The 121,896-nt window shown below is 43.2% G+C and overlaps 2 protein-coding genes and 1 long non-coding RNA gene across 4 annotated transcripts; 1 reads left to right on the top strand and 2 right to left on the bottom strand.

Annotated features, from left to right (window-relative positions):
• Window positions 1-387: 387 nt before the first annotated feature.
• On the bottom strand, window positions 388-46,883 carry CCDC169 (coiled-coil domain containing 169). Its single transcript, XM_065423533.1, has 8 exons — window positions 46,782-46,883; window positions 33,735-33,817; window positions 30,565-30,675; window positions 30,433-30,473; window positions 10,821-10,919; window positions 10,552-10,605; window positions 3,629-3,705; window positions 388-525 (listed from the first exon to the last, which is right to left on the bottom strand). The coding sequence occupies exons 1-8, from the start codon at window positions 46,856-46,858 to the stop codon at window positions 423-425; spliced, it is 645 nt and encodes a 214-aa protein (XP_065279605.1). The 5' UTR covers window positions 46,859-46,883; the 3' UTR covers window positions 388-422.
• Window positions 46,884-47,068: 185 nt separating this feature from the next.
• On the top strand, window positions 47,069-52,178 carry LOC135877926 (uncharacterized). The gene is made up of 3 exons (XR_010561377.1): window positions 47,069-47,229; window positions 48,375-48,472; window positions 51,944-52,178. It is a non-coding gene; the product is annotated as an uncharacterized LOC135877926 (long non-coding RNA).
• Window positions 52,179-52,278: 100 nt separating this feature from the next.
• Window positions 52,279-75,691, bottom strand: SPART (spartin). Of its 2 annotated transcripts, XM_065403442.1 has the most exons (10): window positions 75,614-75,691; window positions 70,494-70,608; window positions 68,324-69,156; window positions 66,964-67,161; window positions 65,795-65,899; window positions 61,652-61,781; window positions 59,632-59,826; window positions 58,583-58,741; window positions 58,396-58,486; window positions 52,279-53,554 (listed from the first exon to the last, which is right to left on the bottom strand). In XM_065403442.1, the coding sequence occupies exons 3-10, from the start codon at window positions 69,152-69,154 to the stop codon at window positions 53,368-53,370; spliced, it is 1,896 nt and encodes a 631-aa protein (XP_065259514.1). In that variant the 5' UTR covers window positions 69,155-69,156; window positions 70,494-70,608; window positions 75,614-75,691; the 3' UTR covers window positions 52,279-53,367. The 2 variants fall into 2 exon arrangements, with proteins under 2 accessions (XP_065259514.1, XP_065259507.1); XM_065403435.1 differs by lacking the exons at window positions 70,494-70,608; window positions 75,614-75,691 and having other exon boundaries at window positions 68,324-69,199.
• Between the last annotated feature and the right edge of the window lie 46,205 nt (window positions 75,692-121,896).

Here is a 121,896-nt window from a genome sequence, read left to right as displayed (position 1 = left end):
GAGCTCTAAAAACAAACCCTTAAAATTTTTTTCAATGACTGGCTGTGGAGTCAAAGTGGGGAAGAACCTGCCTAGCATAAGGCATTTAAGTGATTCCCTGAGTCACCCAGCTTGATTCCTATGATTCCTTGATTCAGTTTTTACATCTGGCAATCAGGCCGGGAAGGCTCAGACTTCACCAGCATTAAGAGGGCACCCAGGAACTGCCCAATGAACTATTCCACAGGATTACAGAGGGCTACTTTTCCCTCAGAATAGGGAGTCTCTGAAGCTGCCAGGAGGCACAGATCTTCATGAGTAGCTATTGCTATTGGAATGTGTCCTAAATTAATGTGGTATATTCATTTTTCTTCAGAAACATTTAGTTAAATATATAGAAACAAGAATAAAAGTGATTGGAAGTTCTTGTTAAGAATATTAAGTCAGTGCTTTAATTTTGGAAGTTGTTTCACTCCTGCAGTCTTTTTAATTGGTCCTTTTTTTGGATCCAGAATCCTTTGATTTTCTGGAACATTATGTCTTCTTCTGAAATAAAGTCAGAAAGGTTAGTCATTACATGTCACTTACACGATGATGCTCCGGAAATTTGAACTGCTGGAAATTGGCATGCTTTTTATATTAAAATAACTGATTATTATGGTTAATTAATAAACAGTTTCTTTCTGGGTGTGAGGTTGAGCATTTAATTATTCTGTATACAAATCCCAATCCTCATCTCATCATTCCTGAATAACTTTATATTATTTAAATGATGAAATTTTAAAGGAACATGAAGAGAATATTAAACATTTGTATAAACAGGAAGGCAGCAGGCTGGGGAGACATTTTCACCAATTATATGCTCCTGATCAAGACATGGAAATTACTGTCTGCACCTGTAATTAGAGCTCTCTGCAGGCAGTGTCCTCTAGAGAGCCATGCTCTTAAGTCCCATGCCCTTACATATAAAACTTTGGTAGCTGACTAACAAGTTTACATTCACTTCATGGGAATAACTCCCCTAAGTGTTATTTATTTACTTTTGGATCAAAGTTTAATTTACAGGACTATAGAACAGAATTTCCAAGGGAAGAAAGGTGACTAAGTAAATCCACAAAGCCATTCTCAGGAGAATGCAGGCAGCATCTCTCTACTATTATGCAAAACAGCTAAGTATCTCTCTATTCATCCTTGCAGTATCTGAGCATTTTATATAGTCTAACATACAAGGTTTCAGTTTCTCTCTCACCCAGTTGAGAAAGGAGGAAGGGAATATATATCAATTGCATACATGTGTCTGTGCACTGATGATTGGAGAAATATTCTGCATATTGTTCAATGGTGAAAGCTGCGGTCATTTCATATGTTCTGGGAATGAGTTGCAGGTTTCTGGGCAAGCTGCCAAGAAAGCGCCATCTCCAGTGCTCTCTAGTTTCACTTTTGAGGTTGCCAAGTTCCATTGTTCTAACTATCATGAGCAGTATATGGGGCCTGCTTCCATTTAAAGCTTCGAAGATCAGGGCCAAAGTCTTGAATCTGACTCAGTAATCAATAAGGAGCTGTTGCAGAGCTGAGTAGACAGACAGATCAATCTCTCTCCACCCTCCAGTTCCCATGTTTTTCTACTGTCGTGCAAGTGTCTAAAGCCCCATCTGACCTGACCCAGGAACCATGGTAAGAATCGCTATTTAAACTGGGTTCTAATTCAGCCAAAATGTACCAGCAACCATGATTAAACAAAGTTTAGATATTGTTTATTAACCTGATTTGAAACCCAGTGAAGACAAAGCTTTGAAATATCGGTTGAAATTAGACGAGAAGCTGCTGGAGGAAATTATGAGGTTATTCTCAAGGCCTGAATTTATTGCATAGTTTTACTCTGGAATTTAAATGGAATTACTTCTAATTTGCATCAGTGTGAGTGAGAGCAGATTCAGGCCCCCAGTCTTTAAAGTCATTAGAGTAGTATTTATGGAGGAATAATGACAATAGCTCTCTGTTAAATTCTCCATACATTGAAGGAGTTCCTCACTTGTGCTTGCTACTTCCTGATGATACACACTGTGACATATCACCACTCTTTGGTATAAGCTGCCAGGTGAGATCAAGGTGGGGACTCACCAGGCTCAAAGTTCTAAGCAGTTGGCTACAGGGATAGCTCAGTGGTTTGAGCATTGGCGTACTAAACCTAGGGTTGTAAGCTCAATTCTTGAGGGGGCCATTTAGGGATCTGGGGCAAAAATCTGTCTGGGGATTGGTCCTGCTTTGAGCAGGGGGTTGGACTAGATGACCTCCTGAGGTCCCTTCCAACCGTGGTATTATATGATTCTAAGCAAAAGGTGAAGAAATCCCACCATGTGCATAAAGTCATTTGAAAAGTGCTGACTAAGGTTACAAAACCATCAGCTTTGAGAGGAGGAGGTGATGCAGTGGTAATCTGTCACAACATGTATCTTTCCAGAACAACAACTACAGGAAAGTATTTTTTGTCTAATATAAAAAGAATTAAAGACAGCAACTGTCATAATACTCCCAAATAAATACTGGTCTAAAACCCACAGAACAGTGCTACTATTCAGCTGGTACTCAATGTCTGGCTGTTGCTGGCTTCCTTAGTCCCTCCAGAGGGAGTAAGGGAGAAACATGCTGGCTCTGCCCTCTCTGGCCACCTCCATAGGAGCTATATAAAAACACAGCCAGAGCCAGAAACTGCCTATGGGTTGCATATTAAGTATTTAAGAGCCACACAATACGTGTCTGATCTTAAGAATCCTTAGTAGCAGACATTAAACCTTACTCTAATAACAGTAATCTACTGAATGCTCACCATGAGACCAAAGAGTGGGAATCAGTGAATATAGTTAACATTGCAGAATATATCTTATTCATGTCCTGAGTGAGAGGTTAAAATAGAAAACAGGTGGGAAAACTATTTCATATCAATTATCTTTTATAATCTAATGATGGGACAGCTGTTCTCAATTTGTATCATGGCTCAATTGCAATGATATAGTTAAGGGTTTGTTAGTGTTTCCATTTTCAGTAAAGAATCAGCTTCAATTTGAAACTTGGTTTATCAGAGCTCAGCTCAGACACACATTTTTATGTTCTAAATTCCCCCAAACAGCTTCGTGCTCTTCACATTTAAAAATTTTTGGGAAACTCTTTTGCACCTGTGTAACTAAAAACTGGCTTTGATTTATTAAGCAATTAGGTCTTAATATGAGTTCATCTAAAATTACTCACCTTCTCATCCACTAGACAGCTGTACACTCTCTATTGACTGAGAAGAACCAGGCTGAACATTTAATTGCATTACTGTTAATGGACTGGAGAATGTAAGAGCAGACTTAGCAAAAAGGCCTATTTTTTTTTTTGACTGAGATTTATATGTAAGGATGCCAAAACCTTCTGTTAGGTTCCACAAAGGCCACTTACATTGTATGAGTACTGTACTATCATTCTGTAATAGTCTATGTTAGTAATAAGCTGATTTAAAATCAGTACCAAGAGTGATATGGACATCAATATTTTGTCAGTAAGATTATCTGCAGCAATCTTTATCTTGGATAGAGGGCTATGATAGTCAAGGGAGAGTATTTAGATAAATGTATTAAGTCAGAAAATGGAGGGAATATGAAAGAGTTACCTCAGTATTTGGTTTTTCCTCTTGATCTGCACTGCATCTGTTTTCTGCCTCTCAGCAATTTTAAGTGTAGATGATGTCTGCAATGGTCAAATTTTTATAAAGCAAGTTATCCTCCAAGTATATATGTTGTTAGGAAAGCAAAAATTCTCCTCACGTTGATTTTGAAAAAGACAAGCACTATGACCCTGATTCAGCAAAGAATTTAAGCTCATACTTAAGGTTATGTCCCATTGAAATCAACAAGACCTAATCACATGTTTAAGTTCTCCGCTGAATCAAAAACTATATTACTTGAATCCATTTATTACTAATTAGGACAGGAATCCCATATTTTCCATCTGCAAGTAATTTTCCCCTATGTATTGTCCTGTATGGAAAAGACAGAATAATGACAGTTTTAGTGATTTTGTTGTGCTGTTGGAATTATGAAATTATTAAGTGAGAAGAATGCAGCATTTACATCTTCCCTGCTGCCTCTAGAGAGCATTACTACAATACTGTGATATACAAAATCCAAGAAGCAGTTATAAAACTTTGGTAATAAAAAGCAAAAATGTGGGGAGAACTTAAACTGTCTCTCTTGTCCCTTGGCTCACAGATCCCCTTGATGCAGAGCTCCTCCAGGCTCATGTCCAACTGTCACCCCAGAAACATCCTCTTGTAGGAATTTCCATAGACTGGAGGGGGAAGCAACGAAAAATGCTTCAGGCTAACTTTACAGTAATTTAGTGCTTCCGTGGCTGGTGGGCTGGGATGTGCTTGTTGAAAGCTGACACAATCCTGCCAACTTCCCAGATCCACAGAACCCCCATAGAGGGGCTTTGTGGGAGCATAAGGCAAAGCAAGACAGCTGGCCACACTAGGGAGCCATAGATGACTTTTTCTAAAAGCGTGGAGCCATGGATCTCTTTGATGCCATTTAAACAAAGCACATGGTTTGGATTATTTTTAAATCTTAATGTTATACTTTAAAATGTATGGGAATGCATTCTTCATGAGAGGGGAAAGAACCTATCACAGCAAGGAACCACATCTGTGATTGGTTATAACAAATACACTGGTTTCTAGTGTGCTTCCATGTATGTACTGCATTAGACAACTACTCTCACTAACACTGTACTAGCAAAGCCTACTATAATTCAAACGAAGACACTTTCAAAGAATATATGTGTAAAGACAGAGTAAGAGCTGCCTGGATTTAATTTATGGAAAGCACTGTTAAATTGTCTGCTTTCAGGGAGTTCTACTAAAGACATTGACTTATGAGAAATAATTTTTGAAGTTTTTTTTTTAATTCTGTGTACCACTTTAAGAAAAAGGTTCTCTTAAAAGACCTATCGCATTTCCCCACTGCTTGGTTCTCAAAATATTGCATTCTGTAAGCCACAAGGAAAGTTCCACTGACCATCAATGTTCCATAGTGTGTGGTCTGAGAACCAGTCTTTTATGATGAAAAAAAAAAAAAAGTAATGCCTTTTGGATGAATACTAAATCTTGTGAAATCTTTACATTTATTTTAACTGTATCACTTAAAAAAAGATTAGCACCTTATGGAACCGGACAACATAAACACACTTAGAAGATGAATATACTTTGAGGAAAAAAAACACAAGGTAACAAGAAAAAGATATTTAAAAGAAATTATTTTTCTGAACCACAGCCTTTCCTTCCCCCCTCCACTCCCACTAAAGGTTACAGGGGTGATCTCAAACAAGGAATAAAAAAATTCTCAGGAAATGCATTCATTATGCTGATATTTTAAATAACTATTAATAAGAAAAAAAGGTTCTATTGCATTTGATTTACTAAGCGTACAGGAGAAGGCTAACAAGATAGGAAAAATAACAAAATGGAATAATCTATAGCTATAAAGTTAAGAGAGAATATCTATGGAATAGATTGTTGTCAGAGAACAATGGTTCTCCTGCTGCTACATTTGCCTCAATACATATGGAAATATTGCTTAGTCAACCATGAGTAGTAATTCCCCCTTCACCTTAGCCTCTGCCAACTTCCTAAGACAGATCTAAGACAGTGGGCTGTTTAATAAAATTGGGGAAAAAATAAAAATAAAAAAAATAAAAAACACATGGTTCCAGATTCTTCCACCCATGACTGATTTTGACATCAGTGGAATTACTCAAGAAGTAAGCACAGCACGGGTGGCAGAATCTATTTCCAGTGTCTCGATTCAGCAAAGTATTTAAGCACATGCTTAACTTGAAGCAATGGAATTACCATGTGCTTAAAGTTAGGCATGTGTTAAGTGCCTTGCTGAACAGTGGCCTAAATTATTTAAGTACAAAAGAGCACTCCACACTCATTAGCTATGTTCAGACATAACAACACTATTTCCTAACTTACTACTGTCTTCCTCCCACAGTGTCTTCATGTTACCAGCCCCAGATTCATCAGCATTTACTGGTCTAACACTGCAAATTTGTTTTCAGCAATTTTCCTCCATTCCCTAAGGCAGCAATGACTACACACAGTGAACCACTTGCCTGCTGTGCAAACACATGGAAACATTGCTAATTACAACCTTTCACCCCAGTTAGCTATACTGGCAATTCAATGACAGTCACTTCATTGCGCAGAGTTCTGGAGTATCATGTTAACCTACTACTTTTAGAAGATCTCTTTCAGAATAAGAGGTGCTATAACGTAAAGCTTTCAAGGTAACTTCCAGTTTGTATTATAGGGTCCTGTGTATTCCACAGCCACATAATTTGTGGCAGAATTAATCCAACTATGCTATAACATCTAATCTTTCATTTTATAAAACAATAAGACCTAGCCCTTACTACTGTGAACCTCTTTGGAATGTGAACTGTATTGTCATGCTGAACTTGCAGACAGATGGCAACAATAACTCTGAAAGGTGTGAAATGGCCAATTTATCTCAAAGGGAAGTTAATGCTGAAGCCTATGGTCGATACTGTTCACTATTTTGCTCTGTTCATTTCAGCAGAAACAACCAATTGTAACAACATGGTAATCTCATCCATGTTGGATGCAATAATGAATACTAGAGCAGGGATAATGGGTAGACCTGGGTAGGAAACTGTTTTCCTGTCTCACAAAGATTTTTAAAGAATCTGAAATATTTTCCCCATCTTGAATCAAGATGAAGAGCAGAAATCTTGAAAATATTCTCAAACCAAAACCCCCCCAACCAAACCATTCCCCCCCCCGAATCAATCGAAACATTTGGTTTCAATTTCAACCTTTTTTCTTAACCTTTTTTCAGTCTAATGACTTACATTTAATAACAAAAAATCATTTCAAACCAGAACCAGAATTTTTCATTTGAAAAAAAAAAAAAAGTTAAAACTAAACATTTCAACATTTTTGAAATATTGTTTCTCTACTTTGTTTGAGTTGGGAAATTTGGCAAACCTGAGCAAGTTTTGCAAACAGTTTCTGTTTTGATGAATCAGCATTTTTCAACAAAAAGAAGATTGAATCGAAAAATTCCCGGACAGCTCTAATAGCGTGAATTCTGGTTTCTATCAAGGGTTGTTGGAGTCGGGTCTAGGGTGAGTATGCCAAACCTGTTGCCCAAAGTTAAGCTCTTAAATCTATAATTAGTCAACAAAGTAAAAGTGGCCTCACTTTAGAGGTGCTGATCATCTGCAATTCCCATTAACTTTAATCGTATTTCTGGGTGCTCAGTACTTCCGAAAATCAGAATCAGGACATTTTCATTGAGGTGTTTAAATATGGCTTCAGAAGCCTAAATTTAGACATCCAGGTTTTAAAATCTTGACCTAGGAGTTTAAGCTTCTCCTGTCCCCTCAAAATGTGAAGTCAGCACCGTCCTTGGCATGAGGGAGTGGTGAAGAGATGCAGTGTTTCACTTTTTCCTTGGTGTTAGTGCTTCAACTATTCCCATAAGGTGCCAATACCTCAAGCCATCTTCTATCGCTTCTCAGGTATCAAATGTCTCAACTTTTCACTACCTTGCTATCATAACCTTCCCATGACAAATTTTACAACTTGTTACATCTACCAAGAGACAAGGTGGATGAGGGAATATCTTTATCACCAATAGAAGTTGGTCCAATAAAAGATATTACCTCACCACCTTGTCTCTCTAATATCCTGGGACTGACACAGCTACAACACTGCATACATCTACCAAGGCATAAAATCAGTAGAAAACAAAAAACTGAAGATTAGATATCATCATCAAATTAAATACTATATTTAACTGTTTAGTGACAGTTCTGGGTGTAACAGGACATACCCCATTCACCCAAACCTTACAAGTATGGAAATAAGAAGTTAAAGGAAAGTATCCTGCATTCTTTTCCACCTTCATGTTGTCTACAATGATGTCAACAACATGCTCCAGTGCTCCATAAGGTACTCCTGAGGGAATTCTGTGCCAAAAAAATAAAAATTATGTGCACAGTATTTTAAAATTCTGCAAATTTTGTCAATAAATAAATGTGGGTCCAGCATGGCAGTGGGGAGCACAGGCCACTGGCTGCAATGAGGTGGGAGATCACCCTGAAGCCCCCACCTCCCTCAGTACAGGGATTTGGCAGTGAGGCTGCACCCAACCCTGACACTGTGCAAGGGCAGGGCCTGTCCCAGAAACACCCCGGGGCCCTGCCCCTTTGCACCAGGTGTGAGTGGGCAAGCTCAGCCCAGCAGGATCCAAGTGTGGAGGGGCTTAGTGTGGGGGGATCTAGGTGTGGGGTGAGAGGTTTCTGTGTGGGGCAATCTGGGTGCAGATTGCTCAGTGGGAGATCTGGATGAACAGGGGCTCAGCAGGGGGGGTCTGGGTGTGGGGAGATGGGACTCAGTGGAGGGGTTCTGGGTCTTGGGGGCTCAGTGTGGGGGTCCAGTTGCTGGGGGAGGGGGGCTTGATGGGATGGGAGTGCAGGTGGTTGGGGTTCAGTAGGGTGGGAGTCTGGGTGTAGGGAGCTTGTCGGGGGGGTCCAGGTGTGTGGGGGGTAGGGCTTATCGGGTGAGGGTTCGATGGGCCTGCTTAACAGGAGAGCTCCAGCTGCTGCCGAGGGGACACCGTATGCTAGGCTCCTGCTTCCCCCCACGATTCCCCTATCCCCTTCTCTTCCCCATCTCATCCCCCTCCCCCACTGCCTTATGCCTCATCTCCCTCCCCTCACTCCCATATTACCCTACCCTGTCCTATTCAACCCCTTTCCTTCCTCACTGCCTCTTCCCTCCAACCCCTCCCCCCATTTCCCTCACCCCCTCTTACCCAGCCCCACTGCGGGCACTCACTGTTGCACAGAAAACAGGAACATAGAAGGGGAGCACGACTGGCACTAGGACTCAGGAGGCGGCCTTCAGCTGCAGAGTCAGTGGAGCCAAGACACAGTCTCCTTCAGCTGGGCAAGTAACTCTGTGCACCCTCCCATGCCTTGCCTCTGTTTGCAGGGGAATCGCCCCCCACAAAACCTGTGCCCATGGTCTTCCCCATGCCCGCTCTTTCCCCCTGCCCAGCTTCCCTGCCGTTTTCTGCAGGGAGCACAGGAATTCTGCAGGAGGGGGGCATTTTCTGCAGGCACGCAGAATTCCCCCAGGAGTAATCAGGCTCTTGCTCTTGGGTATCTAATGGAGATGGAAGCAATATGTACTCCAACTTCAAACTTGCATACTAATGCAAAACCTTAACAGTGATCTAATATGCTTTTATGTAAATCAACAGATCAGCACATCCAGCTGTCACACACGCTGTGCATTTGGGAAGTTATTTTGCCTTTGCACTGCTGAGGTGATCCCTAATGTAGATAAAGACAGTGGTGTGTAAAAGTGTTCGGTGGCTGTGTTCATGGTCAATCCTAGACAAACCAATCCAATGCTCCGAACAGAATTAGATGGCACAGTGGTCCCCTAGTGTGGACTATGACCAGTTAATATGACATTATCAACGAGTGGCACAGCAGCGCTTGTCTTCTAATAAAGGTTGGAAAAACCTGTATTCAGCACATTTAGGGAAACTTTCATGTGGTCTCAAGTAATGGTAATGGTGATGGTGATCTCTTATACCATACATAGTGACCCTTGTCACCTTGTCATTGTCACCCTTGTCGGGATTGTTTCCCTAGCCTCTGCTAGCCAGAAGCTGGGATGGATCACTTGATGATTATCTGTTCTGTTCATTCCCTCTGGGGCACCTGGCATTGGCCACTGTCAGAAGACAGGTTACTGGGCTACATGGACCTTTGGTCTGACCCAGGATGGCTGTTCTTATATTTAGCCAAAACAATGCTTTGGCTGAACATGCATTATTACATTTAAAAAAAAAAAAAGTTGAAGTCAGACTGAGAACCATCTTAAGAACTGTACAGCATGCTACAATACAGGAATCTGAGTATATAAGACCTGAGCTTAGTTCTTTACACCTGTGCCAGCAGGGACTAGATGCTGTATAGGGGCAGTGTAGTCAGCCCTTTGACAGGATGTATACACTGGACTTTTATTCTTAAGACTTTCCACCACTGTTGCCATCAGCTCAATTCCACCCAGGGGATGTGCAGGTATAGACTGTCCACTGGCATTTTAACCTCTGTGCCATCCAACTCTGCTCAGAGCAGGGCTAAAGGGTACAATGGTTAAAGCTCCAGTAGCCATCATGCCTTGTCTACTTTAGTGCTCCCACCAGCAATATAATGGGTGGGAAATTTTAAGACAAGAAGTCTGGTGTAAACAATGGCAGGGAGAGAGATGACAGACAGACAGACTTCCATCTCTTTCTAGCAATCGCTCCAGCTAACTGAGGCCTGGCTCTGACGGGAACTATGCCTGGCTTTCCTTGGCTGGAATAAAACTCAGATTTGTATGAAGGAGAAAAAATAAAGAAAAATAAAGAGTTAAACAGTAATGATCCTTCAAGTACCAGCTTGGGAGGAAAAAGATGATTAGGTTGCAAAGTTTTTGTTACTTACCTGTGAGATCTCTGCTAGGTACATGCGCCGTTCATCATTAGCCTTATGGTAAGCCTACATTTTAAAATAATGGGTAAATGGTTACAATCAAACAAAACAATTAGCATGGTTAATCAAAAGGGAAGGAACAAACACACGTACCACCCCAGGACTTTTTCATTTTATGTTTCATGGAATCATTACATTCTCTACACCAATGCTTTGGACATTTCTAGACAGCATAACAGCTTCTAGAAAGGGCTGATTAGACAGATATGGCAGTAACAGACCTTTGCTTCTTGTTCCAGTCTAAGCTCATAATCCTTCAGTTGGTTCTGGAGACTTTTCTTTTCCTCTTCTAGTTGTTTAAGAAGCTGGTTTAAGGAACCCTGCAGTTGTATACAAAATAAAATCAATAGGTTACAAATATTCCTGTTCTGAACAATGATAGAAGTTGTTATCACAATCTAGATTCTGAGTTACAATCTTCAAGGTCTGTGTGCTTATGCTTAGGGCTACGGTTTTGTCACGGAGGTGGCGGAAATCATAGAATCTGTGACTTCCAAAGACCTCCGTGACTTCAGCCCTGGCGGCTGGGAACTGCAAGGTCCCATTGCCTCCTGCAGCGGCAGGGAGCTATAAGATACCCCCGCTGCCGGAGGCAGTGGGCACCCAAGCTCTCAGCCACCATGGGCAGCAGAGGTACCCTGCAGCTCCCCGCTGCTGTGGGGGACATGGGAAACCACAGAGCTCCCCACCACCCGCGGTGGCAGGGGAACCCTGGCAGGTCCCTGGCCGCCGCAGGCAGGGGGTGGTGCAGAGGGACCCCCGCAGTCCCCAGCCACCATGGGGGCTAGGGAGACCCCCACAGCTCCCCACTGCGGTGGTGGCAGGGGGATTCCCACAGCGTTCCCTGCTGCTGGGGAGGGGGCAGAGGGACCCTACAGCTCCCCTCCGCTGCTGGTGGCAGGGGGACCCTGGAGCTCTGAGCCCCCACAGGTGGTGGGGGGCCCAGAGATCCCAGCATAAGACCGAGCTACAAGGGAGTTTGGTTGACCCATTACCAGAAAGCTGGCTCCCAGTATGTGACAGTAGAGAGTCCATGGATGGAGCCTCTGTAGGAAGCAGTGTTATAGACAACGTATGGAAATAATTCCCCCATAATTTGGTCTGTCCTATCCTTGAGTTATGGTGTCACAGCAGGCAAACAGTTTAGACTGACAAGGACTCTCTTTTGGGTACAGTAATGTTGTTAATAAAGCTGCATCCCTTCTTTTCCACAAAAACATTCCTGGATGCTATTAAGTTTTCCCTGTGAATGATTTTCATTAGAGTCAAGAATTTATAATGGGTTTGGCCGAAGGTGAAGTGCTGTTAAAAGCTGCCACCACGCTGAAATAACCCCTCCTGCTGATTTTAATAAACAGAAATTGACAGCAGAGCCATGGCTTTCAAGAATGCTTCACCCATGACTGAGCTGCTATTAACTTTAGTTTTCTATTATGACAGATACATTGGAGAAGCCATGAAAAGCCATTGTTTTTAAATTAAAATGGGAAGTCAAAACACCCTAGCTGCAGCTGAAACTCTGTTGCATATTACAAACCTCTCCCTATTATAGGATCTACAAGCCTACAGAGTGTTTACATTCAGCCCATTTGGAGAGAGAGAAAGAAATGGACAGAATGAGGAGGTAATTTTGCTAAATCCAACTACTGCCATATTCTACTTCATTATTACATCTGTGTCCCCACAGAATCAAAGAAGGAAGAGAAAGAAAAAGCTTTAACTCTGTCAACTCTAGGAGACTGAATTTTGGTTGAAAGAAAGTTTTACTAGCCATCTCTACCTGACAGCATTTTGGAGAGTGTAACCACCTGACATACAGTAACTCCTCACTTAACGCTGTAGTTGTGTTCCTGAAAAATGAGACTTTAAGCGAAACGATGCTAAGCGAATCCAATTTCCCATAAGATTTAATGTAAATGAGGGGGTTAGGTTCCAGACAAAAGACATATATATATATATATATATATATATATATATATATATATATACACACACACACACACACACACACACACACACACATACATACACACACACACACATAGTATAAGTTTTAAACAAACAATTTAATACTGGTACACAGTGATGATGATTGTGAAGCTTGGTTGATGTGGAGGAGACAGAGGGTGGGATATTTCGCAGGGAATGCCTTACTGCTAAATGATGAACTAGCATTTGGCTGAGCCCTCAAGGGTTAACTCATTGTTAATGTAACCTCACTCTATAAGGCAGCAGACAGAGACAGAGAGACACACCGTGTGCGTGAGAGAGAGATATGCACATTTCCCCTTTAAGTAGCTCACCCCATTCTTAAGTACACTGCCTTGTTAATTAGATCAGCTTGCTGAGACCGCAGCTGCTGCCTGGAAGCTCCCTCCATCCTGAACCCTGTCGTGTGTCCCCCCCGCTCTATGGAAATGGGGTAAGTGGGGTGCAGGAGCAGGGGGGAGGGGACACCCTGACATTAGCCCCCCACTTCCTCCCTCCCCCTGTACAGCAAGCAGGAGTCTCTGGGAGCAGCTCCAAGGCAGAGGGCAGGAGCAGCACATGGCAGTGGGGGGGAGGGACAGCTGAATGCCGGCAATTGATAGCCTGCTGGGCAGCTGTAGCACAGGGAACTTAGGGGAGCGGGGAACTGATAGGGGGGCTGCCAGTCCACCCTGATTCCAAGCCCCCACCACCTAGTTCCAACGGGCTACTCTTCCTGCAAGCAGTGGACAAAGCAGGTGGCTACCAAACGACATTAGAAGGGAGCAATGCACAACTTTAAATGAGCACGTTCCCTAATTGATCAGCAACGTAACAACAAAACAACGTTAACTGGGACGACTTTAAGTGAGGAGTTACTGTACTTGTAACACACTTTGTTTGTGTCCCACACAAAACTCCTCCCCACAGTAGATGGGAGTTCATGCTACTGTTTTAATTGTTCGGAGCAAGTCCAAGCATCACCACGTGCCCCTGCACTGGATCATTCTATAGTGCTGGTGTTGCAGCTATAGCTGCAGCAGAGCAACTGAGTAACTTTTTAGTGGCTCTTCTGGTCAAATTTCTAAACTCTGTGGCCACTTGACCCTAGGGATCAAGTCTTCTAGAAGTCCCTCACTGAACACAATGACATGTACATACCTCTAGTCCCATAGCAGGCACTTTTTAAGCCAAAATCTTCTTCAAGGTCACTGTGTTCCCGTACTCAGTTTGCTTTTGGATCTGGGATAATTTCTTCTCAGAAGTTATCCTACAGTTGTGCTAGCAGCTGACCCAAGGTAGATGCCAGGACACTCACTGAACAATGGTTAGATCCAATCCCAGGTAACCCAGACTATTTAGCACACCATTGCTTTTGACAGGTGAATGCATATCTGGCCCAGCAGTGCAAAGAGAAAACTAAAGGCTTGAAGGTGCATCAAAACAAGGCTGGTAGCTGCACCTTCACATGCGTTTGAACAGATGCTAGTTCCTGGGTGTTTATGGAGACTGAAATGATCCTTGACAACAGTAAAGCCCAAAGAGGAAGGAGAGGGCACTATGTCACAGGCGGTATTAGAGGCATTTGCTGGACTGTTGGGAGATGGGGGAACCATCTACACAAGGTATGTATTATGCTATGTATTATTTGTACTTTTCTGCATGGTCGAGGGCTACGCCTACATGAACACTGCCATTGCGATTAAGGAACAGGCAGACAGTCACAAGTGAGGGCAGAAGTCCCTCTATTACTTCAACTCAGTCACTTGAACAGACACTGCAGGACCCTTCCTCACATCCCCTGAGGTGATAGACAAAAAAAAAAAAAATCGAATCAAATGGCCTGCCCTCTGCCAAGCCCCCACCAGCAGTAATCCAATTCCTCAAGATCAGTACAGGGGCCCACCCAGAGTCAGTTACCATCATGGGAAGTGGATTCTGCTGGAGCATCTCCCCAGGAGCGGCAAAATAAAGTCTGTTCTGGCTCTCTGGTGACCTTGGTGCTCTACTGAAATACGAACTATCACCACCTTCAAACTTCTGCAGACAGCTAGCTCTGCATTTTCAGCTCTTCAAGAACAAATCTGGCTCTCTGAACAAACAGAAAATGCCCTGAACCTCCAGTGCACTCTCTGTTTTGGGATAAAATGCCAAAACAGACTGCAGTTGTCAGTGAGTTATAGGATTTGACCCCATCTCCCATAATTCCTTTAGACAATCCGAACACCTTGCACAATTTCCCACAAAGTATCACTTCCAGGGCCTGAGGAATAGGTAGCTCGTAGACAGCAGTGCATCTAGTGCAGGGGAGAACTGCACCCAAACCAGAAGGGTTAGTGTTGATGCACTGCACTGTTAAGTTGCAACGCTTCAGTTCCCGAGTGTAAACAAGGCAGAGTTAAGGTTTCACAAGCAAATTTTATTTTAGCATTTCCTTACTTTTGGGCACTCCACTCTGCATTCGTGTAACATGCTTTCTGAAGGGATTTGACTCATCTGCATGGTCTTAAATCATTTTCAACACCAGCTCAAAGTAATTTGCTGAAAATAATTTTCCAAAATGGTTCAGTTTCCTAGTATAACTCTAGCTCATACCTCTGGTAGTACCCTAATTCCTATGTTTTCTACCAGAAAAAAGGTCTAGACAAAAATTCTATAATATATCTAAAGTATTTATATGGCCCTCATCACTGTAGTATCTGAGCATCTCACAATGTAATGTATTTATCTTCACAATTCTTCAGTGAGGTAGAGAAGTACTATTAGCCCCATTTTGCATATGGAGAAATGAACCAGAGAGACTAAATGACTTGCCCAAGGTCACACATGGAGCCTGTGGAAAAGCAGAGACTTGAACCCAAGTCCTAAGCTAATGGTCTAACAACGGGATCATCCTTCTTCCATAATAAGGAACTATTTGCTAAACAAAACACTTATGTACTGCACACAATGAACACTGAATGAGGCAAGCTCTGCTGCAGAGCTCTTCCTTCTTGAGCACATACTTTGGGTATTAGATGAGGCAGGGAACCAATATAGACTACACATGTTTACTTATGTGAAAAACCTCTCTAGATATTCAAACACTGGAGGAAGAGATGAAACAATGTTTCAGAAAATGGACCTAAGAAAATTTAAACCAGTAAAACTTCAAAGATATTCTAAGCGCTAACTCTGCTAGGGCAGATCATAAGTTACCTTCAACTCCTATCACATAAGCAGTAACTGAAGAATCAACTGAGACCTTATCTATGGTGCATCTAGCCACAAGTGTAGCTGCACAAAGCAAGAATCCAGCCAAGCTGAATCCAACCAAACCCCTAAGGGGTGTGTTCACCTTCAATTAACTCTCTGAGAAAGGAGGGGATAAAAACTCATTGAAACAGATGTTACTCAAGAGGCTTACAGCAACGTGAGCAGCTTTCTGTACAAAGAAGTGAAACAGCACAAAAGAAGAAGCTCACAGCAAACAGCTCAAAGAACACAGACACACAGCACAGACAAGTCTCAGCTAAAAACAAGGACTAGCAAGAGCCCACAGGAGAACTAGCCCTCTGAAGGGGACAGAAACCCAGCCTACCTATGTCAGACTCCACTTAGGAGAATAAAATAACCCAGATCCACCTGTGCATAGGAAATTGCCTAAGTAGCTGGGTGGCAGCTCATTAGGTAAGGCGCACCTGGGCCTAAATAAAGACTTATGAGGACTCATTTACTAGGCCCCAGAAGAGGAGTATTTCTCAGAGGAGCTGATTAGAGAACTTGCCAGACAAGGAGAACGAGGAAAGGTGTTTCTGGAGGGATCAAATTCCCCAAGGAGCAAAGCCATAGAGAGGCTTGATTCCAGCAAAAGGATCTTACCAGACAGCGGTCAAAGGTCTAGGTCACTGGGGAAATACAAGCCGCTCCAGTGAGGAGCTGGAGTAGTTTAAACTATGCAGGGGCTGTGAGTCCAGAGAAAGAACCCTTCACTAGGTGATGCCTGGAGAGCTGAGTCCTGAAGAGGTTCCTGGCCTAAGAGGGCCTTACTGGTGAAGAGGCTGGATGGAGGGCCTTAGGTGGGGGGCTGACTAAGATTAGCTTGCTAGAACACTGGAGTGAAGACTAATTTGACCATTAATGACTGCTTCTTGGAGCAGGTAGGCCTGGAACCCACAAGGGGAGAGGCATTTCTTGATTTAGTCTTAAATGGAGCACAGGATCTGGTCTAAGAGGTGAATATAACTGAACTGCTTGGTAATAGCGACTATAATGTAATTCAATTTGACATCCTTGTAGGGGGGATGGGGAAAATACCACCACAGTGGTATTTTACTTCAGATAAGGGAACTCCATGAAAATGAAGAAGCTAGTTAGACTCAAATTAAAAGGAACAGTCACAAAAGTGAAATGCCTGCAAGCTGCATGGAAATTTTTAAAAACACCGTAATACTGGTTCAGATTAAATGTATATCCCAGATTAAAAATAATAGTAAGAGAACCAAAAAAATGCCATCATGGCTAAACAACAGAATAAAAGAAGCGGTTAGAGGTAAAAAAGCATCCTTTAAAAACTGGAAGTCAAATCCTACTGAGGAAAATAGAAAGGAGCATAAACTGTCAAGTGTAAAAGCATAATTAGGCAGACCAAAAAAGAATTTGATGAGCAACTAGCAGAAGATTCAAACTAATAGAAATAATTTAAATACATTAGAAGCAGGAAGTCTGCCAAACAATCAGTGGGGTCACTGGATGATCAAGGTGCTAAATCAAAGGAGCACTTAAGGAAGACAAGGGCATTGTAGAGAAGCTAAATGAATTCTTTGTATTAGTCTTCACTGCAAAGGATCTGAGGGAGATTCCCACACCCGAGCCATTCTTTTTAGGTCCAAATCTGAGGAACTGCCCCAGATTGAGGTGTCAATACAGGAGGATTTGGAACAAACTGATAAATTAAATAGTATTAAGTAAGGCTGTCAAGCAATTAAAAAAATTTATCGCACTGTTAAACAATAATAGAATACCATTTAAATATTTTCAGATGTTTTCTACATTTTCAAATATATTGATTTCAATTACAACACAGAATACAAAGTGTACAGTGCTCACTTTATATTTATTTTTGATTACTAGTATTTGCACTATAAAAAAAAAAATGAATAGTATTTTTAACTCACCTAATATATGCACTGTAGTGCAATATCTTTATCATGAAAGTTGAACTTACAAATGCAGAATTATGTAAAAAATAAAATAAAACTGCATTAAAAATAAAACCATGTAAAATTTTAGAGCCTGCAAGTCTATTCACTCCTACTTCTTGTTCAGCCATCACTCAGACAAACAAGTTTGTTTGCATTTACAGGATATAATTCTACCCTCTTCTTATTTACAGTGTCACCTGAAAGTGAACAGGCATTTGCACGGCACTGTGGTAGCCAGCTGTGACAAACTGGGAATGTTCTCAATGTGTTCTTTGAATACTGATGGGGGAGTATTGACCTGGGAAGGTTGCAGGGGAGTTTTGCTGGGGCTGTCTGCACTGGGGGATGGGAGACTTTCCTTGAGGGAAGATACCTGAGCATGTAACATGAGAACCCAGGAAGGGGGTTGGAGGCCAGGTGACACCTCTGTCCAGGAAACTGGACAAAAGGCAGGGGGAGGAGCTGGGGGGAGGCTGAGTGACATGGCTGGAGGGCGTTTCAGTTTGGAGCTGGCTGGGAAAATGGAGGGGAGCCCAGATGGGGCTCTGGCCTCCCTGGGGCCCCCCAAGATGGACCTAACTGAGGGGGTCCGGTTGTCTGTACCTGCAAGACCTGTCTTGGACTGTGTTCCTGTCGTCTAAATAAACCTTCTGTTTTCCTGGCTGGCTGAGAGTCATAGTGAATCGCAGGAAGCCGGGGGTGCAGGGTCTTGTCTCCCCCACCCTCCGTGACACCAGCATAGCAAGATATTTACATGCCACATGCGCTAAAGATGTCCCTTCATGCTTCAACCACCATTCCAGGGGACATGCTTCCATGCTGATGACAGGTTCTGCTTGTTAACAATCCAAACCAGTGCGGATGGACGCATGTTCATTTTCATTATCTGAGTCAAATGCCACCAGTAGAAGGTTGATTTTCTTTTTTGGTGGTTCGGGTTCTGTAGTTTCCGCCCTGGAGTGTTGCTCTTTTACGACTTCTGAAAGCATGCTCCACACCTTGTCCTTGTCAGATTTTGGAAAGCACATCAGATTCTTAAACTTTGGGTTGAGTACTGTAGCTATCTTTAGAAATCTCACATTGGTACCGTCTTTGCATTTTGTCAAATCTGAAGTGAAAGTGTTCTAAAAATGAACATGTGCTGGGTCATCATCCAAGACTGCTATAACATGAAATATATGACAGAATGTGGGTAAAACAGAGCAGGGCGGGGACATACAATTCTCCCCCAAGGAGTTCAGTCACAAATTTAATTAACGCATTATTTTTTTAACACGCGTCGGCTGCATGGAAGCATGTCCTCTGGAATGGTAGCTGAAGCATGAAAGGGCATACGAATGTTTAGCATATCTGGCATGTAAATACCTTGCAATGCCGCTACAAAAGTGCCATGCAAATGCCTGTTCTCATGTTCTGGTGACATTGTAAATAAGAAGAGGGCAGCATTATCTCCTGTAAATGTAAACAAACTTGTTTGTCTTAGCCATTGGCTGAACAAGAAGTAGGACTGAGTGGACTTGTAGGCTCTGAAGTTTTACATTGTTTTGTTTTTGAGTGCAATTATGTAACAAAAAAAAATCTACATTTGTAAGTTTCACTTTCATGATAAAGAGATTTCACTACAGTACTTATATGAGATAAATTGAAAAATACTATTTCTTTTGTTTATAATTTTTACAGTGCAAATATTTGTAATAAAAAATAATATACACTTTGCTTTCTATTACAACACAGAATACAATATATATGAAAATGTAGAAAAACATCCAAAATATTTAATATATTTCAATTGTTATTCTATTGTTTAACAGTGTGATTAAAACTGTGATTAATTGTGATTAACTTTTTAATTGTGATTAATTTTTTTTAGTTAATCGCGTGAGTTAACTGAGATTAATCGACAGCCCTAGTATTAAGTTACCAGGACCTGAAGGTATTTACCCATGAGTTCTGCAGTTTCATATTTTAGTTCCTTCAGAACTACTATCTGTGGTATGTAACCTATCACTTAAATCATCTTCTGTATCAGATGGCTGGAGGATAGCTAATGTGACAAGTTTTTTAAAAAGGCTTCAGAGGCGATCCTAGCAATAACGAAGGTAAGCCTAACTTCAGTATCAGGCAAACTGGTTGAAACTATAGTAAAGCACAGAATTATCAGACACATAGATGGGGAAGAGTCAGCATGGCTATTGTAAAGGGAAATCATGCCTCACCAATCTGTTAGAATTCTTTGAGGGGATCAAAAACATATGGAGAAGGGTGATCCAGTTCGGGTTGCCCTGTGTCCGGTTTTCGACTGGAACAGTTGACAAGGGATCCTGGTGGGCTCCGGTCAGCACCACTGACCAGGTTGCTAAAAGTCTGGTTGGCGGCGCAGTGGGGCTAAGGCAGGATCCCTGCCTGCCCTGGCTCCGTGCTGCTCCCAGAAGTGGACGGCATGTCCCCGTGGCTCCTAGGTGCAGGGGCGGCCAGGGAGGCGCCGTGCGCTGCCCCGGCCCCGAGTGCCGCCCATCATTGGCTGGGAACCATGGCCAATGGGAGCTGCAGGGGCAGTGCCTGCAGGCGCGGGCAGCGCACAGAACCGCCTGGCTGCCCCTGCGCCTAGGAGCTGGATATGCCAGCCGTTTCTGGGAGCCACTTCAGGTAAGCGCTGCCCGGCTGGAGCCCGCACCATGAATCCCCTCCCACACCCCAATCCCCTGCCCCAGCCCTGAGCCCCATCCTGCACCCAAACTCCCTCCTGGAGTTTGCACCCCACACCCTCTCCCGCACCCCAACCCCCTGCCCCATCCCAGTGAAAGTGAGTGAGGGTGGGGGAGAGTAAGCAACTAAGAGAGGGGGGATGGAGTGAGCGAGGGTGGGGCCTCGGAGAAGGGGTGGGGCAGGGCCTCGAGGCAGGTGTTTGGTTTTGTGCGATTAGAAAGTTGTCAACCCTAGATCCAGTGGATATAGTGTACTTGCACCTTCAGAAACCTTTGGCAAGGTGCCTCACCAAAGGCTTTAAAGCAAAGTAAGCAGTCATGGGATAAGGGGGAAGGTCTTCTCATGGATTGGTAACTGGTTAAAAGATAGGAAACAAAGGGTTAAGAATAAATGGTCAGTTTTCAGAATGGAGAAAGGTAAATAGCGGTGTCCCCCAGGATCTGTACTGGGACCCAGGGTCGGATTTAGGGGCAGGCGACCCAGGTGACCCAGGGGTGCTGTTTTTGTTTTTAGTGAAAAAAAAGGAAAACAGAATGTTTGGAGTAACATGTTTCAGGTATTCCATATGTGGATTCGTTTTTCACTAACCTCCTAGGATGTTCTGGACCTTTGTGGAATCTTGCGGAAACTTCCAGATTTTCTGAGAACAACATTTTCCTTGAATTTTCTAGAATGTTGTCAGCCATGCCCTCATGGGTATATACGGGATGGGGCATCGCCAGTCAGTCAGTGAGAACGAAGTGAAGTGAGAGCGCAGCTGCGATATTGTGAATCTTGTTTTTTTGTGTAATTGTGAAAATGTACTTGTGTTTTAAGACTTGAAGAGTGTAAGTAGTGACTAATAAAGGGCATATTTAATGAGACACCAGAGATATTTATTGAACCCCTATCTAAGCAGCAATATAAAAGAAATACCGTTACTTCTTTTGCCATGCTTAACATGTAATGTTTGATGAGTTTCTAAGATTGCGGAACATAGCCTTTTGCTCTCCATGATACGGTCTATTTTCCCCCATAGAAAATAAAAGATGCCCCCAAAGAAGCCTTCAGGAGTTCAGTATAGGAAGCAAAAAGCTCAATTGCAATCTAGTTTGCAGCAAAGGGAAAACGAGATCGGAAAATATCTGAAACAGAATAATATAGACCGGGCATTAGGCAGTAGCAATCGTCTCAGCGCAGAAGAAATTGAGGAGCGAAGCGTAAATGATGGAAGTCCTAATACTAAGGAATTAGCAGATTTACCTGAAGATAAGGAATGAAGATGTGAGGAAAGTAATGGAGAATCATCCAGTTTTCCTTGTGCCATAAAGGAGAGTGATGATAAAGAAGAATGTGACTCACATGAAAAGGAGAGTAATAACGAAGAAAAATCTGGTTTACATGAAAAGGAGAGAAACGATAAAGAAGAATCAGCCTTGCATGATGACACAAACAGCAGTGAGAAAAATTGCACACCACAAATTGATATATCAGATCCTGCTTTACGGCCGGCGATCCTAAACTGTGCCGATATTGATAATACAATTTTGAACAGGCCAGGCAAAATCGAGGATATGACGTTTCCAGTAAATAAGCAGAAGTGCCACTTCTCAAAGTCACACTGCGAAAGAGTGCTTGAGAATGTGAGAAACTGAACTGGCATTGGCTAGTTTACTCAAAATCAATTGACAAGGTGTTCTGTTTTTGTAGCAAAATATTTGACAAGAATGCCAAATTGTTGCTTGCACTTTCCAGGTACAATTACTGGCATAACTTAGCTGATGCTCTAAAGCAACATGAAAAGTCACCTAGCCATTTTACAGACTACTCCAAATGGATGGAGTCTACTCCAGGCTCAAGCAGAATACATGCATAGACACATAAAAACAATGTATTTCAGGAATGTGCTTGAGCGTCTGATCTCAATTACTCTCTTCCTTGCAGAGAGTAATTTGGCTTTCCGGGGCTTGTTGGATAAGTTGTTCACTGAACATAACAGTAATTTCCTTGGTTTGGTAGAGCTCCTTGGGAAATACAATGATGTCATGCGTGAGCACCTACATTGAGTAGTTTGTAAAGAAGCTCCATTACTGCAGGCTTATGATGCCCTGATGGAACCGATGCAGTCGAGTAAAGCTGAGGCCAGAATCTGACATGAGGAGTAAAGTCTGGCAAACCAGTGGTGGTTTGGCATGATATCCTGTTCCAAGTAAATGTTGTAAGCAAGGCATTAAAAACTCAATCGATGGACATCGCGACTGCTACTACTTTGATGAGAAGCTGCCTTGACTTCATTGTGGCCTACAGAGAGAATGGATTTGAAGATGCCATCTCTGCTGCCAAAGAAATGGCGGAAAACTTAGGAGTTGATTCTGTCTTCAAGGAAACTTGGATTCATTGGAAAAATATACATTTAGGTTGCGAGGGCAGAGATGAGGTGATGGGAAGCTCAGAAAAAAAATTCAAGAGGGAGGGGTTTTTGCTCTCTTGTTGACACTGCTTGAATGTCCATTAAAGAAAGGTTTGGACAAATGAAGTACCACAAAAAGACCTGGGTTTTTTTGTATGACCTTAGTAAGCTGCCGGAGGATATGAAAACATTCTTGAACAGTTGTATGGACCTTCACTGGACAGAGATATGGGGAATGTTCGGATGTCAATAATTAAGACCTCTATGTTGAATTGGACAACATCTGTCACATTTTGCCACATGGGAAGCACTCTCCACTTCAAGTTCTCCAATTGATTCATGAAGCAGAGCTGAAGGACATTTTGTCTAATGTATGGATAGCTTTGAGGATTCTGTTCATGCTGCCAGTCACAGTCGCGAGTGGTGAGCGCAGCTTTTCGAAGCTCAGGCTCATTAAAATATATCTTCTATCGACCGACCATGGCCAACGAGAGACTGACATGGTTTTCTATTTTATCGCTTGAAAAGGCCATTGGCCAGTCTTTGGATCTCTCTGACGCTGTGCTTCATTTTGTGAGGGCAAGAAAAACGACCTTTTGAACTAAAGGACTAGGGTTAGAGTGACCAGAGAGCAAGTGTAAAAAATCGGGATGGGGGTGGGGGGTAATAGGTGCCTATATAAGAAAAAGCCCCCAATATCGGGACTGTCCCTATAAAATCGGGACATCTGGTCACCCTAACTAGGGTTGACATTCTAAGGCTGTCACCTACTGTAACACTATTTAATGCTTGTCCACCCAATGTTGGTGCACAGTTCAATTTCTTGATGTTAGTACATTTCAGTTATTCTTAAAATTAAAGTTTCTATACGCTTAGACAAAATTATTTTTTTTAATTTGCTTATATATGGCATGCACAAATACAGATTTACAGATCCTAGCGGGCAAATTTATCGTCTTATATGACAGGGATAAATCATGCATGCAAATCGTGCATCAAAGTCGTGAAATGGACTACAAATGCAATAAAAATAAGGTATTCAAAAGTTTAACAAATGGAGGGGGGGCACCGAATACACTGCTTGCCTGGGGTGCTATTTGGTCTAAGACCAGCCCTGCTGGGAGCAGTGCTATTCAACATATTCAGAAATGACTGGAAAAAGGGGTAAATAGTGAGGTGGCAAAATTTGCAGATGATACAAAACTACTCAAGATAGTTAAGTCTACAGTAGACTGCGAAGAGCTACAAAGGGATCTCACAAAACTGGGTGACTGGATGACAAAATGGCAGATGAAGTTCAATATTGATGAATGCAAAGTACAGCACATTGGAAAACATAATCCCAACTATATATACAAAATGATGGGGTCCAATTAGCTGTTACCACTCAAGAAAGAGATCTTGGGGTCGTTGTGGATAGTTCTCTGAAAACATCCGCTCAATGTGCAGTAGCAGTAAAAAAAAACTAACAATGTTAGGAACCATTAGGAAAGGTATAGATAATAAGACAGAAAATATCATTATGCTACTATATAAATCCATGGTATGCCCACATCTTGAATACTCCGTGCATTTCTGGTTGCCCCATCTCAAAAAAAAGATATATTTTAAATGGAAGAGGTACAGAGAAGGGAAAAACCATGATTAAGGATACAGAACAGCTTCCATATGAGGTGAGATTGAAAAGACTGGGACTGTTCAGCTTAGAAAAGACATGACTAAGGGGGGATATGAGAGAGAGCTATACAATCAAGATGGTGTGGAGAAAGTGAATAAGGAAGTGTTATTTATCCCTTCACATAACACAGGAACCATCTGTCACCCAATGAAATTAATAGGCAGCAGGTTTAAAACAAAACAAAGAAGAACTTCTTCACACAATGTACAGTCAACCTGTGGAACTCATTGCCGGGGATGCTGTGAAGGCCAAAACTATAACTGGGTTCAAAAAAGAATTAGATAAGTTCATGGAGGATAGGTCCATCAATGGCTATTAGCCAAGATGGTAAGGTAAGCAATCCCATGCTGTAGGTATACCTAAGCCTCTGACTGTCAGAAGCTGGGACTGGACAACAGGGGATGGATCACTTGATAATTGCACTGTTCTGTTTATTCCCTCTGAAGCATCTGGCATAGACCACTGTCGGAAGATAGGATACTGGGCTAGATGAACCATTGGTCCAGCCCAGTGTGGCTATTCTTATGTTAATTTCCATACTATGTTCAGACTTTGGTTAAATAAACTGGACTCCTGAAAGGGCAATGTTCACTATATGTGGGCCTTACTGAACTAATTGATAGCCCAAAAAAGGAAACTGAGGCAGGGACTCACCTGTGGTGTTGTGACTGACTGCAGGGGGTGCACCACAGTGACCTCCACACCATTATCTCCCTCCTTTATCCAGCACTGACCTGTGAGAATATGCTGCCACCTAGCCTCAAGATTGAGTGGGTGGGATAAATTCTGATCTAAACCCTGAAAAAGTCAGGATAACTTTATTGCTGAAATTGGTTTAATTAAATATTGTCATTCTTGTAAATTAAGGTTTATTAACAGCTTCTTCTGCTAAACCCTGAATAGCTGGACAATGTATTCCTGGAAAGGAGACATAAGCTGACTAAGGGATTTAAAATTCTTAGTTTTCATTAAACTGCCTGTCGAGTCACTCTGAGTGAGCTGATGGCTAAAAGACATGCTGCAATTTTAAAATAATACCTTGAGAGTCTTCTTTACATAACTGAATTCTTCACTAGCAAATATGTTATTAGCCCAATGATCCATCAAGTCTAGTTTCCAGCAGTGACCAATATCCAAAGCTTCACAGTAAAGGGAACCCCCCCCAATTAATCTTTTCTGCATTTATCCCCACGGTTTTTCTTTTTTTATTCCCTCCGAAGTATGCTGTTGACTTAACACCTGCCAGCAAATGAAATTATGCAGATTTATATTACAGTTGGATTTTAAAACCACCCACACAAGCTGTTTTCACAGTGGATTTTTCAGTGTATTGCTACCACTAGGAATGCAGATGACAATTTCCATCAATCACTCCTCCATATCCACGGTGACAAACAGGTGACATCGTCAACGTAGAAAACTTACTTTCACCAGAGACTGACTTGAGCTATCTAATGGTCTAGCGGCAATTCACTCCAGCCTTAATCCTCTTCGATTTTCCTCTACCAGGTAGCCACATAAGCAATACATTTGTTTGGCACGTAAAAAAAACCATGAAGCCTCTACAATCTATTCTACTTGACATTTGAAATCACATGTAGTTTCACCCAGAAAATAAACTCTTTTCCTTCCAACACCAGGAGGTATGTCTATCAGCTGAAGTAATTAAATCTAAAACCTAGTGCAAAAAGTAATGCTGCATCTTTCATGTTACTGAAATTGAACTCCATTTTTAGCTCTATTGATAAACTGTCACTAATTTCCTACTGTAATAATTACTGTGACAAAATGAAATATTAAAGTTCTTTAGCAAAGCATGTTTCTGCGTATACTGTACACGTGAGATTTTGTGCACTGAACACTAAAGGCTTCAGTATAGCTGAACCCAGGAGGGCTATGCATATTTAAATACCAAGTGCCCCCTTGTGGCTAATATAATAATTCACATTAAAGCTATATTAAAAAATAATATGAAGATTATGACAGGCTGCATGAACTCTGCCGGGGTCAGTTTGTTTGGCTCAGGGGTTGGCACAGACTGGTTCAGGTTCTACATGAACATCAAGTTCCAAGGAGCACCCTCTTTCCCGAGCCAACCCAGGAGATGCTAGGGAACCACCAGGGTTTCTGACCAGCCACAAGCTAGGGAACAGAAGACCTATAATCCCCAGTTGTATAGCTATAAGAAGGGCTGGTAGCAGGATTTTCCTCCGCTCCTATTGCCTTGCTGAGAAAAAGCAGGTGTTTCCTGCCCCGCTGAAGACCATATCTTTATATATATATATATATATACACAAGGAAAGTAACCACTTGGTGTGACCAAAGATATCAAAGGAAGAACATCCCATAACAGGATGGCAATGAGGCAGGGGAAGCTAGGTTAACAGGGGTCTCCTGGACACATAAGGTGTGTTGTAGAGGTCTAGAGCAGTATTTCTCAACCTTTTTGATACCAGGAACCAGCTTGCTGCCTTCCTAAACTGTATCAGGGACATCTCAGGGACCGGTGCAGACCCTTTTCCAAGCTGGTATTGAAGTTTGCAAAGAGAAGGAAACTCAGACACACTTTTCACACATCCCTATTTGAGACTTAAGCAAACAAGGTCAGTGAAGTTCAGTGAAAGGTGACCCGCTAAGGGAATTGTCAAAATTTCCTCCACCTTGGCAAAGTGCTGATGTCCCCCACACAAAGGCTCAGAGAACAATTTCAACTTACGTCTTCTTAGGATCCAGATACCCAGTCTGTGTTGTGTTTTCAGCTCTTTCTCCAATGTGACACCATCGCACACACTTTGCTAGTGGTGTAACATCAATTGCAGAACCCCAGTAAGGCACAGGGATGGCCTGTATGTGGCTAATATGTATCCAGCATTTTCACTACAATGCAGTTTTGCAAAGCAAATGCCTGAACAATAATCTCTGAATTTCCTCAATCATGATGCTGGACAATGCTGAACACAGTGATTTATAATAGAAACCCTGGTTCCGCAGCTAATCTTAACTAGAGCGTTGCTAAGGCAATGCTATCTGAAGTGTGTTCTTCTGAACTGATTCTGCAGTATGCCTTCCTCTATTTGCATAATAAAGCCTCTGTCTAGGGAGGCTTTCTTGCAGTAACTATAAGGAGAGAAAAAAAATATGAATATTTTTGTCTCCTAGCATGGGAAATGATATTTAGGCGACAGCCTATGTATATTTCACATAATATTGCTTAACAAAAAAGGAGTGAACAAATGCTAACTGGTTTATCTAACGAGGAAGTAAAATTCGCATTGGGCTAGGTTTAAAAGGAACTGCTTTTCAATTTCTTCATAATTATTGCTGAATTACAGTACAGCTTGTGTATTATTCACTGGGGCACAAAGGAAGTTATGACTAACAGTCTTCACTATAGAAGTTCTATTTCAGAGCTTTTCAATATCCAACCTCAACATGCAGAAATGATTTTCTAATCTCCACTTATAAAGAAGTAAAGGTTTGTATTATTGGTTCTATATTATTGTGCTATTTGAAGGGGATGACACCATCATCACTTTTGGAAACAAATGAACAAACAGGAAATTTCAAGTCAAAATGAGATCATCAAAATAGTACCTGTGTGTTTAAACATGAATGAACTACACCTTTTCCAAAGCAAGGAAAAATTCCTCAGCAATATTCCAAGTCCATACAGCCAATGGTATTGACCTTTGAAAGCAATTATTTCAATTTCTGGGTATGGAAAATCCAGTGTGCTTCCTTATCCACCATCCAAGAGTTTGCCGTGGTGTAAACTATTCCATTCTATTTAGATTCTTATAACTTGCTCATTGCCGTGGTACCTGAGTGCTTATTTTTGTCATTACCCTGTTGGTGCTCAAAAACAAGACCTGTAGCTTTTAAAAGCAGAGAGTGGAATGTGGAGAAAGTAGACTTTTGCCAGACAATGTGTTGTGGGTGTCTGGCAAACACATACATGATATTTGCTTATAATTACTGGCATCAATTTGCTCTTTGGGTTGTCTTGGTCTGTGTTTGTACAGGACTAGCTCAATGGGGTTCATACGTGCTACTTACAAATAAATAAAAAATAATATGAAACAAAGGTAATTTGTTTGTATTCATTCCATCTTCTCTAGTCAAAAAAGAGTTCTCATACCAGTACCTAACTTTTTAGATTTATCACAGTCTTTCAATCCCATAAATTCTTAAACTCCTGAAGGTGTTTTAAAAGTAACATAAAGATGACAAGAACTAATAGACTTTATCGTTCTACAATGTTCCAGAAAGGAATCCATTATCCAGTATTGGGACACTGTAGAAACGGCATGATATCTACTGGAAGCGTTATTTAGCTCACAAGGCCAGAAGAGACAACTGTGATCATCTACTCTGACCTGTATAACACAGGCCATAAAACTTCCCTGAATTAATTTCTGTTTGAACTAGAGCATATCATTTAGAAAAAACATTATATGGATGTCTTCATAGGATCTCATATGTAATGGCAAGTTTGGGACTTTGAAGTTTTAATAAATAACATTAAAAATACTGAACATAAGTAGGATGATGGCTAGCTGCTGATCTCCCTGCTCCTGTCCATTAAGAAATGTCAGTTTCTCATTCTAATCCTCAAAGGGCTAAATATTTCCATTTTCTCACAGACAAACTTACAGGAGCAAAAAAAAAGGTTTGGATAAATCTGCAAGCCTGAACACCTGCAGTTCCTGAGGAATAGGAGTGAGGGAGGCCTCATGGACAAGGCAGGGGCATACCCTGGGAACCCAGAAGTTTCTTAGATACCAATGAAACAGTGCAGGCCCCTCTATGCTCCTTTTTCGATTCCTCCTCTGCCTTCTGGCAGAACAGATCCCTTAGAAATTGTGCTGCTATTGGTTTCCTTCATCATAGATGTGCCCAAACCTCCATCTAAGGGGGTCAGAGCTATAGAGAGAATTTAATTGTGCTTGGAGCAGTATTAATTCCAAAACACACACTTCCATTTGGAAATGAACTGGGTTGGGATGAGAGCTTAATATACAATGCAGCTACATCCTGGCTCAACCTCCTTCCATCCAATCTGGAAAGCCTGAACCACTCAGAGTTTTTCCCGTGAGCTCCCAAGCTGGAAGGAACATTTCACAGTGTCACATTGCCGTTCTTTATATTACTTCTGCCTATATTACATGGATTCTCTATTTCTTAGTTCCCTGATGGACAACAGAATGGGAGGAGCAAAGGGCCTTAAAGTAAGAGTATCTGGAGCTTGAGAGGTTAAAAAACAAAAGAAAAATCCAGAATTCAACTTTGTTTTCACTCTGCCCCCTTGTGCACCCACATTATGGGTGAAGGTCTCTGTGGTTCCCGAGTGCCATTCCCTAACCAGCCTCATTCATACTGGTCAATTTTTCAGTCTTTGGGTGAATGTGAAGTCTGCATGGCTTTGGAGGAAGTGAAGTTAAAGAAATTAAAATGCTTAAGCCATTTTGTATTGTACAAATATAACGTTTATTCTATAGTGAGGATTTCCCCATAAATATGTTGTGTACAATGTATTTGTAATAGTACTAAATGCATCGAGAATATACATTATATAAATTATGAATTGAAACTGTCCAGGTTTGACTCATGATTTAGCACCCAATCATGCAGTCTTTACTCAGTAAAAACTCCCACTGTAATATGTAAGATAATATATCCCAGGATTCATGTCTTATGTATCCTCTATTTACTTGTTTTACTATAGGTCTTACAAGATAATAAACAATTGCAGAGGTGAAACAATGAAAAAATAAATGGGTTGATTTTTGTGGCTTCTGGATAGAGTCACTGATTTTTTTCTGGGCTGCAAATGGCTGAAATTATTTAATAATTTCCTTAGCTACAATGAATTGTTAGATACTTATGCAATTAAACGCCAATCTACTCACCACAGGCATTTGATCAAAGGAGCGAATAGAAGACAATCTATCTGTAAATAAGCAAAATATGTGATACCTTGATATTTTTCTCTAGTATTCATAAAATTATATATTAATATGTCTATGAATGCACATTTCTACCTGTTGGATTTCCACAAATATGTTCCATCTTTTCTTGAAGAAGACCAGTTTGCCTTTCTAGTTGTCTGTTCAATTCTACTTGTGTCTCATACCTGGTTTTCCATTCATTACCTCAAAAGAAACACAAAGATACTATATTTATTTCCAAAATTTAATTCATACCACTAGAATTAGAAATTGCCTTTTTCAGAATGACTCCACCTCCTTTTGGAGCCTGGCACCCCACATTTGTGTAACCAAGAAAGTGTCCATTTACAAACAAGGGAACTTGAAAAAGATACTAAGTGAAATACTGGCCCCCTGGAAGTCAATGGGAGTTTTGCAATTTACTTCTGTGGGTGCGTCTACACTGCCATGTAAACCCAAGATTAGTGGGACTCGAGTCAGCTGACCCCTGCTTGAGCATCTACATTGTATTTTAACCCTAAATTAAGAATTTCATAATCTGTGCTGGACCGTAAGGCTCTGGCGTCCACACTGCAGTCAGTGGGCAGACCCGAGTCACAGTAACCATATCCCAGAACCCCTAGCTTGCCCCCTGCCCTCTGAAATGAGACCCGCTCTAGCTCTAGAAACGTGGTGCACTGTGGGAAAACTTTACTGCCTGCTCTGCACATTACCAGGAAGCAGCTCACTCTGCAAAAGGCTTGATCGGTTTGCTCTCCATTACAAACCCAGGGGAAGCTCTCTGATAGTATGTCTGCAGATCAGCAATCAGAACAGAATGGGTTAACACTGACCTGAGCTGCTGCCGTTTCCCAGGGGAAGGGGTGTTTCTGTTTTCAATAGAGTAGACTGCAAATTGTTGGGATAGAGAGGACTAAAGAAGTTGTCCCATGGAATTGTGGGATATTCCGGATGACTCTGGGGACCGGAGTCAAATGAGGCTGTGGCTACACTGCAAAGCAATAAGGCTCGGACCCTGGGTCCCAGCTTGACTTCAACTTGGACCTGATAGCCCTGCAGGGTCCTGGAACCTTGGGTCTACGCTCTTGGTTAGCGCAATTGCAGTGTAGACACAAAGGGGTGGGGACAAACACGGTCTTACACTGCAGTGTAGACATACCCAGTGAGGTCAGGATTTCATCCAGTAACTGAAACTTATGTTTTTTATATTTTTCATTCATGATATGTGAAATAATACAAAATACATGGCTAATGTACTTTTGTAGTCTTTATTATGACTTTATTTTACATCTTCAAGATTCATAGATTCCAAGGCCAAAAGGGACCATTGTGATCATCTAGTCCAGCGGTTCTCAAACTTTAGCAACCAGAGGATCCCCATTTTGATTTAAAATTTTTCAGGGACCCCCAAGCTCCCCTGCTCAGCCCCGGGCCCCACCCCCAATCCACCCCTTCCCCCAAGGCCCCACCCTCTCCCCACCTTTTCCCTTCCCCCGCTAACTCCATCCCCCCTCCCTCCATCGCTTGCTCTCCCCCACCCTCACTCACTTTCACCAGGCTGAGGCAGGGGGTTGGGGTGCAGGAGGGGGTGAGGGGTTCAGGCTGTGGGAGGGAGTTTGGGTGCAGGAGGGGGTGTGGGCTCTGGGAGGGAGTTTGGATGCAGTAGGGTGTGAGGGGTGCGGGCTCTGGGAGGGAGTTTGGGTGCGGGGTGTGGGCTCTGGGCTGTGGCAGGGTATTGGGGTACAGGAGGGGGTGAGGGGTGCAGACTCCAGCCAGGTGATGCTTACCTCAGGCGGCTCCCAAAAGCGACTGCCACATCTCTCTGGCAGCGGCTCTTGGGTCGGGGGGCCAGCGAGTCTCCGGGCGCTGCCCCTGCCTGCAGACACTACCCCCATAGCTCCCAATGGCCACAGTTCCTGGCCAATGGGAGCTGCGGAGTCGGCACTCGGGGTTGGGGGAGTGCGCGGAAACCCCCCTGCTTCCCCCAGGGGCCGCAGGGACGTGCCAGCCACTTTTGGGAACGGTGCAGAGCAAGGGCAGGTAGGGAGCCTGCCTTAGCCCCGCTGCACCGCTGGACTTTTACCACCTAAAATCTCCCGGTTTGGCTTCAGTAGCCTCCTGGAAATAGAGGAAGGGAGAGGAGTTGAGGGAGGGTGGGGGAGGAGTTGATCAGTGGGGCCCACAGACCCCCTGGAATACCTTTGGGGTCCCCCAGGGGTCCGTGGACCCCAGTTTGAGAAACACTGATCTAGTCTGACCTCCTGTATAGCACAGGCCATAGAATTTCCCAAAAATAATTCCTAGAACATCTTTTAGAAAAAAAATCTAGTCTTGATTTCAAAATTGTCTGCGATAGTGAATCCACCATGACCATTGGTAAATTGTTCCAGTGGTTAATTACTCTTATTGTTAAAATGTATGTCTGTACATACTATAAAAGCAGTTCCTGGCTGGGGAGGGCTGGAGAGCAAGCAAGTTGGAACATGACTGCAGAGCTGCAGAGAACTCCCTTGCATGGCCAGTGACACTAGATTCCTGCAGGCAAAAGGTGCAGAGAAGGCCAGGGTCAGGAGGATGACAAATCCCCTGGCTACAGGAAAGGCCACCACGCTGCTGAATGGTTCCTGCCCAGAAACGGAGCCATTCAGCAGCAGGGTGGCCTCCTCTGAGGCCAGGGACGACAAAGTCTCCTCTCCTGCTCCTTGCAGTCTTAGCCAGGGGTCTCCGCTTTGCTGGACAAGAACCAGTCTCCTTGAAACCTTGTGCCTGCAGGGATTGGGTGTCACTGGCCCCATGGCGTGCAGGGAGCCCTCTGCTGTCACAGCCCCACTCCCATTACAGCGGAGCTGCAGAGAGCTCCCTGCACAACCGCTGGGCCAGTGACACTGATCCCTGCAGGCACAAGATGTGGAGAAGGCTGCAGTACTGGCATGGCAAAGCAGAGATCCCCGGAACTCCCAGATGGTGAGTGCAGAGCCATTCAGCAAACAGTAGCCACCCCTGCAGCGGGGAGCTTTTCCTCTCCTCCTCCATGCAGTCCTAGCAGGAGTCTCTGCTCACCCCTGCCAGGGCCACAGCCCCCCCTCACCCCCAGCATACAGGGACCAGGTGTCACTGCCTTGAGGCAGCACAGGGAGCTCTCTGCAGCAGTGCTGTCAGGGACCCCCTCACTCACTCCAGTCAGTGTGTCAGCTGAAATCCACATTTACTGACAGTTTTCGATTAAAATCGAATCCTGCCGAGATTAATTATTATTCACTTACCTTCATCCTCAACACTGCTAAGTCTTTTTTCAAGTTCTGTTATCGTGTTTCTCAATTCAAATATTGAGAGTTCAAGCATTTCCCTGTGATAGAGAAGTTAATTAAATGGTTATATAATTAATCTTCTTACTAACAACAAAATCTAACTTTTTAATTAATTTTATGTACAGATGAAGTGTCCTTGTGCTTATATTCCATTATCTACACTGGAGAGATTGAGGCCAGAAGGGACCATCGGACCGCCTGCACATAGGCTACTAAACCCTACTCAGTTGCCCTGTAGTAAATCCAGTAACTGGATTAGACTAAAATATTACAGCCTTCAGAAGACTAAACTACTGTGTGCCATAGGCAGGGAATAGGAGGGACTGAGGTGCACGAATGCCTGAGGCCCCTGCAATGGCAGGGAAAGGATTTGGTGAGACATACGTAGATGATCCTAGCAAGTGAGCTAGACTCATGCTGCAGAGAAAGGTGAAAAACAAAAACAAAAACCCCCAAACCAAACCAAAAATCCCGAGGTCCCTGCCAATCTAACTTGGGAGGGGAATTCCTTCCCAATCCCCCAAATGGTGATCAGTATGACTCTGAACATGTAAGCAAGATCCGCTAGCCATGCATCTCAAAGAGAATTCTCTGTACCACCTCAGAGCACCAGTGCACCCTGTCCAATGTCCCATCATTACAATATTTTGCTCTAGGATTGCTACAGTGCTTTAGAAAGATAGAAGCATTTCTGAAATTTTGTGATTGGAGACATTTTCATAAGAAGATAACATATACTATCTTTAGATATCAATATTTGTCTGGCAAGACATCCTGTGTTAAGCTAATGAACTAATGATTATCTTAGTTCTTGATACATACAAGTATACCTGAGAAAAGTGCTATTGGAAATTTTGATCTTAGTTTAACTCAGAACTCACTGCTTAGAGACTAATAATCATTCTTCTAGATACTTTTCGGCCACATATTATGACAATGACTTAGATTTCATTCTTCTTAAACTAATTGTCAAAGTATATAATAACTAGCAGCTAAACCCAGGGTTTGAAATAGTATATAGCTAGGGCCCTACCAAATTTACAGTCCATTTTGGTCAATTTCACGGTCATAGGATTTTAAAAATAGTAAATTTGATGATTTCAGCTATTTAAATCTGAAATTTCACGGTGTTGTAATTGTAGGGGTCCTAACCCAAAAAGGAGTTGTGTGTGTGTGGGGGGGTGTCGCAAGGTTAATGTACGGGGGGGTTGTATTGTAGGGGGTATGGTACTACTACCCTTACTTCTGCGCTGCTACTGGCGGCGGCGCTGCCTTCAGAGGTGGACAGCTGGAGAGCAGCGACTGTTGGCCAAGAGCCCAGCTCTGAAGGCAGAGCCGCTGCCAGCAGCAGCGCAGAAGTAAGGATGGCAGGGTATGGTATTGCCACCCTTACTTCTGTGCTGCTGCTTGCAGAGTTGGGCCCTTAGTCCGCAGCTGCCACTCTCCAGCCACCCAGCTCTGAAGACAGCAGCGCAGAAGTAAGGGTGGAATAATATGGCATTGCCACCCTTACTTCTGCACTTCTGCTGGCGGGGCGCTACTCTCCAGCCACTGAGCTCTGAAGGCAGTGCAGAAGTAAGGGTGGCAATACCCCCTAAAATAACCTTGTGACCCCCCCTGCAGCTCCCTTTTGGGCAGGACTCCCAATTTGAGAAATGCTGCTCTCCCCCGTGAAATCTGTATAGTATAGGATAAAAGCACACAAAGGACCAGATTTCATGGGGGAGACCAGATTTCATGGTCCATGAGGCATATTTCATGGCCGTGAATTTGGTAGGGCCCTATATATAACAAACAGAAATTTTCCCCTAGAAATATAGGAGCTAAGTCACTATTATTTTCATTACTTAAACTTTAATTTGAAAAAAAAAAAAAGTTTAGAGCTTTAGAGTGTGAAATGTCTTCAAAATATACAAACTGTTAATTGTATTGGAAATTTAAGCTTTGATTAAATCAAGCATTTATGAGCCATTTGACAGTGGAAGGAGCCACTGAGAACTGACATCATTTTTGCATTTCCACCCATTCAGGTATCTAGTCAGTGTTAGTGAGATATGCTTTCCATGATGCTTTAATACCAGGTTAAATGGACAAAATGGTTAATATTGCAGCAGAAAGCCTAAATATTAAACTCCACAATTACCTTTCTGATAATTATTTATTATAGACACTCCCCCACTTACGCAAGCACTCCGTTCCGGAACGCCTTGCGTAATTCAAATTTTGCATAAGTCGGAAACGTATACCCGACAATTACGCAAAAAAACCCAAAACAAACAAACAAACAAAAAAACCTCCTATGTCTAGCTTAGGGAACTTTTTCTGTAAGTGCGGATTTGTGTAAGTCAGGTTTGCGTAACCCGGGGGGCGTCTGTATTTAAAATCATATATTCCTCTATATAAATCTTGGCACTTTAGAAACACAGCTTAAGACACATTCCCCATTCAGTTTACAATCTAAGGTCCTGATCATTAATAACATAAAAATGGCCATAGTGGGTCAGAACAAAGGTCCATCTAGCCCAGTATCCTGTCTTCCGACAGTGGCCAATGCCAGGTGTCCCCAGAGGGAATGAACAGAACAGGTAATCATCAAATGATCCATTCAGTGTCGCCCAATCCCAGCTTCTGGCAAACAGAAGCTAGGGACACCATCCCGGCCCATCCTGGCTAATAGCCGTTGATGGACCTATTCTCCATGAACTTATCTAATTCTTTTTTGAACCCTGTTATAGTCTTGGCCTTCACAACATCCTCTGGCAAGGAGTTCTACAGGTTGACTGTGCGTTGTGTGAAAAAATACTTCCTTTTGTTTTAAACTTGCTGCCTATTAATTTCATTTGGTGACCCCTAGTTCTTGTGTTCTGAAAAGAAGTAAATAACACTTCCTTATCTACTTTCTCTACACCAGTCATAATTTTATAGACCTCTATCATATCTGCTCTTAGTTGTCTCTTTTCCAAGCTGAAAAGTCCCAGTCTTATTAATCTCTCCTCATACTGAAGCCATTCCGTACCCCTAATAATTTTTATTGCCCTTTTATGAACCTTTTCCAATTCCAATATATCTTTTTTGAGATGTGGCGACCACAGCTGCGTGCAGTATTCAAGATGCGGGTGGAACATGGATTTATATAGAGGCAATATGATATTTTCTGTCTCATTATCAATCCCTTTCTTAATGATTCCCAACATTCTGTTCGCATTTTAACTGCCACGGCATATTGAGTGGATATTTTCAGAGAACTATCCACAATGACTCCAAGATCTCTTTATTGAGTGGTAATAGCTAATTTAGACCCCATAATTTTATATGTATAGTTGGGATTATGTTTTCCAATGTGCATTACTTTGCATTTATCAACATTGAATTTCATCTGCCATTTTAAGTATCAGAGGGGTAGCCGTGTTAGTCTGGATCTGTAAAAAGCAACAAAGAATTCTGTGGCACCTTATAGACTAACAGATGTATGTCTATAAGGTGCCACAAGACTCTTTGTTGCTTTTTGCATCTGCCATTTTGTTACCCAATCATCAGTTTTGTGAGATCTTTTTGTAGCTCTTCACCGTCTGCTTAGGACTTAACTATCTTGAGTAGTTTTGTATCACCTACAAATTTTGACACTTCACTGTTTACCCCTTTTTCCAGATCATTTATGAATATGTTGAATAGGACTGATCCCAGTACAGACCTCAGGGGGACATCACCATTTACCTCTCTCCCTTCTGAAAACTGACCACTTACTCCTACCCTTTGTTTCCTATATTTGAAGCAGTTACCAATCCATGAGAGGACCTTCCCTCTTATTCCATGACAGCTACTTTGCTTAAGAGCCTTTGGTGAGGGACCTTGTCAAAGGCTTTCGGAAAATATCGATATCTACTGGATCCCTCTTGTCCACTTGCTTGTTGACCCCCTCAAAGAATTCTAGTAGATTGGTGAGGCATGATTTCCCTTTACAAAAACTATGTTGACTCTTCCCCCACAGATTATGTTCATCTATGTGTCTGACAATTCTGTTCCTTACTATAGCTTCAACCAATTTGCTCGGTACTGAAGTCAGGTTTACTGGCCTGTAATTGCCGAGGTCACCTCTGGAGTCCTTTTTTAAAAATTGGTGTCACATTAGCTATCCTCCAGTCATTTGGTACAGAAACTGATTTAAATGATACATTACAAACTAGTTAGTAGTTCTGCAATTTCACATTTGAGTTCCTTCAGAACTCTTGGGTGAATACCATCCAGTCCTGGTGACTTATTACTGTTTAGTTTATCAATTATTCCAAAAACCTCCTCTAATGACACCTCAATCTGCGACTGTTCCTCAGATTTGTCACCTAATAAGAATGGCTCAGATTTGGGAATTTCCCTCACATCCTCAGCCATGAAGACCAAAGCAAAGAATTCATTTAGTTTCTCTGCAATGGCCTTATCATCCTTGAGTGTTCCTTTAGCATCTCGATTGTCCAGTGGCCCCACTGGTTGTTTAGCAGGCTTCCTGTTTCTGATGTACTTAAAAAAAATTGCTATTACTTTTTGAGTCTTTGGCTAGCTGTTCTTCAAATTCTTTTTTTTGGCCTTCCTAATTATATTTTTACACTTCATTTGCCAGAGTTTATGCTTCTTTCTATTTTCCTCACTAGGATTTAACTTCCACTTTTTAAAAGGGTGCCTTTTTGTCTCTCACTGCTTTTTACTTTGTTGTTTAGCCACGGTGGCACTATTTTGGTTCTCTTACTATGTTTTTAAATTTGGGGTATACATTTAAGTTGAGCCTCTATTATGGTGTCTTTAAAAAGTTTCTATGCAGCTTGCAGGGATTTCACTTTTGGCACCGTACCTTTTAATTTCTGTTTAACTAACTTCCTCATTTTTGTGTAGTTCCCCTTTTTGAAATTAAATGCTACAGTGCTGGGCCGCTGTGGTGTTTTCCCCGCCACAGGGATGTTAAATTTAATTATATTATGGCCACTATTATCAAACGGTCCAGCTATATTCACCTCTTGGATCAGATCCTGTGCTCCACTGAGGACTAAATCAAGAACTGCCTCTCCTCTTGTGGGTTCCAAGGCTAGCTGCTCCAAGAAGCAGTCATTTGAGGTGTCAAGAAACTATCTCTGCATCCCGTCCTGAGATGATATGTACTCAAGTCAATATGGGGATAGTTGAAATCTCCCATTATTATTGAGTTTTTTATTTTTATAGCCACTCTATTCAAACTGAGCATTTCACAGTCACTATCACCATACTGGTCAGGTGGTCGGTAATATATCCCTACTGCTATATTCTTATTATTAGAGCATGGAATTATTATCCTTAGCGATTCTATGATACAGTTTGGTTCATTTAAGATTTTTACTTCATTTGATTCTATAATTTCTTTCACATTTAGTGCCACTCCTCCCACCAGCATGACCTGTTCTGTCCTTCCGATATATTTTGTACCCTGGTAGTACTGTGTCCCATTGATTATTCTCATTCCACCAAGTTTCTGCAATGCTTATTACATCAATATCCTCATTTAATACGAGGCACTCTAGTTCACACATCTTATTATGTAGTATTTGTGTATAAGCACTTTAAAAACTTGTTTCCGAGTAGCAGCCGTGTTAGTCTGTATCTGCAAAAAGAACAGGAGTACTTGTGGCACCTTAGAGACTAACAAATTTATTAGAGCATAAGCTTTCGTGGGCTACAACCCACTTCTTCGGATGCATATAGAGTGAAACATATATTGAGGAGATATATATACACACACATACAGAGAGCATGAACAGGTGGGAGTTGTCTTACCAACTCTGAGAGGCCAATTAAGTAAGAGAAAAAAAACTTTTGAAGTGATAATCAAGATGGCTCAGTACAGACAGTTTGATAAGAAGCAAGTGTGAAAATACTTACAAGGGGAGATAGATTCAATGTTTGTAATGGCTCAGCCATTCCCAGTCTTTATTTAATCCTGTGTTGATTGTGTCTAGTTTGCATATCAATTCCAGCTCAGCAGTCTCTCGTTGGAGTCTGTTTTTGAAGTTTTTCTGTTTTAAGATAGCCACCCGCAGGTCTGTCATAGAATGGCCAGACAGGTTAAAGTGTTCTCCCACTGGTTTTTGAGTATTATGATTCCTGATGTCAGATTTGTGTCCATTAATTCTTTAGCGTAGAGACTGTCCGGTTTGGCCAATGTACATGGCAGAGGGGCATTGCTGGCACATGATGGCATATATCACATTGGTAGATGTGCAGGTGAACGAGCCCCTGATGGTATGGCTGATGTGATTAGGCCCTATGATGATGTCACTTGAATAGATATGTGGACAGAGTTGGCATCGGGCTTTGTTACAAGGATAGGTATATCCATGTCCCTTAATAAATGCAGTACATATGCTTAGGACTGACCCTTCCAAGCATTTTCTAACCTATTTTATGATTGATTATAGGAATAGCTTCAACCTCATTTAGCCTCAGTATCCCTCCCACATCTACATTTATTTACGCTTGAAAAATTGCTAGTTGTAAAATTAAAAGCTACCACTTTTGTGTGATGTGATAACATACAATGCAGTCTGCATAATGCTCTACAAGAGCACTAATGGATGCACAGATTCCTGCTGGTGTCTTACGATCCTGGTACACTGATCCGTACGCCAAGGCAGCTATGTTGGCTTCTGCAATAAAAACAGCAAAGTAACAGTCTGTACAGACACATGCCTAGAACCCCGACCAGGGACATTCTATTTGCTACCCAAGATCCATAAACCTGGAAATCCTGGACGCCCCATCATCTCAGGCATTGGCACCCTAACATCAGGCTTGTCTGGTTATGTGGACTCTCTCCTCAGACCCTATGCTACCAGCACTCCTAGCTATCTTCGAGACACCACTGACTTCCTGAGGAAACTACAATCCATCAGTGATCTTCCAGAAAACACCATCCTGGCCACTATGGACGTAGAAGCCCTCTACACCAATATTCCACACAAAGATGGACTACAAGCTATCAGGAACAGTATCCCCGATAATGTCACAGCTAACCTGGTGGCTGAACTCTGTGACTTTGTCCTCACCCACAACTATTTCACATTTGGGGACAATATATACCTTCAAGTTAGCGGCACTGCTATGGGTACCCGCATGGCCCCACAGTATGCCAACATTTTTATGGCTGACTTAGAGCAACGCTTCCTTAGCTCTCGTCCCCTAACGCCCCTACTCTACTTGCGCTACATTGATGACATCTTCATCATCTGGACCCATGGAAAAGAAGCCCTTGAGGAATTCCACCATGATTTCAATAATTTCCATCCCACCATCAACCTCAGCCTAGATCAATCCACACAAGCGGTCCATTTCCTGGACACTACTGTGCTAATAAGCGATGGTCACATAAATACCACCCTATACCGGAAACCTACTGACCGCTACACTTACCTACATGCCTCTAGCTTCCATCCAGGACACACCACACGATCCATTGTCTACAGCCAAGCTCTAAGATATAACCGCATTTGCTCCAATCCCTCAGATAGAGACAAGCACCTACAAGATCTCTATCAAGCATTCTTAAAACTACAATACCCACCTGCTGAAGTGAAAAAACAGATTGACAGAGCCAGACGAGTACCCAGAAGTCACCTCCTACAAGACAGGGCCAACAAAGAAAATAACAGAACACCACTAGCTGTCACCTTCAGCCACCAACTAAAACCTCTCCAGCGCATCATCAGAGATCTACAACCTATCCTGAAAGATGATCCTTTACTCTCACAGATCTTGGGAGACAGACCTGTCCTCGCTTACAGACAACCCCCCAACCTAAAGCAAATACTCACCAGCAACCACACATCACTGAACAAAAACACTGACCCAGGAACCTATCCTTGTAACAAAGCCCGATGCCAACTCTGTCCACATATCTATTCAAGTGACATCATCATAGGACCTAATCACATCAGCCATACCATCAGGGGCTCGTTCACCTGCACATCTACCAATGTGATATATGCCATCATGTGCCAGCAATGCCCCTCTGCCATGTACATTGGCCAAACCGGACAGTCTCTACACTAAAGAATTAATGGACACAAATCTGACATCAGGAATCATAATACTCAAAAACCAGTGGGAGAACACTTTAACCTGTCTGGCCATTCTATGACAGACCTGCGGGTGGCTTTCAAAAACAGACTCCAACGAGAGACTGCTGAGCTGGAATTGATATGCAAACTAGACACAATCAACACAGGATTAAATAAAGACTGGGAATGGCTGAGCCATTACAAACATTGAATCTATCTCCCCCTTGTAAGTATTTTCACACTTGCTTCTTATCAAACTGTCTGTACTGAGCCATCTTGATTATCACTTCAAAAGTTTTTTTTCTCTTACTTAATTGGCCTCTCAGAGTTGGTAAGACAACTCCCACCTGTTCATGCTCTCTGTATGTATGTGTATATATATCTCCTCAATATATGTTTCACTCTATATGCATCCGAAGAAGTGGGTTGTAGCCCACGAAAGCTTATGCTCTAATAAATTTGTTAGTCTCTAAGGTGCCACAAGTAATCCTGTTCTTTTTAAAAACTTGTCACTACTTATCTGTCTGCCATTACATGATGTAATTGAATGGGACTCTTATTTATTTGACTGTTTCTCATCAGATCCTACCCATATTTTATCACCTTCCATCCTCTCCTCCTTATTAGGACACAGAGAATCTCCATAAATAAAGATTTATAAAGATTAAATCCTCCCCTAAGAGATGTCTCTGTCCGAACCACGTACTCCTCTGTACCTGTCGGCTTTCCCCCAGTCCTTAGTTTAAAAACTGCTCTATGACCTTTTTAATTTTAAGTGCCAACAATCTGGTTCCATTTTGGTTTAGGTGGAGCCCATCCTTCTTGTATAGGCTCCCTCTTTCCCAAAAGTTTCCCCAGTTCCTAATAAATCTAAACCCCTCTTCCCTACCCTACACCATCATCTAATCCACACATTGAGACCTTGCAGTTCTGCCTGTCTAACTGGCCCTGCGTGTGAAACTGGAAGCATTTCAGAGAATGCTACCATGGAGTCCTGGACTTCAGTCTCTTACCTAGCAGCCTAAATTTGGCCTCGAGGACCTTTCTCCTATCCTTCCCTATGTCACTGTACATGTACCACGACCACCAGCTCCTCCCTAGCACTACACATAAGTCTATCTAGATATCTTGAGAGAGCTGCAACCTTTGCACCAGGCAGGCAAGTCACCATGTGGTTCTTCCGGTCATCGTAAACCCAACTATGTATGTTTCTAATGATCGAATCCCTCATAACTATTACCTGTCTCTTCCTAATAACTGGAGTTCCCTCTCCCGGAGAGGTATCCTCAGTGCGAGAGGATACCACAACTTTATCTGGAAGGAAGGTCCCAACTATGGTATCGTTTTCCTCTGCTCCAGTTGGATATTCTCCTTCCCTGAGATTTTCATCCTCCTCAATAGCACAGAGGCTGTCAGCCACTCTGGTCTCCAAAGCCCGTACATGGTTTCTGAGGGACAGGAGCTCCTTGCACCGAATGCATATATACGCCACCTGCCCATAGGGCAGATAATAATACATGCTACATTGGGTGCAATAAACTGGATAGCCCCCATTCTGTTGCTGGACTTCTGCCTGCATTCTCTTTTTACTCCTGCAGCTCGTTCCTTTGTTGATGTTTTGTTTTTATCAGGGGGTGTTTTTGGCTTTAAAGAATGTTGAGTGTATCTAGCCCCACCTCAAACTCCCCCTCAAAACTCCAGTGTTAGCTGCTCCTGTTCGCTACCTCCTCTGGTCACTTCGGAGCGCACTTTTTAAAGCCCTGGTCTTCATGAGTATCTCTGTCCCCTAGTTAAGGGTTAAGGGATCAAAGCCTCATTAAGAAGCTCTCAGCCTTGCCTAGCAGGCCATTAGGCTCAGTACACAGTCCCCCAAACAGACTGAGCCATGCAGGTGGACTCTTAAATTTGCAAAGACACCACCAGTTTGTGCAGACATGATTGCAGGACTGGAGCCTAAAGTGAACAAAAACACTGGATTAACAGGAATGTAAGGTAAGGAAAAAGGATTACAGATGAGAAAAAGATAGAAAGGCTACTGGAAAAGTGAGGTTTAAGGAGAGGAAGAGAATGAGGGATGTGGGTGAACAAGAAAATGGCAACTGTTCCAAGTATAGGATACAACATGGCAGAATACGTGAAGCCCAGAGTGGGAGAAAAAAAGAGGACTCAAGCAGTATCTCCAGGACTACCATACTGCTGGTACCAGAAATGACATCAGTTTTCAGTAAAATGACAGCATCTAAACAGCCAAATCAATGATCAGAGAAGCAGGAAGGCAAACAGGGGATGGGAAGCTGACATATCAGGGAAGAGATAGGGAAGGAACCAATTGTGGGGAAGCTGGGGCCTGCAAATGTCAAGGGTTTCAAAGGAAGCCCTCAGTCCAAGAGGAGGTTGGGCCAGATAACCCAAGGAGGCTGGAAGTCACCAGGGGGAAGGGGAGAGAAGTCCTAATTTACTCCTTGCTCCAGTCACTCTTTGTCCCCATCCACTTCAGATTTGGGAGGAGGGGCACAGGGGCAGGAGGGTAACAAAACAGTTGCTGGTTTGAACAGAAGACACCAACAGGAAGGGAGAAAGTCAGAGAGTTAGCATACTGCAAGGAAAGCATGAGGAGGATGGAGAGAGTTGAGATAAATGCATGAGAGGGCAGGGTTAGAGGCAAGAAGATCATGAGAGTATCTGGCGACTGCTGCTCCCACCCCAAAAGAAGGAGCCAGTGGGTTTCAGAGATATTTTACTCCTGGGGGAATTCTGCACCAAAAAAATTAAAAGTTATGCACACAATATTTTAAAATTCTGCAAAATTCTGCATATTTTATTTGTCAACATAACACAATATGATCATGCCAGTTTCAATTATTTTGGTAATTTATTTCAAAATATTGTCAGCAAGTATGTCCATAACAATACAGACAAAAAAAGATTCAGGATTTTTTTTGGCAAATGGATTCCTTACTAGGCATATTAATATAGAACTTTGAGTTATTCATTTAAACTACAATTCAGAAACGTATTTCCCACATCCCTCCGAAGCAGTGCAAAGGCTTGGGGGAGTCAGGGGTAACAGAGGAGCTGAGGGAGAGGGAAGGAACCTGGGAGTGAACCTGGAGGGTTGTTGGTGTGGGTGGGAGAAGTATGGAACAGTTTCTTTTGGAGGGAGTTGGCGAGCTTCCTCCATACAGACCCTGACTGACACCTAACCTCTACCATTCAATCAGGCACATCTGCCCCCAGCCCTGTGTGTCCCTGCACCCCCCATCCCCATGTGTCCCAGAGCTCCCCTCCCATTCAGACACTGGCTCAATGTTGTCACCCCACTAACTCCTGAGCCCATGCCCCAGTCTGTCCCCCCAACTAGCCCTTCTGAACCCCCGTCTGTGACCACTCCCCCTCCCCACAGCCCTGTGTGCCCCACTGTGCCTCCTAACCTGGCTCCATTGGCAGGCTGGCTGCTCTGACTAAAGCAGCCTGCTGCGAGTGCCGGTCAGTGGGCTGTTCTGGCGCCACAGCAGCCTCTGGTGGGTGAAAGGCGGAACTGCAGCACTTCTTCCACAGAATGTATTTTCTGCAGAAAATATAATTCTGCATCCAACAAGAAGTGTGCACGTGTGCAGTGGCACACAATTCCCCCAGGAGTAATATTTGCTGACAGCAGAAGGATGGTGAGACTCAGGAATCTGGGGTTCCATTCCAGACTCTGGAAGGGAGTGTGTTCTAGTGGGCACAGAGTTGTCTGCCCATTTTCCTCAAGCTTGACCCTTTCTGCCTCAGGCCCTTCAATGTGTCCTAGTCCTGTCTCTTCCTCACCCCTGGCTTCTTGTCCCACTTGCCTCACCTAGGCAGTCCAGTCTCCACTCCTCAGGCTTCTCATCCCCCTTTTAGTCTCTTTGCCCAGCAAATTTTAATTTCACCTCTCCAGACTTCCCATCCCAGTCCCAGTTTCCTCGCCCACTATTCCCAATTCCACTCCTCCCACTCTCTTTGCCCAGAGAGTCCCAGTCTGCCTCCTAAAGCCTCATTCAGTCTCAGTCTCCTCCAACCTAGTGACTCCCAAGTCCTCCCCCATTTCCCTTCCTAGCTCCCAGTTTCATTTGACAGCCAGTTCCAGTCTCCTCCCACCTCAACTCCCTCTACGACGAAAGCCTCCAATCCCAGCTTCTTCCCACCAAGCTCTGTGTCCCATCTACTTCCCACAGACCATGTAGCTCTTGCCCTCTCTGCATGCATCAGGCAGCTTCCTTCTCCAGGCTATCAGTAGGTCACTTGGAGCACAGACAAACAAAACAAGGCTCCCTGCTCTCAATTCAAGTACCTAGACGACCCCTCACAGTCTGCAGCAGCCCAGAGCTGTAAGCGCTGGAGCATGCCCAGCACAAATGGAATCTTTTGGGGAATTTAGCTGCTAAAATCTATGAGCATGTGCATATTTTTCAAAGGCTTAGAACTTGGTTAAATCTGTGTGAACTTCCTGGGGCTGGCAAGAGGCACATCCCGAGCACAAAGGCCACCCCTGGCCAAATGTCAAGCTTCTGCTTCAAAGCAGGCGGGCGCTAGAGCATCTCAAAGCAAAGATTGTGAGAACATTGTAGCAAAGAGAAAACATTTCCTTAGCCTCATTCTCTAAAACAGCTGGAGCTCCTTGGCTGACCTTTTCCCAAAACAACTCAGCCCCAGGCACACACCAGCCTGGAGAAGTTCAGCCCCAGTGCTCAAGGGATGGGAAAGCTAGAAGCACCTGACAGCAGGGTGTTATAATGGAAAGCACTAGGCAACCTTATACCAGGCAGGCCCTAGTCTTGACCTCCTCTGTAGCGCGCTAGGAGCCTTTCCCCGGCGTACCCCGCAGCACGTCCCACGCTGACTCCCAGGCACTGCTGCAGGCACCGAGCGCGGCCCCTTTCCCCACCGCTCTGGGACGGGAACTCACTTCATCTGCTTCTCCTGCCCCAGCTCTAGCCGCAGCTGCTCAGAGCCCAGGGCGCTGGAGTCCCCGCCTTCTCCCATCGCTGCCCGCAGCAGCCCCGAGACCCTGCCTGCCACGGGGCGTGTGTGTGCTCGCGCTCATCTCCTTGGAGAGGAGGAAGGATAAGGGGGGCGGGGAAGGAGAGAGGGGAGCAGCCACGCGAGCCACAGATCAAACGGCCCATCCCGGACACGTGACAACCACTCCAGGAGGGGGCAGGTCACATGAGTGGCGCTGGGTCACGTGACAGCGGGCTAGGGAACGAGTCTCGAGGGCGCTGGCGGGAAGGCGCGCGCGACTCAAGCCTCTGCCTGTTGGGCTGGGCGCGGCGCCGGCTGGCTGAGCATGGCTGCGAGCGCGCCCCAGTGTCTCGCCTCCGACGCGGCGTACGGGCGGATGGCGGCTGCGCTAGGTAACGGGAGGGGCCGCGCGGGACATCCGCTCTGCACAGCCCAGCCGCGGCGCGTGAGGAGGCTCACGCTGCTCCCTACGCTCAGCGCCGGAGCCGCCGCGCCCCGCTCTGGTCACTCGGGGAGCCCCGCGCGTGGGGCAGCGCCCCTGTCTGCCAGGCCTGTCGCGCCTTGCCCCTGCACCCCGGCCGCGGAGCCGCTCGCCGAGGGGACGCGCGGGGAGCCCGGCCCCCCTCCCGTCACAGCGGCCGCCCGCGGAGTTAAACGTCGCTGCCACCGTGTTGGTTTCACGCTGCGCCTGCAGCGCGGCTGCCAGGGCAGGGGCCGGGGGCGAAGCAGCGGCACAGATTGACTGACTGAAGGGAGTCAGCTACCACAGGGGGAACTTCCCGACTCAAGCCAAATAGATTGACGTGTCTCGGCCTAAGGGGCTGCAATCGTTTAAGTAACACCGAGGGGAGCTTTGCAACCAGTTTCTGCCTCTGTGGGAGTCAGCAGAGTGCGACAGTACAGAGTGTCTGCAGCACATGGGAACTTTAAACTTCCCATGGAAGCTTAACCTGTCATGGCACAGGCTAGACAGTACTTTTTCCATGGCAGAAATGGACCCTTCCTCGCCTACAGTTATAGACTAGAAGAGAGCTAAAGAGACTATGCAAAGAGTGTAATAGAAGGGAGGCGTGCTCTGCTGCCAGCCACATATGCTCTATTACAGTGGTGACCTCTTTCACATAGCAAGCCTTGACGTGTGACCCCCCTTTTTAAATTAAAAACACTTTTTAACATATTTAACACCATTATAAATGCTGGAGGCAAAGTGGGGTTTGGGGTGGAGGCTGACAGCTTGCAACCCTCTGAGGGGTTCTGACCCCCAGTTTAAGAACCCCTACGCTAGTAGTTCCTCCATAGCCATTTTCTTTAATACTGTTGCCACAGAGGTGGGAGGATTTTATAAGAGTACAGTGTGAGGTCAGGTTTGAAGGCACCAAACAGAATGAAGCACTGCATTTTACTCTGCAGACTTGTTTATGGTATGAAAACTTGACTGGAACTTATTTTGCAAATAAATGTAAACTATTACAGAGTTTGCTCAACTATTGCTTTAATGGCCACATATCTGATGCCTTGCCTACTTTGCTTTGTCTAGAGAAACTCACAAAGGAAGCAGACAGCTTGGCAGAATACCAGAAACTAATGAAAAAGCATGATCTTGCTTTGACCCAGTTAAACAAGAGTTTTGACCAGGTAGGATAAGCTAACTGTTGTCTAAACCACCTTGACCCGTGAAGTGTTGTAGTAGATATGCAATGAATTTTTAGCCCTTTGTTTAATTATTTAGCCTTACAGAAACAATTAACACTTAGATTGTGTTCTTTAGGGCAGGGACCGTTGCTGTGTTGCATGGATAGGGCCTCGCACAGTGGGCCTTGATGCTTAGTTGAGGCCTGTAAACACTACTGCAATACCAATATTAGTAATCAGCACTGTGGCAGTCGATTTAGCGGGTCTAGTGAAGACCCGCTTAATTGACCGCAGATCACTCTCCTGTTGACTCCTGTACTCCACTGTATCGAGAAGAGTAGCGTAGTGTGGACCCCGTGGTAAGTAGATCTAAGTACGTCGACTTCAGCTACGTTATGCAGGTAGCTGAAGTTGTGTAACTTAGCTCGATCTTCCCCTGTAGTGTAGACAAGGCCTAAGTCAATCTAAGCTATGCAAAAAGTCAATCTAAGCTACGCAATTTGAGTTAAGTGAGTAGCATAATTCAAATTGACGTCGCTTAAATCTACATACCGCAGGGTCCACACTAGGCTATGTCGACGGGAGACGCTCTCACATCGACTCCCCTTACTCTTCTCGATCCAGTGGAGTACAAGAGTCGACGGGAGAGTGATCTGCGGTCAATTTAGTGGGACTTCACTAGACCAGCTAAATTGACTGCCGATGTATCGATTGCCGCTCATCGATTCCACAGTAAGTATAGACAAGCCCTAATTTGTTAAACCAATCAGGACTGAAGAGCCCCAAACACCTAACATTAACAGCCACTAGTCTAATCTGATATGTATTGGGTAGTATTTTTAAAAATTGTACTGGATTCAGTTAGAAACATCTGACATGGCTTTAGATCACACAAGCATTTTTGCATTGGCTCTTGGTTCTCTTTTCCAGGCAGCTGTGGGCATAATTCCCTCTTATGCTGTACAAGAAGAGCGAGGAACTAGATTCTCTTTTATGTGTATTGTTGTAGTTCCTGTAACGCGTGAAGGGCTGTCAGTGTGGCACAGACTGCTCCTAAACAGCTAACAATCTAAAAGTGACAAAAGAGAAAAATAAAAGCAACAATGTTTTCAATGAATACAAACTGGTCTTGTACCCAAATCACTGTTAGCTTGGGTCTTGGAGTTGCAAGTCAGTTAATTTGGTGAAAACATCTGGGCAGGAGGTGGTTTTGACAGTGTTAGTAAGCTATAATTGATGCTATTATTCTCCTCCGTGAATTATCTGAGATGCTAATGAATTGCAGAACTGTCTAAAATCCTCAATCAGTAACATACATTTAGACAAATTGTATGGCCACTGCTTTTAAAAACAGTTGCTCCTGCTATCATACATTGAGAATTCATTGAACATTAGATTTTTAAATTGGAGAGAACAGTGGACAAAAATCAATAATTTTAAGTATGACTAGTAATGACTCAGCCCTAATTAACTGTGTCAGGATTCACTATAGCAGAGACCTTAAATAGGGCAGTAGTCTGCCTCTTCCTTTTAGACTCAAACCAGCTAATATGAGAAATATGGCAATATAACTGTAGAACTACTAAGCTAGCTATAGTACTTGTATTATTATTTTGAAAGGGACTACATCTTCTAACATACCTAGGGCCCTATCAAATTCATGGCTATGAAAAATGGGTCACAGACTGTGATCTCCTCTGTGAAATCTGGCTAGCGTAGGGGAGACCAGATTGCACAGAGTTGGGCAGCAGCTGCTTGTTGGGAGACCACCATTGAAGGCAGCAGCACTGCCAGCAGCAGCGCAGAAGTGAGGTGGCCTGGTTGTCACTTTGAAGGCGGGGAGGGCTGGCTTTACAGGTGAGCAAGTGGGCAATTGCTTAGGGCCGTGTGGTCACTCCCCTGCCCCCACTACAGCCAGACCAAGGCCCCTTTAACTCCCAAGCACTAGGCTCCAGCTGCTAGTCCTGGGGAGGGACAGGACTTTCTTTGCACATGCCATTCCTGAGGCTGGGTCAGACATCTCTGGGAACCTCCCCTGGCTGCAGGAAGCGCTACGGCTGCTGGCTGGGAGTCCAGCTCTGAAGGCAGTGCTGCTGCATGCAGGAGTATGGCATGGCATAGCATGATATTGCCATCTTTACTTCTGCTGGTGGTGGTGCTGTCTTCAGAGCTGGCTGCCTGCTCACTGCTGAAGGCAGCGGCACAGAAGAGTGGCCTTACTGCAACCCCCACGCACCCCCCTCTTTTGGGTTGAGAACCCCTATGGTTACACTACTGTGAAATTTCAGATTTCAATACCTAAAATTGAAATTTAGAATTTTTAAAATCCTATGATTGTGAAATTGACCAAAATGAACTGAATTTAGTAGGGCCCTACTTGTACCCATAAGTATTAAAGATATGAATCTTAATCTTACAAGGCTGGTTCTGAAAGAGAATAAAACTTGTATATTATGCTTCCAGCTTACATGCTATGTGGGAAGAAAATGAAGTTAGCTATACAGAGGATGGAGTCTAAAAATTAGGGTACAACCCTGTTCCAGGTGTCCCTAAACCTCCAACTGCCAGAAGTTGCGACTGAATGAAAGGGATGGATCACTTGAAATTGCCTTGTTCTGTTCATTCCCTTTGAAGCATCTGGCACTGACCACTGTCAAGACAGGTTACTGGGCTAAATGAACCATTGGTCAGATGCAGTATGGTTGTTTAATACTGCTGCTTGAGAACACTTTGGGTTATAGCAAACTCAAAGGGATAGCCTGTTCTCCTTTCTGAGCATTACAGGATTGGCAACTTGAATAATGTTTTGCCTGCTCCTGAAGCAGCAGATAGCAGGTAGAGACAGAAGCAGGTTACAAGACTAAGGCCTAGTCTACACTAGAAAGGATTTATCGCTATAGCTATACCGGTAAGCAAACTTTTAATGGAGGCATACCTTATACTGGTCCAGTGAGCAAAATGAACTAGCCACAAAATCACTTTTATGCCTGTATAACTGCATCTAGAGTAGGGTATTTGCCAGTATAGAAATCTTGCCAAAACACCCCCATACCCCTAACAGACACTGCTATACCAGTAAAAGTTGCTAGTGTAGATCTGGGTGAAGGTTATGATCTGGACTGTCACTTCAGGAAAAATCCCAGATTTTTACTTTTCTCACAACAGAAAATTCACACAGTAGCTCTGCATCTATAATAATGCTAAGCACACAGGTCAATTAGTTTTATTTATAATTTCAATTCCACAAGACACTCCAGGAATTGTGTGTCAAGTTGTTATGCTCTTGGCCTCATGCTTCTCACCATCACCAGTTGCAGGCATGTAATAGCCAAGCTAACACACTACCTTCTATTAATCCATTAGTATAGACTTTGATTGCATTTATTCATGCGTCTGAGCCAGTCACACAGTTAAGTCATTTTCTGCAATTAATGTGAAAGACCGTTTGTAAATGTCATTTTGTTTCCACTACAGGTTCAATCAAGACTGGAACGGATAGCAGCTGTGAAGCCCAGTAATGAATTTTTGAGCCAGTAGCAGAGAATGACCTGAGTTTTTCATATGTACTGTACTCCTGTGTACTACACAAAGCTGTTGTAGAACACAAGTGTACAAGAAACATCAGGACAGTTCATGTCGGAGTAGAAAGTGGGCAAAAAGTATCTATTTACAAAAGCAGCATGTATATTAAATTCTGAAAATCATCCCAATGAATGTAATTTTTCATTGTGTTCATGCCCATGAAGTCATGCCCTTACCAAGGCTGAAAGCTCATTTTAATAACTGTTGGAATTTAATGCTAGATACTGAAGTAGACAGAAACAAAAACTTAACATTTCAAATACCCTGATATTCCATTAGAGGGCAGTAATACCCAATGTTACAATACATTACAAATCTTTCTAAAGACATTGCAGTTACAGTAGATGGATTGTGAAACACATGCAGTGTAAAAGGTCAGTGAAAGCTTTTCTATAGAACAATTTTTTCCTGGATAGAGTCTCACCCTGATGGTTACAGAAAAAAAGGTGTTTTTTTTTTTTTTTTTTTGATAATACTGAGTTAGTTCTCTCCCCCCCCCCCAATCAGATTGCACAGAATTACTGAATTCTCTTTTTTTACTGCCAATTTGTGAGTATTCTGATTATTTTTGAGTTGGTTCTCTTGTACACAGAGTACTTGTCACCCTAATCAACAGTGTGGTTTAAGTCTTTGGTTTATATAAATATTTGTTCTGAAAAGCATTTAACTTTAAAAGGAGGGAGGCTACCGGAGGCTCTCTTTCATTTCTTTTAATAGGACTTTGGTCATTAGCTCAGCTGCTATTTAAATGTTAGCTGTCCTAAAGGAATTTCTCTAGTCTTTGGAAACTAAAGAATGGAACCCAAAACTCATCTTAGTGCATATAATTAGATAAGACAATTCTGCCTTGACAAACTCATTTCAACCATAATAATTAAAGGGGAATTAAACTATAAACCCTATTAGATTTATTCAGAGTACCAACCCTTTTTCTTTACAAACAGCATTACAAAAATACTCAAGACAAATTCATATTTCCATTCATGTTACTGTTCCATTTTATATTTTGAAAAATAGTGTTTTTGAATTAATAGATTATGGAGATGATTTTTTTTCTGACTGTACTACATGCAATTCCGAATCCATATCCTTCCAGTGGTCAGACTGATACATGATGCAGAAGTGCTGAATGAAGGGTACTTTCAACTCAGAGAAAATGACTAGTTTTATGCCTTCAGTTTTCTCAAGTATGTAAAGAATTAGTTTTCATAAAGACAATTATAAAAATAAATACTTACGTTACAGGTTAGCATTATCCCATTACTTTAAAATAGTAAGTTACATCCATACTGTAAGGCTTTGGGAAATTAACTGTTTTATCTTCCATCCTTTTTCTCCTTTTCTAGTACTTTATATTCATCCAGCACAGCATAACCAGTCTCTTTTGCAGTTTTCTTCACTATAGCTTTGATACCAATGTTGTCAATGTTAAATGCTGTCACACCAACATTGATTGCAGAATTCATAGCGTTGTCTGTAGCATGGCCTGCATCATCCCCATACCTTAAGAAACATCATATTTGTAGATATGAAAATACATTTTAAACTTTAATACAAGTGAGGTCATCTGTTCATTCAATTTTCCTTATGCGCAAACCCTTGCTCCCCATGCCCACATGGTTGTAAATCTGTTTCAGTATGGGGTCTTCACAAGACTACAGCTACTATGGATTGTAGCAATTCACCCCTCTTGAAATCTTCACTCCCAAAGCAAGAGTTTAGGCATAGCACAAAGAAAATGAAAGAACCCAGATCAAGTTTGATCAGACTTCATTTAAATATTTAAACATCAAAATTAAAAATTGCTAAAATAATTCATATCCATTATGGCTGCTAATCTGTCACAAGGCTTATTAATTCCATAACTTTCTTTTCAAGTGTCAGAATACCAACTACTGCTCTGTTCTTTTCTACAGGAGTTAGGTGTAAATGGTATTGGGGGATGAAAATCTCTGACTGTTCCCCTACAGGTGTTCAGTCAGTCGTGTCCTGGTATCAGAAGATCCTGGCAAGGGGAGGTATTAGTCCAACATACTCAAACATAGGTCTCAGTCCTGGGCTGTGTTCCAGCCTCTTTACACTGCTTCTATAGCCTAAGGGGGCAGGTAAGCAACTAGATCTCCCCATTTAGGAATTTCTCCAGCAATGTAAGGCCAGCATAACATCCTTGTATTGGACCAGCACAGGGGAATGGCCAGAGCACTCAGCAATCCAGCTGTTCCAAGTTGCCACACAGCCCCTTGGGACGCATTGTAGCCATGCATAAATAAGAGCAGGCCAGAAATAGTCTTGGTGATCTGAGAATCCCAACAGTGCTAAACCAACTTTGCTTCACCATCCGGGCTGAGCCTCCTGCAAGACCCAGCTCAGAGTCAGGGCCATAATTTTTTTGCTGCGTTTTTTGTCTGAAAGTTTTTTGTTTGTTTGTTTTTTTAAAAAAAGAAAAGGTGGAGGTAATGTATTATGTTAGGAGAACCAAAGTCTGGATCCTTATCTAATACTAGAAGAGCAGCCCTGGCTACTGAGGGCTGGACCAAGCACGGAAACTAAATGAGGAGGGGGAAAAAAAAAAAATTTAATATTCTCTGTTGATAGAGTAGCAGCCTTAATCATGATTATGGTCTAATTTGCAGATCACAGAATTAGTGGACAGCAAGAAGGAGTAAATATTTGCCAGTTTGATTAGTTATTTCCTCCGTTGATACACTAAATAAGTTTGCTGCAGCATCACTGCAACAGGTAACTGCACTGATTATGGTACATCCAATGCCAAAGTGTATAGTAAATTTTGCTTTCTTCCTAAGCCCTATATACAAGATTTGATAAATTGATTCTTCACCCCAGCTCAAAATCTGAGTGCCTCAACTGAGAGGGCTTTTGTTTTTAAATGTGTCAAGATGCACTCAGATACTAGAATGAGGGACACCAGTATAAGAACCCAAGTAGTTAGAGGCCACTTACTTCACTTGCACCCAAACAGAGCTAGTAGTTCTGCAGCTACATTCAAGTCCAGAACACTTGTAGCTTGGTGGAAACCTGACAGTGTTCCTTTAATGTACATAATGCTGATTTTTACAGTTGTCTTATAGAAAACTGAGTTCTGCCCACCTAAACTGAAACCAGCTTAAAAAGATCTCTTGTAGGATGTTAAAACATGTTTGGCTAGAGCCAAATGCAAGAGATGGGGGGGAAATCCTCAATTATCAAATACTGTAAGTTTTAGTTAACTGCAAAATTTAGTTACTTATTGCTTGTCACTCTTAGTGGCTGTTGATAGCTGATCTCCATGTTTCCTATTTTTATATCTAAAATAAAAACAAACATTAATAGGATTTTAAATGGCAGCAGAGTACTAATACCGCTCCTCCAGCCACTTCCTATTAGAAAGAAATAGGACAGTTCATTAGGCGTAAGATACCATTAGACAGCCAGGTAACAGTGATGCAGTTTTGATTAGTCAGACTGTTCTAAAAAATGACATATGGAACACACACACACACACACACACACACTAAAAGCCCTGATAAGACGGATGATTACTCCCACCTTTAAGCATGTTTCTCAGACATGCCCAGTCTATAGCTATTGTACAATATCTATTGCTATAGATATTGTAAATAGCAATATCTGCTAATATTTCCACCAAAGCTCTTGCAGATATTTATAAACAAAATTACTTCATCGTACAGGGTGGAGAGTACAGAAAAGCTAGTTTAAAAAATAAATAAATAAATAAATAAAAGAAAGAAATGTCATTGTATCCAGGGTGTAAGACTAATGATTTTCTTTCCATGCCACCTGCAAGCATTATGCCCAGCCTACCACAAGCCTTAATGTATTTCTTGCAGCTACCTATAAAAGACCCATCACCAACCTGCTTGCCATCTCCCCAAAATGCATTCCAGGAGTACATTCACAGCCTCCAGTCTGAAATGCACAACCACAGAACTTGAACTTTTCACCAGTGACCTCTACTCTATATTGTTTGTCTACTCATTGTCTTACCTGCTTCTTTGTGCTCTTCTGATCGGTTTGCATTTACATGTACCACTTTTACCTGGCTGCTGCTAGACCATCTGTCACTGACTCCATTTGACAGGTTTCAGAGTAGCAGCCGTGTTAGTCTGTATCCGCAAAAAGAACAGGAGTACTTGTGGCACCTTAGAGACTAACAAATTTATTAGAGCATAAGCTTTCGTGGGCTACAGCCCACTTCTTCGGATGCCCACGAAAGCTTATGCTCTAATAAATTTGTTAGTCTCTAAGGTGCCACAAGTACTCCTGTTCTTTTTACTGACTCCATTGTTACCCAAGTGCCTTTACTGACCCTCCCAGTTCTGATCATGCCTATTGTATTGTTTTCCAGATTAACACTTGCACCCTTTCACCTTAGTCATCATCTTTCCAACATTCCTTTTCATATCTCCCAGTTGGTAATTTTCTCAACTCTTCAGATGATCTCTACCATCATCTTTCTTCCCATCACCATAGTACCACATGCTCCTAAATCCCCCTATCACTTGTCTCTGGCAACATCTGTATTTATGTCCACTCTAACTTTAAATGCTCTGCTCAATATCTCTACTGCTGAGGCCTATGTTTTAAGTTTCCTTCACTCCCCTTTTATGTCCTCCTTTGCACCTACTTGTAGCTGAAACTCCTTCCTTGTACACCAGATTATCTCATCTTCATCTGAATTTTTGTTAAACTTTGGTAAACCAAAACAGTGAAGACTCAACCAGAGTTAGAAGTGACTCAAAGTTAGAAGTATTTTAGCTAGACAGGGTTGTGTGTTTTTTAAATAAAAATGGTGTTGAAATACACACAAATTCCAAATAGGATTTCTACCTACATCTCTCAAAGTTGTACTAATTTAGACCACAAAGCTAAAAAATAAATCCATTAGGGCAACATTTTTCAAATGGGTCGCGGCACGTCAGGCACTGGGTTGCTCTGGTCAACACCGCCAACTGGGACATTAAAAGTCCCATTGGCGGTGCTGCCCAGCTAAGGCAGGCTAGTGCCTACTTGTTTCGACACTGCACTGTACCCTGGAAGCGGCCAGCAGCAGATCCGGCTTCTAGGCAGGGGGGCCACGGGGCTCCGCGCACTGCCCGCAACCTGAGAACTGGCTCTGCACTCCCATTGGCCGGCAACAGGCCAATGGGAACTGTGGAGGGAGGGGGCGGTGCCTGCGGGCAAAAGTCGTGCAAAGCCGCTTGCACACCTCTGCCTAGGAGCAGGACCTGCTGCTAGCTGCTTCTGTGGCGCAGCGCGGTCCACGGCGCCAGGACAGACGGGAAGCCTGCCTCTGCACCCCGGCTGCACCGCTGACACGGGAGCTGCTCGAGGTAAGTCTGCACCCCAACCCCAATCCCCTGCCCCAGCCCTGAGACCCACCCCCCAAACCTGGAACCCCTCCCACACCCTGAACCCCTCATTCACACCCCACAGCCCTCACCCCTGCACCCCAACCCTTTGCCCCAGCCCTGAGCCCCTCCTACACCCCTCATCTCCAGCTCCATTGGGTCGCAAGCATCAACAAATTTTCTTCAACTGGGTCCCCAGAAAAGTTTGAAAACCCACTGTATTAGAGACATTTATTCAGTTACATACTGTATGTACTCATTCATTAGCCCGTTCGTTTATAAGCCCCCCCTCAAGATGGATAAGTAAAAATAGCAAAAACTGTATGACCCTTTCATAAGCTGACCCTATATTTCAGGGGTTGGAAAACTTTGGCTCCCAGCCAGTCAGGGTAAGCTGCTGGGGGGTGGGGACGTTTTGTTTACCTGGAGCATTCACAGGCATGGAGCCCCTCAGCTCCCAGTGGCCGCGGTTCGCCATTCCCAGTCAATGGGAGCTGTGGGATGTGGCGCACCACTTCCCACAGCTCCCATTGGCTGAGAATGGCGAACCATGGCTACTGGGAGCTGAGGGGCTCCGTGCCTCTGAACGCTCCAGGTAAACAAAACAATAATGTATTAGATATTCAATTCAATGATTCCATGGCGTTGAAAATCAAATTTTGGTGTAGACCAGTTTATAAGCTGACCCCCGCTCTTTGATGTGTCACTTTTTTACCAAAAATATTCCGCTTATGAACGAGTATATACGGTAATCAGTTTTAGATAGAGGGCAAGCCTGTCACTATTCACTTACAAGAACGTCATTTACTGTATACCTAGTGCAAAGAGATTTTATCCTGTATAGTAAGCTTTGCTATAATTTTGTAAAATCTAGAAGATTAATAAACAGGCATATATGTTGGCCATTGTTCATACATAATCCTAGTTTATTGTAGGAGACAAACCAGTTACTAAGCTGATAAAAATGTAACTTACTTGTGCTGGACAGTCTGAACAGTCTCGGTTGAAACACTAGTAGCAATGCATTTTGCTGCACTTTCCAAACCTTGCCATACTGTTGAAAACCCTGTAAATATAATCAAATGGTTTATTTTAAGCCAACGCATTGCAAAATGAGAGTTATGTAGCTTGCAGCATGCATTTAGAATTCTTTTTTTGTTACCTTGAACTCCACTTGCTGCTACAACCATGGCACCATCAAAAGTGGACTTTCCATCTTTGTCTTTCTTAAGCGACTCAGGAATAAATTTGCTCCCATGCTTCTTCACATGTGGGGCTACCTCTTTTCCAATACTGCTTGCTATTGAACATACCCCTTCAACTAACACACAAAAAAAGTATTCAGATTGAGTCTCAAAGTTCTTGTTAAATAGAGAGAAAAAAAAAATGTTTGGTTCACTGAATTAAAAGTTCTACTAAAGTCTAAAATGTTGCAATTTTATTCCATTCATGAGCAAGAGGCTTCTAAATTCATATTTAAGCACCTAAATAGAAGTGGCCTGATTTTCAGAGATGCTGAGCAGCCCCAGGTCCCATTAAAAGAGGAAGGATGATCTTGTGGTTAAGGCACTGGACTTGAAATCAAGATCTAGGTTAGTTTCTTAGTTCTGTCATAGGGCAGGTCTACACTTACCACTTATGTTGATATAACTTATGTCGCTCGGGGGTGTGAAAAAGCCACTCCTCCCAAGCGAGGCAAGTTACCCCAATCGAAGCACCAGTGTGGACAGTGCTATGTTGGCAGGAGACGCTCTCCTATCGACATAGCTACCACTCTTGTGGAGGTGGAGTAGTTATGCTGACAGGAGAGCTGTCTCCCGTCAGCATAGAGCATCTTCACCAGACATAGTGCAGCTGCGCCAATGTAGCACTTCTAGTGTAGACTAGTCCATAAACTCAATCTGGGGCAATTCTCTGTGACTCAGTTTCCTATCTGTAAATTGGGGATAATACCTCCTTGCCTTTTTTCTGCCTTGTTTAAATAGATGTAAGCTGGTCAGGAGGGCACATACTGTCTCTTACTTTAACCAACTCCTCCAGGTTACTCTATAATACCCAACTCACAGAGCCCCCCAGACTGGTGGCCAGGACCCAGGCAGTGTGCGTGCCACTGAAAATCAGCTTGTGTGCCGCCTTTGGCATGCGTGCCATAGGTTGCCTACCCCTACAACACAACATCTTTTTGCAGAATTCAGATGCAGAACGTCTTACCCAAAAACCGGCTGACTTTTACAGCTCCTCCAGTAGCTTGTTTTGCTACATGAAGCCCCTTGGCTACAGTTGGATTGACTTCCAAAGGTTTTTCTTCTGGTTGAATGTGTTCTCGCAATTTGGAAGCTCCTTTGTGGATTGCTTTGCCAGTATATTCTGCTCCCTTGACCAAACCCCAACTCAACCAGGATGCTCCTTCAAAAACAAATTAATTAACTTATCATGTGTAGTATTTACAGACTGGACTTCTGGTAGTATTTTCTCCTCCCTCCTAACAACATACCTAAATTACACACCTGTATTGCAAATGGCAGCTGTACTTCCTCAGTCAGAAGTGCTAGCATGAATGAATTTCCACAACTCTTCTTTCAGCTTCCTCCCCAACCACCAAATTATCTCCAACTTGTCGGATTTCAGTCACACCTAGCTAACCCTCATCCAAGCCTCAATTTCATCATATAGACTGATCCAGCATGGTTAAGTGTGAGACAGAGAGAGCTGGGTGTCATTAGCATTCTGGATGCAACACAGTCCATATCTCTTCATTAACCTTCCCACCAGAGTCACACACTGAACAGGAGGCGTGATCAGCAGGAGAGAACCCTGGGAGCAGAGGAACAACTACTCTCTGCACTCTCTTAGAAAAAAGCAGTACTGAGTCATTCAAGGGCAGCTTAGTTTGCTCCCATTAGCCCACAAGCAAGCACAGCACAAGAAATGCAGGCCTAATGTACTGGAAACAGGATTCTATAAAACAGACAAATTTATTCTTCTGTCACCACATACCTGGAGTACAGAACCATTACAGAATGCTTATCTTTTCTTTAAAGATCAGATGCCCGTTTTCTCTAATATAATCATAAAGGACTAAAACCGTTTCATTTCAGTGGCTTGATCATTCAGGGCTAGATCCACAAAGGGATTTAGGCACTTAAGTCCAACATTTAGATTCTCAGAACCCCCACTCAGATGCCATCTAACCCTGTAGGTGTCTAAGTTTCTGCTGGTGGCTGGCATGCACACAGCTGTCTAAACCCCGACACCAGGTGCCTAACTCATGGTGGGATCTCAGATTAGGTGTTCCCCACCAATCTCACTTCAGAGACAGTCTTAGGGCATGCTTACTGGATCAGGCCCTACACAAAACAGTGGAGATGGTGGTGCCCCTTTTATACTATATATCTGAGTAGTTAGAGCACTCACTCAGGATGTGGGAGATCCAGGTTCAAATCCCCACTCTGCCAGAGAGGAGCAGGGACTGTAACCTAGGTCCCCCTGCTCTCAGGTGTGCACCCTAACCACTTGGCTATGCAGTAGTCTGGAGTGGGGCACTCTCAGCTTCTGCAGCTGTTCCACTTTGTATAAAATAAATATTCATTGGGTCAGAGAGATAGACTCTACAGCCCAGTGATTAGGGCACTCACCTGGGGAAGTGGAAGACCAGGGTTCAAGTCTCTGCTCTAGTTTAGGCAGAGTGGGCATTGAACCTGGTGGATGCTCTAACCACCTGGCTATTGCGTGTAAGGAGGGAGTGGGCACCACCTTCTCCTCTGTTTTTGTGAGAAAGGACTGACCTGGCTTAGGCACCTTTGTCCAAGAGAGAATTCAAGGCAGTGAATTCTGAGTGAAGGGAGGCGCCTCCCTCTGACCCAGACTTAAGTGCCTAACTCCTTTTAATGAGCTTGATTGAGGTCATACCTCTCCTCAAAATTTCCTATTGGCTAGTTTAGGTGGCTCCCCCACTCTGTGCTATCTATAGTGAATCCCAATTTTTAGGCATCTAACTCTCCCCATGCATTGTACAGGAAATCTAGGTGCCTTACTCAAGGCTATGGGTTCAACTAGGTGGCTGGGTGCCTAAAGTCAGGCATTGCAACAGAGCTTAAGTAATCTTTGTGGATCTAGCTCCCCTGCTCCACAAAGTGTTCATCAGCAACAATGCCTTTAAATCAAAATATAGTGTTTAAACACTACTAGCAGGACAATTATATTAAACATAAATCCCTGATTCCGGTAGTACCTGACAAGATTCCATGGGCTACTTTCTCACTCCACTCAGGTAACTCTCTTTCTCTCTCTCCTCCTTCAGGCTCTGGTTGGATGCGTACAGTCTGGGCCAGGTTAATCACATCACTTGAAGCTTCCAAAGGCTAAGGGATGAAATACACATTCATGAAAATAAAGTATTTAGCAAGCTACCAAGTTATCCTATTTAGGTACTTAGATGGTCTCCATTAACCACAGTAGCTGAGATCAAGATTTTTTAAAGGTATTTAGGTGTTACTCCACTCAGTGTTATAAAGCTGAAGCGACTTAGGAGCCAAAGCCTCATTTTCAAAAGTGACAGGATCCTACATCCTGTTGACCTTTTAATGAGACTTAAGCATTGCAACACTGAGCAGAGCAATGTCTAAATATCTTTAAAAACCTGGGATTAAGTTCCTTATTTCTGAGGTAAATTAGCCGAGAATGGATGAAAGCCTGTGTGTTGCTATGGGACAAGGAAGAGATTCAGTGACTTTTTCACAGCAATATTGTTTTAGAAACTTTTCTAATAAGCATTTTAAAACAAAAATTGTAGACTGGTCTAATTAGAGTGGAAACTTACTTACTAACAGGAGTGTTTGGTCAATTAACAGAGCCGAGAACTCTATTTTGGTGGTTTAATGTAAGAAAAAAATAGAAACACGTCCATCTTTCCATTTTATTTTTAAGAGGGAAGACAATGCTTTGCTACTGTTCAGTATGGGAGCTGCAGCCCCATCTGTTCTATCTTTGCCCAGAGAGTCCAGCTGCAACAACACACAGCTTTGCTGGGAATTTGCTCCCTCTTCTCTTCCCCTCCCAAATTTATAAATAAAAGGAAAATTTATTCACGCCGTGTGCTGCTAGAGCTTTTACAGACTGGCACAGCCAGGAACACTACAGAGTGGTGTATGATGCTGCCTTCTCTTCAGGCCAAGGGGGGCTACTTTACCTGCCTTCATCTCTAACATTCTAAAGCCTTTGGATTAGACTGCAATGTTTGTCAAGCAACGTTTGTCAAGGTCAGAAGTAGCAGTGGCAAAGACCAGACTGGCTACTATTTTTCATAAAGCAACTTTGTTGCAATTAATATGATTTTAGTATGTAATGGACTTTACTTTGACCCTCCTGGTATTTAACTTGTACTTGTATTATTTACTGTTGAAATTAAGTAGAGTTAAAACTTGCCTTAATTGTCTCTGCCCTTTTTAGCTAGAAGTAATCTATAGAGGTGAAAAGAGGATTGGTTAAAGTTCTGAAAGAAAAAAAGATTTGTCTAGGACCAAATGGAGAAGAATGGTTATAATTACCATCCAGGAACACAGATATCAAATAAGGGACAAAAATACAAAACAAAATAATACTAGACAGGAGAATCAGAGGAAGTGTATTTCAATAAATATTTTCAGAAAATAAAGTAAAATAGGGGCATGGAACAGGACTGTTACAGTAGGAGAAAGGTGAACAGAGATAGATGAGCTCTTTCTTAGTTTTCTGTTGAACAGCCAGAGATACTAAAAAAAACATGCTACTGGAAGATGAACACTGCAACATAATCTGTATGATTTGCATGCAGAGATTCACCTCCAGTATTGCCCTACTATTCTAATGTCAGTGACTTTAGTATATTAGTCACAACTCCAAGAACATGACCAATTATTGTTTGATAACAGTAGAGGATCCCATTTTTGAATGTGTACACTGTCTTGTATGTAAACAATTAAAATACCTGTTAGGTAAAAATCCTTAACACATACAGCTGGACCCAGATAAGTTACTTTATAGTTTGTATCATTGACTAATTCTCTACACTGTAAGCTCCTTAAGTGAGTCATTATAAAGCAAAAATAGATTGACATGAGTTTTACTCTACATTGCAAAACATTTTGTTAGACATGACATATAGTTGCTAATTATGTCCTCATCAGTACTGTATATAAAAAAAACCCCACAACAACAATTTAGCTAAACATTCAGAAGCCAACAAAGGCGGCTCTGTAATGCTTCCCACCCCTCCCCCCTTCGTAAATGCCACTAAAAGTTTAGATGTGGATTTCTAGAATCTTTTAAAATTAGACAAGGCAGTATGAATGTTTATTTTGGATTTGAAAAAACACTCTTTAAAATGGTCTTAAAAGTTGGTTGCCAACACAGAGCAACTTTAAAGATAAGCTTTTTTTTAGAGGAGCATTTCACAGTCAAATCCTATTTCAGCATATTGCTCAGAATTCTTGAAATTGAAAAGCACTGTCTCCTCAATAGGAGTACTTGTGGCACCTTAGAGACTAACAAATTTATTAGAGCATAAGCTTTCGTGGGCTACAGCCCACTTCTTCGGATGCATATAGCTGTAGCCCACGAAAGCTTATGCTCTAATAAATTTGTTAGTCTCTAAGGTGCCACAAGTTGCAAGTACTCCTGTTCTTTTTGCGGATACAGACTAACACGGCTGCTACTCTGAAACCTGTCTCCTCAATGAAAGAAATAACTTAGAACTTTGTGATAGCTCATAAGTATGGTCATTACAGAAAGCCAAGAAATACTCACAACTCCTCCATGATTTTATTATAACACTATAATAGTCTCAAGTGGATTCTCTCAACAGCAAACATTAGGTGACTTGGTTAGTAGAAAGAGGAAGGGAGAAAGTATTTTGCAAGGTCAGGGAGTGGGATTTACTGATCATGGACATGGATGATAAAAATACCTCTGGCAAATACACCACAATATATAGTGAATACCATATATTTTTAGTATTAAATCAAGACTACCAGCTTATGAAGTACTTTAAAAAGAAAAGAAAAACAAAGTTTTACTTTCCTAGTAAATACTGAATGTTTGCAATTCAAAAATTACTGAATCCAAATGTACATGTTATTCCAAGAGGAAATATCCCTTCATGAATCTGCGTACATCTCAGATCTGTCTCTTGCTGTGTTTCCCTTTTGGTCCTCTGTTCTATGATTTACACCAGGCTTCATGTCCCATTGGTCTCCTTCCAAACCCTTTCCCATGCATTTCTCTATGTTGCTCGCTAAGGAAAGCCACCACACCTACTACTTTCATGTCACAGGAGTAGTGACTTTCTAATTAGTATCCATCAGTAGCTTGAGGGGTATACACAGGAGGAGCTTCACGTGGTAGAGAGTGAGCTTTTGGAGATGAAGGACTCATAGCTGGAAGTTGCCCTTTGCTCGTAGTTGCAACATTTTCATTTGCTGCAGGAGGCCCAGATGGTGGAATCAGAGAATAAGGTGCAGGGGGCCTTTCTGGCTTTTCATTAGTGGGAATCTGTGTTTTGTTGCATTTTACCTTTTAAGTCATCCTCCCATGTTTTGCATGTCATTCCATTAGACAAGGTCTTCAGAACAGGGACTGACTATTTGTATGTATTGCACAGTGCTAAGCATATTGTAGGCACTAAATAATATACAATACTCTCCAGAGCAAACACAACAATTTGGTAACATATTTTGAGTTTACAGATATCTGGCAGCTGGTTCTACCAATATTAGAACCTTTACAGAAATACTTGTCAGAAGGCTGACAATTCTGAGAAAAATTAAACTACCGTAAATGGCGTTCTACATAGAGGAAATAGATTCCCTCAATTATAATGTGTTCTTTCTTAATTGTGATATTTTTAATAAGTTAATCATATTTCTTTAAAATTCCTAAAAATATTTCTCCACTCATCCTCTTCTCCAGTGGTCCTTTGCATCCAAGCAGGCTGACTCACTGTAAACACTAAACAAGTAATAATCCACAGCAGAACCTTGGGAATTTCCCCAACTCACTGTTGCCAGCACCCTTCTAGCAAATGTTGTTGAGATAGTACTCAGTGCTATCATGTAATCACAAGCATACTGATTACAGAATGGGGTTGGGATGTTTTCTTAACTAGAAGGAACTCCCTCCCAAGGGGTAAGATCTACAGCATTTCAAAGCCCTTTTAGATTAAGGGGCGAGACCAGAACCAGAATTCACCTTTGCATTTCCTTTGTGGCAGAGCACTCCACCACCACAGGCTACCATAGAAGCCAATTTGACAGTTTTAAACACTATAAAGTTACACTTGTTACTCACTGACAATTTGCATTTTTTATCATTGGTTTAAAATCACTGCCCTAGAATTTACCTGGACTTTGAGGTCAGACATCTGTTTTAACATATCCTCATAATGTTCTCTGTCAGCTGCTGCAAGTTCTGAAGATAATCCTACTCCCTCATGGGATCTTGGCACCTGCATCATCATATCAGGGCAAATTAATAGATTTATGGCATTTTAAGGCCATTAAAGGACCACTGTGAACATCTAGTCTGAACTCCTGCATAACACAGACCACAGAATTTCACCAAGTAATTCCTGTACTGGAAGAAATTATTTTTCCCTGTTAAGTAATGCCTCAATCCTGCAATGCCTTGCATACAGGATCCTGTGCCAACATAGTGCTGCACTGAGGTTAACAGGATTTTACATTGGCCAAAGGGGGCTCCCTGGACATAAAACACTGCAGGACTGGGTCCTTCATGAACACTACTGAGCTTGAGTTTTGGTGGTAAAAGAAGAGCACATCTTTTAGAAAGGCAACCAGTCTTGATTTACAGCCTTTAAGTGATGATGGATTTACCAATGCTTAATTACCCTCACTGTTAAGAATTTTCATCTTATTTCGAATTAGAATTTTTCTAACTTCAACTTCCAGCCACTGGATCTTGTTATTCCTTTGTCTGCTAAATTAATGAGTCCTCTAATATCAGATATCTTTTCCCTGTGTAGCTGCTTATAGACTGGTCAAGTGACCTCTTAACCTTCTCTGCAGTAAGCTAAGTAGATTCAGCTCTTTAAAAAACTCTTCTGTTCAAGCATGCTTTCCAGCTCTCTAATCATTTTTGAAGTTCTACTCAAACTGCCTTTTTTTAAAATATCTTTTTTAAAATGTAAACCAAATTGGACACGGTAGTCAAGCAATGGTCTCACCACTGCTAGATAATAGTGCCCTTCTACTCAATATTTCCCTGGAGAATCATATTAGCCTTTTTTTGGAAACTCACATTCAGTTGAGTATCCTCTTTCAAGTCACTGCTTTCCATGATATAGTCCCCCCATCCTTAAATACTGCCTACAATAGTTTTTTCTAAATGTATGATCTTTGCATTTGGCTGTATTAAAATGCATATTACTCTGCCCAGCTTACCAAGTGATCCAGATCACTCTTCTGTAAGACCCCAAAGTTATGCCTGTTATGCAGTTACAATTTGTTGTATCTTTCATCCTTGGTTTAAAACTATTGCCCTAGAATTTACCTGGACTCTGAGGTCAGACATCTGTTTTAACAGATCTTCAAACAGCTCTCTGTCAGCTGCTGGGAGTTCTGAAGATAGCACTACTCCCACGTGGGATCCTGGTACCTGCGACATCAGATCTGGGAACATGTAGACTCCAGTATTACAGCACAGAACAGGAGAATGGTTGCACATAAGAGGATACAGCCAATCACAAACCTGAAATGACAAATACATTCATTTGTATAAATTAAAGAATCATGCTTTTTCAATACGCCAAAAGTAATGTCAGTTGAAAGGTAAAGGATCTGTACAGATTAGCATCACAGACTCCAAGGTTCCCATGTAGTTTTATTAAAAAAGCCTCAAATGATCCTGAAAAGTGTATTGTTGGGATACATCATTCTCAATAGACTGCCACCAAAGTTAAATAAGGAACAAATAAAATTCCCTTTCACAGGGCTATCATATAGCACAGCAGCCTTTTACTGAGACCCAGGAAACCCAGCTTCAGCAGTAGAGGCAGCCTAATGCCAAACAGGTGCTGGATTTACAGTCCCTATGCCATTCTGCTCCACTCAGAGCACGTTTACATGACACAGTGTAAAGAATGGGCATGGCTGCCAATGAGCTGTACAGAGCTTCTAGTGCTGCTAACCCTTGTGGAGCTGAACCAATGGTGGGAATACGTCCCCCTTGTAGACAAGGATAAGAAGATCCAAACAAACAAGCTCTCAAAAGAAGAGAGACTGAAGTTGGAAGCCAGGCTGGAAAAACAGTACTAAATGTACACAAGGAAACAATGCTGCACTGGCAAGAAGATGGACTAGATAACCTAAAAAGTCTGTTCCATCCCTAGTTTACATAAGTAGGTTGGACATACAACACAAATTCAGAACTGTGGTTATCCAAGTAAACCATACTGGCATGTTCAGCTAGAAAGTTAAGTATTTAAATCCATTTTAAACTGACCCTTTATACACAGATTCAGTTGATGGCAATATATCATTCAATAGGTCAAATTTATCTGAGGAAAGGGAAAACGAGTTCTATAAGATCAAAAAGAGTGTTAAAAGCCAACCCATTCCAAAAAAGCAATCCTTTGAAACGTTTGGTGTTCTGGAACTCTCAGACAGACAAAAGAGCTATTTCTTCACAGAGACAACAGCACGTTTTAGTGGCATCTATGCCTACAATAAATGTACAGAGAACTATTCCTTCACTAGCTACAGGTTCTTTCAAAGTAACACAAGAGAAGCAGGTTTTGGCTCAGAAGAAGTGCCAGAGGCAAAATGGCTCAGATTACAAAGTTCTAGCAGGTATGCAAAAATTGATAACAGACACAATGTATTCTAAAGTTAAACAACACACCAACTGTTACCTGAAGAAACGCAGGGGGACGATTCTGGGCCATTGCACCATCAGTGTCCAAGAACTTCACAATGCGCAGGTATCCAGGATACGAAGGAGCACTAACTTGCCCATCAGGACTCACAAAGAATATCTGTACTCCGTGGGGAATCAGGATCAATTCATCTGCATCTACTCCTAGACTTTCAAGGGGAGGTGGCTGAGTACATTTTGTGTAGTAGTCCTCTCCAACTGATGAGAACTCCCCAGAGTCTGTACCGTAAGATACAGTATAGTGTCCATCAGTAGCTTGAGGGGTATACACAGGAGGAGCTTCATGTGGTAGAGAGTGAGCTTTTGGAGATGAAGGACTCATAGCTGGAAGTTGCCCTTTGCTTGTAGTTGCAACATTTTCATTTGCTGCAGGAGGCCCAGATGGTGGAATCAGAGAATAAGGTGCAGGGGGCCGCTCTGGCTTTTCATTAGTGGGAATCACTGGGTATAACTTGGGCACCTCTAGAGGCACATTCATTGTGATGGCATTAGTTTGCATAGCAGGGGTATTTTGTTCTAGAATATTCAGTCGAGTTCTAACATTTTGTAAAGTCTCTTGCATCTTTTGCTGCATTTGTCTGGCAGAGTCCCACTGGGATCCTGTACATTCAGGACCTTGTGATGGAATGCTAACTCCCCTAAGCAAGTGGTCAAGTCCTTGCTTATAGTAGTTCCTTGCTTCTTCCTTTTGACCCAATTCATCTGTATTCAGTCCTTTATTGACAAAGATAAAGGCTTTCTTGAACTCTTCTTTAATAGCTTTAATGTTTGCATCTTCTAGAATAGCAGGATCCGGTTCTTGTTCCATGACTGCAAATTGGAACACAGTGTTAACATGACTAAGTGTAGGCATACCTTCCTGATCCTTATAGGCATCCAGTAAGAACTGTTTGCAGTCAATTAAAAGACACTTCTTATAAGATAAAACTTGTTTTGTTCAAACCAGTATAATAAATTTTACAGAGCACTCTACATCGTCTTAGCTCCAAAAGTATCTATCTGCATGGTGCAAGGTCTGGTCTGTTCTATTACACATTTCTGGTTAACCTTTGGATTAGAAAATAAGATTCCAGCTCATTGAGAACTCTCACCCTGTATTAATCAGATCTGATTAATCCAGAATGAGGAGTTTACACCACAGAGGTGTTTACTTATTAAAGAGAGAAAAGCTGTGGAAAGGGTTTATGTTCCAGAATATTTTATAATGACAGAAGTGTATTTCCAATGGATATATATGCACAGACCCTCCATTACTAAAAATTTATGATGGTTCCCTATCTTCATTTACGTCAACTCAGCACTTCTTGGTAAGTGCAGAAAGATACAAAAACAAAGAAATGCAACTCAAAACAGAATGCAACACTATATATTGCAGATATTGTTCAAAATGTGTTTTCTAAAACTAGTTTCATTTCTCTTGCTGATAGGTTTAGTATTCTGACAAATACTGTTTTATTTTATAAGAAGTTTTTACGTGTCCAATTCGGATATAATATTCTGAACAAGATCAATTTGTTCATTTTGTACTTCACATTAAAATGTTTTTGTTTATACTGTAACTAGACCCTCAGTTTTTACACTAATCAACTGTTTAAGTTAGTTAATGTGTGACCTTGCAAGGTGCTGTGCACCCTCGTCATCCAGAGAACTCAAAGGTTTGGAGGGTCCTGCTGGGTTTCAGTTCCTGCAATTGTAAATAATTTTTGGACCAGTAATAATTGACATAGACTAAGCACCAGGAGAGAGCTCAGACTCCTGATACTACATTTGGGTGTCTTAAAAAGCCTTAACAGCAGCAACAAGCAGGATGAGTTTTTTAAATTAAAAATCCAGATTTTTATCTAAAAATCCATTTTAAGTTAAGTATTTATTTTAAAAACAAATGTATTTAAAATTAAATTTGAATTGACAGCAACTTACGTGAAGGCCTACACTCACTCTACTTTATTAAATACTTCACAGACATAAAAAATGATGAGCTGAATTAATGAGCCCTCCTCATAAAGTTTAATGAGTTAAAGACTATTTTTAAATATAATGGATCGGAGAAGAACATTTAACATTTGAGGTCAAGCTTTATAAATATGGCACTAAAAGTCATCTATTTCATTTTCATTCTTTATAATGGAGGAAAAATTAGTCTTTACCTTTTTCCAAATGGCAGTCTTTCAGTCTCTGTTGTGCTTTTGGGTTAATTACTTTTATTTTCAGTTTTGCAGATTATTCATCAATCATCTAGCATTCTTCAGAGTGTAGCCTCTCCTGTAAATTTCAACAATTAGAGATTAAATGAAACTACCAGATTTTCCCCAACCAATAAAAATACTTAAAATGCTGTTTTTGTGCTTTTTAAATTGAATTCCATTTTCCATCCAAATTCAGCTGGACACAAATCATGAATAAAACGTTCATTATCTAGTAAATAAGAAATACAAGATGCACCATTTTAATATAATGAAAAAAAATATAGAAATAAGAATCTAAATTAAGCTATGTAATTGCTGAAATAAATGTATATAGTTGTAGTTAATCCTCCTGGTTAACAAAAAAGTACCACATCTAGCATCCATGCTACAGTTAGTTTAAATAATCAAATCAATATGTTTTAATGGTTATATCAACCAGTGACAATGAACTTTTCTTTGGCAAATTAATTTAATACACAAATGGGAAACAATTATAATCATTTAAATAAATGTGTTCTGCTTGCTGATTTAAATCCACCATGAGTGAAGGGAGAGGGAACAGATCAGGAGACTGGTAGAAGGGAGACAACAAAGGAAACGAATGGGAGGATGGAGTGGAGGGAGAGAAATTGCGCACGAGGATGTTCTATTTCCTTTAGGTCAAAATTTAAAATTTGTAGTGACTGTGCCTCTGATTTTACAATGAGACCCATTCTGAGGTCAGTGGGGTTCCATGTGAGCATGACTGAGTGGATTCACATGCAGGGCCACAGCCTGTTGTGAGATTTTTTGTGTATCTTTCAGTTTTTACTTTTCTCTTTTATGCTAATGATTGTTAACGGAGAAAAGGCATAAAATAAAATCCCGAAGCAGTAGTTAAACTGAAATAAATGAATAATATAATCCAATATTTTTTATCAGCTCCCTAACTTGTCTAGGTGAGTACAGCACTAGCACCACAACACTACTGCTACCTCTTTATTGCAAATAGATCTGCAGGAAAAACTGCAATGTCAGCACGAGCACTGTTTACACAGCAGCTGATGCACATACTTGTGCAGCAACAGGGCCACAACAGCAGGCTCAGTGATTCCAGCCAGTGCTATACACTGTGATACTAGTTAGACATGTTTTATTCATGGTGTTAATGTGAATAGTCAATTGATTTTATATTTTGAATCTATTGTCGGCAGCAGTGCATTCTCTGGTGTGCAGTCACACAATTTGAAACTGGGGGCACCAGAGGCTCAGTAGAAAGCCATTCTGCTGGATGCCTTCTGAAGCCATCTTAGGTAATTTGAGGAGGGAGAAATTCAGAGATTTAGGCAAACAAAACGATGACTTGCTGGAAATGTCATGATAAGTCCAAAGGATACAATTTAGTGCCTGTACTTCCAGATGTATACATATATACTGTCTATCTCAGGAAGCCTGCATCTTACCGTGTGCTTAAAATCATTTAAAAACATCCCTAATATGATACCTCAATCTAATAGGTGGGTCTAGTAAACAGTTTGGATTTTAAACTTTAAACTAAGCATGAACTAAAAATCATTTTGAGGAATGGGATCCAATTTCCTTAGGATGACTATTTCATTTTCACTTTGCTGACAAGGGAGTTAACAAGTTTTTGTAAGAGGATGGTTAATTTGTGCCAGAGATTTATTCATGAAGATATATGGAAAAGCTTCCATGCAAGGAGATATTGAAAAGATTGGGCCTGTTTAGTTTAAAGAGGAAATGAGTAAATGGGGATATGATAGAGATATTTAAAATAATGAATATTATAGAGAAGGTAAAAATCAGGTGCTTCTGTTTACTCTCTCATAATATAAGAAAAAAAGAAACCGTCAATGAAATTGAAGGCAGCAAACTTAAGGAATAGCCTGCTCATATGAGGTCAGGTTCTAGGGTCTGTCTATTTATCATACATACTTATCACCACAGTATCTGAGCACCTCACAATCTTTAATATATTTATTCTCGCAACACCTTTGTGATGTAGAGAAGTGCTATTATCTTCATTTTACAGAAGGGGAAATGAACCACAAAGAGGCTAAGTGACCTGACCAAGGTCACACAGGAAGTCTGCGGTGGAGCATGGAATTGAACTCAGGTCTCCCCAGATCCTAACCTAACCTAGTACCCAACAACTGTTACACAACCTCCCTGGAGCAACAAACTTAAAACAGCACACAATTAACATGTGGAATTCATTATCAGAAGATATCCCCGTTAAACATAATCCCAACTATATATACACAAAATGATGGGGTCTAAATTAGCTGTTACCGCTCAAGAAAGAGATCTCGGAGTCACTGTGGATAATTCTCTGAAAACATCTGCTCAGAGTGCAATGGTAGTCAAAAAAAAAAAAAAAAAAAAAGCTAACACAATGTTAGGAAACATTAGGAAAGGGACAGATAAGACAGAAAAATATCATAATGCCACAATATAAATCCATAGTACACCCACACCTTGAATACTGCATGCAATTCTGGTCGCCCTACCTCAAAAAAAATATTGGAATTGGAAAGCAGGTTTAAAACAAACATAAGGAAGCACTTCTTCACACAATGCACAATCAACCTGTGGAACTCGTTGCTAGTGGATGTTATGAAGGCCAAAAGAATAACTGAATTAAAAAAAAAATTAGGTAAATTCATTAATAGCTATTAGCCAAGATGGTCAGGGACACAAACCCATACTGTGGGTGCCCCTACACTTCTGACTACCAGAAGTTGGGTCTGGACAATAGGGGATGGATTACTTGATAATTTCCCTGTTCTGTTCATTCCTGCTGAAGCATCTGGCACTGGACCACTTGTCTGACCCAGTAGAGTCATTCTTTATGTTATCTTTGAAGCCAAGAGGTTAGTAAGATTCAAAGAAGTTTGTCCAATCTATGACTGAGAACATCCAGTTTTACATTAGACAGGACATTAGACACAATTACATTAGGCAGACAGTTAATAAGGGATTTAAACCCTCATGTTCCAAGGTATAAACCAATCACTAAGTGACAGAGGCTAGGAAGAAACTTTTCCTATGGGCAGGTTAAACTTTAACTGTCCATTGTAGGATTTCTTTCAGCTTCCTCTGATGCTTCTAATACTAGACACTGTCAGGGACTGGACAAGATGTACCACTGGACTGATTGGGTATGGTAATTCTTATGATCATATAAATACAAACTTTAAGGCTTCCAATATAATTGACATCTGACAGTTTACAAGCTGGCTCATGCCTAAATAATTTCCTTTACACCACCTCCCTCCCAACCCTCACATTCCACCCAAGTGGCATGATGACTAATACACCCCCTTTTGTCCTACTACTCCTGTTCTCCAGGCTTTTCCCATGCTGTCCCATTATCTGGAATTCTCTCCTGACCTGGTGGGCCATAGCTCCACCCTTTCCTCCCCAATTCCTCCTCAAAACATACTATTTCTAGGAGGCTTTTAAATCCTAATCCATCTCCCACTTTCCATCACAATTTGGGATTTCCTTAAAAAGGGGGGAGGAAAATTAAAACCACAGAACCAATAATGACATGACCCACTTCACTTCATTTGCACTGCCTTTAGTAGGACCCAAACCCCCTTTACCTACGTGTTGTCTATTTAGAAAGTAAACTGAGCCCAATATAAAAAACTGCCATCAAATTTGTCTGTCATCATGAAAAGAAGTTACAGAACAAACATCATTAATGTTCTCTCTTTCGTTAGCAGCAAGTCTGACAGATAGATATGAACCACTCCCACTCCAAAGTGCAAAGCACAGATCTAAAAAAACAAAACAATTTTCAAAAATCAAACCACTCTGAGAAGCACTCTCATTCTAGATTAACTATGAAGCTGTAGCTCATTTTAGTTAACTTACTGTGTTTCAGTGAAATACTCTATTCATTTAGTGTCAGTTTGATAGCACTGAAAAACATATTTAACACAGCTGATACAGACCCTAGATTTCCAATCATCTCTATGGTTCAATGCAATTCAGTACTAATATACTCCCAACACCTACATGAGGTAGATCAATTTTACTATTCCCATTATTACTAAAGCAGAAGTGTATACAGTCAAGTTTTCAGAAGTATTCACTAATTTTTGGATACCCAGCTTTGGATAACTTGGCTTTCTGCAGTGCCGAGGCATCACAACTCCTGTGGGGACACTTAGGAGAAAAGTCTGGCAAAGTCACTTAAGCCAAAACAAGGGATCAGTATTAGAGGGGAATTTAAGACCTGTGCTGTGTAAGTAAAACTGCAAGATTATTTTTCTAAACGATTGTTTCATTATTCTGGTATAAATTTCCAAATCATACAGGTACTTTTAAACATGTCAGTTGTACTTGCAGACCTTTTGGGAATGGGTGAAAAAAGCTAAAAATGAACCTGCGTTAAACAGAAACTGTACAACTTCAAAGTTACTTTAAAATTTTCCTGTACTATGGGGCTTATATATATATATATATATATAATTGGTTGTATTAACTTTTTGTTCTATGTTTCAAGTCAATAAAAATGTTGGCAATGTCAGTTAATAAAGTGACTTGCAGATTTCTTTTGTGGTGCATGGGGGTACAGAAATGTCAACATCCCCTTGTAGACTCAGGTACCAGTTTGTTGTCCTGATGTTTATAAAATAGGTGACCACCGCCACAAGTCTCTGGGTGGCTGTGTCTACCACTTCCAATGTTAATCCGTGTGTTCTGGGGCTGGCAATGGAGGGGTGACAAGTCAGCAGGAGGGAGCTGGTCCGTGACCACAATGGCACCTAGGGGCTCCCAACTCCAGCCTCACAAACGTGGGGGGGTGACCCCCAGCTCCACTGGGGCCTCAGCTAGAAACCACCTCCCACAAACAAATGCAGGGTCTGCCCAGGGATGAGACCCCACAGCCGAAGAGAACGACACCTCACCAGCCCCACAACACAAGGGAGTCCCCCCCTGCCAGACACGGGGGGACGGGGCCCCTTCTCCCCAGCCAGCCACAGAGGACCCTTCACCCCGCTCCCTGCCCGCAGGCGAGCTCGCCCCTTGCCCAGCCGAACTCAGGCCCGCCCGAACCCGGCACTCACTGAACTGGAGCCGCCCGCCGGCAACCTGCTCCCTCTGCGCCACTATCTCAGCGATCCCAGCTGCCCTGCGAACCACGTGACCGCCTGTCAGCTGTTCCCGTCCCTCACGCGGAGGCTTTTGGGCGCTGAGCAGGGCGCGCTCTCTGCACGCGCTGCGCCCCCCAGCCCGGAGCGAGGCTGCACCGCCGCGGCGCGGGCCCGGGCTGTCACGGGTGTGGTCGCCATCGGGGTGTGGCAGGCGAGCCCGGGCTGCGGCGTGCATATGTTATCCTCTGGCATGACATCACAATGCTTTGTGGTGTTGCCGCTGCAGTGACATCTCAGGACAATCGGATGTCGTCACAACAGGAGACGACAGCGTTGTGTGGTGACATAGCCATGTGGTACTGAAACGTGATTGCAGGTTCTGTTGAAAGGCTGGGAGGGATTGTTGGGGTTCACATGTTGAATCTGTGCAAGGAAGCGATACACAACAAGCGTATCCTTGTTTGTAGTTATGTCTGATACTTCACACGTCCCCATTTGTGTTTTGTGATTGTGAAACTTCCCATGAAATTTTCTGTGCTACATAACTAAGCAGTTATCAACTTCAGTGAGTTTCGTTCAAAGGAACAAATTCAGCCATCCTCTCCTCAGATCAGGGTAGTTGAACGCTGTGACACAGAACAGTCACAGAGATCATCCTCAAAAATAACAGGAGTACTTGTGGCACCTTAGAGACTAACAAATTTATTAGAGCATAAGCTTTCGTGGGCTACAACGAAATGCATATGCATCCGAAGAAGTGGGTTGTAGCCCACGAAAGCTTATGCTCTAATAAATTTGTTAGTCTCTAAGGTGCCACAAGTACTCCTGTTATTTTTGCGGATACAGACTAACACGGCTGCTACTCTGAAAAGAGATCATCCTGCTATGTCAAACATCAGTGTCAGCACAACACAAATGTATATCAGTCTAGTGCCATACAACAAATCTTTATGGCACTACAACACAATGTGGTGATCGTGACATTATGGGGGATATTGTAATACTTGCTTATAGAAATCACAGGGATTTATTGGAACTATTCCAGCACCACAGGCAAGACTTTCCCCAATCAGATAACAATTTAACACTAAGATAAAGATACTACACCATCTATGGACGGAGGGGCTGTCTACACTGATCATTACAATTTGTCTCTGTCAACTTATGAATTCCGTTTAGGTTTGTGAATGCCATGTTGTATTTCAACTTCCATTTTGAATGTAATCTTTAATGTGGCTTTGTGCATTCATTCTGTAGCGGGAACTTTATAGCTAGTTGACAGACTATGTCTGGGAAGCTGTGTCAGACCGATCAAGGGCCTTCAACACTAAATGGTTCTACCCCTGTGGGATAATAGGTTTTCTACCATCAGGGCCGTTGATTTTGAACAACTCTCTGCACAGAAGCTTTTTAATTTCCAGAAGCAGGATGGGTAGGCCAAGAAGGCCAGAAGGGTTGTATGGCCTACAGGAACTGGACCAACCCAAGACTCACAGAGGTAGTGAAGACAGAGAGGAATTGCATTCAGCAGTTGTTTTCCTAAGATCTGTAGCTCTCTTGTGGTTTTTAACAGTAAAGTGTGTGTATTTAAAAAAATTCCTATGCTAAGCCTGTGGTTCCTTGTTTTACTGCCATCTTGTCCCTGAATGGGTTAAACTAGAAGCCCAAAGCTCACACAGCCAGGTGTACTCCAGATGAACATGTCTAATCAAATGGTGTCTCAGAAGGGCAGGGGCACTGGTTCTGAGGTCTAGGTGGCAGGACTATGGGGTCCTACTGCCCAGTACGGGTGTCAGACACAGGAGAGCACCTGAAAGGCCCAGAGCTAGGAACAGTGATCAGTCATCAAGACACAGGGAGCTAAGAAGCACGTGGGATTCAGCAGTTGGATCCTGTCACAACAGACAGATGTCCATCCATCCATCCAGACTGTGGCAAAGATATTTTGCAGTATGCCCCCAAAAATTATCTCAGGACCCATGAACATTTCACAAATCCCATTTGTGAAGCTGTTAAAAATTAGACAATCTTGGAGCTACCAGGCTAGGTAGCAACCCTAACCCTAAAACTCTGTAAAGTGAAGTCAATATTTTGTATTTATAGTGAAACTGTTCAATGAAATATTGCTGATCTTGGGAGTTCACAAATTAATCTGTAGACTCCACAAAAATTATGAGATTGGTTTAAAATCATGATATTTTTAAAATGTCTCAGTTCTTTTTTAGTCTGTCTAGAAATGTGTTCAGCTCTTTTGGGGAGGGAAAATTCTACCTCAACGGTACACAAAATGCACACAGAGGAATGGGGGTTTTCAGTGCTCCGCTTTCCTGGCAGATGGAAGAGCCACACTCTCCCCAACACCCTTCCATGCTCACAAGGCACCTATGGGCACTGTCAAGACCCTCCTCAGCTTTCAGCCCAGCAATATTACCTGCCAACCCTAAGCACTGTTTTTTGCTTCTCCCCTGGATGCTGTTTCCTGATCTTCTCTCTATGCACTGGCCCTTGCGCTGATAACCATCGCCCTGTATCCTCCCTGAATGCCCCACTGTACTAATGAGACTTATCCTCCCTTTCCCCTGCCATCTAGGGCCTTGACACCTTCCCCTATCTCCACTGCCTCTCCACCTCATGGGCACTGGCCTCCTCCCTCTGCTCTTGTGGACACTGTCACCCTCTCCTCTGTGCTTCTTTACACTTAGCCAGATTTTGGTGGACTTTCAAGGGCATAACAGAAAGCACATTCCTGGTACAACAATGACCCCTCTACTGAATGTCAAACACCTGCTTTAAAACCTGGAGGTGCCAGAGTTTCTCAATGAATCGGTTGTACCAAATTTTTAATATGACCAAGCAGAATTTCCCCCCATTCTTGTTAACAGAAACAGCTGAACCATTTTTGCTGAAACTTAAAAAAACAAAAACAAAACAAATCCTGTGACAGACACCCAGTAGAGGAAAGTTTATCCCAAATGGTTTAAGTTTGGCAAAGTTATAAGCAACTGAAAACAGTCTTATCATGGAAAGTATTAGGCAACCTTAAATGGAGATGGCATTTGCCACCTAGAGAGAGAGAGAGAGAGAGAGAGTGTGTGTGTGTGTGTGTGTGTGTGTGTGTGTGTGTGTGAGAGAGAGAGAGAGAGAGAGAGAGAGAGAGAGAGAGAGAGAGTTAATATCTAGAAAGTTTGCCATCTAGTGGCAGATAAGAATAAATATATAATCTGAGCCAGATCATAGAATATCAGGGTTGGAAGGGACCTCAGGAGGTCATCTAGTCCAACCCCCTGCTCAAAGCAGGACCTAATCCCAACTAAATCATCCCAGCCAGGGCTTTGTCAAGCCTGACCTTAAAAACCTCTAAGGAAGGAGATTTCACCACCTCCCTAGGTAACCCATTCCAGTGCTTCACCACCCTCCCAGTCAGGGCCGGCTTTAGGAAGTGCGGGGCCCAATTTGAACATTTTCGGCGGGGCCCCGGCAGGGATGACTAAAAAAAAACCATGTTAAAAAAAGCCTTTCATTTCTTAGCAACCGGTTCCCTATAAAAAGTTCTGATTTAAGGGATGTGCCACAGTATGTATTTTTTGTACCAATAGGGTTACCATACGTCCGTATTTTCCCGGGAGGAATTTTTTAAATTTTAAAATTTAAAATTTTAAAAATTCCTCCCGGACGGCAATGTAAGAACCAAAAAGCCTGAAATGTCCGGGAAAATATGGATGTATGTTAACCCTGCCTAAAGTTCTTTTTTAAAAAGATGGGCCTGAACTAGAAATGAGCTCCGTTTCACATGTGTGGGTCCCAGCTGCTCCCTGCCCCCCACATTGAAGCAGGTGTGCAGGGTTACTGCCCTGGGAACTGCAGGGCACCAGTGGACATGGGGCTGGCTGGAGGCAGGGCAGGGGCTGACTGGAGGTAGGGTCTGGCTGCAGGCAGGGCAAGGGGTGCGGGGCTGGCTGGAGACAAGGGGGTGTGGGGCTGGCTGGCTTCAGGCAGGGCCGCAGGGGGGTGCGGCATGGGTTGGCAGGGCTGGAGACAGAGGAGTGCGGGACTGGCTGGCTTCAGGCAGGGGGGGCAGCAGGGATTGGCTGGAGACAGGGCAGGGGGTGCGGGGCTGGCTGCAGGCAGGGCAGGGCAGGGGGTGCAGGGCTGGTGCGGACGGGAGGGGTGTGGGGCTGGCTGGCTTCGGTCAGAGCCGCAGTGGGGTGCGGCAGGGGCTGGTTGTGGGCAGGGGGTGCGGGGCTGGTGCGGGCAGGGCAGGGGGTGCGGGGCTGGCTGGAGACAGGGGCTGGCTGCGGGCAGGGCAGGGGGTGTGGGGCTGGTGTGAGCAGAGGGTGCGGGTACAGCCCACCCTGTACGGTAAGTGCCCCCTCCTCTTCCCTCCCCCACCAGGGTAGCAGCAGCAGCCTGGGGCTTGGGGGCTATTTAAAGGGCCCAGGGCTCCCCTGCTTCCACCACCCCAGCCCTTCCAATAGCCGCGGGAGCCCTGGGAAAGCGGCGGGGCTCCAGCGTCTATTTAAAGGGCTGGGGCGGTAGAAGCAACGGGAGCCCCGGACTTTTTAAATAGCCCCCAGAGCCCTGCAGCCCTACCCCAGGGCTCCAGCAATGGGGCTCTGGTGGCAATTTAGAGGGCCTGGGAGCCCCAGGCCCTCTAAATTGCCCCCTGAGGAACCTGGGCCATCCTGGTACGGCGCACCGGCTCTTGCCGGTACGCCGTACCGGGGCTTGGGTGCGGGGCCCTCTTGGGGGGGGGGGTGATTCAGGGGAATTGGTTGAATTGGCCTAAAGCCGGCCCTGCTCCCAGTGAAAAAGTTTTTCCTAATATCCAACCTAAACCTCCCCCACTGCAACATGAGACCATTACTCCTTGTTCTGTCATCTGCTACCACTGAGAACAGTCTAGATCCATCCTCTTTGGAACCCCCTTTCAGGTAGTTGAAAGCAGCTATCAAATCCCCCCTCATTCTTCTCTTCTGCAGACTAAACAATCCCAGTTCCCTCAGCCTCTCCTCATAAGTCATGTGCTGCAGCCCCCTAATCATTTTTGTTGCCCTCCACTGGACTCTTTCCAATTTTTCCACATCCTTCTTGTAGTGTGGGGCCCAAAACTGGACACAGTACTCCAGGTGAGGCCTCACTAATGTCGAATAGAGGGGAACGATCACGTCCCTCAATCTGCTGGCAATGCCCCTACTTATACAGCCCAAAATGCCATTAGCCTTCTTGGCAACAAGGGCACACTGTCGACTCATATCCAGCTTCTCGTCCACTGTAAGCCCTAGGTCTTTTTCTGCAGAACTGCTGCCTAGCCACTCAGTCCCTAGTCTGTGACAGTGAATGGGATTCTTCCGTCCTAAGTGCAGGACTCTGCACTTGTCCTTGTTGAACCTCATCAGGTTTCTTTTGGCCCAATCCAATAATTTGTCTAGGTCCCTCTGTATCCTATCCCCCCCACCCCCAGATGCTGAAAAGATAGGCCAAGCCTTGTCATTTTTAAGTGGTTAGGTACTGGCCCGCTTTTCTCCTTGGTGTCTGATCAGTGCTAAGAGGCTGCCTGTGGAGAGTTTCCAAGAAATCTGATAATGGAAGAACTAGGGCTGGCTAACTGAGAGTCCTCAACACTTTCCTGGAGCTCACCACCTTGTAAAAACAGTCCCTAAGTAATCTATTTTATCAATCATCATCATCACCACCACTTCCAGTTACACAACTTACCATGATCTTCAATTTTAATTATTTCAATCCATTTTTACCTGTGTTTTACTGAGAAAGTTGTTTCCCCCCCCAACTCCCTCATGAGTTTTTAGTTATGTTTTTGATAGACCAGTTTATACTTTTCTGAATGAACTGTACACTAAAATGTGTCAAAATGCACTGAAATGTCATTCATAGAATAAAATATGTCTTGGTTTCCCAAACTGGATTTCCAGGTGACTTTAGTGTACACTGACACATAAAGTAATTTTACACCACCATATTAATCATTCTGCTTCTTTAGTGTATAGGAATTGGGTAGTAATCCTTTAAGTAGTTTATGAGTCTGTTAATGGCCCTCACTGTCTTCTGTGTTTCATAAGCCATCAGAACCCTGTCAATGCAGCAGTGTGTATATGTAGTTAGGCCTTGCATGTTATATAGATAATGAATAAACACAGATCTGTCCTAAAGCAAGGAGGAAATTGCAAGAACATCTGCCTAGCAATTTTCCCAGCCTTATTCTTGTTGAACTTAGAATGAAGAGGCAGTTTGCTAAATGTGCAAAAACCATCTTAAGTTTATATGCTCCACATTGATAGGCTCAGACTACAACTAAGGATAACTTATCAAACATTTTAGAAAGTTGGACAGAGCATGACATTTGGAAACTGGCAGCTGGCTACCAAAAGGACATCTCTTTTATTGGACTGCACTCCCGCAACTTGCATTTAAAGATATATTATCTGACCTCTGAGAAGAGGCTGTTCCTTGTCTAGAATCTCCCTATGTATACTGGTTGTGAATTGCATATGGCTGGTTGTCAGGCTGCAGCCATCTTGGGCCTGATTCTCCACTGCTTTGCACTTTGAATAATCATAGAATCATAGAATATCAGGGTTGGAAGGGACCTCAGGAGGTCATTTAGTCCAATCCCCTGCTCAAAGCAGGACGAATCCCCAACTAAATCAATCACCCGTGAGCAAAGTGAATGTGAAATGCTGGCTTTCTGAGATGGGTGAGTTTACATTCACTTTGAACAAGTGTAAATGATTACACAAGGGGAAAGGCAGGAGAGAATTGGGCCTATTTTCTGTCATCTCAATTTCAACATTCCTGTTGTCAATAATTCAGAGCAGTGAAAATGAGATACCACAGGACCAGTCTAAAATTGAGTGACAATTGAGAGGCACATTGTAAGTGTGGACAAAGTAATTGCAGAGTTTAATTTGTAATGAAAGAGGTGCCGGGGTTTAATCAATTAGGTGCTGGGGCTCAAGCAATTTTTTTTACTTTCATAACTGATGCAGCAAGTTCGGAGGTGCCGGGGCTATGAACTGCCAAGTCTAGAGGTGCCAGGGCTCAGCCCTAGCACAAATTAGGCACTGAGTAATTGGGTCTATTCAATATGTTATAGGAGTCTCGCTGTCACAGAGATAGATGCCTTAGATATACTAGACTCAGATAGCTGATCAATTAGATTAGACTGGCTGGAAGTTCAACTGGATAACTCAGTTGTATGTAACAGAAGTCATCAGCTCCCATAACAACAGTGTCCAGAACTAGAGCTAGACAACTTTTTTCATCTGAAACTTTTTTTCACCGAAAAATGCTGATTCAGGTCAACCAAACCATTTTGAGACTTTCTGGCAATTTTGGGGAACTGTTTCAGTAAATAAAGAAATAAAATCAGGAATATCAAAATGGTGCATTGTAACATTTTTAAGTGAAATATTTTGATTGTTCCAGCTAGATTCACAACAGGTTTTAGATGCCATTCACAAAACTGAGGAGGTTGTGCCTCCCCCCACAATACCCAATAGTCCAGTGGTTAGGTGCTTACCTTGGATGTGGGAAAATCAGGTGGGAGTCCCCAGTCTAATGCAGGGACTTGAAAGTAAGTTTTCCCTCTTCCCTAGATGAGCATCTTAGCCACGTGGCTATTGGCTAGCTTGAGGTAGGTCTCTCTCAATTTTCCATGTAGTAGCTGTTCTAGTTTGTATGAATAATTAATTGAAGCAAGAACTGGAAACTGGGCGTGCCCCCCTCCAAGTGAGTGCCCTAACCACCAGGCTGTATAGTAATTCTAACTCTCTAGCCCTTTGGCCCACTGACTCCTCAGTTTTGTGAATGGCACCTAAGGCCCCTTTTGAATCTAGCCCCTTGTTTCCAGATTTCCTGCTTTTATATATATATAAAAAAAAAAGGTTAAAAATTTGTGAAATCAAAGTGAAACATTTTGTTCTGGGTCAAATGAAATGTTTCTGTCAATCTGAAATGGATTTTTTTTCAGAATTTTCAATTAGTCAAAAATTCAGATTTTTTTCTATTTTTGGCACTGCCAATGAACCAAAACAATCAGTTATTTGCACAGCTCTGTTCCAAACAGCATTCTGCCAGAAAAATGCTGGCCTCTTTAAAAACCAGCTGTTCTCTTGGCTCTCTTTACAGATAGAAGATCCCTGTAGTGATATGCCACAGCAAGGCTGAGCATCGCTGAACTGTGTTTAGTTAAACCTCTTGATTACAGCAGCAGGGTGCTTCTTACTTAGTTCAGGAATGACAGAAATTAAAATGCTAATGGAGTATTATACTGTGCATCTGTGTGGCAATTGGAAGTGAGGCTATTTTATTAAAAACTAACCAAGCATTTTCTAGTCAGAAAATTGGGCTGCAGCAGAAAAAGCCAAAGCAATCTCAAGAGTTTGCACCCCTACTCGGTTGTGGAGGCCCATTGTGGAGATTATGTCTTCCCCTGCTTACTGTCCAAATAATGGTTGACTCATAAAAACAATAGTATGTTTCTGAATGGAGAAAAACAGAAGAGGGAAGCAGCAGTCCAAGAATGCTCCATATTCTATACTTGGTTCCACCAGTGTAAATTCAGATTAATTCCATCAAATTCAATAGAATTATTCCAGACTGACACCCCTGAAATGAGATCAGAATCTGGCCCTTTGTTAGTAAGGTATTGTAGATGATAGTAATAGTACTTTGTACATATAATACAGTATGTCTTTCATCCAAGGATCTCAAAGCCCTTTACAAACTGTAATTAAGCCTCACAACACTCTTTCCCATTGTATGGGTGGGGGGAACAGGGTATGTCTACACTTCAATTAGACACCTGTGGCTGGCCCGTGCCAGTTGACTCGGGCTTGTGGGGCTCGAGGCTGTTTAATTGCACTGTAAATGTTCCAGCTCAGGCTGCAGCCCAAGCTCCCATCTCACAGAGTCGGTGAGCCTGGCCTCCAGCCCAAGCCTGAATGTCTACATCCCATTAAACAGCCCCTTAGCTAGAGCCCCGTGAGTCCAAGTCAGCTGGCACAGGTCAGCTGCAGGTGTCTAATTGCAGTGTAGACATACTCACAGAGGCCCAGAGGTGAAATGACTTGCTTTAGGTGATGCAGCAAGCCAGTATACAGAACTGAGGAGTTTTGATTTCCCTTCTCCTGCATTAACCAATAGACCCTACTGAAAAATTATATTTTCAGTAATCTGAAGAGCTGACTTGAGGGGCAATTAGATTGAAGAAAAGTGCAACAAACAAGCTAAGGTGTTGAAGTTTATTTCTTTTTGTTCTAACAGTGTGTCAGACTAATGTGTCAGAAAAGAGAGAACTTCCAGGGGAAAGTTCTTTACATTTTACATGCCTGGAGGCGAATCCCACAATCTTTAGTCATGTGAGCAATCCTTAATTATGCATGTTGTCCTATTAACTTCAGTGGGACTACGCAGATGAGTGAAAGGTGCAGGATCAGATGTCTGGAAAGCAGTGTCTCACACGATAGCTATAATTAAAAACTGCTTATTTCACACTCTTAATTGTTGGGAGAAATGAGTCTGCATGCTGACTTCATTTCACCATAAACTGCCTTTGTTGAGAACATGAAATATCAGCACTTTGTCTTCTGGCTTATTCTGGCTGATTCATGCCCCCATCAGTCAGCCACTAGAAAATAACACTGAACAGTATGCAAAGTCCCCGTGACATAAGGTATTGTTATTTTCTTTCTATTGTTTCTGACTGACTTAAAAAGCTTCAGCATTTGTGATAAGTTGAGTTAGGCATATTGGTTTCTGTTGTCTCTGCCAACAGCAGTGCTCTTACTAACATTGATTCAACTGTGGGTGCGTGCATGCACGCACACACAAGCTCACTCTGACGTTCACAACGACCTGGCTACGCTGTTACAGAAATGGTGTTGGCAGGCTTAGTGTCTCCTGAAATACCATAAATAAGAACTAAGCGTGAACACTCTTGGGTGTTTTGTAGCGGTGTAGTGAAGAGGGAATGAGGGGATTTTTATTTTTCTTATTGTTTGTAGGAAGCAGGCTGGAGCCCTGAGTGTGGGAGTTCCATTTAGGGTTTTTTGTTTTGAGGCAAAGCCCTTTTTGTGAGTAGTAGATATTCTAAAACTCTCATTATTCAGAGAATAAGCCAACCACTAGCTGCGCAGGTTAGGATGAAACTTTCCCTGTGGGCAGGTGTGATGGTTTTCGGGGTACCCAGGACTGTGAATTACTTTGTGGGGAGTCTTGCTTGTGGTAACTGGGTGTTAGCTCCCTAAAACCACCAGCCTCTCAGCCACTCAAGCACTTCCCTGTGATATCCAGCCCCTGACACTGGCTAATCCCAGATCCTCTTCCCAAAGGAACAGTGTACTCCAATTTAGCAGTTTTACCCTAAACCACCGCTTCTATATAACACAAAACACTTGTGATACAATGATACAAAAGGTTTATTTAAGAAAGAATAGAGATTCCGCTAGAAACAACAGAAAGTGATAGAAACAAATAGTTACAATACAAAACAAAATTATAAAATGCGGACTAAGGCCTATACTTCTCAAAAGTTACCTTTCCTATCTAATAAAGTAGGTTTTCCTCCAAAGTTCAATCCATTGCAGAGCTGACGGGCTTCATAGGAACCAGGATCCAATTGTGCCTGAAAAATACCTGCTCTACAAGATGTCTCCTCGGTGATTGGATCCAGAGTGCCTCTCCCCGCTCTGTGTTATATTGAAACAGTCTTTTGTCTCTGTTCATAGACAGGGCCATCCCCTGTCTGTTGTAATGGTCCTTTTTTTTTACCTCCAAGTGGTTTGATTGTTTGCATTTGTCTTTGATGATTTTCCATTGACTGTTTTGTATTGGAGCAATGGTAGACAACTGAGCCTTGCATTATCTCACTGGCTAAACAGAGAGGGTGGCAGCTCCCTCCTGAATGGACAGGTTGTCACCGAGTCATATCACTCTCTGGTGACTGCTTTTAACCTTAAAGACTATATGGTCATTGTTGGGATTCCCTCTGAGACCTCTTTCTACTCAGCTTCCTTTGTCACTCAGGTATCTTTATTTGGCATACAGAATGGTACACTGAGTTGATCAGACTCAAATACAGGGGGGATGGATGCAGGTACAACATAGCTCCAAAGTTATACAGAAACTCTCTTTATATACATTTACACAACTCATTGCATTCCCTGCACATTGTATCATACATTTTAAGATTGGCTTGGTTACTTAGCAGGAACCAATCCCTGTACTACATGCTTTGTCCACATGCTGTCCATGTTTCGACTTCTTTATCTCTTTTCTGTATTTCTAACTTATTTTGTCCCTTGTTATCTAGTTCGTAGTCAGTAGTTCCCTGGGTGTTCTCCCTCTTATCTTAGCTGGCTCAGACATTTTGTCTTTTTAGCCTACTTATTTACTTATCTGATTTAGCACAGATGTCCTGTTTTCAGCCTGATGATTCATTTTCCTCCCTAATCCTTACTTACAAAGAATGAGGCCTCCCCCACGTGTTAATTACTCATGTCAAGTCAGGCCTCAGCTACAGGCATAAACTTCAACAGAGTTACATTATTCCTTAAATATTACCCATACACACATCACACCATAATTAGGAGTATCAAGAAGTCTCAAGCTTTCAATAGAGACCTTACGTGTTACCCTTTATGGACAAATACCCTGTAAGCAATGTATTTGATGTAGTGAGTTTGTCAGGTTTGAGATGAGAATTGTTTGCAAAGAACAGAGACCAAAAGGATACATCTTCAAGATTTTTAAGCATCTGAGGGAAATTGTTGGGCCTCAGACTCCCCATGAACAGATGAAAGAGTTTTATTCTCTGACTCAAAAAGCCACCAACATGCTAAATGAGTTTGCCCCCAGCTTCCAACTGACCTCCAAGCACTGGGTGGGAAAATTTCCCCCTGGCCTAAATGAGTATGTACTCCGAGACATCTATACAGAGCACATCACCGGCCACCGCCAATACCGAGAGTGAGCCGGCGTGACTTCGTGCACCCACAATGAGGAAGAGACCTGTAGATTTCCTCTGTTGGACTTTATCCCCTGAGCCCTGAACCCACCGAACCGAACCGAACCACACCATATGAGGGTCATCCTATCCTCATTACCCAGCCCCAAGGCCGGCTCCAGGCACCAGCCTGGCAAGCAGGTGCTTGGGGCGGCCGCTCCGGAGAGGGGCGGCATGACCAGCTATTCGGCAGCAATTCAGCGGACGGTCCCTCACTCCCGCTAGGAGCGAAGGACCTCCCACCGAATTGCCGCTGCAGATCGTGATCGCGGCTTTTTTTTTTTTTTTTTTTTTTTGGCTGCTTGGGGCGGCCAAAACCCTGGAGCCGGCCCTGCCCGGCCCGCTTATTTATACCCATGATTACCTGTAATTCATGTATGAGTGATGTACCCTTCACTGCTTGCTGACTGTACCTTGACTTCACCCACCGTATACCCCCCCCCCCTCATTGGGGATATTGCAGACTGTATAAATTATGTGCTATCCCATATCAAAACATTAACATCCCCCTATACTCTGTATGTTACCCCCGATGACTAATAACTGACGTTTCAAACACTCTGTATCATCTATCTTTAAACATTTTCTAATAAAATTTTAAATCTACACGTGGTGAAACTGAGACAGAGAAGATAAGTGACTTGATCTAGGCCACATAGTGGGACATCAATAGAGATAAGATTAGAATGCAGGGATTCCTTACTTGTTGTCCTGTGCTCAGTGCCCTAACCCACAGTGCCATGATACTCAGATGAAGCCTTAGCACAGGGAAACTTTTATAAACTAATTTAAAAAGAAACATTTCTGAGCAAGGATTTCCTTGTAGAATTAGGATTATGTCACCTTGGCTGAGCTAAATGGTAAACAAGAAAGAATCCATGCATAGCATAATCGAGTTCCTTAATTAAAAATACACCATGGACTGTAAAGTGTTGAGTGAAGCCTGCTTTTAAATAGCAAGGTAGAAGCGAACAATTCTTCCTTCGACCTCCCAGCCATATTTAAAAGTAGAAAAACCAGTTGCATGAAGCTGTTGCAACGCTTCAGTGAAATGAACATGTTTGCAGGGACATTTATACTTGCTGGGACTTTTTGTAGCAAGCATGACAATGCCTCTGTTCATATTGAATTGTGTTCCTTGGATCCGGTTCCATTGTAAATGGCCCTAAAACTACTGTAATTTACTCTGAGTGCTGGACTGGCTCCTGGATAGATGAGAATTAAAACCTCCTTTGTGCACACACACATACACACACCTGAGCACTCCTCAACCATAGCTTAGAATTTAGGTTCCTTTCTTTCGTGAGCTCCATTTTGTGTTGGATTCTGAACTGATTGTGTAGCATGGGGTAATTTCCTCTATAGTGGCAAGAATTGCAGGAAATATTAAACCCTGACTACAGTAGACTTTTTGCATGGAGCCATCCTTTTTGAAGTGATACCTCTTCCTAGAAACTAAGGTATTATGCAGAGCTGGCTGGATGATTCGGGAATAGTTGGTTGAATTAGACTCTGGGGTTTGAATCAGCTTGTTCATTCTTCATGATTAGTTGTTTGTGAATGTTCATATAATCAAAGTTTTGTTAACTTTGAAACAATGATCACAGAAAAAGATTTTCAGGCTTGTAGGAGAGACTCATTTAATTAAGAAACAAAATTTGTTTTGTGACTAGATGAACTTTGTTTTGGGTGGAAGTGGACATCCAGTTTTATAGGTCATCCAATAAGGTAACCAGCACAATATCACATGGCTTAGGTGGCCAGTGATAAAGCTCAAAGAGTGAATGCTGAATGTTGAATAATCAATTGAATATTACACTACAGTCAGTTTCTGAACTACCCACAGTGCAATATATAATAGTAAAATTATTAAACAATTTCAAACAAGCCCCTTTGCAAAAATACTAATCTGTTTGGGGACAAATCTTGAACAGAAAAAAGGGCTATGGCTCCAACTTGCAAACACACATGCCTGTAACTTTACACACATGACTAGTTTCTTTAAATTGAAGGCACAAATATAAATCTTGGCAGGGTAAGGCCCTAAATTTGTAGAATAAATTGTTCATAAAGAATAGCTTAACCAGCTCTAGCATTACGGTTCTGACCTTTTGAGTCATCTGTCAAAATCATCTTCCACATATGGTCTTTGACCATTTTTTAATTAACATAAATATAGTTGGAGTTTGTAAAGTTATTTTTTTCCAAACAACTGGGCCTTAACTCTGCACATAGCAGAGTTTGACTGGACATATAATATTGCTGCAGAGCTAGATGGCAGTGTTCTCATTGTTTTTGAGCAACGCCAGAATTACTGGCCATATTTTCAGAGGAACTTGGTTCCTATTTAGACATCTAAATGATATCGCCAGATTTGAAAAGTGCTCAGTGAGAATTGCTGGATGCTGCACACTTCAATCTGCCGAAGCAGGAGCTGAGCTTCTGCCAGCATACTCAGCGTCTACACTAGGCAGCTATGCCAGCAGAGCTATGCAGACATAGGCTCTGTCATGTATCTTGCGTCAGTATAAGACTAGACAACAAATGGATACAGACAGACCAATGGCGAGTACAAGGAAGCAGTGAGACTACCTAGTACTGGATTCAGTCATTGTGCAGTATCTTAAGCCACATAAAACCCCACTGAAATCAAAAGGTTGGTATAGTCAGCTCTACACAAGCCCTACAGGAGCCCAGTGTATGAAGCATGTCAGGGGCATGTTGTGGGGCAGGCTGGGCTAGGGAGGGAAGAGGCAAGCCAAAGCCTTTCTACACCCTGGCTATCCCCAGCTGCTGAAACAACCACAGGGGCCATTGTGGCTGTGACACAAGTCAGGGCATCTAACCTGCCCTGGGGGCCAAATTAGATATCAGCAGCTCCAAGATCAGGGAGGCACATTGCCTTCCCTGTCAGCCCCTGCTTCAGGCCCTTATTAGAGCTGGAGTATTGACTGGCTTTGGTACCATCATACTTTGGCACCGAGGATACTTCCGTGCTGCACACTACACTTTCTTCCCTCCACTTTATGCATCAACATAGCAGAAAGCAGGATTAAGCCCTGTATTAGCTGCAGGCAGGCAGGCAGGTATGTATACAAGTAGTTCTGTACTGTAAGTCAATGAACCATAGAAATGTAGGGCTGGCAGGGATCTCAACAGGTCATCTAGTCCAGCCCCCTGCGCTGAGGCAGGAGCATCCCTGACAGGTGTTTATCTAACCTGCTCTTAAAAATCTCCAATAACAGGGACTCCACAACTCCCCTGGGTAATTTATTTAACTATTCTTACAGTTGGAAAGTTTTTGCTAATATCTAACTTAAATCTCCCTTGCTGCAGATTAAGCCCATTACTTGCCTGGTCTACAGTGTGTGTGGGGGGGGCATCGATCTAAGATATGCAACTTCAGCTACGAGAATAGCATAGCTGAAGTCGACGTATCTTAGATCGAATTAAAATTACTTACTTCGTGTCCTCGCGGCACTGGATCGACGGCCACGGCTCTCCCGTCGACTTTGCTTCCGCCTCTCGCACTGCTGCAGTTCAGCAGTCGATGGGAGAGCAATCGGGGATCGATTTATCGTGTCTACACTACAGGTGATAAATCGATTCCTGATAGATAGATTGCTACCCACCGATCCGGTGGCTAGTGTAGACGTACCCTTGTCATACCTTGGGTGGATGTGGAGAACAATTGATCAACGTTCTCTTTATAAAAAGCCCTTACCAGGTCCCTCTTCAGCCTTCTTTTCTCAAGACTAAACATGCCTGGTTTTTTAACCTTTCCTCATAGGTCAGCTTTTCTAAACCTTTTATTATTGTTGCAGCTCTCCTCTGGACTCTCCAGTTTGTCCACATCTTTCTTAAAGTGTGGTGCGCAAAACTAGAAACAGTACTCCAACTGAAGCTTCACCAGTTCTGGGTAAAACAGAAAAATTACCTCCTGTGTTTTATATACAACACTCTGGTTAATACCCCACAGAAGAATATTACCTTTTTTGCAACTGCATCACATTGTCGACGCATTAGATTTGTAATCTACTATAACCCCTAGATATTTTTCTGCTGTACTACCGTCTAGCCAGTTATTCCCCATGTTGTATTTGTGCATTTGATTTTTTCTTCCTAAGTGTTATAGTTTTCACTTGTCTTTACTGAATTTCATTTTGTTGGTTTCAGACCAATTCTCCAATTAATCACGGTAATTTTAAATTCTAATCCTGTACTCCAAAGTGTTTGCAACTCCTACCAGTTTCCTGTCATCCACACATTTTATAAGCATATTCTCCACTCCATTATCTAAGTCATTATGAAAATATTGATTAGTACCAGACCCAGATTAGACCCCTGCAGGATTTCACTAGCTATGTCCTCCCAGTCTGATAATGAACCATTGATAACTATTCTTTGAGTACCCTTTTTAAATCAGTTGGGCACCCACATTGTTGTCAGGGCTGGATTTAGGGGCAGGCCCTGGGATTGGGGGGGGGCGCTGGGATTGGGGTGCTGTTTTTGTTAGTGACAAAAGGGCAAATAGAATGTTTGGAGTAAAATGTTTCAGGTATTCCATATGTAGATTCATTTTTCACTATCCTCCCAGAATGTTCTGGACCTTCGTAGAATTTCGTGGAACCTTCCAGACTTTCTGAGAACTACATTTCCTCAAACCTCCTAGAATGTTGTCAGCCATGCCCTTGCAGGTATATAAGGGGCAGGGCATGTCCAATCAGTCTTATATGACAGGGATAAATCATGTATGCAAATCATGCATCAAAGTCATGAAATGGGCTACAAATCCAATAAAAAATGAGGGATTCAAAAGTTTAACAAATGGCGGCGGGGGGTGTGGGGGGGAACACGGACTGAAGATGTGCCTCGCCTGGGGCGTCATTTGGTCTAGGGCTGACTCTGCTTGTTGTAATTTCACATAGACCATATTTCCCTCATTTGGTTTAAGAATGTTAAGTGGAGCTGTGTCAAAAGCCTGACTAAAATCAAGATATATCACACCTACTGCTTTCCCTCATATCTGAGGCCAATAACCCTGTCAGGGAAAGTAATAAGGTTGGTTTGGCATGATTTGTTTTGACAAATCCATGTTGGCTATTCCTTATCACACTATTATCCTCAAGATATCTTCATTTAGTAAATCACAGTGCAGAGTTTTGAAACATGAATTTATTAGTAAAACTAGTATGTTATTATTCAATAATTTTAACTCAGCAACCCCCCTCTTGTAGCCTGTTTTACTATTACCCAATAAACTGAGGGCTTTTTGAATTTATTTTTTTGCTATAGCTCCTCAATGTCTCTGCTTCTTAGTTTGCAGGATTGACTTTCCATGTAGCAGATAAATGAAAGAAAGCTGCTATCAGCCCCTGAAAATGAAGCCATGAAGTTTTCCTGGAGGTAAAACACTGACTAAGGTCAGCAGTTCATTAAATCTCATTGAAAGCTATAACATCTGGGTAAAGAATGCACCTGGGAATTAGCCATGGTTTCATCATTTACCCCCAACATGCTTTAAGAAATGGCTTAGCCTTGAATATTCAGAATGACACACTCTGAAATACAATTATCTCTAGGGCTGCTTGATTTTTAATCTCACCATTTTATAAAACAATATTAGGCCATCATCATGCAGACACATAAATCTTATGCACTGCCTAAAGTCAATGGAACTACTCACATATATAAATTAAATGTGTGTGCAACCTTCTGCAGGATCAATGCCTGAGTGATTGTAACCAAACCTGACATTCCTCATCCTGGTTGGCTCTCCATACACCTGCACTGGCCTGTGCCACTTTTCTTGCAGCAGTGTTCAGTGATCACAAATCCTTTGGTCCTCAACAAAGTGTCCATGACATTACCTCACTCGGGAGTCAACCTGTGTTGTGGTCAGAAGTCTGTTTCCTTTCCTCAGAGATGCCCAGTGTCACGGAGTGTGGGGGAGTCAGGGCCCTGCACCCCCCTTCCTGCCATTCACCATGACTCTCAGCTAGCCAGTAAAACAGAAGGTTTATTTAGACGCCAGGAACACAGTCCAAAACAGGTCTTGCAGGTACAGACAACAGGACCCCCTCAGTCAGGTCCATCTTGGTGGGCCCCAGGGAGGCCAGAGCCTAGTCTGGGTTCCCCTCCATTTCCCAGCCAGCTCCAAACTGAAACTCCCTCCAGCCATCTCACTCAGCCTCCCCCCGGCTCCTCCCCCAGCCTTTTGTCCATTTCCCGGGCAGAGGTGTCACCTGGCCTCCAACCCCCCTCCTGGTTCTCATGTTACATGCTCAGGTATCTTCCTCAAGGAAAGTCTCCCATCCCCCATGCAGAAAGTCCCAGCAAAACTCCCCTGCAACCTTCCCAGGTCAATACTCCCTTCTCCCTGCTGCATCACAGGCACCTATATAGTATTCAAAGAACACATTAAGAACATTCCCAGTTCATCACACCCAGTCACTGCTCCTTCTTTGCAGTCACCATATCTGAGTAACTGGAGGATCTGCAAAGCTTGAAATTATATGGCAGCCTCATTTTTTGTGTGTGTACGTAACCCACACACCTCCTGGGTGTGGTGTTCTGTCCTATCTAGTGGCACCGAAACCACAGAGAGAGAGGTCTATAATAATACATAAGGCCTATAATACAGTAACCTTAGATGTGTTACAATGTAGCATATAAGCACTCTATGCATATGCATAAAAGAGTGTTACAATATAGCATTAAATAAACATGAAACAATTAACAATTACCATTCTGCAAGCAGTGGCTGGCTGCTTACAGGATGGGGTGGGGCAGTTCTCACTCAGCAGCAGGTATCCAGCTTTATTGACAAGCATACACACAAGCGGTCTTCTTAATATAAGCAAAAATCAGACTTACACTCTGTGATGCTCTGTACCTCAGGGGAACACCCTACACTCCCATGTTCATCCTTATAATATGGTTGTGTGGTATCCAATGCAAAGTTTGTCATGTTGGGTGTCTTCAGAAGGCTCATGATCCATGGAGCATTGTTGTTATAGTGATGTTATAGTAATGTTATAGGTTGTAATTTCATGTATATAGTTATGAGGCTGAAAATGTATCCTCATGGCTTAAAACAGGCCCAGGCAAAAACTCTCCAAGAGCAGAGGGGCAGTTCACACCTCATCAGGGCATGTATGGGACAAACCCAGCCCAGGCTCACAGGAACAAAGGACACTGGCCTAGGCCACAACAAAGGATCTGTTGGACTCTCGAGTGAGTCACCCTCCTTCCTTTGGTCAGTTTGGGACTGCAATGAGGTAATGCTCACTTGACTCTGAAAGGGGGGAGGGGGCAAAGCCAAGAGGGAAGAAAGAACATGATAAAAGGGAGAGACATTTGCCATGCTCTTCCTCTCTCTCTTCCACCTACATCTACAGACACCACACCAAGTGACTGAAGCGCTGATCAAAGGGGAGAGCTTGGCTGAAGAGCAACCAGCCAGCCTGGGGTGAGAAGCATCTAAGTTTGTAAGGGTATTGAAAGTGTTAAGATCAGCTTAGAATGTGTTTTGCTTTTATTTCAGTTGACCAAATCTGACTTGTTGTGCTTTGACTTATAATCACTTAAAATCTATCTTTATAGTTAATAAATCTGTTTGTTTATTCTACCTGAAGCAGTGCGTTTGGTTTAAAGTGTGTCAGAGACTCCCCTTGGGATAACAAGACTGGTGCATATCAATTTCTTTGTTAAATTGATGAACTCATATAAGCTTGCAGGGTCCAGTGGGCGTAACTGGACACTGCAAGATGGAGGTTCCTAGGGTTGTGTCTGCGACCGGAAATATTGGCAAGTGCCATTCGGTTGCACAATCCAAGGAGCAGCTTACATGCCAGAGGGTAAGCTCTCACAGCAGAGCAGGGTAAGGCTGGCTCCCAGAGTCAAGGATTAGAGTGACCTAGCAGATCACCGGTCCAGATAACACCAGAGGGGAACGTCACACACTCCTTTTCTCAATCCCTCTGACTCATTTTAGGTCCTTCTGCTCTTTCACACTCTCCAATCTCCGATCTTTTCTTTCTTTCTCTGATCTCTCTAGTCTTCTTCTGCTCCTGCTTCTTCTTCTCGATGATCTTCTCCTTCTTCTCCTACCACACACCTTCTAGCTTGCCAGTCATCTCCTTATATTCAGTTCTCTGACCTTTTATGATTGGTTGACCTTTCAAGCTGCCTGCTCGTTTATCCCACAGTATTCTTGCCAGCAAGTTAAAGAAGTATGGGCTGGATGAATGGACTATAAGGTGGATAGAAAGCTGGCTAGATCGTTGGGCTCAACGGGAAGTGATCAATGGCTCCATGTCTAGTTGGCAGCTGGTATCAAGCGGAGTGCCCCGAGAGTCGGTCCTGGGGCCGGTTTTGTTCAGTATCTTCATTAATGATCTGGAAGATGGCGTGGACTGTACCCTCAGCAAGTTTGCAGATTACACTAAACTGGGAGGAGTGGTAGATAAGCTGGAGGGTAGGAATAGCGTACAGAGGGACCTAGACAAATTAGAGGATTGGGCCAAAAGAAATCCGATGAGGTTCAACAAGGACAAATTCAGAGTCCTGCACTTAGGATTGAAGAATCCCATGCACTGTTACAGACTAGGGACCGAATGGCTAGGCAGCAGTTCTGCAGAAAAGGACCTAGTGGGTTACAGTGGATGAGAAGCTGGATATGAGTCAACAGTGTGCCCTTGTTGCCAAGAAGGCTAATAGCATTTTGGGCTGTATAAGTAGAGGCATTGCCAGCAGATCGAGGGACGTGATCATGCCCCTCTATTCGACATTGGTGAGGCCTCATCTGGAGTACTGTGTCCAGTTTTGGGCCACACACTACAAGAAGGATGTGGAAAAATTGGAAAGAGTCCAGCGGAGGGCAACAAAAATGATTAGGGGGCTGGAGCACATGACTTATGAGGAGAGGCTGAGGGAACTGGGATTGTTTAGTCTGCAGAAGAGAAGAATGAGGGGGGGATTTGATAGCTGCTTTCAACTACCTGAAAGGGGATGGCTCTAGACCAGGGGTCGGCAACCTTTCAGAAGTGGTGTGCCGAGTCTTCATTTATTTACTCTGATTTAAGGTTTCATGTGCCAGTAATACATATTAACGTTTTTAGAACGTCTCTTTCTATAAGTCTATAATATATAACTAAACTATTGTTGCATGTAAAGTAAATTAGGTTTTTAAAATGTTTAAGAAGCTTCATTTAAAATTAAATTAAAATGCAGAGCCCCCCGGACCAGTGGCCAGGACCCGGGCAGTGTGAGTGCCACTGAAAATCAGCTCGTGTGCCGCCTTCGGCACGCATGTCATAGGTTGCCTACCCCTGCTCTAGACTGTTCTCAGTGGTAGCAGATGACAGAACAAGAAGTAATGGTCTCAAGTTGCAGTGGGGGAGGTTTAGGTTGGATATTAGGAAAAACTTTTTCACTAGGAGGATGGTGAAGCACTGGAATGCGTTACCTAGGGAGGTGGTGGAATCTCTTTCCTTAGAGGTTTTTAAGGTCAGGCTTGACAAAGCCCTCACTGGGATGATTTAGTTGGGGATTGGTCCTGCTTTGAGCAGGGGGTTGGACTAGATGACCTCCTGAGGTCCCTTCCAACCCTGATATTCTATGATTCTATCTATCCAGCATTTTCGTAATCCAGTGAGTTCAATGAACATAGGGTCTTGTCCAGAGCAGACTCAAGGCTTTCCTTTGCCAGAAACCGAGCCATCAGATCTTCATATTGGTACAATCCCTCATCACCCTCGATTCTCATTTTGGTTACACTCCTTGGGGTGTCATAATAATTCCTTTTCAGGTAGGGGATCTGCATGTACTTTAGCTGTTTGAATTTTCACTTGATCCAGAATATCAGGATAATAAGCATAATTATCATTAGAATTTGAAATGCTAAGAGCATCACAATGGGATGTAAAACTACATTAAACAATCCCATTTCTGTGGGGGACCATCCTAAAAACACTTCCCACCATCTATGTTTAGTATCACTTCTTATACGCTCAATTACTTGCTCGATTTTCTAGTGGAATGGTGGACAGTGATCATAATGTTCTGTGCATTCTCCTGAGCCTTTTGTAATTGTCTTTGCAATTCAGGATGAGTCATTAATTGCCTAACTAAATTTATGTTTAATCCTAAAGGGATTGGGTTAATTCTCTCACATATCTGATACTGATCTTTAATTTCCTCATTCTCAATTTCGGGTCATGCAAACTTGAAATCACAACCAATCACTGAGGTAATATTACATAAGCACTTGTTTTCATAAGGGTTATGGGTTACAATGCATATGTAATTTACTTCAAATAATGTGCACCAACTTCTACTACATACACATTTTCTTCCAACATATACAACAACTGAACCATTAAATGGAAAAGGATCTAATTGGTAATGGCATTTTCCTCTTTCTTCATTTAAACATATGTCATAAGGTTGAATCGCATCATTACTACAAATATATCCAATTCCTCGTTCTTCCATACAAGCCTCAAGTTCCAGTTTTCCATGTCTGATTCTGCTTTATTGTCCAAAGTTTATGTTGAATTGGTTGCATTACACTTGTGTTAATATTTAACTCAAGTGATACAATCAGAGATATCCATTCAATATGGGCTTTAGACATCATAATTATGAACGTGGTTGCTTGATTCCATTAAGGATCGTATGTGATGTTTACCATTCTCCACCAAGAGTACAATCTTTTCTCAGCTTCTGAGGCATGTTTCCACATAATACTTCTTATTTCAAGGGGGAAAATACTATTCATTCCATCTCTTATAATATCCTTTACCACATCATTTGTCCAAGTTTGTGCCTGTATACTTGCTAAAGCTAAGGATACATTGTCTTGCAATACCTCTACTGTCTTTAGAATAGTCAATGATCTTTTCTTTGTAATTTTTCCCAGCCAGGAAGTAAATTTGTGATAAACTGGTGACTAACACTCATATCATTCAGAGATGTTGTTAAAGGTTTTGAGATTGCTCCCAAATGTTGCCCCACTGAATTTAATTTATTGGCCAATACCTCGGTATCTATGCTGTTTAACACACCTAAGTCTGTACCCGTTCCTCCTAATATTGTACCCATCAAAACTCTTCTCATTCTCTTGGTTGGAGTTCTCAGCTGAAGTTGAGTTTCCATCCACTTTTTCCAGCCCTCAAATAATGGGTTAGTGTACTTTTTGCACTCTGGATTTTGATGGGAAATATTCATATGGTGTAGATCTATTATTATTTTCTTTAGAGAATAGGCGGGATCTATCATCAACTGTTTCTGGATATCCTCTTTCACAACATAGGGACCAATGCTCGTTGACTCTGGTTTAGATATCCATGTAAAAGAGAAAGAATAACTTAAGTGAGGACCATTAATTCTCCAACTCCCACTTCCTCATCTTCTAGTTATATTTACAGTACCTTTACACCAATAATGAAATAAAAGTTGACCTGAATTTCCTCGTTCGCACTTATCACCTTCTATCATATGTGCATACCATGGTATCTGTAATTTCATCTGATTTTTATATATAATTTCAACTCGTAATTCACACCGAACATCTATTCTACTGATCTTCCTTGCTGGTCTATAATTTGAAAGAGTTTCTGTCAAATTAACAAAATTATGATACCACTGTCTGAGTATTGCTTTTGAACTCTCCTTACTCCATGCTATGACGGCACAGAAAGAATTCTTATTCGGATATATGATTAAATTATCTGATCCTGCCATTACATTTGGTCCCTCTATTATGGCACATTGCCATTGTCCCACTCTTACTACTTTCCCATATATTTTAACTGTATTATCAGTAGCATCCCAATCACAATTTGATGACTTTGGTGCGGTATGATAATCTGGATGGGTCATTAAGTGTCTCCATCCTTGAGCGGCATACACAATAGAACACTTCTGAGCATCATAATAGGTTGTAACAAACTTCCATCTCCTGTCTTCCACACTTTGTTCTATGGCTTTTATAGGACCCATGATAATGGTTATTGCTTTTGCCCTATCATTCTTTCAAATTGTGAACTCGCACCCTTAAATAGTTGCTGTATTCGGTTTGATCCACTGTACTGCTGTTTCTGTGTTTGCCTTCACTGTTCTTTTCATAACCATCTTCTGGGGTTTAATTGTGAGTTCTATACCTGAATCCACCCTCTCTTCCGTACTTACTAATACATTTGATGAGCGTGCAATTATTTTTAAATCCTCCTAGTAGTGCACACTGCTATGATCCAAACCTAACTACTTTACCACGTATGGTTCCTATTCCTTCCTCCAATTTCCATGTACAATTTGAAGGTTGTGGTGATTTCTCATCAGACCTTTGCCACATCAATACTCTCTTTCCTTGATCTCTGAATAAAATGCTAAATTTGTGGGCATCATCTGTGATGAGTACCTTACCCATATAATTTTCTGCCATAAACTCTATCATTCAAACAGGTCCCATTACTACTTTTATTACTGTATTCCTTAATTTAGGAATTGTGAAAACACATTCCTCTATATTATTAGCCAAGACCTTATCATTGGGATGGGATTTGGCCCATAAAATCATTGGTGTTGTGTCCAAATTCACACCACGATAGTAGAATCCCATAGACACAAATATCCATAAGAGCCCAAATGAATACAACTGCATCTTCTACCATTTGGCTTCCCCTTCTGAAAGATATAAAGAAAATGAAAGGCTCTTTCCTTTTCAAAACAAGTTCAAATAAAAATCAAGCAATATATAACTTTTGGTGAAAACTTTTAACCGTAAAACAAAATTCCTTTGAATTTATTTTAACAAATTGTAAAAATTTAATCTTAAAAATAATAAGTGTAATATTTTACTAACAATTATATATAAACCTTTAACACAACTATTTCTAAAACCTCTCTTTCATCACTTATTTTAAGAACATTAATTATGAGACCATAATACTAGTGCTTCTACATCAATCAAGCAATTAAAAAGGTGTATTACATCTATTCCAACAATGCCATACCCGTTAACCCCTCTATCCATTAATTCAACTCTGAGATTAGTCATTCTTCTGCGCCCAATGTCAATGCTAGTTGGTTGACTTACAGGTATCAGAATTTGGTTTTCCAAACTCTATATTTATGGTGAATAACTCCCCTGAGGTGTATGCCATTAGATTGACATTTGCAGTGTTTAATATTGTCATAGATGATCCAGAGTCCAAATGACACAGGGCTCCTACTCCCATGCTCCCTAAATTTATGACAATAGGCACTAATGGTGGGCTGCGAGATGCTTTGTTTACCTGAGTGTCCCCAGGTACGGCCACTCGCAGCTCCCAGTGGCCACGGTTTGCCATTCCCGGCCAATGGGCGCTGTGAGAAGTGGTGGCCCAGCCCGCACCGCTTCCCACAGCTCCCATTGGCTGGCAACAGCGAACCACGGCCACTGGGAGCTGCGAGCGGCCCATACCTGCTGACGCTCAGGTAAACAAAGCGTCTCGCGGCCCGCCCTTACCCTGAACAAGCCGCAAACCAAGTTTGGGAACCTCTGCTTTAGGGTTTCGGTGCCCGACCTCAACCTCATGCACAGAGCTGCCCTACTCTAGCCTAGCTATTTCTTTACCACGAAGCTAGAAAAAAAAATAAACTGCTTGTTGGATTCCCTGGCTTGGCAGGCTGAACCCTTTTCGTGCCTGTTCCCCCTCAGGCAGCAAAGAAAAAAACCTCCCTGACTTTGCAGGCTGTCAAAAGGAAAAATGTGTCCTTTTAAAATCCTGAGGTCTGTGCTTCTGGTTCAGAATGATCCCACCACTCTGCCACTATGTCAAGGCTGATTCCCCACTCTGGCACTTTGAGTGCAGAAGGTGGGAGCCTGCAAGGATTCTAAAAATTAATACTGGCCACTCCAAGCTTGTATTAAACTCCCAAGGTTACAGCTTCTCTCTGACCTTGGATGGGTAGATGCTGCCACCACCCAAGTGCAAAAAACCCCTTTGAGAACCCAGGAAGGTGCAATTGGGAATTCCTCCCTGTGGGGTACCCTCAAGCCCCTTCAACCCCCCTCTGGGGAAGAGCTGAGAAAGAAAACAAAGAAAATCAGCTGTTGCCACCAGCTAATTAAACAACATGTGCACAAACCTCTTAGGACACAAAAACCCAATCCTGTTCTTTAAAAAGGTAAATTTTATTAAAAACAAAAAAAGAAAGAAAATACATCTGGAACTTAGGCTATTACTAGATTTAAAAAGAGCAAATATAATAATTAAGCATCAAGAATGGTTTTCTTGAGGTCCAGCTTAATGGTTACAAGCAAAACAAAAGCATTTGGGGTTAGCACAGAGGAGTCTACAATCCATAAAAAAATAAAAAGAGATAAACCTAACTGCGTCTTCCTAGATATTTCCTGATCTACTTACATATCTGGGGTTTCAAATGTGTAGTTTCTAGGTATGATCTGATGATTTTCATACCTGGCCCAAAGCTTTTTACAGCATAGTTTCAGCCCTGTCTTGCCTCTCAGGGTGAGGGAAAGTTTTTTCCCCCAATTTAAAAAAGTTCTAGCCTTCCCATTGGCCCTTTTGGTCAGGTGCTCACTCCCTTCCTTTTACTTATGGACTTTTTAACCCTTTACGGGTAAAGCAAGTAGAGAACAGCTACTAACAGGGATTTTATAGATAACTGGCTGGCTGGGTGTCCATAAAAGGGAGCTACCCTCCTCCCTTCATTTATCACATCTCCCTTCCCCTTTTTCAACTTTGATTAGTGAAACCATTTTGACACCTTTCTCTTTCCTTGTCGAATATCCAATTGATACACTGTAGGGCTTGCTTTATTGATTATTCTAACTGGTACTTACCAAATAGAGCTTTGGACATAGCCTTTTTCTTTTGTGTGTTTCTACATAACCATATCACCGATCTGCCATTCCTAAGCATGCAAGATTGGTCCCATTTTCCTATCCATTGCTGAACCTTTGCTTTAAGTGCTATTGCTACTTGTTTATGCATTTCAGCAATAGATTATAGTAATTTCTGCATCCATTGGTCTGTTAACACCCTAGGCTGTAATCCATCTCAGGGTGTACCAATTACCCACCATTGTTCAGGCAACCTCATATCTCTTCCTGTCATAGTTTAAACAGAGTTACACCATGCGATGCTATAGTTCCCCTAATAGACATTGATATTAGCGGTAGTTTCTGATCCCAATCTTTACCCTGTTGATTTACCACTTTCCTTAGAGCAGTTTTTATTGTTCTATTGGTCCTTTCTACCTGTCCTGAGTTCCGAGGATGCCCAGCTGTATGAAACCTTTGTTTAATGCCAAATGCCTGGCACAATCCTTTTGTAATTTCTCCTATAAAGTGAGGTCCCTGCTCTGAATCTATTTCTTTAGGGATACCCCATCTCATAATAACTTGATCCACCAGAACTCTAGCTGTAGTTAGCCCCTTGTGGGGATTGCCTCCACCCATTTAGTAAAAGGATCCACTATTACCAAACAATACTGGTTTCCTTTTTCAGTTTTTGCCAATGGACCGATAAAATCAATTTACAATCTAGCCCATAGACCCTCTATTCTCTGATGTCCTAATGGTCCTTTTGTTATTTTAGTATCTGCATTATTTGCTGCACAAGGTAAACAATTATTTACAAATTGTTCTACATCTGCCCTCATATTTGGCCACCAACCTACCATTTGCAGTCTATCAAGGGTTGTATCTATTCCTATATGTCCATTATCATGTACCAGTGAGATCATTTCAGTTCTAATTTATTTTGGAACTATCCATACAGACATATCCTCTTCTGTTTTGGTTGCCAATCCTAATCCTGTTTCATGTTGCCAGATTTTTCATCCTTGATGTCTTTCTTTTGACACCAATTTTTGTACCTCAGGGTCTTTTCTTTGTAAAGCTACTAAATCAATCTGTTCTATTCTCTCTCCTTCTATCTTAGCTACTGGGATCGCAGTTGCCATACTATCCCCTCCTTAGCTCCTTTAGCTTGTTCATCTGCCTTCTTATTCCACTGAGCCCCTTCAACATTTTTCTTATGGGCTTTTACTTTTCCCATTAATACTGGTTGTGTCCTTTGCTGTGCCAATTCCAACAAGTATATCAACTTTTCAGCATGAGCAATGTATTTACCATCTGCTGATTTCATGCCCCTCTTTTGCCATTGAGGCATCCAATCTACAATAGCCCTCAAGACCCATTCAGAATCTGTGAAAATAGCAACAGTTTAATCTGTTGGCGTATTTTCCAATGCTACTGTTACAGCTACAATTTCAGCAGCCTGTGCCAAATGAGGTAAACATGCTCTCTTGACCACTTCTTCGTTAGATATCTTTACAGCTGTGTATCCTGTGTACACCTTGCCTTCCTCGTAAAAGCTTGAACCGTCCACGAACCAAATTACATCTACTTTATCTATGATCTCATTTAGAATTGCTCAATATTGGAATATAGGACCTTGAGGAGGAATCTCTGGTAAGGGACATTCATGTTGTTCCTATTCAATTATGAGGCCATAAGGAACTGGTGATAGACTTGGAACCTTTCCCATTGTTACATTTTTATTCAGCAAGGCTAATGTCCATATTGCTAATCTAGGACTAGATACGTGTCCATCATCAATTTTTCCGGCTAAGACATATTTTATGGGAAAATGGGATGTTTTAAGAAGCACTGGGGATAGTCCTACTAAACACTCCCAATATTGCAGAGCCCAAACCAAGGCGAATACCTCTTTTTCACAAGGAGTAAATCCTTGTTCTACTCCATTCAGAACCTCTACCCTCTCTTCTGTACCTCCTCTGTTTCCTTGTGCAGTAGTTTTGGTTACCATGGAGGTAATTGGAGCTATGGGAGATGGCCTTTGTTATTCTTCCAGCTCTTCTCTTGATGAGCTGTAAAATTCTGGAATAGATTCTTTGGGATACTCATTATAACAAGGAGGACCCATGTCTTCTGCATCTGATTCCTCCTCTTCATCACGTAGGGATTTTATTGCTGCTATGGCTCCCTTGTTGGTTTTCAATTCTTCTCTAATGTGTGAATTTTCCTTCTACATGCTTCATGATTAAATTTTCTCTTCTTTTTTGCATCTAAGACGATCAATTTCATTGCAGCTTCTCTATTGATTGCCTTCTGTTTCCATTCTTCAAAATTCTACTGTTAGCTTCTCCCGCTCCTCTTTTATATTACTGAGTTCCTTTTGTGACTCAACCATCTGAAGTGATTGAGTCAGAATAGTGGCTCTCAATAGCTTCTGCTGTTAGATTAGCTTTCTTTTTTCTTAGTTCTCTTAGTTCCTTAAATGCTTTATTCATTTCTATATCTAGAGTTGTGGCTGTAAGCAAGAGTCCTTACAAGGCAATTCATTTCTTTTCCTTTTTCCTTGGTTCCTTGAGAGCAAGCCTTTCTTCTTTGGTTGGATCCATTGTTCCCATTGCTTGCATAATTGTTGATAGGCACCAGGCCCAATAAAAACATCTTCTTTCCAAAAACCCCGTCCAATTTTCTTTACAAAATTCTCCAAGCTGTTTTCCAACATCATTTCTGAATTATTGTGCCTCAGTTTCCCTTTTGTGGTTCTCATAACTATAAAGCAAAGGGTAACAGCCCTCCTGTGTACAATACTATAAAATCCCTCCTGGCCAGAGACTCCAAAATCCTTTTACCTGTAAAGGGTTAAGAAGCTCAGGTAACCTGGCTGACACCTGACCCAAAGGACCAATAAGGGGACAAGATACTTTCAAATCTTGGTGGGGGGGAAGGCTTTTGTTTGTGCTCTTTGTTTTGGTGGAAGTTCGCTCTTGGGACTGAGAGGGACCAGACATCAATCCATGCTCTCCAAATCTTTCTGAACAAGTCTCTCATATTTCAAACTTGTGAGTAACAGCCAGGCAAGGCATGTTAGTTTTATCTTTGTTTTCTTAACTTGTAAATGTACCTTTTGCTAGAGAGTGTTTATCTCTGTTTGCTGTAGCTTTGAACCTAAGGCTAGAGGGGGTTCCTCTGGGCTCTTTAAGTTTGATTACCCTGTTAAGTTATTTTCCATCCTGATTTTACAGAGATGATTTTTACCGTTTTCTTTAATTAAAAGCCTTCTTTTTAAGAACCTGATTGATTTTTCCTTGTTTTTAGATCCAAGGGGGTTGGATCTTGATCCACCAGGAGTTGGTGGGAGAAAGGAGGGGGGATGGTTAATTTCTCCTTGTTTTAAGGTCCAAGGGGTTTGGATCTGTATTCACCAGGGAATTGGTGAAGAGTGTCTCAAGGCTACCCAGGGAAGGGAATTAGCACATTGGGAGTGGTGGCAGCAGACCAGATCTAAGCTGGTAGTTAAGCTTAGAAGTTTTCATGCAGGCCCCCACATCTGTACCCTAAAGTTCAGAGTGGGGAAGGAGCCTTGACAGTGGTCATTTTAAATTACTGATCCTAGTTGTTACCCTTCTTACTAGCCACAATCGCTTTGTAATAAAAAATACTGATATGTCAGTAAGGCCGTTACAAATATCCAATCCCAATAGACAACGTTTACTGTGATCTATACTCGCCTTTTACTTCCCAATCTCTCAGAACAGGAAAGTAAAACAAAAGTTCCTACTTCCCGATCCATCAGAACAGGGAAGCATGGAGAAACTTTACCTTCCTATCCCTCAGAACAGGGAAGCACTAACCAATTCTACCCTCCTATCCCTCAGATTAGGAAAGCACTGACAAATTCTACCTTCCTGTCCCTCCGAACGGGAAAGGAATTAGTTTCACCATAGTTTCAGGGTTATCTACTGTACAGCAATTACTTTTGAGATCTTATGAACGAAATCTTTTATTTACCTTAATTACCTATGTCATAACTATAAAGGGAAGGGTAACAGCCCTCCTGTGTACAATACTATAAAATCCCTCCTGGCCAGAGACTCCAAAATCCTTTTACCTGTAAAGGGTTAAGAAGCTCAGGTAACCTGGCTGACACCTGACCCAAAGGACCAATAAGGGGACAAGATACTTTCAAATCTTGGTGGGGGGGAAGGCTTTTGTTTGTGCTCTTTGTTTTGGGGGTTGTTCACTCTTGGGACTAAGAGGGACCAGACATCAATCTATGCTCTCCAAATCTTTCTGAACAAGTCTCTCATATTTCAAACTTGTGAGTAACAGCCAGGCAAGGCATGTTAGTTTTATCTTTGTTTTCTTAACTTGTAAATGTACCTTTTGCTAGAGAGTGTTTATCTCTGTTTGCTGTAGCTTTGAACTTAAGGCTAGAGGGGGTTCCTCTGGGCTCTTTGAATCTGATTACCCTGTAAAGTTATTTTCCATCCTGATTTTACAGAGATGATTTTTACCTTTCTTTCTTTAATTAAAAGCCTTCTTTTTAAGAACCTGATTGATTTTTCCTTGTTTTAAGATCCAAGGGGTTTGGATCGGTGTTCACCAGGGAATTGGTGGAACAGTCTTCCAAGGCTACCCAGGGAAGGAAAGGTTTTGGGGGGGGAAGACAGAGTTTCCCAAATAACTCATAAATCATTTGGGTTGTGGCAGCAAAAGCAGATCTAAGCTGGTAGTTAAGCGTAGAAGTTTTCATGCAGGCCCCCACATCTGTACCCTAAAGTTCAGAGTGGGGAAGGAACCTTGACAACCTACCTTTTAAGTTCTTACCTTTGATGTAACTTACCTTTTCTTGAACTCATAGAAGAAATCAGTAGAAAGAAAGAATAGAGAAAAAAATTAAAATAAATAAGAGAAGAGAAGGAAAGAGGAAGGGAAAAAAATTACTGCTTGTTGTCTATTGTCCTTTTATCCAATAGGGAGTGCTATACCCTCTCTTTAGGTCTTGAAATAATGCTTTCAAGCCTTAGGGTTTTAATAGCATCATCAAGCCCAGTGTGGGGCACTTAGTGTTTTAAGCACAATGCCCAGATGCTAATATGTTACCCCAAATTTTGGACCCAAGGCACTTCAATAGTGGTCTGCCTATAATTCTGAATTGATTTGTTAATTTATTCTGTCCAAAGGGGGAGAAAGGTAGTGACGCGCCCTAAGGAAATTGACAGGATATTACCAGGAAGTTTGTCTCTGACCTGCAGAGGATTCTCCAGAAGCAAGCTAATCCTGCTAACCCTTGAAAGGACACGGCTACAGCCCTCCAATCAAGGATAGGCATAGAAGTAGCAATGCTTTGAAAACAGAATCTTATTTATTAAAAGAAAGTTAACTGGTTACAATGTATCTAATAAAGCAGAAAAGGAAAAGAAATTACAATGTATGGTAGGCAATAAGGCACAATTGGATTACTTAAAAATCATGCATTTAAGAGACTACACAGACTGTTAAGACAAATACAATGTTGCAGTATTGGTACACTCTGAACTTTTCATACATATGCATAAGGCCCATAATACAATAACCTTAGATGTGTTACAATGTAGCATATAAGTATCCGATGCATATGCATAAAAGAGTGTTACAATATAGCATTAAATAAACATGAAACAATTAACAATTACCATTCTGCAAGCAGTGGCTGGCTGCTTACAGGATGGGGTGGGGCAGTTCTCACCCAGCAGCAGGCATCCAGCTTTATTGACAGGCATACACACAAGCGGTCTTCTTAATATAAGCAAAAATCAGACTTACACTCATTTTCTCAATCCCTCTGACTCATCTTTAGGTCCTTCTGCTCTGTCACTCTTGCACTCTCCAATTTCCAATCTTTTCCTTCTTTCTCCGATCTCTCTAGTCTGCTGCTTCTTCTTGATCATCTTCTCCTTCTCTCTTCTTCTTCTCCTACCACACACCTTCTAGCTTGCCAGCCGTCTCCTTATATTCAGTTCTCTGACCTTTTCTGATTGGTTGACCTTTCAAGCTGCCTGCTCCCTGCGTGGGTAGCAACTCATTCAGCCAATCAGCTTTACCCTTATATCATAGCTACTCCTCCTTCTGCCCCCTTCCTGCAGGTGTTTTGAGACATCCTCCTGAACTTTGTTTGACCCTTGTTTCTGATTTGCTATTGGTCAGTTTAGTCTGTGTCCTCCATCTTGGGAATTCCTAATAGAAAATAATAGCGGCAGCCATGTTGGATTTTAACTACAAACTATCATTAATTATAATTTCCCTAAAGCATCTAGCCTAAAACTAACTACTGTTTCTTGCAAACTAAAGCAGTCTGATACTAACACTACCTTTGAAATGCGAATTGGGAGAGGTGAATTGTTACAATGTTTCTCACTCCTCCCTCCCTCCCGCCCTCTGGGTTTTCAGTATCTTTCTTCAGGGTGTTGCAAACTACACAGAAGTTAAGCAAGTAAAAAAAAAAAAAGGCAGAAGAAAGCTTCTGGTAACAATAGAAACCTTTTACTTCCTGTGGGGGAGTTGGTAGGCGACCCTTACGAAGTGAACCACAACATGGCAACTGGGCAGAACAAACGTGCTAAACCAAAGCCATCATCCAACATGGACAGTGGGCCCCCTGCAGCTAACCTACCCCCACTCAGCACATCTGAGAGTGAGTCTGAGGAGGAAGACACTACCATGGTGTATCCTAGAATGGAGATGAGATTTCAATCTTGATCAGCTGAACCAAGGGAGAGCACCACTTCTTCAGCCCTAAACCCAATGGCGGAAGTATTTAGGCCCATTGCTGGCACACCCATGCCACCAATGAGACCACCCTGCAATGACACATTTAGGTTCTTGGACAGTGGAGACATACAGGTGGAAGGTGTCCCAGATGCCTTGGACCTTCCACTATTAGAATCAGAGATTCAGGAGCCTATGCCCATAGCCGAGAGATCCTCAAAGGAACCCTCACCATCCCTTGCCCAAGAAAATATCCCCCCTACCCCTGCAATGCCCACTCTCAATAGGCAGGACAGGGTTATAAGGCCAGTAAGCCGATTAACTTATGATGCACCCGTGGGGGCTAGTGAAGAACCAATACACTTAGTTCAAATGCTTGTGGAAGCCATAGTGGGTTTCCTGAGGCCCTTTGGGGGGAACTAATGAATCTGGTATAATATGGAGTGTGATTTGTCAGGACAACAAATTCTCGGCTGGGGGTGGACGTAAGCAGAGTCTGAATGAGCTCTCCCCTGACATCTAGTGGTGAGCTGATCTCGTTTTCATGGACACACCCACCTTGCCTAGGTGGTCAGCATGACGGGATTGCTTGCCCAAGTGATCCCTTGTGGCTGGTGTTGGATCCCCAGTCTCCTTGTTATTGCAGCAGGAGTAATAAAGGGTTGTTATCCTTGTTGTGTGAACCCAGGGCAGCAGAACTGTACCTGGCATACCCCGATGGAGGGACTGACCCTCAACTGAACGGCACTCGCTAGGCAGGGACATGGGTTCCAAAGCCTAATGAGTTGAGAGACAGTGGAGACAGGTACTTGTATGTAGTGGTGTGGGCCCCGTTTAAGGATCCTAGACACCATTTGATCCTTCCTTTCTCCATGGTATAATAAAAGAGCTTATTTAGACTCAATTAAGTGTCTAGTTACATGCTGCAGAGCTGAAATTACTGATACCTAGGTCTAAGTATTAGACCTACTTTGGGACAGTGTCTCTATTGCAAGAGACTGCCCAGAGTGCACCAGCAGTGAGGTTCCCCCACTAACAGCTGTGAAATCACTGAGAGCTGTGTTAAGTAGGGGCCCTGAAGACATCTTGGCGAGTGGGTGGGTGGAGAGTCGTGGCCAGCAGGGTGGTGGGTGGGTGAGACGTGGCAAGTGGCCAACAGGGAGGCTGGTGGAGAGACACGACCAGCAGGGTGGCTGGTGGAGAGGGCCAGAGCAGAGCCCCACAGAGAGGCATGGCAATTGGCTGGTGGGGCAACAAGCAAGTGCCCGAGCAGCGGAGTGTGTAAGGTGCCTCCTTACCCCCCCCCCCCTTCCACCCAGGGTGGGAGGTGAACTCTGCGGATGAACCTCTGAACTCTGGGGCTGCCCTGGCCAAGGACAGCAACTGTGAGTGGGGTGAAGAGAAGGGACAGGCAGGTTAAATGGACTTTTTGGTTGCTGGACTTAAGAACCTGAGGGGGAAAGGACACTGCCCAACTTACTTGGGGGTGGGTCTTTTGCTCATGGTTTGTGTTTATGAACCCTAGTTGTGGTGTTTTCCCAAATTAATGGTGAGTTACTTCCCTCCTTTTATTAAAAGTTTTTGCTACACTAAGGCCATGGCTACACTTGCAGATGTAGAGTGCTTTGGGTTAAACCAGCCTTCAGAGAGCACACCAGGGAAAGCGCTCCAGTCTGTCCACACTGACAGCTGCAAGCACACTGGCGTGGCCACATTCGCGGCACTTGAAGTGGCATTTGGAGCGGTGCATTATGGGCAGCTATCCCACAGAGCACCTCTTCCCATTCTGGCGCTGTGGCTTGTGGGAAGGGAGCGTGGGGTGCGGGGCACTCTGGATCCTGTCCTAACGCCCCATGATGCATCGCTTCGCATCCCAGCAATCCCTGTGTTTCCATCCACATTTGGCGCCATCTTTCAACAGTTTCTGTGCAGAGCACGTTTTGTCTTCACTTTCAGTCTGCGGGAATGGAGCCTGAACTGCAGCGGAACATGCTGACGAGTCTTGCCAGCACATCTCGTTTGGCAGTCGAGTTACTGCTTAAGATCCAAAGTGACAGTGAGGAGTCCGACGATGATATCGAGTCGCGTAACGCATATGACATGAAATTGCTTGTCTCATTCACGGACATGCTCTCCACCATGGAACGCCGCTTTTGGGCTCGGGAAACAAGCACCGAGTGGTGGGATCACATCGTCCTGCAAGTTTGGGATGACCATCAGTGGCTGCAGAACTTTTGGATGAGAAAAGCCACTTTCATGGGACTGTGTGCTGAACTCGCCCCCACCCTGCGACGCAAGGACACAAGATTGAGAGCTGCCCTGCTGGTGGAGAAGCAGGTGGCTATTGCAATCTGGAAGCTGGCAACTCCAGACAGCTACCGATCGGTCGCTAACCAGTCTGGAGTGGGAAAGTTGACGGTTGGAATTGTGTTGATGCAAGTTTGCAGGGCCATTAATCGCATCCTGCTCAGAAGAACCGTGACTCCGGGTAACGTGCATGACATTGTGGCTGGCTTTGAACAAATGGGTTTCCCTAACTGTGGAGGGGCGATAGATGGGATGCATATTCCTATTCTGGCACCAGCCCACTTAGCCTCTGAATACGTTAACCGAAAGGGGTATTTCTCCATGGTTCTCCAGGCGCTTGTGGATCACTGTGGTTGTTTCATTGACATTAACGCAGGCTGGCCCGGAAGGGTGCATGATGCATGCATCTTTCGGAACACTGACCTGTTCAGGAAGCTGCAAGCCGGGACTTTTTTCCCAGACCAGAGGATCACCATAGGGGAAGTCGAAATGCCCATTGTGATCCTTGGAGACCCCGCTTACCCTTTAATGCCGTGGCTCATGAAACCCTACACAGGGAGCCTGGACAGAAGACAGGAATGGTTCAACTACAGGCTGAGCTGGTGCCAAATGACTGTGGAGTGTGCTTTTGGCTGTGTGAAGGGCCGCTGGCGCTCTCTTTATGGGAAGCTGGACTTGGCCAAAGACAGCATCCCTGCGGTTATATCTGCGTGCTGTACCCTCCATAATATTTGTGAAGGGAAGGGTGAAAGCTTCACTCAGGCATGGGCCTCGGAGGTTCAACACCTGGAGGCTGAATTTGCACAGCCAGAGAGCGGGACTATTAGAGGGGCCCAGCGTGGGGCTGCAAGGATGAAGGATGCCTTGAGGGAGCAATTTGAGGCTGAAAGCCACCAGTAATGTCTGGTGCTCTGCACGGGAGTTAAGTGCAGTGGCTGTGTTTGGTACACTGACTTGCAGTGCTTGTTGCTTTCCTGGGCTAAGGTCTATGTTGCTTTATGTACTAATAAAGTGTGTTTTCAAAGTAAAAAACTCCATTTATTGAAAATAAAATTCATTTATTGAAAAAAAAAAAAAAAAAACCAAAGTAACACAGAAATACCAAAAGGGCAAGGGGGTGGGGTGGGGACCAGTTCACTCATAGGCTTGAGCATGTCCTGATTTCATACTCTTGAATCCTGTCTGGAGTGCTGTGCACTGAGTGCTGCACTTCAGGATGGCTATAAGGCATGTTGAGGGGGGTTGAGTGCAGTGGATAAGGGTCGTAGTTTTCGTGGGTGGGTGATGAAGCTATGGGTGTAGGAGGCAGCTGGGGGTGGTAAGATCCCGGATGTTGGGGAAAGTGGGTTGGAGGGGACATAGGTGCACAAGGGGAAGAGTTTTGGGACAAGGGCTGCGGGGGGGGGGGAGGGGGTCGAGCGCGGTAGTACTCCGCCTGCATGGCGACGAGCACCTGACTAGAGTCCGCTTGGCACTCCATTATGCTAATCAGCTGTCCCATGCTTTGCCGCCGGTGCATCGCGTATTCCTGGCGGATCCTCCTTTCACTCTCCCTCCACTTCTGTGCCTTTCGATTCTCGTTTACAGACTGCTGCATGACTTCATGCAGCATGTCTTCTTTGCTTTTACACAGCCTCCTCCGGAGTCTTCTCAGTCTGTCGGCCGGTGATAAGAATGATGGCTTAGATCTCAAGGTTGCACCTAGACAGGCAAAATGCAACACTTAACAGAGGCAGTATTGTACACGCCAGACAGAGCAATGATTCCCCCGCACTTAAGGAGGGCAATCACAAAAACAATACTTTGCCTGTCCCAAAGCGAGCGCACATAACCCACAGGAGCTCCAGAAATGGTGAGTATGCACAGGGTCAATGGTGAGTAAGCACAGGGTCCTCTGGGTTTCTGTGCCTTGGGGAGAGCCAACAGCTGCAGGGGGCACCTACATTGAACACTGTCCCAACATTCTCCACAGGAGTTCGTCCTGGAAGATATCTCGCTGCTGAGGGTGACCAGGGACGCAAGGGAGGGTCTTCTCCTACAATGCGGCTTCCACCCTGGCCCATACGCAGCTTGCCTGTGTGCAGTAATGGTCCCCCCGCCCCTCACGGCACAGTGGCGCCGACACGTTAGCCTGACTGGGACAAGAACCACTCTGGCTCTCCCAATAAACCTGTGCAGGTGCATTGCCCACGTTCTGGCTCAGACTTTTGAAGAGATCACCGATGCCGATTACTGCGATGTGATAGACCACATCAATGCACTATTCCACATCTAGGCATGCATGCAGCCCTTACCCTCCTCGCCCAAAGAGCCCGTACCTAAAAACTTCCTTCCCGAAAAGAAAGCCGCTTACCAGGAACCTCCTCTGTTGTTTGTCCTTCCCCAAGCACCGGACGCCGCGACTGGCTGCCTTCCTCCTGGCTCGAGAAGAGCTCCTGGCTGCATGCCTCCAGGGATTCTGGGGTGTCTCCCCCCTGCCTCAGCACCATTGCTCACGCTTTCCTCCTCCTCCTCCTCCTCCCCCCCCCCCGCTGTGCTGGTCTTTGAATTGTCCATGGTGGTCATTGCCGTGGAGGTGGGATCACCCCGAAGTATCACGTCCAGCTCTTTGTAAAATTTGCAGGTCGTGGGGGAAGCACCGGAGCGGCCGTTTGCCTCGCGGGCTTTGCGGTAGGCATTCCACAGCTCCTTTACTTTAACCTGACACTGCACCGCATCCCGGTCATGGCCCCTGTCCATCATGGCCGTTGATATGTGCCCAAATTTATCGTAATTCCTACCGCTGGAGCGCAGCTGGGACTGCACAGCTTCCTCCCCCCAAACACTGATGAGGTCCAGCACCTCGCCATTGCTCCATACTGGGGATCGCCTGGCGTGTGGAAGCATGGCCACCTGGAAAGATGCGCTGAGAGCACTCCACACCTGGCTGAGCAAACAGGAAGGGGATTTTCAACATTCCCAGGGAATTTAAAGGGCAGGTCTGATGCTTGGTCACCTGAGGACAGGACAACAGAGTTCAAAAGTGATTACCAGAGTGGCTAGAACAGGCATTGTGGGACACTTCCGGAGGCCAATCAGAGCGCATTAGGTGTCCACACTGGCGCCGCGGCGCTCCGGCGAGAGCGCAACAAACATTATTCCTCTCGGGGAGGTGGAGTACCAGGAGCGCTCCAGCCACGGAGTCAGAGCGCTCTACGTGCCTTGCCAGTGTGGACGGGGAGTGAGGTAGAGCGCTCTTGGCGGCTTTATTGCACTATAACACGCAAGTGTAGCCAAGGCCTCAGATTCTGTGCTTGCAAGAGGGGAAGTATTGCCTCTTAGAGGCATCCAGGGGGTGGTGTGTAATTGTCCCAGGTCACTGGGTGGGGACTCGAGACAGTTTTGTGTTCTATTGTTGAAAAGGAAGCCAGAGATACTGAACCTTGCCCTTGTTGCTGCTGGCTCCACCTGGAAGAAGGGTTACATGTATAACCCTATGTACTCTAACATTACATACAGTTAAACATGTGCCCTATTTTTGGAGCAGTGTATAGCTAAAATATAGTACAATTCTTGTTCTTATTCTTCATCTCACTTCTTGGAGGAAAGAGTAATTTGCATTACTTTCTGAGCATGGAGCTCTTCATATGAACTAGAGGTTTTTTGAACTCTAGCCCTTATATTAGATTGTTAAATTATTTTTAGAGGTAATACTTAATATGTTTATATTGCATTCAGGGATTAATAGGGAAACCCCCCTGAAGCTAATTTAACACATATTAAGCCCAATAGCTAGTACTGAAAAACTCCTTTAGCCTAGTGGCTAAACTGTCTATATTATATTGAAAATGTAAGCAGCAAGTTCAAATCCTGAGGGTTGTATATTTATGAGAAATTCTTCAGATCTTTTGTTCTCCCAGGGCATTATTCATTATTACATTCTGACACATCTGTTTTTATCCTCCCCTAGTGGCCTATATATATATTAAAATATGAAAAAAACCTGTACAGTATAATTAAATTCAGTTTTTCTCATGTACGTCTTGGCATGTGCTAGCGAATGCCCTTTGTTTGAAAACTGCAGCTCTAGGCTCAAATTCGCCTTTCATTTGCACCACTGCAGCCCCACTGAAGTAATTCTTATTCAAGGTTGAAGTTCGCTTCATACACAGAGTCCAGATATTCAGGCTTAATGCCAGAGGAGTGTGTAACATTGCACTCCATATGATTTTATAAAAATATGCTAATGAGTGTGAATATAATGTAACTGGAATATGCTTCATGCAAAAGATCTCTTGTAAGGTATCATTACAAAGCTTATAATCTACTGAGTGTGTTCATCCTATTTACATGAATGTATCATTCTTGTATCTGAAACTAGAAATATGAAATATAACTCTGAGGTCCTATTGTAATTATGCAAAGTGTGGGCCATTAATGGTGGTTTGGAATCTTGATGCCTCCCATTAACCAGGACAATTGGTTGTAAATGGCTCTGTTTACTTGCAAGCCTTCCTGTGAATCAGGCCAGGAAGAATGAAGGCTTGGGGTCTCACAGGACATGTGACCAAGTCTCACAGGACACCTGGCCATCTTAAATCTGGTGCTTTTCCGTTTAGAAGGAGGGATGGGGACCCAGAGAGACAAAAGATTCCCGCCTTGTGCAAAGCTATACAAGAGGGTGGAAAAGAACAAAGGAGGCTGCAGTCATGAGAAATCCCCTATCTGCCACCTGAGCTGGATCAAGGACTGTACCTGGGGGAAGGATTGGGACCAGGCTAGAAAGGTGTCTAGTCTGTGAAAGAAGCTTATTGGAACATCTCTGAGGGTGAGATTTATCTGTAATCAGTTTCTTAATGTATTAGGCTTAGACTTGCGTGTTTTTGTTTTATTTTGCTTGGTAACTTATTTTGTTCTGTCTGTTATTACTTGGAACCACTTAAATCCTACTTTTTATATTTAATAAAATAACTTTTGCTTATAAATCAACCCAGAGTAAATAATTAATTCCTGAGGGAGCAAACAGCTGTGCATATCTCTCTATCAGTGTTATAGAGGGAGGACAATTTATGAGTTTACCCTGTATAAGCTTTATACAGAGTAAAATGGATTTATTTGGGGTTTGGATCCCATTGGGAACTGGGTATCTGAGTGCTAGAGACAGGAGCACCTCTTAAGCTGTTTTAAGTTAAGTCTGCAGCTTTTGGGGGATGTGGTTCAGACCTGGGTCTGTGTTTGCAGCAGGCTAGCGTGTCTGGCTCAACAAGACAGAGTACTGAAGTCCCAAGCTGGCAGAGAAAATGGGCTCATTAACCTCTCTGCACAATCTCTGCACAACAGGTGGCAGTAATCTCTGCACAACAGGTGGCAGTCCCAAGGGGGTCTCTGTGACCCAACCCGTCACAGAGTGAAAGGAGGCTGAAGAGTTGAAATCCACTCTCTAGGCCACTTCTAAGGTATCAAGCTGCCACACAGTTCCCCCTCCCCTTGACAGGTGCTATCCGAGCCCATGAAATAGTGACCACTGCCTCTGTGCTCTCAGCATGGGTGCTGGGCCACTGGTTCTGCAAAAAGACTGATCTTCAGCCCCTTTCCTGGTCCACCCTAGAACCACCCTGGCCTGCCCTCCCCAAAGTGATCTTCTTTGCCAGCCGGTGAAGAGCAGGTGCAGATACTCTTGCTTTTATTTGCCGTGGCGGCATGCAGACATCCTTGTGCAGCTGCTCAGCCTGCTGACCTCCAGCTGGGCAGCCCCTACTTCAGAATTAGGGGGTGTGGGTGGATTTGAGTAGCGGTGTGTGAAATGTTCCTAACAAAATGCAAAACTACTTGTAAATCTAGTTTCTTTATATTTCATTATGAACACAAATGGGCACACACAGAAAATGTATCTATAATTTCTATTAGGTACTAGAAGTCCCAACTGGGATCAGGACTCCATTGTGCTAAGGGTTGTACAGATAGAAAGGGAAAGACTAGCCCCACCTAGAAAAGCTTACCAACTAATTATATAGTGCAATTTTTGTTTATTAATTTTTTGTTGTTGCTGCAAAAATAGCCCTATTTTCTACTAAAAATGGGCTGCTTTTTTAGCATGTTAGCCCCATTTCTTGAGTGAATCTGGTCTTTACATGGAAAGCATGCAAAACAATGCAAAAACAACAGTTTGTTGAAATTGCAAATGGACCAATATTTAGGTAGCATGGAGTCACGAGCAATGAAAGAGCAGGGGGAAAGTGTGCAAATCTCTGCAAGACAAAAATATTTAATTTTGCCCAGTTCTTGGGTGGAAGGAGTTGTCATGAGATGAATGTAGCAGGCATTTTTTGTCTCAGAGGTAGATCAATAGAGAGCCAGGGAGGGCTTCGGTAGCTGGTGGACAAGGGTTGGATCTAGGTGGATGTCAGTGTGGGGCCATTGAGAATTGGCCTTCCTATGGTCCTGCAAACACTGACATGTGTACTCAATTTGACTACAGTGGGACTACTCATGTCTTTAACTCTCAATTTGTTAAAGTCCAAATAGGGGCCACAAAAGTTTTATTTGTGCAGGAAATGTTAAATCCTGGGGGATTCATTTTTTAATTTAAAGAACACGTTCTGTAACTTGTATCAGAGGGGTACCCGTGTTAGTCTGTATCCACAAAAACAACTGGGAGTCCGGTGGCACCTTAAAGACTAAGCTTATGCCCAAATAAATCGATTTCATGGGTAAAAAACCCACTTCTTCAGATGCATGGAGTATTTTTGTTGCATTTTTTTGTTCTGTAACTTAAGTTTTACGATTCTTTATTTCTGATTTTAGTGTTGGAAATAATTTCCAACACTAAAAATAAGGGGACATCCAATTTGTGTGGAAAGTAGCTAACTTTCTGACTGAAATGAGTGACATCCCTTGGAAAGAGGGACTTTTGAGAAGTATGCTCATATGCACAAAGCACTTGCATAATTGCACGACTGAGCCCTTACATGATCAAGTAAAACAACACTTAGTCCTCTTCCACCTTCCCTGTTTAGCTCTCATGTGTGAGTATATGAATCCTAGGACAGGGACTAAGTTCATCTGAATTACAAAGTGCCATGTTCATTTTGGCTATTCAAATGCCTATCCCATTTCTAATGTAGCTATTTTCACAGGAAACACCTGTATTTACTTGTGAAATGTTTTGGATCAAATAGATATTTACACGATGAACTGGAACAATTTCCCACTATTCTGGTCTATTGAGTAAATAATAAACATTTTAAAAAAATGCCTAAGTAAAAATACAAATTCTTAACAACAGTATGTTGTTTTCCTGGCTTGAAAGCTAGGAATTCATCAAACAGCATATACAGTTTTCTTGTGTTCTTTGAAACATTAATAGATAAATAATATTTGGGCATTTTGATATGGCAGACACAACATACTATTGAGTATATAATGCATTTTAAAAATGCCATTAAACTGAAATTAATGGGCCAAACTCAACCTTTATTAGAGTTGATCCATGTGGAATTTAGCTCAGTGTGTTTTTGCTAATTAAATTAATAGAATCATACAAATTGGATTATTTGAGGCAAGGAAGTTTATAACAGTAGGTCATGTTGTTCACATCTCTTCCAGGGACTGAGTGCCAAAGAGCCAGCTGCAGCAGGAGTAGTTTCCTAGCAACACCCTGGACACAGCTGATCTTAATAGGGGCTGCCTGATTAACTGAACTTCCTAATTGGTGGAGGGGCAGAGCTAGTTACTGTTTAATCCAGCAACAGCCAGAGCTTGCTGGCTGTGGCTGCTCTATGTTTTTTTGCCAGCAGCTGCGCTTGGTCCTGCTTCCTGTGTCTGCTCCTGTCCTGTCTGCTTCTGTGCCTCATTCAGCCCCTACTCTTCTCCATCTTTGACACCCTGGGCTCTGACCCCTGGCTCTACTTCCTGACCAAATCTCCAGGTCACCCATTGGGTCTGGCATTCAGCTTCTGGTCACCAGCTCTGACCTCTAGCTCCACACCCTGACCAAGTCTGTGACTCACCCATAGCTCTGGCTTCAGCTTCTGATCTCGGATTCTGACCCTCAGCTGTGCTCTCTATACCACCTCCAGGTGTCCTGTGACCCTGATCCTTGACTCCAGCTCGGCTTGGCTCTAAACTCCAGGCCTGTCTTCCCCCATGGCTCTGACCATTAGGCCCAACCTGCCCATGTCCGGTCGTGCCCTTGACCGTGAGATTTAAGGGGCGTATGGGCATTGTTCTGGCTCTCATCACAGAGATGAATTTCACCTCCCAGTGCAGGATTATTCCTTATGTGATTTTCAGTCCTTGGTCCAATTTAGTTTTAAATGCTTCCAGTGATGACTGCATCCCCCCAGAGTGCTTCACATTGTAATATAGGAGTAACATGTTCATGGTGAAAGCTGATATCACTCATACCTCCTCTGGCCCAGCTCCTGCTGCATCTGCCAGAAGTGCATCATCCAATATTGTCAATTATTGCTCTCTATCTATTTTTTTCTGGGAGAAGACTGTAGCCAGGAAAATCTGGCAATACTTAAAATCCTCAGATTTCCTTGACTCCTATCCATCTGGTTTTAAGCCCAGTATAGTATGGAAACCACACTAGTCTCATCAGTCAATGATTTTCTTCCAACAATGGATGAAGACTGAGTATCCATGGAGATTCTTTTAGATTTAGCAGCTGCCTACATTACCAACAAACACTACCATCAACTTCCTGGACACCACAATCAGCTCCAACAATGGAACCTGTGACAAAGTTCCTCCTCTATCTTGGTGGGTCCTGCGCTTATTGGTGGATTTTCTTGCCTCAGAGATTCACCATGTGGGTTGGGGAACAGCCCAGAGACCTTCCCCTCTGGAAGAACCCACAGTCCAGGTCAATTGGGAGGTTTGGGGGGAACCCGGGCCCACCCTCTACTCCGGGTTCCAGCCCAGGGCCATGTGGACTGCAGCTGTCTATAGTGCCTCCTGTAACAGCTGCATGACAGCTACAACTCCCTGGGCTACTTCCCCATGGCCTCCTCCAAACACCTTCCTTATTCTCACCACAGGACCTTCCTCCTGGTGTCTGATAACGCTTGTGCTCCTCAGTCCTCCAGCAGCACACCCTCTCACTCTCAGCTCCTTGCACCTCTTGCTCCCAGCTCCTCACACTCACCCCACAAACTGAAGTGAGCTCCTTTTAAAACCCAGGTGCCCTGATTAGCCTGCCTTAATTGATTCTAGCAGCTTCTTCTTAATTGGTTCCAGGTGTCCTAATTAGCCTGCCTGCCTTAACTGGTTCTAGCAGGTTCCTGATTATTCTAGTGCAGCCCCTGCTCTGGTCACTCAGGGAACAGAAACCCTGTCTGACCTGGGATTAATAGATCACTCTCCTGTAGCCCTCTGGCCTGGAGGAAGGGAGGGAGGGGGCTGCTCCTCCTCCTCTTTCTCTGCTACCTGCTTCCTGGCTGGCTGGCTGGCTGCTAGACCCATCCACACCCTTGGTTGCTGCAGCTCCAGCTACAGCCCCTTGGGGGGGGGCTGCTGGCCCACTCCCCAGAGGAGGGGAGGGAGAGACCCCAGCCATTGCTCCTGCTGCTGGGGATGCCACCACCACCTCCACCTGAGAAGGTCCTTCCTGCTGGCCACCAGACTGCCGCCTGGAGCTGCTGCGTTTGCTGCTGGGGAGCTACTGGAGCCCTGAGGAGAAGAGGAGGACCATCTGCCAGTGGGGGAGCGCGTAGGAATTCTACAGACCACCGTGGAGGGGGCCCTCCCGGACTGAGTAACTTTTGAACTGTGTTCTTGTGGTGGGGATCTAGACTGTGTTTGTGGGGACACAGGGGGTGTGGCGTGGAGCCTGCCCCCGGTCCATCTGTGTCCCCCCCCCGATCCCCACCACCACCATCATCGTTGCCCCCTCCACCACCCCCACTGGCTACTTACCATCTACCTTGAGCTCCTGCCTCTGGGATTTCAGCTGCTCACCTAGGCTTGCTACGCCCTGTTGCCACCATTGGGCCTGATACAGCAGCCAGCTTCCAAAGACTTTCTTTTGCTACAAGCGCACGTGGCTGCACGTACCCCCCCTTTTGGACTGACCCCCCCCCGTGCAGCAAGCCCCCAGCTTTGCCCCTGCTGCCTACCCATTTGCCCCTTGCTGCCTTTTGCCCCTCCCCCTTGCCCCAGCCCCTCGCTAGCTCCAGTTTGTTTGCCTGCCCCGCCCTTTCCCTCTGCAGCCTTTGTTTGACCCACCCCAGCCTCTGAAGCTAGCCCCGTGGTTCCTCTGCCCCATTTCCCGCCTGGTTGCTCCCTTCCCCCTGCGGTCCCCTTGCCCTGATTAGCCCCTCCCCTCGTGTGCCCATGTCCCCTCCTATGCGCTTGTACCCCTCC

This window comes from Emys orbicularis, chromosome 1, assembly GCF_028017835.1.
Source record: "Emys orbicularis isolate rEmyOrb1 chromosome 1, rEmyOrb1.hap1, whole genome shotgun sequence".
NCBI classification, from domain to species: Eukaryota; Metazoa; Chordata; order Testudines; family Emydidae; genus Emys; species Emys orbicularis.
This window is presented reverse-complemented; position numbering and strand designations above follow the sequence as displayed.

What these genes read in the sequence shown, in the direction of transcription:
- SPART (XM_065403435.1), bottom strand. Translation starts at nt 69,199, where the DNA reads ATGCCTACACTTAGTCATGTTAACACTGTGTTCCAATTTGCAGTCATG. An exon ending in TGTCTGACCTCAAAGTCCAG is followed by an intron (nt 61,782 to 65,794) that starts GTAAATTCTAGG and finishes TTCATCCCTTAG; the next exon opens with CCTTTGGAAGCTTCAAGTGA. An exon ending in AAAAGTCAGCCGGTTTTTGG is followed by an intron (nt 58,742 to 59,631) that starts GTAAGACGTTCT and finishes TTTGTGTGTTAG; the next exon opens with TTGAAGGGGTATGTTCAATA.
- CCDC169 (XM_065423533.1), bottom strand. Translation starts at nt 46,858, where the DNA reads ATGGGAGAAGGCGGGGACTCCAGCGCCCTGGGCTCTGAGCAGCTGCGG. An exon ending in TAGCAGTGTTGAGGATGAAG is followed by an intron (nt 30,676 to 33,734) that starts GTAAGTGAATAA and finishes GTTTCTTTTGAG; the next exon opens with GTAATGAATGGAAAACCAGG. An exon ending in CCTTTGATCAAATGCCTGTG is followed by an intron (nt 10,920 to 30,432) that starts GTGAGTAGATTG and finishes ATACAACTGCAG; the next exon opens with GGTTCCTTAAACCAGCTTCT.